Source organism: Zalophus californianus, chromosome 6 (genome assembly GCF_009762305.2).
Source record: "Zalophus californianus isolate mZalCal1 chromosome 6, mZalCal1.pri.v2, whole genome shotgun sequence".
In the NCBI taxonomy this organism is placed as follows: domain Eukaryota; kingdom Metazoa; phylum Chordata; class Mammalia; order Carnivora; family Otariidae; genus Zalophus; species Zalophus californianus.
The window spans coordinates 73,683,636-73,826,083 of record NC_045600.1 but is presented as its reverse complement, the minus strand read 5'-3'; the positions used below and the strand labels follow the sequence as shown (position 1 = coordinate 73,826,083).

Here is a 142,448-nt window from a genome sequence, read left to right as displayed (position 1 = left end):
CATGAGCGATGGGGAGGGGCAGAGGTAGAAAAAGAGAAGCAGACTCTTGCTTAGCAGGAAGCCTGATGCAAAGCTCGATCCCAGGACCCAGAGATCATGACCTTAGCTGAAGAAGGCAGACCCCAAACGACTGAGCCACCCAGGTGCCCCGGTTTCTTTCTTCCTTTTCTTTCTTTCTTTCTTTTTCTTTCTTTCTTTCTTTCTTTCTTTCTTTCTTTCTTTCTTTCTTTCTTTCTTTCTTTCTTTCTTTCTTTCTTTCTTTCTTTCTTTCTTTCTTTCTTTCTTTCTTTCTTTTCTTTTCTTTTCTTTTCTTTTCTTTTCTTTCCTTTTCTTTTTCCTTTCCTTTCCTTTCCTTTCCTTTCCTTTCCTTTCCTTTCCTTTCCTTTCCTTTCCTTTCCTTTCCTTTCCTTTCCTTTCCTTTCCTTTCCTTTCCTTTCCTTTCCTTTCCTTTCCTTTCCTTTCCTTTCCTTTTTCTTTCTTTCTTTCAAGATTTTATGTATTTATTAGGGGGGTGGGGAGGGGCAGAGGAAGAGGGAGAGAATCTCAAGCAGACTTCGCACCAATCCTGGAGCTGGACAAGGGGCTCAATCTCATGACCCTGAGATCATGACCTCAGCTGAAGCCAAGAGTCAGTGAATGAGTGAGTTAACCAATGCTTAACTAACTGAGCCACCCAGGCATTCCGATAGGTTTCTTTCTAATCTTGAAAGTGGGCCTCACCTGTGAGGAAATCTATGCTGGCTCCCACAAACTCTCAGGCAGCCAAAGTAAGCCCCTGTATCAGGAAATATCTCTAAGTGCAGTGCAAAGGGCATGGGACCTTACCAACTCCTCCAGAAATCTTTCTTTAAATTAACCCACCTCCATCTCCTCCTTGAGTCTCCTTGAGAAACCCTTCTGCAGGATTCCTGTACGAAATTTAGGCTTAGTGATTGCTGTGTGGGGCTGCAAAAGGTTTATTTGGACTTCTTTCCCACGTGCTGTGGGCTTCTGGAGATTCAGAACAATGAACCTGTTCTCTCTAGCACGCTGCCCGGTACTTCACAGGTGATCAAAAAGTGTTTGCAGAGTGGGTGTGTGAAAGAAAACTCCTAAGATGGAGTCAGACAGGTGAAGGGGCTGGAAAATGGAGCCCGGAACCATTGGGGAAGGAAGCCTGAAGTGTGTCTTCACTCAAGTGGAACCCGAACCTCAGGCCCTGTGCAAACAACATCCTGGAAAACAGCCACACGCCTTGGCCACAAGGCCACAAACACTCTTTTGCAACCATTGCCTGTGATTCTTGAGTCACATTCTAATAGCTCAGCATTTGCAGCTAGCTCCAATCACATTTCATGAAAAACAACTCCTGTAAATTCTCTCTTTCCTCTTTAAATACCCTAACCTCCGGGCGCCTGGATGGCTCAGTCGTTAAGCGTCTGCCTTCAGCTCAGGTCATGATCCCAGGGTCCTGGGATGGAGCCCCGCATCGGGCTCCCTGCTTGGCGGGAGGCCTGCTTCTCCCTCTCCCTCTCCCCCTGCTTGTGTTCCCTCTCTCACTGTGTCTCTGTCAAATAAATAAAAACTTTAAAAAAAAAATAAATAAATACCCTAATCTCCTTTGTCTCTGCAGAGCACACTTTTGGTCCACTCGGTGCCTTCCAGATGGCCATCCCTAAGACCCTAAATAAACATACATTTATTCCGCAGCTTGCGGTTCTGTCTGGTGTTGATCAACAGACGAAAAAGTGAAAGACTTGGGGTCCTCTTCTTCCTCTGTCACAAACTAGCTGTGTGATCTTGGGAAAGTGTGTCACCTCTGAGTCTGAGTTCTCATTTCTCAAGTAGAGGTAGGAGAAAAGAATAAAGGAAGAATTTGACTCCATAAGGTTCCCTTTCTGCTGTCACAAAGTGAGTTTCTGAGCTAAATTTATTTATTTATTTTGAAGATTTTATTTATTTATTTGACAGAGAGAGACACAGTGAGAGAGGGAACACAGGCAGGGGGAGTGGGAGAGGGAGAAGCAGGCCTCCCGCGGAGCAGGGAGCCCGATCCCAGGACCCTGGGATCATGACCTGAGCCGAAGGCAGATGCTTAATGACTGAGCCACCCAGGCGCCCTGAGCTAAATTTAAATGACCCCGATGGCTATTCTCTTCAGTGACAGTTTTCTGGCTACAACTTCTATTCCCCCCCCACACACACACAGAGGGAGTAGAGATGTGGTCTCCACCTCTCAGCCTGGAGTTAGGGTGAGCAGTGGGGAAATGGGGGGCTGGCTCCTGGCCACCAGGCCCAGAAGTGGGGAGGTGGAGCTCTGATTCAGGAATATGGTAGACATGGAGTAACCCTGTGAAATGGCTTAGGAAATTGACATTTTGCTCAAAGGGACACACACCTGCCCAAATCAAGAACACTTATTATTACCCAAAAGGGGGGGCATGAAGCATGAAGCAGCCCTATTCTTGAGGTTTTCATTGGCTACCTTTGGCAACTGCAGAGCAGTTCCCTAGACAAGCTGTTACCCACAGGATTCAGGAGATACCTTTCTAAGCCCCTGGGCCACTTGCCAACTGCCCTCCCACTGGCCTTGTCCAGGTGAGAGCATCAGACTAGAGCTGGTGTGTGTCCAAGAACAAGCTGCTCCTGACTTGGGCAGGCCGTGTTCAGAATCAGATCAGAGGCTCTCAATCTGAGCCTCGCAGTGAAAAGCCCCAAGTTGTGAACAGGGGAGATCCTGTTCTCCCTTGGGGTCAAAGGAAGCCTTTTTTGTTGTGTTTTGTAACTTTATGTGTATCTCTGAAATGACTGCTGCCTGGCCATGGCCCAGGAGAGGTCAGCCTGAAGGTGAGGTTGCCTAAGCCCGTCTTTCTTTCTTTTCTTTTTCTTTTTTAAATTTTATTTAATTTTATTATGTTAGTCACCATACATTACATCATCAGTTTTTGATATAGTGTTCCCTCTAAGCCTGTCTTTCCAACAGCTACTTGGTAGGCCCCCTGTCCATTCAGATTTCCACTTCTGAGAATGCTTTGATCTTAGCATATCTGGCTTCTCATGTGTGTCCCCAGGCCGAGCCCTCCAGCAGCTTCCTTTGAAGGCTCACTGAGGAAGGACCATTAACCCAGCCTTCCCCAGAGCACCTCCAAGGACAGTCAGATCTTTCATACACTCCCCGGCTCTGCTCTCCTCTCCAGGCCAGTTCCATCTCCCCTGAAAATCAGATAAGATTCCCTGAAAGAAGAGGAATGATTGTCCCCTGACCCCACATAATCATTGAGGCCCTAAAGAATCAGGTTCATTTAAAAACACAAACAAACCAGCTCCCTTCTCAATCTCAGCCTCACAGTGCAAAGCCCCAAGTTGTGAACAGGGCCTGGGAGCCCGAAAGCTAGGTTCCTGTCTTGACACTGGCTCCGCCACTAACTAGCTCTGTGGCCCTGAGCCTAATTCCATGGTTCTCACCGACCTCCTCTAATAGTGGCTGGGAACTGGAATGCGTGAGGTGAAAGCAGCTGATCATTTTAGAGTTGGTAAAAGCCATCCAGCCATAACATTTCCTGATGCAGGACTCTGTGCTTTGTAGAAGCTGAAACGGGGCTCCCCCATGGCTTTTTGTCAACCTTATTATACCACAGTAATCTTTTTAAAACACACATCTAGTTCTGGGCCTGTGGTGTGCACCCCCATCCCCACCAAAAATGTGTCAATGGCTTTTCGTAAGTATTAAAATAATGACCACCGTCCTGACCTCTGCCTACCAGACCTTGTATAGAGAGTCTCACCTCAAACCACTCTCTCTATCCCTCCATACACTCCTCCTTCCAGTTCCCTAAACTCACCAAGCTTCCTTCCAACTCAGGGTTCTTTCTTATTGTTATTATTATTTTATTTTTTATTTATTTTTTCATTCGAGACACAGAGATACAGAGAGAGAGAGAGAATATGAGCAGGGGGAGAAGCAGAGGGAGGGGGAGAAGCAGGCCCCCCACTGAGCAGGGAGCCCCATGCGGGGCTAGATCCCAGGACCCTGGGATCATGACCTGAGCCAAAGGCGGACGCTTAACCATCTGAGCCACCCAGGCGCCCCTTATTTTTTTTTTTTTTAAGATTTCTAATTTATTTATTTGACACGGTGAGAGAGGGAACACAAGCAGGGGGAGTGGGAGAGGGAGAAGCAGGCTTCCCGCCGAGCGGGGTGCCTGATATGGGGCTCGATCCCAGGACCCTGGGATCATGACCTGAGCCGGAGGCAGATGCTTAACGACTGAGCCACCCAGGCGTCCCCCAGCTCAAGGTTCTTAACATCTAGTTCTCTCATTATAGAATATTCCTGACTCCCCTCCCTGTCCCCATTCTACCTGGTTAAATCCTGTGGGTCCCTCCTTTCCTCAGACAAGTCTTCCCAGAAACCGCAGAGTAAGTGAACAGCCTCTGTTTTGCTTGCATACTACTCTGTATCTTTTCGTTGTGGCCCTTATCACTGGCACAATAAATTTATTATATTTCCTGGTTTCTAAAATTATCTGGTTGTTTCATGAGGGTAGAAACCACATCTGTCTGGTTCCCCACAGTAATCTCTGTTCCAAGCACAGTACCTGGAATATAATAGATGTTTGACAATGTTCGCTCAATAAATGTTTAGTAAATATTGATTGAGTAGAAGAAGGCAAGAGTGAATGACCTAAAAGATTTTGCTCTTCTAATGCTAGCATCAGAAAGCTATTTGTAAAACTCAGTCATCTTTTCTGATACTTTGGGTAGGACCCTGTAGCACCACACAAACATAAGTTCAGAAAGATCAATGAAAGGAAGGACAAACGTTGGTTCACCTCTAATTACTATTCAAGCCTCAAATCTAAGATTCTCTCTCTGAACAACTCACTTCAGCTGTTAAAGACCAACTCCAGAGTTTTGCTAGCAGTCCTGGCTCAATCTTCTGATTTCCCTCCAGATCCAAGAGATGCCATCCACCTTAATAAATAATTCAGCTTAGGGGCACCTGGGTGACTCAGTTGGTTAGGTCCAACTCTTGATCTCAGCTGAGGTCCTGATCTCAGGGTTGTGAATTCAAGCCCCACTTTGGCTGCACCCCGTGTGGAGCCTACTTAAAAAAAATAGTTCAGCTTAACTGCATGAGCACCATCTCCCGGGATGATAACACAGGTCTCTTCCCTATAAGTTCCGCCTTCATATCATGCACACAGAAGGATCAGCAAAAAGTAGTGGGGTCCCCAGAAATTAGCTTTAATCTACTGTCTCTCCTTTAAGACCCCTACAAAGAAGACCCATGACAGTACCTGTTATGACCACAAGGGGACAGGCAGATTCCAGCTTGCATTCATAGCTCCAGAGAGCAGACACTGCCTGTCCGTGCATGTTTTGTGACCAGCAGAGGTTCTCACCCTCTGTTCCATAAATCCTCCTAGCATGCCAGCAATATTTCCTTAGGACTCATATTCATAGTGATCCCTCATCACAAATGATGGTCAAATGAGGTTGGTGAAGTCCCATTGGTTGTACAACTCCTTCCCTAACCTTAGTTTGCCTCTTCCTCTCTCGTGTCCCTATTGTGGACTTTTGTTCTTCATCTAATCAAATCAAGTATTTGATTTGACACCTTACAGTGTAACCCCCAAATACCATCTGGTTCAGAATTGGCTGAAAGTGATCAAAGCCTAAAGCAGCCCTGTATTTAAGCCGCTCTGCCTGGAGCAGGTTTGCACCAGGAAATCAATGGCACTGGTACCCACTTCACAGCTCCCCAGAGTCTATTTTGTGCCTTCCTGTATGTCCAGCTGGAAGAGCCTTTCAAGGCTTCTTTAAAACATTGATAGGGCATACTGTGGCCCAAAAGGAGAGCTGCCACAGAATATATTCCAGGCATGCCCCCACCCTCAGCCTTTCCCAAAGATGGAACATTCCCCCCACTGCAGGAGCCCTCTCTCCATTCAAGCCCCCAGTACCTCCCTGCTCCTACCTCCCCCGGTGCCACAGGATCAGGCGTTCCTTACCAGCCTGTATAACTTTGTGATTTAAAACAATTCACACAATGCATTAACCAAATATTTATCAAGTATCAGGTGCTAACAACCGTTTCAGCCTCTGAGACGTCAGCAGTAAAAAACCCTACTCTCATGGAGCTGCCGTTCTGGCGGTGGGAGAGGGAGAATTAAGAAAAGCAACAACAGCAGCAGCCAAAGTCAGGTGGCGGTATGTGAAAGAGGGAACTTAGGGAAAGGCAGACAGAGAGCAAAGAGGTGGGTGCTATCTCATGTGGGTGGTCAGAGAAGTCCTCTCTGGTAGGTAATAACATCTGTGCAGGGGTCTTAAAAGCAATGAACTGAGCCATGCAGGCAGGAGGGAGATAAGGCTCAAGACAGAGAGAAGGGCATGTGCAAAGGCCCTGAGGTGGGAATTTCTGAGGCACACTAGGGGCTAATGTCGTTGGAATGCTGCCACCTGGAAGGAGTAAGCTGTAGGAGATGAGGTCAGTGAAGTGAGGGGAGTCCAAGAAGCGGCAAAATCACGTAGAGATTTTTTAAGCCATGACAAGGAGCTTTGATTTTATGCTGAATGAAATGAAGATGCACAGAGGGTTTTAGGCAGAGCAGTGACCAGCTCTGACCTAGGTTTCAACGAGATTGTTCTGTTGAGAATGGCCTGAAGGGGCACAAGGGCCAGCCAGAGACCTGAAAGGGGCCACTGCAATAGCACAGGTGACAGTTGGTGACAGCTTAAGCTACGGCGGGGGTGGCGCAGGTGATAAGTGTTTAGATTCTGGAAAGATTCTAACTGTACAGCCAACATCGTATGGTAAAGGATTGAATGTGGGTTGTGAGAGAGGGCTAATGGATGATTCCAAGATTATTTTGCAGTTCCTCCAAATATTGAAGAGGTACCAGAAGTTAAATACTCAACAGCATAGCTAAGAGTGAGGTGAAAAATACCTGTGGTTTCTAGCTCTCATTTGTCAGGTGAGTCAGGGCACATCTAACTGAAATAGGAGGATGTGAGCACTGAATACCCGGCAGTTAGGGAGTGGGGGGAAGGCGTGATGCTAGGGTCTAGTCCTTTCTAGAAGGACTGAAAGCCAGGCACATTTCCACTGGTCCCCCCTCAAACCAAGCATGCTGACCCACTGGGCCGCCTCTTTTCTTTTGGAGTTTCCTGCTCTTAGCACTCTGTTTCTGTGGCCTGGGAAAGAAAGGAGGGTCACAGAGAAACTAAGTTTGGCACATGGTTACACCCAGAACTAAACTTATCCAGATGAAGTCCCAGCTGGAAGGGGGTGATTCTGAGGAGGGTGGATGGGATGCAGGATACCTAGAGTTACTGGGGTCCTGGGCACAGTGTCCAGCTGTGGCCTGGAGAGCAACTGTGTGGCAGCTGTAGCTCCCAGACCAACCCTAATTATAGCTGGGGAGCTTTTAATAAATAACCATGCCAAGGGCCTATCCTCACAAAATCCAATTTAATTGGTTTGGGGTTGGATCCCAAACCAGTGAATGATTAAAAAGCTCCACAGGTGAGTCTAATAGGGCGGCAGGCCTGAGCATCCTGGTTAGAAGTTCATCCCGCGGTGCTACAGCACCTGAGACTCCCCGACGCCCACAGGCACAAGGTCCCCGGAATGTTAGGCCTGAAGGAGTGAGGGAGCCCAGGTTTTATGTGACAAGACATCTTGCCGCATTTGCTGACCCTCGGAGGTCCTAGCACCCAAAGAAGGGCCCCCATGATTGCAGTGGAGGAAAACTGAGGGTTATGCAAAATTATTGATATAAAACACCCCTCACCCAGTCCCGAATGAATGATTTTTGGATAACAAAAAAAGCTGAAGAGAAATGATGGTCGATTTTAGAAATAGTGATTTTGTAAAAGAAATGCTATATAAGTTATATGTAAAAGCATCTGGTATTCATCCTGATTTAGTAATACCAAGAGCACTTGTCTGAAGATTAAGTATATAAATCTGAACTAGTGGAGCATACGCTGGTGTCCATTCAGTAACATTACACAAGGTACTCCCTGAAGTCTGATGGTGACAAGAGGAGAAAAACAGGGCTCGTCCGGGATTTGAACCCGGGACCTCTCGCACCCTAAGCGAGAATCATACCCCTAGACCAACGAGCCGCACATAACTATTTCTACATTTCCAAAGTTTAGTAAGGAAAATTTTAGCCACGTCCACAGTTGGCTGGAAAGTCCCCTTTTTGCAACTGTGGGCATAGAGTGACGTCTAGTGGATGAACCAATCACTGCAGGCTCCCTCGCCCCAATTCCGGAAGGCGGTGCCCCTAGACTACAGATCTGTTTCGGGAAACACCCCGCATCAACGAGAATAATTCCCGCACGTTTTCGCTTGGGAGGGAGCCAGAGATGCTGCGGGAGTGGTGGGAGGCCCTCGCCTCAGGGATGGTCACGGGCTGCGGGGCGGCCCCGGGGGCGTGCGGAGGGGAGCACGCGCCTCGCCGGGGGGGGCGTGGAGCCTCCCGCTCCTCCCGGCCTCGGCACCCTGCTGACCGCTCCCGGGCTCGGCCAGCCTCGGGCGTCTCTGGCCCGGCCTTAGGCTCCACGGGACGCGCCTTCCGGGCGTCTCCGGCCGGCCCCGGACTCGGCATCGGTGGCGGAGCGACAGCTCCCGCCGCGTGACGCCCTCCGTGGGGGGGCCCGCGAGACCGGAGAGGGCCCCGACTCTCCCGGGGGACCCGCCTGTGCCCGGCCTCGGGCAGGCGCTCCGAACACCTAGACCTCGCGGAGGTTATCCTGTCTCGGGACGGGCCGAGCGGTACGGCTCTTTCCACCAATCTCAAATACTGCGCCGTGAAAGAAGAAAGCCAAACAAACCAGGAAGGAATGCAAAAAAAGAAGAACCCGGGCAAACTGCAAACAGGTGAACCATGGAGTGGAGGGCGGGAGCGGGGAAGAGGTAAAGGGTAGAGAATGTGTCTCGGCGTTTATGATTGTCAGGTAGCGTGGCCGAGCGGTCTAAGGCGCTGGATTAAGGCTCCAGTCTCTTCGGGGGCGTGGGTTCGAATCCCACCGCTGCCAACTGGTGTTTTTTTTGAAACAGTTTGTGACAGCGATGATTGCCTTGGTGTAGCCACGTTAGAGCAGTGAATCTCTTCGCTTCCTTTCGCGCGCCCAACCGCTTTCTCTAGTTGGTGGGATTCTGGGTGTGCACTGTTTTGCAACTTTTCATATTTTTTAGCCTTTCAAATCTCAGAGTTCTTATTAAAGACCATAATACCATCGCAAGGTTATAATGATGCCTTTGAACCCATGGTTTCCCAGAGGTAAAGTACTAGTCCTTTAATATCATCAACCTATAACCTTTGCTTTGCCTTTCTTCACTCAACCGAAGAGCAAAGTTGGATCTCTTGTTTTGTTATTGACACTCTTCAACCGTTGAGAAGTACAGAAAAGATGAATAAAACATAATGCCTGCGCACAAGGGAAGCCCACTGACCAAACTGGAAGAGTAAGCCATACCATCGCAAAAGACATCATCAAGCAGAAGAGAAATGCCCTCTAAGGAAGGCAATGCAGTGATGTGGGGAGGATGCTGAGGGGCCAGCTCTGCACTTAGAAAACCAGAGCTGCAGTTCTCACATTACTAGCTGTGTGGCCTTAGGCAGGTGGCTTATGTTCTCTGTGCCTCAGCTTCCTGACATGTAAAGTGGAGATTATTACACTGTGTACCTCATGGAAAGTTCATGAAAATTAGTTCATACATGTAAGGTGCTTAGCGCAGTGTCTGGTGGTCAAAAAATGTTAAGTGTTTCCATTGCTTAAATACATATTTTGCCACATTTAAGACTACAGGACCTACCCTTTCTTTTCTCCCATCTGGGTTGAAACTCCACTACAGATTAGATGAGAAAAGATCAAACATTGTCTCCAGAAAGCCTCAGGGAGCAAAGAAGTCTATATGAAAGTCTTATTATTTATCAATACAGACATTTGTAATTCTCATGTCTGCAGATAAGCAATTTGGTAGTTTCTGAAAAGAAACCTGGGCCCAAGTGGAGAGATGATCAAGTTAGGCTTTCCATTTTTAATTTAAGCCCATAGCCATTGTTCCTATCCTTTGGGAAGATTTTAATATGAGTCTACAGAAGCCAGAAATAAGTGTTGTTTAATTGTGGCTTCTGGAGGCCAGCAGGTATGTCCAGGAATATGGCAACATTCATTCATTCATTCATTCATTCACACATTAATCACCCACTACATACCATATACAGTGCTAAGTGCTTAGGACACAGCCGCAAACATAATAAAATCTTTGGCCTTCTGGAGCTTAAATCGTAATAGGGGGAAAAGAGAAGAAAAAAAAAACAAACGTAAGTGCTGTAAAGAAAATAATGTAGGGAATAGTGACAATTGGGGGCTATTCTGGAAAGGGTGATCAAGGAAGTTGTCTCTAAAGAGGTGACATTTGAGCATAGGAGGAATTAAAGAGGAAGTTAAACAAATATCTGAGGAAATTATATTCCAAGAAGAGGAAACAGCAAGTGAAAGGTCCAGAACAGGAAACAGGGGCCGTGTATTTGAGAAAGAGTCAGAAGGTCAGTGTAGCCAGAACAGAATGAGTGAGAAGAAGGGAGGGAGGGAGGAAGGAAAAGAAAAAAAGAAAGACACTGCTATGTGACCACACCTAAAAATTCTTTTAAAGGCTAACGCATCATGCATTTGTAGAACGGTGACAATGTCAGCATGCATCAGCCCCAGTTCCTTCGCAGGAAAGAAAACAGCTCCGTATATTTGGTACTATATAAAGTTTCCAAGAAATTTCCCATACACTATTTTATGTGACTGACCGAGATCCCTGGAGTCAGGCAGGGGAAGGCAAAGCGCTACCATTCCCATTTCGCGACGGAGGCACTCAGAGGCGGTAGAATGATCTGCTCTCCGACCCGCCCGCCCGTCGGGCCAGGAGAGTGAGGAAGCACTTGGTCAGGCAGAAATCAAAGGCCAGCTCGCGGCTGTGTCTACTTTGCTATTTCACAACAGTCAGGAAGCCTTCCGTTGCAACTTTCTAAAGCAGAGTAGAGAGAACAAAATGCAATGACTGAAATACTGTGAACAAGTGAATCGAGGCAAAAACGTGGGCTCGTCCGGGATTTGAACCCGGGACCTCTCGCACCCTAAGCGAGAATCATACCCCTAGACCAACGAGCCATCCTACAAGCAATTTTTAACTCTGCCTCAAGGCTCGTTCCCGTCGCTAGGCGTTTCCAGAAAAACTGTATTCGAGTGCCTTCTGTCGGAAGGAATGCGTGCTTGTTTACCCAGAAAGCCTAAGCCTCACGCTACAGAAATCCTTTATCAGCTGCCATGGTGGACCCAGAACCCGAGAACAGCAGGGGAAGTAGATCGGGCACTGCCTGAACGTTTCCGCAGGCGCTGCGGAAGACCTGGGATGTTCTGTGGCCTTGGAACCCTCCCTCTGACCGTCCTGCCGGCCTATCCCCTCAGGCGTCTGAAACGAGATTCGGAGAAAAAAGGACTACAGGCCCCAGCGAGATTTGAACTCGCGACCCCTGGTTTACAAGACCAGTGCTCTAACCCCTGAGCTATGGAGCCCTTTCCTTCCCGGTACTTCTCTACCTCTGATCTTATACAAGCATATAGTAAAGCCAGCATCTGGGAAGCATTAAATAGAACTTGTTTGACCCGAGCAAAAATCCAAGATATTCTCCCACAAAATTAGATTTTCTTCATGTTTTGTCAACGCTTCTAAAAGACTCCGTTTTGAGTACAGCCACTACCAGGCTGTCTTGTCGTCTCTCATCTTGATGCTCTCCTGGGACATTGCCTCCTGTGCCTCTGGTGCCCAGAAAGGATGCAGATACAGGAATTCCAGACATTTGGGCACACGGGAGACCCACCTGAGAAATAAGAGGCGCATAGAGAGGGTGTCTGATGGACAGATTACGAACTCCGTTCACTTGCTATTGTGGTAAAATCTGGGGAAGGTGAAAAGAGATTTACCACGGTTTTGTCCTTTCTGAATCCAGAGCCCCAAACCTGAACTTTGTATTTTGGAATTAATGCCTCCCTCACAAAGGTTGAGGGGTAGGATCAAGTAGGGAAAAAGGGTAATGGGGAGAAAGAGTTTAATCCTTCTTTAAAGACATATACAGATTTATATACATCTTTGGTATGAAAATAATATAGTTTTTAAAAAAGGATTTTCACTTTTTGAAAACCTTGTTTATGTAACTAGTAAACAGGAACTAAAAATTGATTAAGAAAGATCTTGTACTTTTTTCTTACTGCAAATACAATCATAGATGAGAACACTGGGGAAAAAAGCGCTCCTTCATGCAACCCCAAGGAGTGAACCAATTCTGTTTAGTAAGATTTAGACTCTCTGCCCACCTGCTCTTGTACCCACTATTTTTTAACGTTTTCATTTGTCCACGATCTTAAAGTTTATAAGAAATCTGTAAGCCTGTGATTCATTGTGTTAGAGTAGGTGGTTAGTTAGGTTCTAACAGAATGCCTGGGAGGTCGGCAAAGATGAAATCATGGCCAGCTGTCAGTCAGAGGCCTGTCCCTGCAGGGGGGCCACCAAACCTCTGGGGCCCAAGATGGTGGAGGCCAAGACAGGAAACCCCTAAGCCAGTTAGAAAGAAAAAGTGGGAAACCCTGCTCCTCACCCCAACTAATGAATATTCCTCCCCCTGGTTTACAACTGCAGGCAGAACACAGAAACCCAAACCCCAGGGACGCAGTGCTCTTCTTGATCTCACTCTTGAGCTCGCCTGCGCACGTATTTCGAGCGCGTGTTTTGCCTGAATAAACTTTCTTGCTTGTGCTGCCCTCTCGCCTGCTGTGTTGCGTGTTTGTCCTTGAATTATTTCCCATAACAAGACCAAGAACCTTCCACAGCTTCTTTGGTTCTGGCTGGGTTGAGGCCCCAGGGCCCTGGGTCTCCACAGTGTAGAGGCTGCTTTCAGGCAGCAGGCTTGAGCAATGGAAACTTGATCGAGGTAAAAGGGTCCCTGATAACCCCTGGCTGAATACAGACAAGCCCATGAGGTGACCCACATCAGAATACCCATAAGCCCTCACTGACCAAAGGGCTACTTACAACCAGGCACAGTTATCAAAAAAGGGGAAAGTCCATACATTCCGCATACCTCCTCACCTTCCCCCTTTAAACACAGCTGCCCACTACTCCCTCCTTGCTGTCTGTGTCCTTTGCTCTCCTACCTGCAGCTGTCTTAAGGTGTATTCGAGAAACTTCTATCTCCTTTGTTCTGCTTCAAGTGAATTCTCTCATCTCAGGCACCATTGACTTCCACCATATCATCATCACCCCACATGTGGGGGCCCCCATCCGATAGGGAGAGATACCGCATGCAGTTCACCTGGCAACCACTGTGTCCTTTAATTTTCACTGTCAATATTAAACATGATGCTGCCGAACTTACAAATTTTTAAGGAAGAGAAATCTCTAGATAGGCAAAATCAGGCATTTATGGCAGGGATTTTTGGTTCAGGGATGAGTCATGGAGAGGCCTCACAATGTTGCCCTAAGATAAGATGAACATATCCAACTGTTCAGGGCCAAAATGGTGATAGGATCTTCTGTGGCCTGACAAGGGCTGTTCCTCCCAATGCTCCCATGGTACTCAAACCTCAGTCTTTCTCTACCCAACAATATCCTCATCTGTAAGAGAACTGCAAGGCTTTGCTCCCACCCCCCCGCCCCCGACAAATAAATAAAATCTTAAAAAAAAAAAAAGGGCTTTGAACTGACTGCTCGGCTCTGGAGAATCCAGAATCGGTTGCTGTAACCCATTTGCCTACACAAAGCATTTTACTACTGGAAAGTTCCAAGGTAATCAGCATGGTCATCCCTTTGGACCTAAAGACAGGTGTCATAATTCTTAAGGAACTGGCAGGGTGCTTGACTTTTTCTCTGGGGCAGGAAAATCAAACCAAAACAAATGTTGACTCATAGGTGGAGTGTTGTGTTGGTGTGTGTAGACACTGAGTGTGTAGTGTAGTGGTTAGAAAACACCTGGGTCAGTTATTTAACCTTGCAGAGAAGAAGGATCCTTGTTTTGGAAATGAGGGCTCATTACTCTCATCACTGTTATTACCATCTTTATTATTGTCCTTTTATTCAGAGACACTGGCCTTACACAAAATTGCTAACCCATCAAAACTGTCCCCCCCAGCAGCTTTCTCCTCCCCTCCCTGCTCGCTGTTTCTCCTCCTCTCTTATTCTCCTGTTGCATTCTTGGCTCCTCTTACCCTTTCCTAGACTCTGTTTCCTCATTCTCATCCTGCCACAACTCAGCAAGCTCACTTCTCTTCCCCGTATGGATTGATTTCTTCCCTATAACCATAGACTGCTAGTCACACATCTAAAAGGAATTTAAAATGCTCAAAGGAGCATTCCAGGAGGAGAAGCCAGGGCAATACCCATGGGCATGATGTGTTTTTTTGTTTGTTTGTTTTGTTTTGTCTCTCCTTCACAGAGATCATCTTCAGGGTCAGGTCCTCACTCTTCTCACAGGATAAATAAACTTTTGCTCAATAGACCCTAGCTACATAAGGTCTATTTCCTACCCCTGAAGTTTGTCTCAGGACCTTACATCAATCTTTCTCATTCTTCCAGCCATGCAGCTGCCCTCAGCTCACTAGGGTTGGCCTGACTCAGGAGGTTCCAAGAGTACATTCCACTAGCCTGTTCCAGAGAACAACATCCAAAAGGCAAGGTTCAGAGTGCTCTGGCCAGTTAGAAGTTCTTGACTTCTAACTTGACCCCTACTAGTGATCTTAGGATTGTTTTTAATTACTTTTTTCTTTATTTGTCTGTATTTCTTCCATTTTTCCCTCAACTTTTTATTTTGCAAAATTTAAACTCTAGAGTGGAAATAAATGAAGACCAACGAAATGTCAAGCAAAGGCTATTTGTTCAGAGCTTGCTATCCCAAGGAAGTCAGCTGTAGTCACTTGAGTTTTGGCAGAGACTCAAAGGCAGACGGAAAAGTGAGAAAGCTTTACAGTGGAAAAAAAGGAAGGCTTCAGGTGTGCCTTGATTGTAGGCTGTTGGCATGGGGAAGCTGTAGACAGTCTGTCTAGAAGCAAGGTGTCCTTTGTGATCGGTTAGGGGTGCATATTTGGCTTTCCCCGGTTGGTTCTAAGTTGGAAGCAAGGAAAGTTTTAGGAAAGCTGTCAGTTACTAATCAAATCTTGGCCGCTTGGGACTGATTATTACAGGATTATTGCTTGGCTTCCTGGATTGTTACTAGAGACAGTGGTCTGAGTTCCTATAGGTCTGACTTAAAGATAATAGGCTGGTTTCCTGAGCTGATGAACATTGTAAGGGAAAAATACAAATTAAAAATAAGAGGCTTGATTCTTCCTGTTGAAAATGAGGGAAGTGATTACCCTCCTCTCCTTTTCCTTTGAACATTTACTTTAGAAAACTTGCAAGTATAAACATATCACAGTACTTTGCATTACTGTAATGAATGATGTAATTAACATGTGAGACCATAAAGGAACTAAATATTTAAGTAAGGTCTCAATAAAATGCCGAGAGGACTATCTGCTACATTCATTGAAAGGAACATATTATTTGCTAGTATTTAATTTAATTTATTTTATTTAAAGATTTTTATTTATTTATTTGACAGAGAGAGAGGGAACACAAGCAGGGGGTAGTGGAGAGAGAGGCAGGCCTCTCGCTGAGCAGGGAGACCCACGTGGGGCTCGATCCTAGGACTCTGGGATCATGATCTGAGCTGAAGGCAGACACTTAACGACTGAGCCACCCAGGTGCCCCTAGTATTTAATTTTAGCAAGATATTTACAGCACATGCAAAAGGGGGCCACAGGCCAATACCTGGATGGCTCTCTATTGGAGCTAGGGAAAGAACTTTACATTGCAGTGTAATGCAAGTCTTCTACTGATCCAGAAGGATTCTGGTGGGAATTTTCAAATGCCCTAAAACTGAGCATACAGCATTTGATACACAGATTGGAACATAAAGTACTTCTCAAAATTTTCTAACCTTTGATGAACTAGTTAAGACTCCAATTCAAGAGGCCTGAGGTCCTGCATTTCTAATAAGTTACCAGGAGATGTTGATGCTGCTGGTGCCTGTGGACCACACTATGAGTATCAGGGTCTTGAATTTCCTGCTTGTATATAAATTTCCATCAGCTGGACTATTAGCAAGGTAAAGATAGCAGAAAATTCAAGGTTAAACTCTCCAGCAGTATTGCAGAATGCTAGGGCCTAGAATACTAACATTCTATGCTGAAGAGGGAAGGGATAACCATGTGCCAGACAAACATCGCATTTATCTGTATCAGGCATCTTTCCAAAAGGGTGCTTATCTACTTGCTTCAGATACAGGACAATAAAGTGGGTGGCAAAGTTGGTACCCCACTGGGAAAGCTGAGACACCTGGCTTGTGAGTCTCTGAGCATTTCTTATTTGAACTGTACAGTCCAACATAGGATCCATTTCTTGAGGGGAACAGACCAAGGCTCCTGCCTCCACTGAAGGATCCAGTGAGTTCAAGATAAGCACGAGTCCTCAAGCACTATGCAGTGATTGAATCGGGGAAGCCATGCACACTGGGTAGTAAAGGAACTTTAGTCAGGTACAGGAGAGTGCAGTACTTTCTCTCCTGATTAGAAAGTGCTTTCAGACTTGTCCGTTGGGATGCCAAACATGCAGTGTCCCAGGATCAAAGGGAGCTCTGCTGTAATGACCAGGTTCTTTCCTGTTGACTGGTTCTTTTTATGGCCCTATCAAGAAGGTGACTTCCATCTTATGAGAATCTCTGTTGTTGTTGTTTTAGGTTAAAACATAGTCACCGTGGTTTATTCAAATGTGTATGTGCCCTAACATACACAGACACAAGTATGCCTGTGCAATCACAACTGGAGATCTCATCAAAAGTGTCAATAAAACCTTCCCAAGACCTATCCATAGACTCTGAGTTTCACATCTGGCTGAGTAGGAGGCAAAATAGCTCAACTGATATTTTAATTAAAAATTTTTTTTATTATTAGTTTAAGTAGGTTCCATGCCCAGCCTGGGACTTGAACTCACCACCCTGAGATCAAGGGTCTCATGCTGCACCCGCTAAGCCAGCCAGGCCCCCTCCACTGATATTTTAAATATTTGTTCTCTCCCTTCCCATTTCCTCCCCACTTCTTTCAAGAAATAAAAAGCCCCAGGTTTTTTTCTCCCTTCCGGACTGATGCTTCCTTATCTTACTGCGGTGGTTACACATAACTTCTAGGTTCTCTCCAACTTGAGATTAACGCCAGTCTTCCCACATTGGTCTTTCCAAAGTGGCAAAGACTTCTGTATACTGCTGAAGGCAGTTAGCTCACACTCGCTTTTTTCTGTGGATTCTGAAACACAAAGTGAAATTTCTTAGAAGTCGTACCCTTCAGCCAAAAGGGCCGTCTACAGTTATTTGAATCCCTCCGCCTCCAGAGTGTAAGGCGCAGAAGCCACACCTTTGACCATTCCAATAGACTGGATGGTGCCCACTGGCCTTCCTTGCTGACAGCCTCCAAGCCTGCGCCTGGCTCCTGACTCTGGAAGCTTCTGGAAAGAAGAACTTCGTTGGAGCCTAAGGGTGGACACTCATGTCTGCCCAGGTTGCTCAGAGTGCCCATGAACTAGAACTAGAGAGAGGAAAGCAGAAGGCAAAAAGGCGGCACTTAATATGTTGTCTGCAAGGAGGGATCAGGTGCGGTAGGGGTGGAGGTGGCAAGGTGCAGGGAGTTTGGCCCAGCAGGCGGCGGGCCTGACGGGGATGGGGTGCTGATGCGGCGCCCAAGAAGACCCCGCCTCCGACCCGGGTCGGTCCAGGCCCTTTCCTTCGCTGGGCCTTATCCTGGCTCCACTTCCGCGCCTCGGTCTACAGCCACCAGATGCTCCCTGAGCCCTATTTCCAAGCAGCTTTTCTAGAACTTCTTTTCTGTTCGTCGCCCCCTCCCGTGGCAGCGAGGACGGGAGCTAGCAGGACCTTCGCCCCGTGAAGAGCCAGTGAAGAACAACTTTTTCTTTCTCCGCGCACCCCCAGCCCCCGACCCTCAGGCCAACAGAACTTGAGGAAAGACCTCAGAGAGCCCTCAGGCAAGGAGAGGCAGGAGACGGGAGACGGGGAGGAGGGGCCTGAAGGGTTTGGAAACTTCAAGAGTTTGGAAACTGGACTCCTGGGAGAATTTCTGGTTCCAGAGACCCAGAAATGGCCAACCAGAAACAGCAAAAAAAGAATATCGATAAGGGAGAATCCAGGGCTTTGAGCCGAGTAGAGTTCATGGACAGGTAGAGATCCCACTTTGGGTTCAGGAGACCGCAGGTATCACTCATGAAACTTTTTCCTAGCTTTCCCTCTGCTCCTTCCAAAAGAAATCGCATGGAGCTAGTGGCGTCTGGACCCAAGGGAAGCGCGGAACCCATCCCTTTCTGGGCTGGGGACGCTCCTGGAATGCAACATCCCTTGCGGGGCCGGGGGGGGGGGTCACTTTGGTCCATGTCTAAGGGAAATGGTTCGGGAACTACAGCAGTGCGATGGTTACTGACCAAGAAGGCCGCAACTAGACCCAGTCTCTCCATTCTGACTGAACCTGCAGGACGAGCGGACCAAGGAGTTCCCCTGGAACGCGGTGGCAGGCTGGCCAGATCTGTGAGCGAAAGGGCCCCTCCTGCTGGATCTGAACTCCGACCTCATTCACACTAAGACTCAGCCAGGACCAAGGACTTCAGAGCAAGGAGCTCCTTATTCAGTCTTCTCTAATGACCTGTAATAAGTCGCCCGCAGGATTTTTTTTTTTTTTTCTGCGTCTTATTGCCTAGATTAAAGAAAAGGTAGAAATCTTCCAAGGACATTCACACTGATATTCGGTGACTACCTTGTGGCTCACTTCCCAGGCGTGTGAGAATACGATGATTCCTCCTTTCCTGTGTTTGCTCAGATCCCTAGGGATGAATGAAAACGCTGCGGGGAACCCTACTAACCAAGAAGAAAAAAATTCGAATTTTGAGCACCCACGCTGGGATGGGTAAATAACTTAGAGATGGTAAAAAAGCTTTCTATGGTAAGTGGTAGTGTGGCCGAGCGGTCTAAGGCGCTGGATTTAGGCTCCAGTCTCTTCGGAGGCGTGGGTTCGAATCCCACCGCTGCCATTACTGCCTTTTAATCTACCTGCAAATCCCAAATACTGTTCTTTGTTAGAAGGGAGTTTAAAGAAGACTATGTACCAACAACGATTTGAAGTTCCTCTTCCCCATTGGAAAGTTTCTAGTGGACACTGATTTCTCTATTAATGCATGTCAAACCCCCTCGGTTTACTGCTTGAGATCCCCCCGCTCTTCTGATACGCCCTCCCAGGCTTAGTATTTGCACTGGACCTTCCTCTTGTCTAGGCTTTTGCACTGCTTTTGGGGTCCCTCAGTCGGGAACGTTTTTGGTCTTCCTCTTCTAAAATCCACACTCACACAGATTCATTCTCATGAGGTGGCTTAGGCATCATCTGGTCAGGAAGACTTCCCAGAAATTGCCCGCCCCCCCCGCCCCCCCATCATCCCGCCGCTGACACTCATTTAGGAGCTGCAGCTCTATACTCTGAGAAATAACCTGCACAGACCTGATTTTGGTTTTAATTTCAATTACATTACTTTTGTAATTGAATATGATGAATGAAGGAGAAAGCCAATACTTCCCAGGCTTCAAGCTCTCACTTGAAGAGCTTGATTCAGTGTGCAAAAGAGGAGGGGATACACTCAGGGACTGCTTGGTGGTGTCCTCCTAGAAGGGCTCTTCCACTGCCACTTTTCAGCCATTTACAGCCCCTGTTACTTACAGTCCTACTCCTGGATTTGAGCAGGCAGCTCCCCTGGAGAAAGTAGAGAATTTCCCAGGAGTGTCAAGAGCAATGAGTGAAATAAATGGAGGAGGGAACTAGGACTCTGCAAGAACCAAGGTCCATTTTCCAGAACCACTTTTTATGATTTTCCCCCTCCTCATTCAAAATCCTCTTCCGTGTTCTCCTAGGCCCCCTTCATTTCACTTCGATGACTCCTCTTTGATGTTGCCTTCCTTTTCACCCACCTCTCACCAAGAAAATCTTTGGCACCCGAGGTTTTCACAAACGAGACCATATTTTTCTCAGAAATGGAGAGATTTCTCTCTTAGCCATGTGAGTATACAGCGACAAGGCAGCTGTCTACAAGCCAAGAAGTGGGGCTTTGGCAGACACCAAATCTGTTGGCACCCGGATCTTGGATTTCCCAGTCTCCAGAACTGTGAGCAATACATTTTTGGTGTAAGTTACAATGATATTTTTGTTTTAGCCGCTGAACTGACCAAGACTAGCAGTTTTAGGTTTACAGCAAAATTGAGTAAGAAAATACAGAGTTCCTACATATCTTCTCTCCTCCCTACCCACCGCACAGCCTCCTTCCCATCAACCTCCTGCACTAGTGAGATACATTTGTTACAGTGAATGAACCAACAATTATATATCATTATCAATTCAAGTCCATAGTTTACATTAGGATCTACCCTTCATATTAGGCACTCTATGGGCTTTGACAACTGTATAATGACATATATCCACCATTACACTCTAGTATCATACAGAATAGTTTCACTGCCCTAAAAATTGTGCTCTGCCAATGCATCCCTCCCTCCCTTTAACCATTGGCAACCACTGATCTTTTTACTGTCTCCATAATTTTGCATTTTCCAGAATGTCATATATTTGGAATCATACAGTATGTAGCCTTTTCAGATTGGCTTCTTGCACTTAGTAATATGCATTTAAAGTTTCTCCATATCATTTCCTGGTTTGATGTCTCATTTCTTCCTAGTGCTGAATAAATATTCCATTTGTATCAATGTACTACAGTTTATTGTGGTTTTTGTGTGGACATACTTTCAACTCATTGAGGTAGTTACCTAGGAACGTGATTCCTGGATTGCATGATAAGAGTGTGTTTAGTTTTGTAGGAAACTGCCAAAATGTCTTCCACTGTGGCAAAGAGTATGTTTAAACTTCATTTTGTAAAGTTAAAGCACTGTTTTTCCTAATTAATGTGATGTATACATGTGATATATTTTGGAAAAAAACCCAAAACTATGAAGAATACAAATCACCCACAAATAACTATATTTTGCCATATCTCCTTTTTTCATGTATAAATGATAAACTTATAGAAGCAGAATAGAATACTTGACCAAACACTGTCCTTTTTAAGGTTCCTGATTTATAATGCTCAGTGCCCTCCAGAAGCTAGTGACATTCTACAAGAATGTCATTCTCACTACACCCTGGTCAGTATTAAATATTAACCAACATTTTCTAATTTGGTGATGAAACAATATCCTCTCGTTTAAATTAGTATTTCTTTCTTAGTAAAGGAGGAACAGCTCCATATGCATATTTAGGCTTTTGCAGTGCTTTTTCTCTATTGTGTATTCATCCTTTCCAAGGGCAGACTTTCCAATGTGTTTCTCCTTAACCTCTGATTTCTCTAGTATACATTATTCGCAATTATGAAAAAGTGTAGGTATCTGGAGAGGTTGAGGGATGTCACCCCAATATTTAATCAACGTAAACTGGTCCCAAAGATTAGGAGGTAACAGATTCAAATCTAATACGAAAGCCATTGGTTCACATTTCCCAGTAAACCGAGTAAACCGAAGCACATCTACTGCATGATCACAAAGACGATTAAGTGAAGTTAAGTTTCTTGGCCGATGGAAAGTGCTCTCTTGTTGCCTGAAAATAGAATCATAGTAAATGTTTCAGGTGATCCGGTTGGGAGGATAAAACTTTCCGGAAATTGAGGAGACATCGTCAAGGTACGACGCACAGCCCTTCGCGCCGTAACCGAACCAGCGACTTAAGGACGACGGCAGCGGCTTCCCTCTACAGCTCTCCGCTCTACCAGCTGAGCTATCGACGGGTGCGACACCGCTCCCTTAGTGTAGATTTTTGTGGATGTAGTAACAGCTAGTGAGACGTTTGGCCTCTTTGTATTTGAGGTTCAGACTAAGATTGAAGTCCACCAAGTCCCCGGAGAGTCTTACCTATAACAAATCGAATCCCAGGGAATAGCCTGTGGCGTCGGACGCGGTCTCTGAGTCCGAGAAAGTGAGCATGGAAGCAGAGCGGAAGCCGGATGGCGGCGCATCTGCCTAGCGTCTGCCCTGCGCTGCCCGATTAACCCGAGAACCGGTCGCTCCAGAGGCGCAGGAGAAACCCGGCGCCCGGCTGGCTGCACTTGGGAGGTGCGCAGGACTCCACGCCGCCGGGGTCATGGCTATCAATGGGCCTACGTTGCCCTGTTCCGCAAATACGGAGGTGTCGACTCCTGCCAACCCATTGTGTCTTCTAGCAGAGACTTGAGTAATCTGGTTCCTCTCCCGCTTACTGAAAGGTACAGACACCTCACTTTTTCCTCGGGATCACAGGAGCCCAGATTCTCTGATCTTCTGTCCTGGATCTCCAGGATCCGACTTTCCCAGAAAGATTACACAGTGCTTTTTTTCTCCAAGTCCGTTTCAGTAAGTGGACAAAAACGGAGAATGACGTTGTGGGAAAACAAGCCACCCACTTAAGGCTCCAGCGAGATTTGAACTCGCGACCCCTGGTTTACAAGACCAGTGCTCTAACCCCTGAGCTATGGAGCCGACATAAGGACCGTTTTTACGGTTGAATCCCTTGTTTAAAAAAAAAAAACAAAAACAGGGATTTTTTTTTTTTTTAATCCAACCAACTGGCTTTGTTACATCTGAAGTTTAACAGACGATTCAAATAATTCAAACTTGAAAGGAATTTGTTTTGAAGGAAGTACCTTCAAACAAGCGAGTGAGGAAGAAACATGTTCTTGACTAGGCCTAAACTAGGGTGTAAGGCTTCTCCAAGAGCACTGGGTGCTCGTCAGCCTCAGTCCTGACAAGTCCCTGAGCTCAGGCCACAGCAGGGCGTCGGGGGGAGGGAGGCCTGGGGTCAAGTGGGGTAGGGTGAGGGTGCCTTACAGAAGAGAAGGAATGGAAGACATGGCAGCAGCCTCACTGTCTCCAATCTGCTCGGATTCCTAAAACGAACTGCTCCAGCTCTTATAGATAACGTTTGGGGTTGATTTGGCCGCAGGAGCAGTGAGGACGCGAAGGCATCCAGACCTCCCTCCTCTGCTCCCCAAGCCTTTCCCCGGAATCAGGCTCGGCCACAGTGGCGCCGGGCCTGAGATCCCTCCAGGTTTCCTGAAGCAGACGCTGGCTAAAAGAGAGCGAACCCTTTCCTCGGTCCTTTAACGCTCTCTGCTAACAACTTGGAGTGCGAGAGGCAGCTTCTTCTCTGGTTGTAAATGCCCAGCCTGAAGTCCAAAAAAGATAGAACGTGGCCACTCGTGGGAAGATTAGAAAGGGAGCGCTCCTCTTCTTTCTCTCCTCTGGTAGCCCGCCCAGGAGTCTGGTGCCTGGTTCAGGAGATTCAGTAACTATTTACCGAGTTTGCACCCTGTGACAGGAACGTGTTAGGCACAGGGTAGACAATGTGATCAAGGCAGACAAGCCAGAGCCCAAGAACTTCGTTCCCCAAGCAGAAAGCCCTGCAGAGCAAGGACAACGTCCTCCCTTCCCTTTCCACTCGCCACCTTCTGGGTGATAGAGAAGCGGCAGGTCCAGCCTTCTTTGAAGGAGGGTATGGGAAGCCGGCAACTCTTCCCCGAGGTCATCTTCTGCCCGCCCATAAAGGGTACCTTAAATCTAGACCTAAAGCACAAAGTTTATTATGTAAGGCTGAAAGGAAACAGCCAAAGCATACATGCAAGGGTTGAGAGAGAGACAGCCGAGCGGACTAAGGCAGTGCTTCTAGGATTTGACCTCCATGGGAGCCATCGTGTCGAGTTCTTCCGCTCATCCTGGAGGTAACCTCTGCCTCTTCGTGACGTCACTGGTTCTTATTGTTCCTATATCCTTACGTCTCGGGACGCCTGCGGTGGTTCTGGTCCCAACCCTGTAAAGCAGCCAGACCCCACCTGGGGAGGGTCCACCGACAGACTCGCAGCTCAGCCTGAGCTTCTTCATGAACATTCCTACCTCCGGAACGGTTCTTCCGAATGCGTACATTGATGTTCTCGAGGTCTGGAGGAAACCGCTGGGCTTATGAGCAGCATCAAAAACAGTATGATGCAGCTAATTGGATGAATGAACATTCCAAAAGAGGAAAACGAGCCCTCAGGGCCGGCTCGTTGGTCTAGTGGTATGATTCTCGCTTTGGGTGCGAGAGGTCCCGGGTTCAAATCCCGGACGAGCCCAGTTTTTTTGATTTTTGGTTTTCTCTCCACCTCCCCTTTAGAGCCAAATAAAGCCAACATCATCCAAGCCTAAATCCACCTAGGTTGAGGCCCGTCCCAGCCGGGACCTGTTTCGAGATCAGCTTCCGGGCAAGTTGGACCTTCTGTGGACCAGTACAAGGACAACGAAGATGCTACCGCGAGCCAAGGGCTTCATGATATCGGGGGGCCCCAGTTTGGCTTTGACAGGATCTTTTGTCGGGAATAGCTTGCTCCGGCGATTCTTACCCAGGTACTTCGCGGGGGGAAAAGCTAGTGCACTTCTCGCTAGGGCATTTCACACAGAACAGAGTGGTACCTGGAGGTGTGTTAGGATCACAATGCCGGGCCAGAATCCTCTTCCTGAGGCCGGGGTCCACGGCAGAGATCAATTCGCGGTGCGGAATCTAGCCCCGGCCTGGGAGCCCCCGCCGGGTGAGGAGCGCCGCTGCGCTCTTGGCTCCGGACACCGTCTAGTCCACAGTCACAAGTGCCCCGGCACTCTTCCGAATAATGCAAAGTTGCAGCCTGGGGACCCTTGCGCTCCAAAGGCGCAGACATCCATTCCATGCAAAGAGAGCCCAGTTGAGTATTCTCCAAGACTCAATATAACGTGGTGATATCAAGTCGCCTTGCCATTTCTAGCAAGAATCCACCAGACCCCTTAGTGCTCTTTGATTGTTTACCTGGAAAACCAGCCGGCTGCAGTGTGAGGTGTCTACCTGAAACCTTACAGTGTGGTTGCTTCCGGTTTGTAGAAGTAGCCCAAACCTGTGAACTGCTCAAATGATAGGCCTTCAAGTTTGCTTATCTTCCAAAACTGCTTGTACAAGGGGAATCTTTGACTGGATTTCTGACACGATCATATTTGTCCTTTCCGAGGTTCCTATCTTGGAAAGGTTATGTGGTCAGGCAAGAATCAAGGGTTTGGTGATTGATGATTGGAAGGAGGGAAAAGAGAGGGTAGAACCTGCCAGGATGCCCTGCCTATCAGTTAGCTATCCTGCCAGAAATGTGATATATCTAGCCTGGGCTTTGATGCGTGGATGTCTTTGCTCCTGGGAGATGCACAGTAGGAAGTTGGATATAAAGTCCTCAGGTTCAGGAGAAAGATTCAAACTAAAGAAAGGAATTTTAAGAATTAAAACCACAGTAATTGTATGCATGGTGGCAGGTGGGAGCTACACTTGTGGTGAGCACAACATAATGTATAGACTTATTGAATCACTATGTTGTACACCTGAAACTAATGGAACATTGTGTGTCAACTACAGTTAAAAAAAAACAACCCACAAGGTGGTAGTTAACATTGGCTTGGAGAAGAATGCACAGGAAAGAGCATTCCCAGAGAAAGAACTTAAGGACAGGCTCTGGTGATCACCAGTGTGTAAAAGGTTGAGAATGGAATCCAGTGAGTGGAAGAACTGCAAAAGAAAGCATCATGGCAGTCACTTGCTCTGACCCCTGATTTGATTCCTCAGGGGCTGTTGACAGCCTTTACCAGCATTTAAAGCAGAAAGTGTAGGAAAGATGTTGTATTCATTCTGCCCATGGGTGTTCTTAACTGAGAATAATGCTTATATTAATGTATTAGCTTGCAGTTTCCCAGGTGAGACAAATATTTGTAAAGTTTTTTCATAATACTTATTTTTTATTGTTTTTATTTTAATTCTAATATAGTTAACCTACAGTGTTATATTAGTTTCAGATGTACAATACAGTGATTCAACAATTCCATACATCACCCAGTGCTCATCACAAATGCCCTCCTTAATCCCCATCACCTATTTCACCCACCCCCCAGCCCACCTCCCCTCTGGTGACCCCAGATGACACAAATTTTGTGTATGAAGGCAGAGCTTCAGTTAAGAATTCTCAAAGATGACTTTTTCCTAGAAGCAGACAAATGTGTTGATTGCTGCATGGGAAATTTTTTTCTCATCTGCTATTTCACTGATAATAACCCTCTAAGTGTTCTAGCTGTATGTGAGAGGTTCAGCTTCGAATAGTCACTGGAATAAGCTTAATGTGGGAATGAGTACTAACACTCAAACTGCTGGTTACTTGAGTTTAGCATCTCTCTCAGGGCAGTGACTATCATTTGCTCATGAGTCTTTAATTCATTCAACAAATATTTCCTGGGCACATCCTATGGACCAGGCTCTGTTCTAGGTGTTTGAAATGCATTCTTATTTTCAGCTTCCTCTTGATTTGTGAATTCTAGGAATAACTTTACAATTAGCTAATATTTAACAGCTTTATTGAAGAGGATACACCTGCAAAACAAAACAAAGTGGCTGGAAATGTGGTGAGAAAACCAGGCAAATGCAGTCCCAGGGAACCAAAGAACAAAGCTATTTTAAATAAGAGTCCGAGATCAGTTGTGTGAAGTGCTGCTGACATTCAGATGAAGGGTAAACAATTCCTTATGGAACAGGAACTTGTAAAATAAGATTGAAAAAATAAAATTGCAAAAAAAAGGAAAGGAAAAAGAAAAAAGAAAATTGCAGATTGCTTCCTAGTACAATTTTTATTGTGATATTTCCATTCCTAATCACATTCAATTACCTAATATTTGCTCTTATGCTCTGTTAGTAAAAATGTCATTTTGTCAGACCCACTTTTAAATTTTACAATGGTCTTATTATATTTTGACCTACAGTCATATATATATATACACATATATAATCTTTACTTTATATATTAATATAACTATATATTATATATTAATAGAATTAATATAATTTTATTATATATTATAACATCTATATCTGTATAATCTGTGAGTTCCTTGGCAGCAGGGACCATGCATATGTATCTCTCCTTACCAACTTCTTTCTCAGAACATGGTACTCGATAAACTTTTATTGAATTGAGTCCCAAGTAATTTCCCACAAATAAATAATTTTGAAAATAGATAGTTTAATGTGCTTTATTGCCAAAATATGGCGGTGGTTCTTTCCAAAAACATTATAAACTGTTATATGAATTCTTCTCCTTGGCCACTCTCTGGGATTGGCTTCAGATTTTTAGGCTCTGTGAAAGTAGGGAGTTTTTAACTTTCTGGGCAGCACTCCTAGGTCACCCCAGAAGAATTCTTTTTCCCTTTCAAACCGCTGGTCATTCCTTCCATTCCTTGAGTTTTCACTCAGAAATACTTTGGGGATTGAAATATTTAGTGTGTGTGTGTGTGTGTGTGTGTGTGTGTGTGTGTATTATTAATAGAATTTGATGAAATCATTACTATTTCCAGTGCCTGCTGAAGCTTTATGGCCGTCTTTTTGCATGCTAATACTCAGCTTGCCAATTTTGCAGCAGTATGTTGAGGTTGATGTGCTTTCCATACTTGTATATATATAAGCATTGTCTCTATGTATACAAACAGACTCTAACATGGGATCGATCCCCATTTAATGGGTGATAGCCTCTGAAAACTTCTCTAACAAGAAAATACTAGAGAGGGTAAATCAATTTTCATGTGATTTCCAATGTTGTTTTGTAAACCCCCTTGTCATCCCTATTCCTTTGAATTATTATTTATCTCTCAGTCTTCCTCTCTAAAATCAAGGCTGCTTGAGGTGAGGAACCATTTCTTGCTCATCTTAGCATATATCAGAGTATTCAACAAAGATGCTTCGCAGACCTTTGCTGAACAAATGAATAAATAAATGGGAAAAAAGTGAATGAATAAATAAATGAATTTTTGTCCAAGATGTCCAAAGGCACCACAAATAGGAATCCTCACTCCCTTTCAAATTCAGTGAGGAACATAAAACGTACCACAAAGTCTGGTTCCTGGTTGGTACAATAACAGTTGGCATTCGTAATTCTTTGATATTAAAGGTCCTTGTCCCAAATCCAATTTTACTAAAAACAAAACAAAATTGAACACAACAGATAAAAGAATGTAAAAAGTCGACAAATGAAAGGGACGTAATCCAGTGAAAAAATGATTGATGTCTTTAATTCATCTTTGTAATACAGTACAAATTAGAAAACCACATTAAATGCTCTTATTTGTGAACTTTCTCTTGGATCTGCTTTTGCAAAGACACCTGGGATTATTGTGGAGAAGTGAATAAGTCCCTTATTCAATTTGCTTTACCTCATTTCCACCTGACAGTAAATGCAATGTTTTTCATAAAGTGTATATAAAAATACACAGATAATCCATTTTTAAATTTTTATTTATTTTTAAGATTATAAGGAAATTTTCCTTAAGATTCTTGATTTTCATAAACAACTGAAAGACTCTACTGAGAACTTTAATCAGTTTTTAACTTTTGGCAAAGGTCACAAATAGATCTCTCAAAGAATTGGATTAAAACCGTGGATCTTCGGGGCACTTGGGTGGCTCAGTTGTTAAGTGTCTGCCTTTGTCTCAGGTCATGATCTCAGGGTCCTGGGATTGAGCCCTACAATGGGGCTCCCTGCTTGGTGGGAAGCCTGCTACTTCCTCTCCCACTCCCCCTGCTTGTGTTCCCTCTCTTGCTGTGTCTCTTTCTGTCAAGTAAATAAATAAAATCTTAAAAAAAAAAATCTGTGAATCCTTTTCCCAGACAAATGCATATAAGGTCAAACACATAAAATTTACATACAAATGGGGCTTATAAAATTTTTTTTTTAACCTTCAAATTTTATTTAAATTCTAGTTAGGCAATAAGTTTCTGAAGCCCATCCTTAGACTCTTTGGTGACTATGGACTCTTAGGTTAAGATCTCACAGATTGGAGGATCTTATGATGTAATGATGGTATTGATTATGATATATCAACAATAATAATATGGATTTATAGATGATATAGATTCAAGGAATTTTGCTTGAAAGAGAAGGGCAGCCTTGATGACTTTGAAGTTCTTCCGTGGTTCCAAAATTTGGCCATTTGGTGATGTCCATGATGACCATAGGAAAGAGAGAGACAACGGAGAAGACTTGGACTCAAGACTGGTTATTACACTCCCTTCACTTTCACTTCACTGTCTTCCTATTGAAACTCTTAACAGGTAGAAGATCCCCCAAAAAGCCTGCTCCCACCTTCCTAAACATATCTTTCAAAGCTTCCTTGACACACTCATTGCGTAAGGCATAAATGAATGGATTCAGCAGTGGTGTCACAAATGTTGTCACCACGGTCACTGCCCAGTTAGTATCCACAAAGCCACTCTGTGATGGTCGCACATAGAGAAAAATGGCACTTCCATAAAAGAGAGTCACCACTATCAAGTGGGAGGTACAGGTAGAGAAGGCCTTCTGACGGCCTGAAACAGAGGGGATGCGCAGGATAGCCAGAACTATGTGGCCATAGGACACAGCAGTAATCATTAGTGAGGATACAATGACAAGAGAGGCCAGTACAAAGTCAGTTTCCTCCAACTTCTTGGTGTCGGTGCACGCCACGCGGAGCAGTGGGCCACTGTCACAGAAGAAGTGCTGTACCACAGCATCCTGTTCACAGAAAGGAAGTAAGGCCACAGCGACTGTGGGGCCAAGCACAGGGAAAAGTCCCCCCATCCAGCAGGCCAAGACCACCTGAGAGCACACAGCACCATTCATGAGCAAGGGGTAGTGCAGAGGGTGACAGATGGCCAGGTAGCGATCCACAGACATGACAGCCAACAGCAGGAACTCAGACGCCCCGAGAAAGAAGTAGAAATAGAACTGAATAATACAAGCAGCAAAGGAAATTGTGCGTTGCCTTGAGAGGAAATTGCTCAGCATCTTGGGAATGATGACGGAAGTGAGCAAGATCTCTAGGCAGGACAGGTTACCCAGAAAGAAATACATGGGAGTCTGCAGGCGAGTATCAGCTCCTACCACCCCAACAATCAACATGTTGCCTGTTAGAATCAGCAGATAGACAAGAAGGAAGACAAAAAACAGTTCTGTTTTTGTGCTGTTCAGATTCGGGAAACCTGCCAAGATGAACTCGGTCGCACCGCTGCTCTGGTTCTCGCCCAGAGCCATTATCTTTCCCGCCTGTGGGACAACAGGAACATGATCCTGGTGAGGACACGTCTTCTCCAGAACAATCCTGAAACTTATTTTATCGTGATATGGCACACATATCCCCACTTTCTCCAACTCCTGTTAAGATTTGAAGAACCTGAGGTCCTCATCTAATTACTTTTAAAGCTGGAGAAGATTTTCCAGACAAGGTAGCTAACACTTAGGTATGAAAATGCCAGGAGCCTCCATTCTCAGATCCTAAATGGCGTTGCCTCATTTTTATAGTAATGAGATCATTGACCATCTGAGTTGGACAAAAATATCAAAAAAAATGATTTCATGAAGAATATGATTCCCATTCCACCAGGATCAGGACTTAAGCAGACTGCATAGCTTTGAATCCCATCATCTCCATTTTCTAGCCAAGTAGCTTTGGAAGAGTTATTTAATCACCCCTGTGCTCCTTGATCATGAAATGCTGTAAAACGCAAGTGAAATAAGAGTGCAAAGCATTCAAAAGAGTTTCTAGCACTTAGCTGACAAATGATGTGGTAGAGAAAGCTCTATAAGTTAGGGCACCAGACTCTAGATTTGGCTTGCCATTTCCCTTGGAAGGTGATCAACGCATCCAGCTCATTTGTCCTTCAACTGCTCAGCTATGGAATGGGTCATAGGACTCTAGGTCATTAGTACATCTATTTTATAAAATAGATGTACTTTTTCATGAAGAATTTCCCCCAGCAACCTAAGGGCCTAACTGAACTCAGCTTGTCATAAAATGCTTGCCTATCTAAAGCAAGTTATGGCATATTTAAAAGGGAGAATAGGGCTAAACTACACTGAATCATTCGATCAGGTATCCACATCTATTTATTTAATGTCAACGTTAAGCTAAGTATTCTGGGGAATATTAGGATGAGTTTCCTTTTTTTTAAAGATTTATTTATTTATTTGTTTATTTATTTATTTATTTAGAGAAAGAGTATGCCCCTGGGCAGGGGGAGGGGCAGAGGGAGAGGGAGAGAAGCAGACTCCCTGCTAAGTGCAGAGCCAGACTTGGGGCTTGATCTCAAGACCTGAGATCATGACCCTGAGATTATGACCTGAGCCGAAGTCAAGAGTCAGGCACTTAACTGACTGAGCCACCCAGGCACCCCTAGGATGAGTTTCTTATGTTCCTTCAGTCCATGATACCAATCCAACACTCTTTCACAAACCTGGGCTCTATTAGATGACTTGCCAGAGATAGAATCAGGAATTCCTGGTAATTACTCACGAAATCAGAAATGAAGTCCTTAATATTTGATTCAAATCCTTCCAGTTTTGAAGACCACCACCAGTTATAAGAATCAAATCAATGATATCCTGAAACTTGGTTCAAAAAAACGCCTCAGTTATTAGAATACTGGTCACCTTTACCCAGGCAAAACATGAGAATTGACCTTAAGACCTTGGTTCTCAGCCCTATTTTTCTCTGGCACACTCCAGAAGTCTTTGTTCCCAGCAGACAGCAACCTCTTTGCTTACAATGTCTCAACTGTGGGCCCCACCTGAGTAGGAACATTTTTGTACCTTTTTCTAGGATAAAGCAATTCTGTGGTCTTTCGCCCTAGGGATTCCATTCAGGGACTTATCTTCCTCCAGCTTCTATAGAAATTGCCTTCCTCTCAATAAAATCATTCAACTCTTCTTCTGTATTGATTATATATTAGGTGCTAGCTATACTTGGTGATTTAGAAATAAAGGAGACATTGTCACTATCTCATGTAGCTCACTGCCTAATGAGAATGACAGAGAAGGTGATATGTATCACAGATGGAATGTCACAGGTAAGAATAGGGCCTAAGGGGGCACGTGGGGAAAGAACCAGATTAAGATTTAGAGAGACAGGAAGTGTTCTGAAGAAAGATGATGCCTAAAATAAATGCTAAAAAATGAGTATGGATTTGATAGGAGAGAAAAGAGGTTTTTAATGGAAAAGAGCAGCATGTGAACATAGTACATTCGGGCTGAAACACAGAATATAAGATGTGGAGTAGAATGAGATAGAACTAGTCACCTCAAAGGGGACTCTTTCTGGCTCTCTGTGAAAATATTTCCACTGAACTGAACCTAACTATATCTTAAGTGGGAGGAAGATGAGTCCCAACCCTAAATATGGAAGGAATCCCTCCTACCTACCCCTGAATCTCCTTGATGTGTCCATGAGGGTGGGGATCACCTTGTAAGAATTCTCTTTCCCTTTTTATGACTCAATGGTCTCCTCCACCCTGGTCCTTTTCATGCCCTGTCATGTGAGGCTAACAATAATAGCCTGGAGTTCCTAAGGATGGGCAAAGCACTTGGGAAAACAGGCAGCAATTGGATAATCTGCTTCTTCTCTTGTGCTTTTCTCTTGGATATAATTCTTCAGATGCTGTACTTCTGCCTTGCAAACAAAGGGGCTTTCTGATCCTGAGGCGACTGCTTCACACGGCCCCTTCTTATGGCCATGTGCAGGTTAGCCAGCAGCCCCACATTTCCCTCCCTGTAGAAACAGTGTCTTCTGCAACGTGATCACTAGATAGGCTTGAACAGGCACACTTCAAGTGAAGGACAATGTCTCACCATGCTCCAAGTATGGAACTCTAAGAATCAATGGGGTTGGAATACAAAAGGTGAATATGGAGGGGTTAAACCATTCATATATGAAAAGACTTACTGCACTTACCTACAGTTCCTTTCATTTCTAATAGTTGAAAAATATTCCATTTAAAGCCAGGTCTTCACTTTTTTGCTGATGAGTTTATGTACAAACTGCCAGTTTTCCTCCCTGAATCCTGGCATTAGCCTAAGGGCAGAGAAGGAAAAGGCTGAAGAAGTCATTGGTTTCTAACCAATCCCTCCATTGTAGGATAGGATCCTTTATGCATAACTTCAGTTTTCAATGGAGATTTCTCCAAATGAGGATGGATTAATCTAGACATCAGGAGCCTGGCTAGCAGCAGTGCCTCCTAGAGAAGAGAGCCCCAAGTACTGAGGTAAAACCACGAGAGAGAAAGAGAAAATAATTCTTAAAAGACCCTAGGGAGATTTGCAATTCAATGGAAATTTCCCAGACTTCATCCGTGATAAATCTGAAAGAGGCTGACCCTTCATTCAGCAAGGGATGACTAGGAATGTTTCTGCCTCTATCTGCCAACACCCTCAAGCCCAGCAGCCCCAAAAGTCCTGGGGGGCAATACAGTGGGAATGAGAGAAAGGATGGAGTTTGACCAACTGCGGAAGGCCATAGTCATCACCCAACTTTCTTCTTCAAGGCACTCATGGGAAATGTTTATTCCCCAGATAACACAGATATTGTGTCTTCTCCCTGAGGACTTAAAATGATATTGGAAATCCCTACCCTGGCTTCTGGGTTGGCAAGTGATAGGAGCCCCCAGGGTATGATAAGATAGGGAAAGATTCCCTGAGCCATCTCTAGCTTCTTCTGCTTCTCCCAGCCTTATACTTTATCCTCGAATAGTAGCATATACCGTACCACAAACCCAAACACTGTGTAGAATTCTGGACCATTGTTTACATTTTTCCATTTGTGTCTACTCTATCCCCCTGACCAAAGACTGGACTAATTCCTATTCATACTCAGTGTATTCTGGTGCATATCAGTTCTTCTGAGAATCTTCTCCTACCTACCCTCCTCAATCCCACCACTCTGCCCATTCTCCAACCTGACCTGGGGCACATTCTGCTCACCTCAATCTCGATACTTAACCTATTTTATTGTAACTCTGCTTTCTCATCTGTGTCCCCTCCAGACTCTGAACTCCTAGGGTGAGAGTTATGTTTTGTTTTGTTTTTTAAAGATTTTATTTATTTATTTGAGAGAGAGAGAGCACATGAGAGGGGGGAGGGTCAGAGGGGAAAGCAGACTCCCCGCCGAGCAGGGAGCCCGATGCGGGACTCCATCCAGGGACTCCAGAATCATGACCTGAGCTGAAGGCAGTCACCCAACCAACTGAGCCACCCAGGTACCTGAGAATTATGTTTAGATCTCTGTATTTCCTGCACCAAACACAGTGCCTGGAACACATTAGGTGCTTAATAAATGGTATGTGAAATAAACTGCTCTGAACCTCAGACTTGAGGAGCAGCTGCTTTTGTGAGGTGAATACCAGTTAAATGATGGGAGGAAGAGTACACAGATCCCCCTGGGACTAAATATGGCTGGATTTCACCCTTCTGGACATACTCCTTTTTAGAGAAAACAAAATACCTAAATGGAAGCATGGATGAGGCATAAGAAGTGTCATCACTTTATATTTTGAGGAAAGAGTAGGAGCAGGGACTAGTAGAATTAGCTGAGCTAAACCAAACAAAACTAAACTAGAAACTGAAGCTCTTGTTTCTTGAGCTATAGGAGGGAGAGGCCTCAGCAAGAAGAGAGACCCATGAAGTCTGAGAGCTAGTAAAGCACACTTCAACTATATACATTTTTAAATTCTGATTGGCGGTGCCTGGGTAGCTCCATCAGTTAAGCATCCCACTCTTGATTTCGGCTGAGGTCATGATCTCAGAGTCGTGAGATCGAGCCCTGTGTGGGGCTCCACACTGGACATGCAGCCTGCTTAGCATTCTCTCCCTTTCTCTGCCCCTCCCCACCTTAAATAAATAAATAAATAAATAAATAAATAAATAAATAAATACATTTGGATTGAACTGTAACAATTAAAAGTACAGCAGAAAGAGATGAGATCAAAGTCAGGTAATTTTTAAATGTTGCATAGCTATTGGTCCAACTGACAACAGTTTTGGTATTCAGCTTACAATACTTTCAAATTGACTTGATCATAGGAATAACCTAGTTTTTGCATGAAATAGAGCATTTCAGAAGAAAACATTTTATTTTTAAAACATAAAACATGCTTGTATGACTCAAAAATAAAAATATAAAAATGTATGGATTAAAAAGTCCTGGTCATCCCCCTCCCCATCTACCTTATATCCATTCTCTTATTAATTATTTCCATTATTTTATTGTGCATCCTTTCAGTGTTTTTGTGTATCTAAGCAAATATCAGAATGCTTATTTACCTGTGACCTTCTTATGCTGTTCTGTACCCTGTTTCTTGTTTTAAGATACCCTGGAGAACTTTCCCTGTCTGTACATAGAGAGCAGAAAGAAAATACTTAAATAAGGAGACTCCTAGCTTGACAAATGTGTTCAATGAATGGATTGTAACATTCCTGAATTATACTTCTGCTTTAATCATTGTCTGATATCTCTTGACCAATTTTCCTCATCAGTAGTAGAAGTCTTACTGTGGTAGAAATTGTATCAAAAAATTTAATTATCCTTTTGCAAGAAAAAATAAGTTATAACAAACTTCTGGTTATAAAATAATTAAGACATGGGGATGCGATGTAAGCAAGGTGACTATAGTTAATAATATTGTATTGCATATTTGAAAGTTGCTAAAATAATAGATCATGAGGGAGTCTGGGTGGCTCAGTCAGTTAAGCATCTGCCTTTGGCTCAGGTCATAATCCCAGGGTCCTGGGATCGAGCCCCACACGGGGCTCCCTGCTCAGCATGGAGTATGCTGGTCCCTCTGCGTCTGTCCCTTCCCCCACTTGTGCACTCTCTCTTGCTCTCTCAAATAAATAAAATCTTTAAAAAAAGAAGAAGAGGGGTGCCTGGGTGGCTCAGTTGGTTGGGCGACTGCCTTCGGCTTGGGTCATGATCCTGGAGTCCCGGGATCGAGTCCCGCATCGGGCTCCCTGCTCGGTGGGGAGTCTGCTTCTCCCTCTGACCCTCTCCCCTCTCATGCTCGCTCTTTCTCTCTCTCAAATAAATAAATAAATCTTTAAAAAAAAAGAAAGGTGTAAAGCATTTAAAAATAAATAAATAAAAATAAATAAAAATAAAAAAAGAAGAAGAAGTGCGCCTGGGTGGCTCACTCTGTTAAGCGTCTGCCTTTGGCTCGGGTCATGATCCCAGGGTCTTGGGATGGAGTCCCACATCGGGCTCCTTACTCAGCGGGGAGCCTGCTTCTCCCTCTCCCTCTGCCTGCCACTCCCCCTGCTTGTCCTCTCTCTCTCTGTCAAATAAATAAATAAAATATTAAAAAAATAAAAAAGAAGAATAGATCTTGAAATCTGCATCAAAAGAAAAAAATTTTGTAACTGTGTGGTGACAGATGTTAACCCTAGATTTATTGTAGTGATCTTTTAGCAATATATACAGATATCAAATCATTATGTTGTACATCTGAACTAATATGTTATATGTCAAAAATAATAAGTTATAGCAAAATAATATGTATGGGATTTGCCTCAAGACAAAGTGATTGGTAATTCATGGAACTGTGCACTGTGATTCATTATATTATTCTATTTTTAGTATGCTTGAAATGTTTTATAATAAAAAAGCCTCAGAACTATGACAATCAAGCCTCTATTTAAAGAAAATTCTAAGTTTTTAGAAATTAGCTAAAATTTAATGAACGTCAGAAATACTTTCCTAAAGATAGCAACTCTAATTTCACAGAATTAGCCAACTAGCCACCAGGGAATGTCAAATATCATGTGGGCTACTCAGAGCCAGAAAATGTAAAACTATAATGAACTACCAACTCCAAGAGGAATTCAACTCTCTCCTCTCTCAGCAACACCCTGTTTTCTGATCCGAAGTAATGGAGGCAAGGTAGAAACACACACATACACACAGAATCATAGTTCAGAATGGGGAGATTGGATTGGAATAATACACTGAGCACAGAAATCTATCTTTTTTGCTATGACAAATTCCTTAAAATGAAATAAAAATTATATTTTCTCTTTCTCCTTTTCTTGCCTTTTCATTTTTTAAAAGGGTAACTGCATGACAACACAGAAAAACAAGGCAGGGTGCCATCACCAAATCTTCATACAAAAGGAACTTCCAGGAGGAAAGAAAAAAGTCAGATAATTGAATTTAAAAGAACAGAGAAATACAATGGAAATCTAAAAGACAAACAAGAGATATCTATCCCATAGTCCTTAATTGATACATTTTAACTGATATCCAAATATCACCTGGCTTTGAATATAGCCACAGTGGAAAAAGAAGGATAAAACAGGACAAGTGGCCTCAGAGGAAACAGGTACTTAAAAGTAGAAAAGAAAACAATCTTTAATTTTTCAAATTTGTATTAATAATATAATTTAAATTTTCATAAATCAAGAAAAAGTTGTTATAAAAATTAGATTCTAAGAAGCCAAGATTTCTTTAATTAATAATAGAATTATCAAAATTCACATAATATAAACATATACCAATTATAAAAGGGATTTGGCTGAAGACAATTTTCTACAACACAGAACTAAGATGAAATATGAGGGGAAATGTTAGGTGACATAAAGGTAGACAAGTATCTATGAAACAAATAGAGGGTGCAGGGGCCCCTGGGTGGCTCAGTCAGTTGAGCATCCGACTCTTGATCTTGGCTCATTTCATGATCTCTGGGTCGTGAGCTTCACCCTGGGTGCCTGGCTCCTTGCTCATTGCTCAGCGTGGAGTCTTCTTGAGATTCTCTCCCTCTCCCTCTTCCTCTCCCTCTGCTCCTCCCTCCACTTGCGTGTGCTCGCTCTCGCATTCTCTCTCTCTAAAGTAAATAAATAAATCTTTAGAAAAAAAAGAATAGAGGGTGCAGAAGTAGACCCAAATATACATAGCCACTTGATTTTCAATAAGAGAAAAAGATTCACTGCAAAAAGTATAGTCTTTTCAACAAATGTTGCAGAAATATTTGGATATCCATATTCATAAAATGGACTTTGGTCTACACTTAGACCATATACAAAAGTTAAGCTAAAATGAATCATACACTTAAATGTAAAACTGAAAAATTTTAAACTTCTAAAAATAGAGAACAGAATCTCTGTGACTTTGATTTAGTCAGATTTCTTAGAAACTAAATCAATGCTCAGCCCACAAAAGAGAAAATGATAAACTGAACTTCATCAAAATTAGAAGTTTTCTGGGCGCCTGGGTGGCTCAGTTGGTTAAGCGACTGCCTTCGGCTCAGGTCATGATCCTGGAGTCCCGGGGTCGAGTCCCGCATCGGGCTCCCTGCTCAGCAGGGAGTCTGCTTCTCCCTCTGACCCTCTTCCCTCTCGTGCTTTCTCTCTCTCATTCTTTCTCTCTCAAATAAATAAATAAAATCTTTAAAAAAAATTAAAAGTTTTCTTTCTCAAAAGAAGCCACTAAGACAATGAATAAACAAGCCACAGGCTGAGGAAAATATATTGAAATCATATATCTAATAAAGGACTTGGATCTAGACTCTATTTAAGAGCTCTAAAAACTCATTAATAAGAAAACCAACAACTAATTTTTTAAATGGAAAAAATATTTGAGCAGCTCTACAATAATAGTTGGAGACTTCAACACCCCACTCTCAAAAACGGATAGATTAAGTGGACAAAAGATGACGTCAGCACTGTAAACCAACTGGGCTTCCTAGAACACTCCACCCAACAACAGGTTCACATGGAACATTCCCCGGAATAGACCATCTGTTAGTCTACAGAGCTAGTCACCATGAATTAAAACCTTGAAATTATATAAAGTGTCTTTTTTTATCACAATAGAATGAAACTACAAATCAGTAACAGAAGGAAATATGAAAAATTCACAAATGAGTGGAAATTAAACAACACACTCTTAAGCACCACTTGGGAAATTAGCTACCACAAGGGAAATTAGAAAACTGCCATTCCCCCTGCTTGTGCTCTCTGGCACACACACACTCTCTCTCTCTCTCTCTCTCTCTCTCTCTGTCAAAAAAAAAAAAATCTCAAAGTAATCTACAGATTCAATGCAATCCTTATCAAAATCTCAACTGCATTTTTTTTCAGAAATGGACATGCTGATTTTAAATTCTTATGGGGTTGCCAAAGACCCCAATTATCCAAACTAGTATTGAAAAATAAAAATAAAGTTGGAGGATTCATATTTCCTGATTTTTAAAACCATCTACAAAGCTACAGTACTCAAAACAGTGTGGTATGGGCATAATCATAGATATATACACGAATGAAATAGAATTGAGTTTAAAAATGAATCCATACATCTGTAGTCAAGAGTGCCAAGACTACTCAATGAGGAAAGAAAAGTCTTTTCAACAAACAGTGCTGGAACAGATATCCAGTTGTTGCAAAAGAATGAAGAATGCAGGGGCACCTGGGTGGCTCAGTCGGTTAAGCATCTGCCTTCAGCTCAGGTCATGATCTCAGGGTCCTGGGATCGAGCACTGGGTCCTCTGCTCAGCAGAGAGTCTGCTTCTCCCTCTCCCTCTCCCCTTCCTGTGCTTGTGCTCTCTTTCTCCCTCAAATAAATGAATAACTTCTTTAAAAAAAAATGAAGAATGAAGTTGGACTTTTAGCTCACACCATATGGAAAAATGAACTCAAAATGGATCAAAGACTCAAATGTAAGAGCTAAAACTTTAAAACGGTTAAAAGAAAACATGAGGGTAAATTTTCATGACCTTGGTTTGGCAATAGATTCTTAGACAAACACAAAAAACACCAGCATCAAAAATTTAAAACAAATAGATCTATTGTACTTCATCAAATATAAAGACCTTTTTTTTTTTAAAGATTTTATTTTTAACTAATCTCTATACCCAACATGGGGCTTGAATTCACAACCCTGATATCATGAGTCACATGCTCCACCAACTGAACCAGCCAGGTGCCCCCAAATAAAGAATTTTGAGTATCAAACAACACCATCAAGAAACTAATGCCCTTAAAATATGGTAAATTTTCATGGGTTATTTTTGCACTTTCTATGCCTCCACTTTTTCCTTCTCCTTTTTATTGATTGGAAATACAACTTCCTCTATTGATCCTCAAATGTTCTTACCTTTTCTATCCTATTTTCTATTAGTAATCATTTGCTTTAGTTGCCCTTACATTAGGCCATATATTGAAAATCTATCATATTTTTTTTAATTCATAAGAGCTCTTTTTTGTTCTCAGTGGATCTGTTTGTTTGGTTTTGCAATACCCCTTTTTGCCTTATGATTGCAAATATTATCATTGAGAACATTAATGACATTTTTTGAAAAATGAAATTATCAGGGTGCCTGGCTGGCTTAGTTGGTAAGACATGTGACTGTTGATCTTGGGGTTGTAAGTTAGAGCCCCAGGATGGGTGTAGAGATTACTTAAAAATAAAACCTTTAAAAAATTTTTTTAAGTAAAATTATCTTCTCCCTATAATGGTCACTGTTTCCTCCAAGTTACCTTCTCCTGCTTACTTGTTTCAGACAAATAAAATCACATTAGATGATTCTTTTCACAGCAATTGGCTGATCCTTGGTTAAATGTTTATATTTAAGAGAGGGAAACTAAGTAGCTGTTTGGAAGCTCTGAGTGCATGTGATGTGGGAAACAAAGGCAAAAGAAAAAAATATTAACTTTCCTTACTGCCTACAGCCAAGTCCTTGAAACAGGTAGAGTGACCTTCCTCTGGGAGCTCAGCTGCCTCAATGTTGAGGCTTTGCTAAGGCAAAAGGCAATCTTAGCCTGACCTCCAGGATCTTGTAAGTCTTCTTTAAGATATAAATATTCATTGGAAACTCCTTTATCTCTACCCCCCAAGATACATGTTGGCAGTCATCCTCCAAGCATATGGTCCACTGATATACATCTGAAGGGTCTCATGACTGAGGGATTCTTGACAGTAATAAATGACCTTTTTCCTAACAATAGCTAGCTCCCTCAAGGTACTAGAAACTTGTTGCCAAAATACCTGGGAGGCTTATGCTGTATGTAACCCCTTATCAACTTGAAAGTATATAATCAGTCACCCGTCACAACCCCAGGGCAACGCTGTCTGCCCACAGGTCCTGTCCCGTGCTTTAATAAAACCATCTTTTTGCGCTGAAGACATCTCAAAAATTCTTTCTTGGCCATCAGCTCTGAACCAACCTTCACACAACATCATATGGATGGTACTTAATGATTCTGGGCCTCGCTCTATGGTGATATGGCTGGCCTGTGTTTTAGGAAGCACCAATGCTAGTATCCTCATATCTTTCCTTTTGGACTTGTCAGATAATGCAAAGAAAATTCTTCAGTTTCCTATCTAGCTGCCAAATATGTGGCATCAAAGTAGGCATCAGTAACCAGTATGCATAATTGATTTAATCCCTAGTTTCAAAAGTAAAAGACCCTATGCTCTACCTGTTCCAGAGACAAATCATCCAGTCTCTTGCTGGGAGTGGGAGAGGGACAACAATCAGCCTGGGTAATGAAGAAGGTATAGAGAATCAAACTGCTTCTTAAATGTTTTCCAGCCAATTCTTAATTTAGCCTTCCATTCTTTCTACTTCCAAATATGTAGAGACCTCTGAAACAAACTGAACTGATTCTTGGTTTTTCTCACTGCTTGCCTAAAATTCATCTTTTTCAGCCAATTATTCCATGTCATTTACTGCTAAATTATCTGCTTTTCATCTTCTGAAATTTTGTTGCTATTGCTTCCTTTTCCGTGCTATAGTTTTAGTGGGGCTTCAGGAAGAATTGGATATAGATATATGTATTCAATCTACCAGATTTATGCCAATTAAATAAATTTTTTTTTAACCAATTTCTTTGTTGACCTTTCCTTTTTGTATCTCAGTCTCTCTTTCAAGGCTCATTTTCATTTTTAAGGTAAACTTTTTTGGATGTTCCTTTAATAAAGATCTGCTGATCATTAACCCTTTCGGTTTTTATTTATTAGAAAATGTCTATCTTACCCTTGTTCTTGATAGTTTTTCTGCATACATGATTTTATGCAGTTGTACCAGGTCCTCTTCCCAGATTCTCTCCTCTGCCTCCCACTTCCCAGCCAGTGGCATGCATTATTAATTTTGCTGTACCGATCCAGTCCTTCCTCTCCATCTCCCTCACCAGTTCTCACCTGGTTTTAGCTGTCTGTGCTTCCGGTCAGACCCCCAAGCCTACTCTTTCATGCTGCTGAGAATAGCAAAAATTTGCCGATAGGCTGATTGGATCAGGTCAGGTTCCAGTTCTTTTTTTTTTTTTCTTTTTTGGTAAATTTTTTAATTTTTATTTTTAAATTTAAATTCAGTTAATCAACATATAGTGTTTTATTAGTTTTGGAGGTAGAGTTCAGTGATTCAGATCTGGGTTCAACAGATCAGCCTTATGTAATACCCAGTGCTCATTACAGCACGTGCTTAATGTCCACACCCTCAGGTTTCAGTTCCAATTTAAAAGCCCAACTGTGGGGTAGCTCCATTTGCAAAGGACAAGAACAAGATTGTATAAGTTTCTTCCAGTGGGACTCAAACCAATGACCTAAGGATTCCTACATAGATCAAACTATAGTCCTGCACTCTACCAGCGAAGGCACAGCCTGAGAGTGTCTGGAAAATTCTTTGTTCACCACAGGCAGGAACCTTGTTTGGAAAGGATGCCTGGAAAGATCTACACACCCTCCTAGAGTGCCATAGTCACCTGTGCCCTTCGGGTCCCACTGGGCCACTTCTCTCAGTCCCTGGCTTAATGTTATGACCATCAGCCACCCAGAGAGGTGAAGAATGACTCTTTTAGAACAACTCTGGATTTGAAGAGCAACAGTGGTGAAAAAGGTCCAGAAGAGGCCAAATTCTGTAAGCTCAAGGCTAATGTCACCTTTGCCTAAGGTAGTGTCCCCTGGCAGTGTGTTTAATTGCAGTCATCCCTTCTCAATAGTCTCCACCAAGTGCTGCTTCCTCTCTTCCGTGCTTATTGTTCTGACTTGGTGAAAACGACTGAGAAAAGAAGTCTCTGCTCTGAAGGAGCAGGAGAGCTGTTTGCCAAGGCCAGGCCCTTGTCAGAGCCCCACTGCAGTCCTGCCCCTACCCTTCAGTCTCCTCAGGCACTCAATTTTCTACTGGAGGTGTCTGCTTCTTGCAGCAGGTCAAGGTTTAGTAGCATGATTGAGACGGCAGTTTGGATTTCTAAGGTGAGAGGGTTACAGTGGCAGGATTTTTTGTTTGGTTCAGAAGACCTTTTGCAAAATCTCCTGGGGTTTAACCCTGGGTCTTAAGGCATTCCAAGCAAGAAACATACCCAGATCAATGACCACCTGACAGAGCTGCTGCATTAATCACTTTTAAGGCTTCTACTGACCCTGCCAGTCATGTCAGGAACCCACGGACCAGCAGAAGTTTCCCTAGGACCTCCAGTACTGCCTTCTCCTGGAGGACAAACTTACAAGTCAAACTTACAAGTCAAAGCTCTCTGAGCTCTGAGGTTGCCTATAACGGTGTTTCTTCAGTGTTGCTTTCTCTTTCTGTTTTCCTTCAGTCGTAAAACTATGCTGACCCAGGATTTGACTTGGGCTCTTTCATATCCAATGCCAGAATTATTGACCATAAACCCACAAGGACAGAAATAGGCCGGCTCCTCCTGGGCATCAGATCATCCGCCCATGCACTCTGTACCCTACCCACCCTTTCTTCCACTTTTTGGTATTGCTCTCACTTTCACTGTTATTTATTCTTGAATCTATTTTGCTGGTCACTGAGGCCTCAGCTCCTTCTGAAGACCATATCTGACCTGTGTTCTACATCAATCACACCTGACAGGAGCAAGAAGCCCCCATCTCTTACCAGAAGCCTTCACATCTAGAAGTAATGACGTTTGTGAATATTCCACTGAGAGAGATTCATCTCTTTCATGAATGTGTGGACTCTCTCTTTGGTTCCCAGAGGCCAACAGGGTCTCTGTAGTCAAGGTTCAGCCTCCTTAGTCTCCCTCATAGGAACTATAATAGAAAAGTGAAGACTCTTCTGTCTGTTCCCCAAGCCAGTACACAGGAATCCAAGTGAGTGTATTTAGCAGGGATTCTAGGGGAAGGTTTGGTTGGTTCAAGGCAGTCTACCCCAGTGAGACTTACAAGGTTGCCACCTTATAGGTCTTGCATTCCCAGGGGAAAGAGTGATCACTGTGGCCTGCTGATTCCCAGTGTCATATGGGAGTCTTGCTTGGCAGGCCAGGGTTTCATTCGGACCCAGCTGTCTCTCTGTGCTCTAAATCTGGAGTTGCAATTGTTTGCACATGGTGGGCAAGTATTCAAGTTGGGTCTACTCTATCCTAATTTGTTCTGAAGCTCAATTTAGAACCTCTCTCAAATGGTGCTTGTAAAGAGGCTGTATGCTCAGAAGTTAGTGATGGCAGTGTAAATCAGGGCTCACAAGTTCAAATCTCAAGGGGGCCTTGGGGGCTGAACTGTGCATTAACTGCCAGATACTTTCAGCTTCTTAACTCTCCCCTGCTGCATTTGACAGAAAGGAGTAAGCTCCTTCTTTGCCGAAAAGGATTTTGCACTTTAGGATTTTGGCTAGAAAAAAAATCATTTTGGTGCTCTCTCCTTGCTGTACTGATGTAAGTTGATTTTGGTGGACCACATTCTGGGTCATGGGACACATGTTAACAATTCTAAAAGAATAGAAACTATATAATTCTATCAGATCACAATGGAATTAAACCAGAAATCAGTAACAGAAAGTTGGAAAATACCAAAATATTTGGAGATTAAACAATACACTTCTAAGTAACTCATGGGTCAAGAAAGAAACATAAAAGGACATTTTAAAATATTTTGAAATGAAAACAGCTTATCAAAATGTGTTGGATGCAACAAAAGCAGTGACTAGGGGAAAATTTATTACACTAAATACATATATTAGGAAAGAAGAAAGATCTAAAATCAATAATCTAGGCTTTTGCCTTAGGAAACTAGAAAAAGAAGAGGAAATTAGATCCAAATAAGCAGAAGAAAAGAAATAATAGAGCAAATATCAATGAAATTGGAAACAGGAAATTAATAGAGAAAATCAGTGAAAACAAAAGATGGTTCTTTGAAAAGATTAGTAACATTTATAACCCTCTAAATAGGCTAACCAAGAAAAAAATAGAAAAGACATAAATTACTAATATCAGAAATGAAATAGAGGTATCACTACTGATTTCATGGACATTAAAAGGATCATATGAACAACTCTATGCCTATAAATTTGATAACTTAGGTGAAATGGGCCAAATCCTTGAAAGACACATTTTACAAAAACTCACACAAGGAGAAGTATGTCATATGAATATGCCTTTATATATTAAAGAAATTGAATCAAGAATTTATAATCTTCTAAAAAAAAAAGCACCATGGTTTCACTGGTATGTTCTGCCAGACATTAAGAAAGAAAACAGAAACAGAAGGAATACTTTCTAGTTCATTCCATGAGGCCAAAATTACTCTAATATGAAAACCAGACAAAAACATTACAAGAAAGGAAAATTACAGATGAATATCTCTCATGAACACAGATACAAAAATAATCAACACATATTAGCAAAACAAATCCAACAATGTATTATATACATCATGACCAAGTGGGATTTATTGTAGATATGAATGTTCAGCATTCAAAAACCAGTTAATGTAACCCATTACATTAGCAGGCTAAAGAGGAAAAATCATATAATCATATCAACTGATACAGAAAAAGGCATCTGACATATCCAACATTCATTCGTGATTAAAACTCTCAGTAAACTAGGAATAGAGGGGGACTTTACTGACTTGATAATGAACACCTACAAAACCTATAGCTAACATCATACCTAATTGTGAGGAACTAGATGCTTTTCCCCTAACATCAGGAACAAAAAACAGTGATAACCTCTTTCCTCACTCCTATTCAACATCATACTGGAAGTCCTAGTTAATTCAATCAGATGAGAAAATAAAGGTATACACATAGAGAAGGAAGAAATAAAACTGTCTTGGTTCACAGATGATATGATTGTTTATACAGAAATTCCCAAATGGACAAAAATAAATAAATAAATAAACTCTCCTGTAACTAACAAGCAATTATAGCAAGGTTACAGGATATGGATTTAATATCTAAAAAGTCAACTGCTTTCCTATATGCCAGTTAGTATATAGGAACAGGTGGAATTTGAAATTTAAAACACAGTATCATTTATATTAGCACAACAAAAGAGAGAAACCTTTAGGTATAATTCTAACAAAATATGTATAAGATCTATATGAGGAAAACTACAAAATGCTGATGAAAGAAATCAAAGAAGAACTAAATAAATGGAGTTATTCTTTTTTTATTTTTTATTGTTATGTTAATCACCATACATTACACCATTAGTTTTTGATGTAGTGTTCCATGATTCATTGTTTGTGCATAACACCCAGTGCTCCACACAGAATGTGCCCTCTTTAATACCCATCACCTGGCTGACCCATCCCCCCAACCTCCTCCCCTCTAGAACCCTCAGTTTGTTTTTCAGAGTCCATTGTCTCTCATGGTTCATCTAATGGAGAGTTATTCTATGTACATGGGTAGGAAGACTCAATATTGTTAAGATGTCAGTTCTTCCTAACTTGATCTATAGATTCAACACAATCCCAATAAAAATCCCAGCAATTTCTGTGATATCAACAAACTGTAAATTTTATGGAAAGGAAAGATCCACAATTCACATAGTACTGAAGAACAAAGTTGGAAGACTGACACTATCCAATTTTAAGACTTACTGTGCTGCTACAGTGATCAACCCACTAATGGTATTGACAACAGAGTAGACCAACAGGTCAGTGGGATAGAATGGAAAACTCAGAAATAGATCTACAGGAATATAGTGGACCTTGAAGAAGTGGCAAGGGCCATTCAATGGAAAAACAGGATAGTCTTTTCAACAAATGGTGCTGAAACAAGTAGACATCCACATGCCCCCCCCAAATGAATCTAGACACAGACCTTATACCTTTCACAAAAATTAACTAAAAATAGATCATAGATCTAAATGTAAAACACAAAACAAAATTTCTAGAAGATAACATAGGAGAAAATCGAAATTACCTTGCATTTGGCACTGACTCTTGATATAACACTGAAAGCACAATCCATTAAAAAAAATTGTTACAGTGGACTTCATTAAAATTGGAAGTTTCAGCTCTGTGAAAGACACTGTTAAAAGAATGAAAACACAAGCCACGGACTGGGAGAAAATATTTGCAAAACACCTATATGTGGTAAATAACTTGTATCCAAAGTAAAGAACTTATATCCAAACTAAAGAACTTGTATCCAAAATATAAAACGAACTCTTAAAACTCAACAATAAAATAACAAGCAGCCTAGTTTAAAAAAATGGATAAAAGATCTGAAGAAACATCTCACCAAAGAAGACATACAGATGGCAAATAAGCATATGAAAAAGCATCATGTATCATTAGGAATTGCAAATTAAAATAATGAGATACCACCACATACCTATTAGAATGGCTAAAATCCAAAACACTGACAACACCAAATGTTGACCAGAATGTACAGTAACAGGAACCCTCATTCATTGCTGGTAGGAATGAAAAAAGGTACAGCCACTTTGGAAGACAGCTTGTCAGTTTCTTACAAAGCTCAACATGGACTTACCATATGATCTATGATCTAGCAATCATGCTCCTATGTATTTACCCAAATGAGTTGAAAACTGATTACACAAAAATCTGCACATGAATATTTATAAAAGCTTTATTCATAACTGCCAAAACTTAGAATCAACCAAGATATCTTTCAGTAGGTGAAGGGATAAATAAACTGGTACCTCCAGACAATGAAATACTATTCAGTGCTAAAAAGAAATGAGCTAGAGCACCTGACTGGCTCAGTTGGTAGACTGTGTGACTCTTGATCTCGGAATTGTGAGTTCAAGCCCCACATTGGGTGTAGAGATTAAAAATAAAATCTTGAAAAAAAAATAAAAAGAAATGAGCTATCAAGCCATGAAAAGACACAGAAGGAAAGTTAAATGTCTATTGCTAAGTAAAGGAAGCTACCCTGAAAAGGATACTGTGTGATTCCACTGTATGATATTCTAGAAAAGGCAAAACTATTGGGACAATAAAAAGACCAGTGGTTGGGGTGCCTGGCTGGCTCAGTCAGTGAAACATGCGAGTCATGATCTCAGGGTTGTGAGTTTGAGCCCCACGTTGTGTGTAGAGATTACTTAAAAATAAAATCTTAAAAAAAAAGGTCAGAGGTTTGGAAGGGAGGAATGAATAGTGGAGCACAGGACATTTGGGGGGCAGCAAAACTATTCTATGTTACTACAGTGATAGATACATGAAATTATGCACTTCTTTTTTTTTAAGATTTTATTTATTTATCTGAGAGACAGAGAGAATGAGAGAGAAAGCACATGAGATGGGGGGAGGGTCAGAGGGAGAAGCAGACTCCCCGCCGAGCAGGGAGCCCGATGCGGGACTCGATCCAGGGACTCGATCCAGGGACTTGATCCAGGGACTTGATCCAGGGACTCCAGGATCATGACCTGGGCCGAAGGCAGTCGCTCAACCAACTGAGCCACCCAGGCGCCCTGAAATTATGCACTTCTTAAATCTATAAAACTACACAACACAAAGAGTAAACTCTAAACTATAGACTTTAGTTATATAATAATGTATCGATATTGGTTCATCAATTATAACAAATGTATTACATGAATGCATTTGGCACTGGCATTTTAATAATAGGGGAAACTGTGGGGAGTATAGTGACTCCTTGTAATTTCTGTGCAATTTTTCTGTAAACCTAAAAGTGCTCTAAAAAATAAAGTCTATTGAATTTTTAAGAGGTTAAGCCTCCAATATCTAACAATGTAAATTAAAGGTGAAGAAAAAACTAAGTTTCCAGACTTTATTAGTATGTGTTAGATTTTAAAAGTAATACTTTTTAATTGCCTGTCTTTACAATATCAAACGAATTATGTATGGGATATCAATGACCTCACATAACTTAAAATACTCTGCAAGCCATGCATTTCCTTCTGACTTTTTTTTTTAAGGTGTTATTTATTTATTTGACAGAGAGATTGACAGTGAGAGAGGAAACACAAGCAGGGGGAGTGGGAGAGGGAGAAGCAGGCTTCCTGCGGAGCAGGGAGCCCAATATGGGGCTCGACTCCGGGACCCTGGGATCATAACCTGAGCTGAAGGCAGACGCTTAACGACTGAGCCACCCAGGCGCCCCCCTTCTGACTTTTGAGTGACTAGAAACAGTGGCACTTATGTGTTATTGGCTTTTTGAGCTATTGAAAGCTATAAGGTAGTTCTTTAATTTGTGAAATCCGAGCACCTTTGGCCCCAGGGATAGTTGAAAAATGTGATTCATGTAATTTCAAGTTTTTAAACAGAAGTACTTTGAGAGTTTGTTACAGATAATGAAATAGTTTGTGTTTCTCTTAGGTAGAAGATGATAAAGAAAAGCACTTTTTTTTATGAACATTCATCTATCTTTAAAAATAATTAATTTTAGTATCCTGTTCTTTAGATATCAAAAGTTATTTTCCTGAAGAAGCTAAATATTTCACATAAAAACTCTAAGAAAAATTTTAAGGCTTTTAAAATGCTTTTTTTAAAAACTTCAGGACGTAGATATATTATTTGCTGTTTTAGGAGAACCCATTTGTTACGAAACCTGGACTGGATTGCCCGACGGAAGAACCAAGCGGCACCTGGAAATCTTGGAGGATAGGAGGTTTATTTATCGCCCTCGGGCTCAGAGGAGAGTGGTCTCCAAAGGTCTGAGCCCTGAGCACAAACAAAGGGGGCAATTCATACACATCTACTTCTGCATACTTGGCACTTTTGGTGCCTGCGCGAAGCGGGGCAGGGAGAAGAACCCGGATTGGTCCACGCAGGAAGCAGAGCAGGGAGAAGAACCCGGAAGAGCCCCGGGGCAAGGACTGGGACACTCTCCCTGGCCCGGTCGACCATTTTAGGACACAGATTTTCCTTATCACATTTTTTCTAGATGAAATAAAAGCTTATCAAAAAATTATTTCAGGAATGACATTGCTTTAAAAACTGATGAAAGAAAAAGCATTTGGGATGGTTATCAATTGGTTTTCTTATAAACTTGTACGCATTCTTCATATATTTGGGATGTAAATCCTTTGTCGTATATACAAATACATTCTCTACTCTGTGGCAGGACTCTTCACTTAATGGAATTTTTAATTTAAATTTATTTTTCAATGAAATTTTTAAATGTGAAAATCTTACTTTTAATGTAGCCCAATTTATTAGTTTTATCTCTTTATATTTGTTTTTGTATATCTTGTTTAAGAAATATTTGCCTATCTCAAGGTCATCAAGGTATTCTCTTATGTTTTTTTTAAATTTTTTAAAGATTTTATTTATTTATTTGAGAGAGAGAGAATGAGAGATAGAGAGCATGAGAGGGAAGAGGGTCAGAGGGAGAAGCAGACTCCCTGCCGAGCAGGGAGCCCGATGCGGGACTCCAGGATCATGACCTGAGCCGAAGGCAGTCGCCCAACCAACCGAGCCACCCAGGCGCCCCTTCTCTTATGTTTTTTAAAATGAGCTTTACTGTTTTACATTTCACAGTTAGGTTTATCATTTATCATTTTACATGTAATATGTGCTTTGAATCAAGATTCATTTCCCCCATTGTGTTAAGTGAATGATCCACCACCATTTATTGAAGACATTTCTCTACCCGACTGCACTACAGTGTAAGCTTTGTCATAAATCAGTAGCTAACCATTCACCTATTTTTTTTCATTTTTTTAGAGAGAGTGAGGCAAGTTGGGGAGGGGCAGAGGGAAAGGGAGAAAGAGAATCTCAAGCAGACGCCACACCCAGTGTGGAGCCCGACACAGGGTTGGACATGGGGCTCAATCTCAGGACCCTGAGATCATGACCTGAGCCAAAATCACAAGACATACACTTAACCAACGGCGCCACCCAGGTGCCCCAACCATTCATCTATTTCTAAATTGTACTGTTTCATTGGTATATTTGCCTATCTTTATTACTACCGCGCTGACTAAATTGTGTTTTCACAGCAATTCTGATTATTATCTGATACAGCAAATCTTCTCTATTTGTTCTTTTCCAAGAGTCTATTAATTAGTTTTGGCCCTAGCATACCCATACGTACTTTAGAATTGTCAAGTTTCACTGCCAACTGTGGAATTTTTATTGAATTTTAAGATCATAGATGACTTTGAGAGATTTGACATTTTTATAGTATTGGTTTTCCAGTCCGTAAACATGGACTGCCTTTCCAATTTGTGTAGATTTTCTTTCATTGTCCAATAATAGATTTCTTTTTCTTTTCTTTTTTTGGGGGGGTTGCTTTATACAGTGAAGATTTTTTTTTAAAAGATCGTATTTGTTTGACAGAGAGAGACACAGTGAGAGAGGGAACACAAGCAGGGGGAGTGGGAGAGGGAGAAGCAGGCTTCCCATTGAGCAGGGAGCCTGATGCAGGGCTCGATCCCAGGACCCTGGGATCATGACCTGAGCCAAAGGCAGACACTTAACAACTGAGCCACCCAGACACCCCTATACAGTGAAAATTTATTTCTCACTCATATCACAGTCTTGTGGGCTGCAGCAGTGGCTTGGAGAGCCAGGCTTCTCAATGTGAGGTCTGCACAGTGACCAAGGATGAGGAAGAGGGGACAGAGTTGGAACAGTGGACACTTACATCACTTGTGCTCACACATTTCTGGCCAAGACTGCTCACCTGATCAGCTTAACTGCAAGGTATGGGGTGGGGGGGAAGGTGTATGTGAGCCCTCAGACCTCACTACCTCACCAGGGAGACTAGAAGGAAGAAAGAGGGGAGAAGGGAAGGTGCTTGAGACTAACTATCATCATCAAAAGCCATCCTACCCTCCAAGAGGGAGAAACACCTAGGAGGGAGTTCATTCATCAGTTGGCGCATCGTAAATCCTACAAATGGTGTCAACGGTATTGTTACTTTGTAGATTTCTTGAAATTTTCTTTTTACACAATCATTTCTTCATTTTCATTTCTTCTACTGAAAACTTTCAGTATAATGTTGAATAGGAGATTAGTGGACATCCTAATCTGGTTTCAGTCTCAAACAGAAATCTAACACCATTTCAGCATTAAATATGTTGTTAGATACAAGATATAATGAAATATTTTTTTGGAGATACACTTCATCAAACTAAGTAAATTGTCTTCTATTCCTAGTTTACTTATCATTTTTATCATGACAGATATTGAATTTTATTAAATGAATTTTCTGTATCTATTAAAAATAGTCATTATTTTTCTCCTTTGGTCTGTTAGTGTGGTGAAGTACATTGATTTTTCTAATGTTCAATCATTCCTACTTTTATCTAATAGCTCCTGTTCTGTCTTTATATATATGTCTATTTAGTGTGCTAATTTTTTGTTTAGGATTTTTATATCCATGTTTATGAATGAAATTGGCCTATAGTAATTCTCTTATGTCCTTGTCTGCTTTTGATATACAATTCACACTCGCTTCATAATATGAGTTATTTCCTTAAATGTGGGGATTTTCTAGTTATTTTCACTCTGAATTTTTACCTCTCTCATATTTTGGCTGAGTAACAATTCTCATCTTTGTTATTTCTCCAGTGCCATCAAGCAGATGTTTTTAACTTTCAGGTTTCCTCAGCAGTAGAGTTAATTTGAATATCTTACTGTGTAATTTCCAGACACTTCCTCTTTTGCTTTTCATCACAGAAAACCCTGGGCTCTTTACATGGGATATGTGTCATCTCTGGTTGTTATCTTAGAAGAAATTTGGGCTTTTTTTTGTCTTCCAATAAAGCAGGTCTCCTTACTTCAAGATGTAATGATTCACTCAGAACCCTAATCTTTCTTGAGCTGATGTTAAAATGCCTTAGACCAGTTAATAATTTCACATTAGCTGGGTGTCTGTCCTGTGCAAGGCACTGTGCAAGGTACTGATGATACTGGAAAGAATAGAGCATTGCCCCGGATTTCAAGGAGCTCAATCCTGAAGAGGATGTGAAAGTATACTATCAGTATTGTGTGATAGGTGGAAAGGCGAAAATAATCTAAGAGTGCCAAAGAGACAAAGAGGAGGAGAACCAAATTGAGACTTGGGGAGCTAGGAAAAGATTCTGGTAAAAGATGATCCTGAAACGAGTAAGAGAGAATAGGAAAGAATTTGATGAAAGACAGGCAGAGGGATGAAAGCAGAGTGAGAACCTTGTCCTCACCTGGTGTTTATTTTTTTTAAAGATTTTATTTATTTACTTGAGAGAGAGAAAGCACGAGTGGGGTAGGGGGCAGAGGGAGAAAGAGACACCCTGCTGAGGAAGAAGCCTAACTCAGGGCTTGATCCCAGCACCCTGAGATCATGATCAGAGCACAAGGCAGACGCTTAATCGACTGAGCCACCAGGCACCCCCACCTGGTGTTTATAAGCCAGGAAACGTGGCACATTTTGACTGAGTCACAGAGTTTGGGTGCAGGTGGGAGTGGGGGGAATGGAATTAAGTTAGTTACTTCAGGGGCACCTGGGTGGCTCAGTCAGTTAAGTGTCTGCCCTTGGCTCTGGTCATGATCCCAGGGTCCTGGAATTGAGCTCTGAGTCAGGCTTCCTGCTCAGGGGGAGCCTGCTTCTCCCTCTCCCTCTGCTGCTCCCCTTGCTTCTGCGCTCTCTTTCTCTCAAATAAGTAAATAAAATCTTTTTTAAAAAAGTTAGTTACTTCAGATGTAGCCCTTTTGGGGCCTCCAATATTTTCAGTAAAATATTAAGATGAGAGGAAGAAACACCCACCTGTAAAAAGAGCAATACTTCCCATCTTCTGAGGCAGCATTGGCCTGCCGCTGAGGGTGGATCATGCTACAGGACAGAGAGGCAGGGACTTGGTCCCCCTTTTTGTGACTCAGATTCTTGCCCCATTATCTGACATACTGAGGGGGACAGTGAGGCTGCAGGGATGAGAAAAGCCCTGGGAAACCAAGCTTAGGAAGAAACTGCTTGTTTTTTAGGCGTTCATTTCAGGTGTGGCGCCTCAGAGCCTGTTCTTCTGCCTGGTCAAAAAGAGAGGGGAGGCTGCCTTCTGATCCTGAGTCACCATAATATTTTTCATGGCTACCAGCCTCCAGGACCATACCTTCCCCTATTTTAGAAAGTTCTATTTATTGGAAAGTGCTCAGTGACTTTAGGTGGAGGAAGCTCTGATTTTATCTGATATCTGACTTTTTTTTTTTTTAAGTAGGCTCCTTGCCCAAGGTGGGGCTTGAACTCACAACTATGAGATCGAATCTGACACTCTAGGACGTTCTACCAATGAAGCCAGTCAGGCACCCCTCTGATATCTGATACTTAATTAAGGGAACTGTGCCACAAAATGCCCCAAGATATTTCAGTCTGTGTACAATATGGGACTTAGCAGGCAAAAGTGCACCTGAGAGGAAGATAGCTTTCATCCTCCATCATGAACATCATGATGCTGACATTTTTCCACTCTCCCTTTCACCGTTACTGATTGAAAATATATCCCACTTGAGGCTGGGTCTTATGTTTTCTCATTTATGGATTTTACATGCCAATAGTCACTCTTTTACCAGTCTTCGACTACAACCTTTTTTTAAAAATTTATTTATTTTAATGTAGGCTCCATGCCCAATGTGGGGCTTGAACTCATAGATAAAGAGTCATACACTCTATCAGCTGAGCCAGCCAGGCACCTCAGGCAATATCCTTCTTGATTGCTGGTATTAGCCTAGTGCAGAGATGGAGGAGAGTGACAAAAGCTTTGGTTTCTAATTAATTCCATTATTGAAAGGTAAACATTTTTATTTGTATCCTGTTTAGAGCCATTTAGTTGACACTGGGGATGGCTTGCATTAGAGGATTATATTGATCCAGGCATCAGGAACCCAGCTAGAGACAGTACTTGCTGAGAAAGTCTCCCCAGGTGGTAAAAAGATGGTGAGGTTTGAGGAGAGAAGACAATTTCAAGAGATCTTTTTTTGGGGGGGAAGGTGGGGAGTACCTGTGTGGTTCAATCAGTTAAGCACCCAACTCTTGATCTCAGGGTCCTAAGTTCAAGCCCTGTGTCCTACTTAACAAAAAAAAAGGGGGATTTTTTTAAAATATTATTTTTAAGCAATCTCTACACCCAAACCAACATGAGGCTTGAATTCACAACCCTGAGATCAAGAGTCGCATTCTCAACTGACTGAGGCAGCCAGGAGCCCCTCTAGAGATCTTGAATGGAAATTTCTCAATTCCCTATTCTTGTCAAATCTAAAAAGAAGCAAACCCTTAATTTGACATAAGATTTTTCTCTCTTGGCATCTGCAATATTTCTGCCTTTATCTGTCAGCTGACCCAAGCCAGGCAGCGACAAAAAAAGTATGTGCAGAGAAAATGATAACGAGTGGAGGTGAATGTTGAAGTACACGGACATTATCCATTTTCTTCTGCTGGCCATTCTGGTAGAATAATATTCAGATCAAGTGATAAAGCCATGGTATCTTCTTTATGAAGACTTGAAAGAGAAATCTTCCCCTTGCTTCTGGGGTGGGCAGCAATTAGAACTGTAGGGATATGATGAGATTGGATAAAATTTCATGCATAATTATTGATATCTTCATTCCCTGCTAGTCCTGGGGTTCTATGTATGCTCTAGTGATACCATATATGGTAACACACAAAATCAACACTCTTCAAGTGTCTGTTTATTTTTCCTAAAACTGTTCTGCATCCAGTGAACTCACCTGATCACAGATCTACTCTCCTTTCCTAAAACTCAACTGAGTTCAGTGCACTGGAGCTACCAGGAGACCTCCCATATTTTCTACTCTGACCTCCACTCCAGCCTGAATTAAAACTTTCCAAGGTTGATTTTAGTTTTAGATTTGCATGGAATGTTCTATTTACCTCTATTGCAGTTTTCAGGACATTATATTGTAATTATCTGCTTCCATCTATCTGCCCCCTACAGACACTAAACAGTTTTAGGGCAATGCCTATATTTTAATCTCTATTTCCCTGGCACAATTACAGTACCTGAGGCAGATTAGGTGTTTATTAAAAAGCCTGTGAATAAAACATACCTGAACACCAGTCCTAAGGAGTGACAGCTCTTTTGAATCAATATGACATAGGTTCTTGAGCTAAGAGGATGCAGGACTTACTATGTACCCTTATTGAAGGATACCTGTCTCAGTTCATAATTCTCAGGGCATATTTCTTAGTAGACAAGAAAAAAAAATCTAAATGTAAATGTAATGGTGGAAACTCAGTGCATGATGAGGTAGAATTCTAGAATGTTGAAGAGAGGCCAAAGATTCCATCCTTGATTGCAAGACCCTAATTTTTGCATATGGTAACATTCAAACCTCAGGTCTCTTTGTGGAGAAAGAGCTATAAAATCCTCATGTAGATCACCTGTGTGTGCCAAATGGTGTGAACAGAGCAGGAAAGATTATTGCTCTTACAACAAGAGCCACAAGCCTCCAGAGGCAAAAAGTATGATACAAATAAAACCTGTGTCTCCCAGGAGCAACAGTTGAGACACAAGGCCAGCCACCTAAATAGGCCACTGACAGTTATAATCAGCCCTCTCAAACTGCATTGACAAAACTGCATTGGCATCCTATCAATGTCAGCTAAAGTGCAGTAGAGAATTGGCAATTACTTGAAAGTTCTCCAATGGCAATTCTGTACAAATACTAGGTTAAGCAGGAAAATGAGCAATTTCTGTCTCTCTAGGTCAAATATGTGTACAGTATCAGAGTCAGGAAGCAAAAACACACAGAGACAGAGAGAAGAGAACAGAGTACAACTGGTGGACAGATACAGAGTGAAAGAGTGAAGTCTTCAAGAAGGATGCCATGGTTGCCGGTGACCCCTGTGATGGCCTATATGCTTGTGTGCCTCCAGGGCTTGCCCTGGGCAGAGCCTGTTTGGCCACCTCTTTGGCAGGTAACTGTCCATTTGGGCAAATTGGTGCTGGTGGCAGAGTCCAGAGCACAAGTGGTGGGTGCATAAAACTGTAAAGTGCCCGGAATGATGCGGGAAGTGGCTGGTCTGGGCGGCTCCAAAAAGCAGGAGCAAGGTGGACTGTATTGTGCTGCAGGCCATGGGTCTGGTGACTGCGGGAAGACGGTATGGTGCAGGTGTGTTCCCCGGGGATAGCATACGCGTAGCTGTAGGAGTTCCGGAAAGTGTTTTCCTGGCTTCGGCTTGTGTTGCTGGCCCTTGGCACTAGCTGGCGGGGAGGTCTTCATGATGACCAGCAAAAGCATCAGGCACCTCCTTCGAGCCGGAATCGAACCAGCGACCTAAGGATGTCCACATGTGTCTAGTCTACAGTCCTCCGCTCTACCAGCTGAGCTATCGAAGGGTGCACGACGCAGCGGCTGAGTCATTGCTCTTTCTGGAAATGACGGGGCCAAGACACCCGCCCGCCCCAGGTGCATGTTGCCTCGGATTGGTCGGAAGCCCCTTTGAAGAGAGCCAAACACACGCTGAGACCGGACGGTAGCCAGGCACCCCGGGGCGGCGATTTTCAAGACAGCTGGGCCGGGCTCTCACCTGTTGCCGCATTTCTCCTCCCCGAGTTCCTTTCTTCAGTGGGGAGGGAGTACGGCCGACCGTCGCGGGGCCAGAAATCGGATAAGAGAGGGAGGGGAAGGGGCGTCGGCGAAAGGGATGCGTGAGTTCGGGTGGGGCAGGGCTTGCGGAGGAAAGGAAAGGGGAAGGTCCCGCGTAGGCGGCCGCGAACCGCAGGACCTCAGGCTCAGGTGGAGGCCCCTCAAGGAACGCCCCCTCTCAGCGCCCTCGCGCCTGCCCCACCCCGGGTTCCGACGTGCCCGCACCCACCCCCATCCTCACCCCACCCACCCACCCACCACGCACCCGGCCCGGCTGTCCCCCAGGACCTCGGGTCACTTTCGGCGCGGGGACCCTTATTGGGAAGTGGTGGGGAAAGGCTCTGGGGCTAGGCGGGGAGACCACGCCCACAGGCCCCGGGAGTCGCCGCCAGCCTGGCTCCGCTCCTCTTGGAGCTCCCCTCCTTGGCTCCATACTCAAAAGTCCTAGATGGAGAAGCCCCCAGAAAGCTTGAACTTTCTTTTCATCATTCTTTTAAGGACACGGGCCACCTCCATTTCTTCACCCCCTCCTTGAAATGAAGTTTCCCCCTTTGCCCAAAGGATCTCTCTCCTTCACAACCTCTCTAAAGAGACACAGAGAGGTGTGGCTCTTAGACTCTAAATGGCTCTTAGACAACTCTTAGAATGAACTTGGGTTGCAGTGGACACCAAATTCCACCCATCCACTCTTTGGGGCTCCCAAACTACATGCACAGATCAGGAAGTTCTTACAATTCAAGAGGTGAAAATGTCTTATAGGAATTTGGATGTGGGGCTCTTTGAGAGCAAGCATGAGCTAATATTCCAAGTTGGTTGTCAAGGATCCCTGACTCAAGTCACAAGAATTGAAACACCTCCTTCCTCCCGTGGGTACCGCCTCCTTGCTGACAGCTTTACTCAGACCCTCTCCTTCCTTCTGGCTTCCAGGTACAGAAAGAAGACCTGGAGGGAAGGGGAGACACTGCATTGAGAGATCAGAAATGGGGCTTGGGTGTGGGGAGGCAGAAACGGGAGCAGGGAGGCTAGAGCTAACAGGTCAATGGGGACCTGAGGACCAAGGAGCCAGCTCTGAAGTTGCTGGTATGCGCCCACAAGAGTACAGACCCATGGGTCTGAGCCCTGTGCTCTCGCCAAAGGAGTTGCCTTGTGAAGTTTGCTCATATAGGCTAGCTGCAAAGCCTCTGTGCGTTCCCATTTATGAGGGGGAAATGTAAAACAAAAGAAAAAGCATTCCCTGTCCCTTCCTAGCCCTTATATCAATCCTCCTATCAATCCGCGTGGGACAGCTACTTCTGTGGACACACCCACCACCGTGAATTCTTAAAATTTGTTTCTTCCCGACCCCTAACCTCCTGGTAAACTTGGTCTTTGAAGATTTATTTCAAGACATTGCCAAATGGCAAGGCTTTCCGGAGCGTTACCTGGTCAGAAAACAGGTGCCCTCTGCACTTGAACGGTTTGATCTGAAAAGCTCACCCTCAATCCTCGTGTGTTCACCAACTCACCCGACACCCAGTCCAGCGCTACCCTATCAAGGCATCGGAGTGATTATTCATCATCTTTTGACCTCAGTTCCTCAACTGGCAAAAGTTACACTTGGCAGCGGTGGGATTCGAACCCACGCCCCCGAAGAGACTGGAGCCTTAATCCAGCGCCTTAGACCGCTCGGCCACGCTACCGCCGGTGGAGGCATGCTCTGCCTTTTTTTTCTGATAGTAACTACCTTTCTTTACATCTCAGCCCTATTGCATAGATTTGTGTTCTGAAGTCCTAACCTTAAGAGCAAGTGGAAGAAGGGTTTGGAGAACAGCAGGGCTCATCGAGAAAGCTTACTGTCCCCCATAGGCTGTGGATTGTTCATCCCCCCACCCAGGGCTTACAAGAGGAGTATTTTACTGAGTGAATGAAATTTGTAACACAGTAGAAGGCTGTGGGCCTTTTGAAGGTGCCGACTATGTTTTATTCCTGTTGGCTTCTTCTCAGTCTTGCTACAAATTTCTTAGGAAGATAAAGGAAGATTCAAGCTAATTAAGGCCACAAAATCCTACCCACGAGGGAGCATGACTTATCAAATGGAGATTTAGGGCATTTGCAAATGTGTGAACACCTACTTAGAGCTGGAATCTGACCAAAAACCTAAAGATGCCCGTGGAACTCTTCAGTCCTTCCTTTTACCAGATGAGATAGCAAAGAGTTCACAGTTGCGGCTCTGCTACATTATTTCTTCAGAGAAGGCGAAGCCCTTATATGGTTTTACACTCTATTCCTAAAACACTTGGAGATGTCCCCTTTCTGCTCTCAGAGAGAGAGAGAGCAAGAGCGCAGATGCTCATTCCTTTCGAATTTGATGGGTTTAGGACTTTAGGGGTCTTCCAGATCTCCATATTGGCATCTCAGCGATCCCCTGAGACTTCTCTTGCTGCTCCAGAAGTTACGCTGGGAAATGTCCAGGTGAACAGAGAGCAGCGCTCAAGTTCCCTGCAGACAAATTCTGCCTGTCTCAATGCACCCCTCAAAGCCATGGCCAGGGCCCCGGAAGGAACATCCTCTCGAGGCCTTCCTCCAAGCCCAGTGACACAATGTGCTCATTGTTCCGAGAAAGACGTTTTAGTGAGAAGTGACAGGAGAAAGTCCCCCAGTTGCGCAGACGCCAGACTGGGGCTTCCAATCCCTGCAGCTACCCTCTCCCATCAGGCAGATTTCATAGTCGCAGAATATTCTGACCCTGTTTACAAGTCGCCTTCATTTGCTAGCTGACGCCATTTTTCAAAAGCATTCGGGTTCCGTCCGGTTTTTGACCGGACACGTCACGTCCAAAAGAATCACTATATTCCTAGATCGGTAGTTCTTAACTCTGTCTGTTCATGAGAAGCATGTGTGGAATTTTTAAAAATTCTCACATGGAGGCCGCGCTCTAGACCAATGACACCGTGATCTCTAGGGGTGGGATCCAAGCCTCGGTATTTTTTAGTTTCCCAAGTGCAGCCAACAGAGAAAAGCAGTGCCTGAGGAGATTTCAACAAGCTGTTCTATTCCTTTTAAGGACATCTCACTTGTCCTGCCGGTCACGTCAGACCGGCTGGAGCCAGAGACTGTTTCTGGGGACACCTGCTGTGACACAGCCAAGAAAGGTCTTCGCCGGGTTCAATGCCTGGGTTACAGTTGCCAAATGCTGCTTGGCTACCATTACCAGACCACAAACCACAGCACGTGGATTGCAAAGGACCACAGATTACAATGAGAAGCCACGGATAAGAACGGCTCTTCCCCAGTCCCTCTAGGTTCCTCTATTTGTCTTTCAGTCTGGTATTTTTATGCATCTCGAGATGAACGAGGGCTTCTCACTCCCTTATCTCCTCCCGCACACCTGGGGGTGAGCCCTGGATCGAACACTTTAGTTCTAGGAGCAAATACATCCCTAAGTGACAGCTGAGAATGGGCTTTCCAGTACATGATTGCATGGATCTTAAATGGCTCATTTAATCCTTGGAGGCTATCAATATATTCTAAAGAATTCACTTTTCCGTGGCCTTTTACACAGTTTGTAGAAGAGGTGGGACAGAGAAGCCTCTCCCAACGTCACTGCGCTCTTCCCAAAGCTTCAGCCCAGGAATCTGGGAGACTGTCGGAGGCCGGGAAGCTTGGGGGAGAGTCTGGAGCCACTCTCGGAGAGGTCTGCACCGACACTTTAGAGATTTTCTAGGTTAGGAGAGACTAGAAGTTGTAGTGGGTATTGTGCAGGATAAATTCAAGGGGGTGGGGGTGGGGGGGAGAGGGGCGCTGTAGCTGGGGCTGCCTCCAGACTCAGACACGAAGGCTGAATTTTCCCAGATTCTGTTACTCCCTTGCGGGGCGGGAGGCGGTGGCGGGGCGGGGGGGGGGGGGGGGGAGCGGTACGGGCAAAGCCCGGGGCTTTATTTTGGGGTGTGATTGCCTGGGGAGGGTGAGTTGCAATTACTTGAGCCAAGAACAAGTATCTGTTACTTCTTCCTTCTGCCAGTTTTGTTGATTGTGGATCAACAAATGAAGGTCTCTCTTAGAAGAATACAATAAGAAGCTATAACTCAGGAGTTAGTGCACCAGGCGGGGGCTAAAATGTGAAATCCAGTCCCCTCCCCACCTAGTTGAACAGCTTTAACAAGTTGAATCCACAATGTATAAAATAACAATACATCGGAATCGACTGGTATTTATCCCAGAAAAGCAAAGTTGGTTTAATATCAAAATCAATCAATGTAATTTATTGTTTCAACAGACTAAAAAGAAAAAGCATATGATTTTACTAAAAAATGCAGACAAAGAATTTGACAAAGTCCACTTTCATTCCTGACACAAACTCTCAGCAAATTAGGAAAAGAAGGAAACTTTCTCAACCTGATAAATGGAAACTATGAAGAACTTCACACTTAAATGATATAAGACTGAATGTTTTCCCTGTAAGATGGGGAGCAAATGTAGACATCTGCTTTCATCACTTTGTTCAACATTGTACTGGGGATTCTTGCCCAATCAATAATGGAAAAAAATTGAAATAGAAGGCATCTAGGTTTAAACAAACAAGTAAATCTATTTTTTATTCCAAGAAAATGTGAATGGCTATGTAAATCCCACAGAATCTACAGAAAGCTATAATAAGTGAATCTAGCAAAGTTGTTGGATACAAGGTAAATATTAAAATTAATTGCATATATTACTGTTTATACTCTATCTACATATGTATAATTGTACCTAGCAATGAACAATCAGAAATTGAAAATTTAAAAAACAATTCAATTTACAAAAGAATCATTAAATATGAAATACTTAGGGATAAAATATGTCCAAGATTTGTATACACAAACACACAGCGACACACACAAATGCTGAGATGGGTGAAAGAAAACCTAAATACAAGGAAAATCATTTCACATTTGTGAATGAGAAGACAATATTGTTAAGATATAAATTATCCCTAAATTGATTTATAGATTCAGTGTAATTCTAATCAAAATAACAGTAAGACTTGGTTTTTATTTATTTTTAAGACAAGTTTTTTATTTTAAAGCATATTTATTTTTAGTAATCTCTACACCTAATGTGGGGCTTGAACTCACAACCCCAATATCAAGAGTCACTTGCTTTCCAACTGAGCCAGCCAGGCACCTCTGGCTTTGCTTTTAGAAATTGACCAGCTGATTCCAAAAATTCACATGGAAATTCAAAGACATAGCATGCCCAAAACAACTTTAAAAAGAACAGTAAAGTTGGAGGAAAGTAACTCTGCCATCAAGATGTATAAAAGTTACTATAATCAAAACTATAGCATTGGCGGGGCACCTGGGTGGCTCAGTCGTTAAGCGTCTGCCTTCGGCTCAGGTCATGATCCCAGGGTCCTGGAATCAAACCCCGCTTCGGGCTCCCTGCTTGTTGGGAAAACTGCTTCTTCCTCTCCCACTCCCTCTGCTTGTTTTCCCTCTCTCACTGTCAAGTAAAAAAATCTTAAAAAAAAAAAAGACTATAGTATGGCATTAAAATATGAAAAATAGATTTATGGAACAGGAGTACAGAGATAGAACCACACATAATATTATCAATTGATGGCTGACAAAGTTTCAAAGGTAATTCGGTAGAGAAAGGTAGCCATTTTTAATTTTTTATTAAGTTTTTAATTTTAATTCCAGTATAGTTAACATACAGCATTATATTAGTTTCAGGTGTACAATATAGTGATTTAACAATTCTATACATCACTGAGTGCTCATGATAAATGTACCCTTTAGAAAGGTAGTCTTTTCAACAAATAATGTTAAAAAATAATTTTGATCCTTACTTCACACCACATAAAAAATTAACTCAAAATGGATCATAAACCCAAACCACAAAATATTTAGAATGAAATCTTTGTCACTTTGTATCGGGGAAAGATTTTTTTTAGATGCAACACCGCAAGCATGATCCATAAAAGAAAAATGTGATTAATTGTACTTCCTCAAAATTAGAAGACTTTGCCCTTCAAAAGGCGCTCTTGAGGTACTGAGAAGACAAGCCACACAGTGGGACATAATAGTTGCACCCTCAGTCTTTAAGGATGATTTTGCCTCCGAGAGGACATTGATAATGTCTGGAAACATTTTTAGTTGTCATAACTGGGGCAACGTTACTGGGTAACGTTGGTTGGTGGGTAAAGACCAGTGATGCTACTAAACATCCTACAATACACACAACCCCCAATCCCCACAGTAGATTTATCCAGTCCAAAATGTCACTATTGTTGAGGTTTGGCTAGAGTAAGAAGCCACATGGACAATCTTTAACTCTTGCCTCCTTTAGGGCACAGGCCAGTCAGGTCCCAACACCATTTACTAGAATGAGCCCATAACTCCTTCTTGAAGTCTTGAGGAGGGGACAGTGCCTGGATTCAAATCTGTATGCAATAGGTATTCAAATCTGTATATATGTATCCTAATCATGCCCAGTGCACCCTTTGGGTACCCAGGGCTGTACACATACATGGGGCAGGAAAGGCATTGCCCTCAAAGGCCAGAAAGTGAGAATGTTTTTTTAAAGAGCCCTAATTCTGACTTCAAACCCATCCTAGGATTCTTCTCCAGCTAGGTGGGAGTCGGGGTGGTCTTCCTTGCCTGGCTAAGTCTGGTTGTTGAATCACTTCCCTGAGCCGGTGAGCAGCCACCTCCCTCAATGATTAACTTCCTGATTAACATATCCTTGCTGTCCTGTTGGTGCACTTGGAAGGAGAGACAGAAAGGGGGCTGGGGGTGGCGTAGTAGTGTGGTCCCCAGAGGCAAGTGGAAGGAGAAATAAGACAGAACACCCTATAGGTAACCCATTAGGGGTCCGAGAGGCAGCACCAGGGACCACAGGGACACTTTGGGCACTGTGTGCAACTGAATTTTTTACTTCGGCTCTGAGTGGGACTGCCGAATTTTTTCGAGTTAACTCTTAGGAGCAAATGATGAGACAAAGGCTCACTTCACTCCCTGCTCCCCTCTATGCCCCCGCTTACCGTTTACCGCATTTTCAAAGTTATGTCAGGGTTCCCAAACTACCTTTCCTCTCTAGAGTGCCCCAGGTTAAATGCCATCCCTTTGGCAAGCAAGGCCTTATTCCCTCCCTTCCGAACAGAGGGGGTATCGAGGATCCGGAGGAGTGTGTCTTTTAGTGATCTGCTTGACGTACGAGCTCCCTTCTGGTAAACTGAGTCATTCATTCACTAGTCGCTTTCCCTCAGTCTAGAGCCGTGTATTCAGAAAATTCATACGTTGGATATTGAGATTTGGTCAAAACCCGCAGGAACCTACACTTTTATTTGAAGTGAAGATGAAGGCTGTGACTACTTATGAATAGAAACAAAACCCTGGCAGCGGTGGGATTCGAACCCACGCCCCCGAAGAGACTGGAGCCTAAATCCAGCGCCTTAGACCGCTCGGCCACGCTACCAAACCTGTGCGGGAGTTTTGTCTACACTTCCTAGTTATATCTTTCTGCTCTTTTTTTTTCCCCCCAGTGTTATCTTCTGAACTTCCAACTGAGACCAAGACTGTAGATATTGCCAAAGGACCCTAAGGAAGAAATTTTTCTTCCCCCTCCAACCCCCCACCCCCCATCCCGGGACTCCAACCTGCATCCGCCCAGCCAGAACAGCTCTTCTCACTCCAGAAGCTGAAGGGAAAGATCTTTAAAACAAACTATCCGCTTGGGAAGCGAAGCTCTTGGGATCTAGAACGTACGAGCACTCCGAAGACAGGGGTCGGCGTCAACTTCCTCCCGGCGCCCAGTAAGCGCTCAAAAAGTATTTATTGAACGGAGGAACGAATCCCTTTTGACTCCAGGTCGCTTTGGGGTGGGAGTGAGGGGGTGCTGGTGGTGTAAAGAAGACCAAAGCTGCAGTTTGCTAAATTTTGAGTTTGGTGCTTTTCAGTTCTGAAGCCAGAAAAGAAGTCTTGGAGCCTCCAGGAAGCGTAGGACGTGAGTTAAAAGGACCGAGAAAAAAGCTTGACTCCTCGTCCCCTTTTGCGCCTTGAGACCCACCTGCAGACAGGCGGTGCCAGTCTAGGCCCGCTCGCTAGTCTTGGCGGAGCAGAGTCTGCAGAGGCTTCCTCCCCCAATTCTGCTTGCCGGCAGAGAAGAAGCCTGTCTCAGGGTGGGTGGATTCCTGCGGCTGGGAAGCTTTCAGTACCTTTCTTTAGAACCTGTAACTCTTCGTTTCCCAGAGAGGTCCCCTTTCCCCTGCGCAGTTGTAGCCCCGTGGCGGCTGTTATTACTGGCGACTGGGGAAGGAGTTGGCTGGAGACGCCCTTACCTGGGGACAGAGCGGATTCTGGGCACACACTGGGGCTCCTAGCACCCAGGATTCCTGAGAACTCAGCGTGCTCCCGCTCCTCATCCAACCCAGAAGCCCAAGCCTGCAGGCCCCGGGTGAGGAGCATACGAACAAGGCCAGATTCTCACCTCCTCTCCTCTTGATACAGGGGAGAGTAGCCACACCTCAGTTCTCCGTACTTTAGCGTTTCTGTCTTAGGGCTCACCAAACTTGGATTTCCATGCACCTTATGTGAAAAGAATTCTTGCTCTTTTTGACTGCAACCAAGTGGAGATTACAGAACGCCAATATGCTGATGTGTCTCTTTTGCTAGTGTGTGACAGTAGCAGAGAAATTAATTCACAATTACTGCCTAGACTTCAGAGAAAAACAGGTGCCTTTCTCAGCCAAAGGCTGGGGGATGTGGTTGGAGGATGTTTCAGCCAATCTGAAGGCAGAAATTGTGGCTCCCTGATGACATCCAATCACATTTGGATAAAATTATTTATTTGATAAAATTAAAGATATTTGGGGACAAATTTACACAAAGAGCTTTAAACAGAGAGGTTGTATATGTTTATGCTTTATATTTCCCTCTCTCTTACAAATATCCATTCTATGGCAGAGAAGAAGCACCCAGACCTGGCTTACTTTCTTAAAAATAGACAATAGTCATTGTCTATCTTAATCAATTATGCTTTCCAAGAGAAGGGAAAAATAATCCCATGGTGGTGTTGGGAGGTTCTCAGGACACATGAAAGGGATTTTCCCCCAGATCCTCCTGTGTCCCTCCCTCTCTCCTCAAATACACAGAAGTCCTAATACCTCAAAATGTGAACTTATTTGGAAATAGGGTCTTTACAGAGGTAATCGAGTTAAAATGAGGTCTTTAGTGTGGGCTCTAATCCAATATGACTTGTGTCCTTAAAAAAGAAGAAATTTGGGCATAGAGACAGAGATCTCGTTCTCAAACCCCATAAATTTCAACATAAAAGTGAGGGGAGAGGGATGGGAGAGCAGTGCTAACTCTGAGATGTTCTGTGGGCTCTCAGAAAAAGAACTGCAATGCATTTTGAAGGGTATAGGTGTAGGTATATTGTGACCGAGGTTCCCTACTGGTGTGGAGACAAATAACTAAAGAGAGGGGGGAGGGTTTAAAGCATAGAGCAGTGGTTCTCAAACTTTAGGGTGCACCCCAATCACCTGAGGGCTTGTTAAAGATGTTGCTGGACTCAACCCCTGGAATCTCTGATTTAGTAAACCCAGGGCCTGAGAACTTGCATTTCTAATAGGTTGTTAGGTGATGCTGATGTTACTGAACCAGGGACCATGCTTTGAGAATCACTGCCATAGAGATCATTTTTGTATTTTAGACTTCCGATAGAAGTGAGGAAAAAGAATTGAGGAAGTCAAAAGATCTGCAGACCTCTTGGGAGCAGTGCCCAGGGAAGATGTGTGCTCGATGAGACAGCAGTGGGAATAAATGAGAAGCCTTATTTATAAGTGAGGGAGAAAAGCCTGGCAAAATAGGACATTCTCCCAATACTGGAGAATGGTAGTGGCCAGTTTACCACCCTTGGGATGCCGATAGAACTTTGACCTATGGATGCCCACCTCTAGAGATACTAGAGGTCTCAAATGAGCCACACAAAATGGATTCAAATGGTGCTATCTTCTGGCCATGTTTATTTGTCCTGCTGGGCATGACATAATGACAAGCAAGTGTGCAGGAGAAACTACGAGAAATGCTTTCAGCCTTACCCTCTCCTGGACCATTTGGAAAGCTCTGTACATGTCCAAAATCACCCGAGGCCCCCCCAGGTAACTTGCTGCTAAGGATCTTTCTCATCTGTGAAAGAAATTCAGAAACTTGAAGCCTGGGAAGCCTGAGGTCCCAGAACAATGCAACTTGCAAGATCTCAGCCCAAGAATACAGAATCTCATCCACCACTATGTGGTTTCTTTCTTGTTTGACTTTCAAGAGTAGACTATTTTGTCTCCCAGTTTCAAAGACTTAACACAGACCTCTGTATGACTATTGGGGCAGAGATCCTACAACTGTGCTCAGTATTCAAAGAAAACAACCAAATTATAAATACAGTTTATACTTACAATCTATTTCACTTGATTTTCTAAGTCCAAGTATCTATTTTTTTTTTCATATCCACTGTATGGGCTTAGACAAGGTGGAGTCCACACCTCTGACAGTAGTATGCAGTACTTGCACTCTCCTTTGATCCTTGGTCAGAGACCTAAGGGTGTCTACCAGGATGTACATCCTACCGTCCTCCACTCTATCAACTGAGCTACCCAAAGATGCATAGTAAAATGTATGGAAAATTTCTTTAGGAATCTATTCAGTTACCTCTCACAATCACGTATTGGTTACTTACTGTGTTGATTAAATCTTTTAGGTCCTTACTGATTTTTTGGTCTACTTGTTTAACACCTCCTGAGAGAGGATTGTTAAAATACCCAATGATGACTGTGAAAAAAAAATCCAATGATGATTGTGTATTTTTCTATTTCTCCTCTTAGTTCTGTCAACTTCTGCTTCTTATATATCTTATTCTTACAATGCTTTTTATATTTGCTTCTTATATTTTGTTTTTATCTTATAAAACATATCTTTTTATCTTTGTATCTTATAACAAGCTGTGTTATTAGATACAGAGAAATTCAGGAATATTGTGGGGTTTTTAAATGGAATTTATTTGTTAGGGCAGTTTCAGGTTCATAGCGAAATTGAGTAGAAAGTACAAAGAATTCCTGTATACCTCCTGCCCCCACATATGCACAGCTTCCTCTGCTATTAACATCCCACACCAGAGTGGTGTATTTGTTACAATAGATGAACCAACATTGACACATCATTCTTACACAAAACCATAGTTTACATTAGGAACTCTTGTGGTTTCATGTGAATTTTAGGATTGTTCATTTCTATCTCCGTAAAGAATGACATTGGGATTTTGACAGGGATTGCCTTGAATCTGTAGATCACTTTGGGCAGTTTGGATATTTTAACAATTTTAATTCTTCCAATCCATGGACACCAGATGTCTATTTAACTGTGTCTTCTTTAGCTCCCTTCACTAATGTTTTATAATTTTCAGTTTATAAGTCTTTCACATCTTTACCTAAGTATATGCGTATCTACATCTATCTATAAATAACAATTTTCCTATAACTTAAGAGTTGGTTCTCTTTTATCACAAAGATTACTTCTATGTCCTCTTTCCTCATGGCAATATATCAAGTATTTGAGTGTGGTGATGCTGTCCCTCAAGTTTTCTCTTTTGCCTATCTAAGATCTTCAGTTCCATTAAACATTCTTCTTCTAACGTACTAGCCAGCCAGCCAGCCAGCCAGCCAATTAGTCCTCTGCATTCCTGGTGGTTTACCTGGCATATGCCTGAGAGCAGTGCTTACAAAATCATCCTGATAGAAAGAAAGGTGGACAGTCGTGAGCTGTGTAAGGAGGAAGATATCAAAGTCAAAAGGACACTAGTGGGAAGTCTGAACAGAGGTAGCCAGAGAAAGCTTTTACAGAGACCAAAGTAATCTTCAGGTGACATTTAAAGGGGCTATGGAAGGCAGAATAAGTCAGCAAGAATTCCTGGGCACCGTGCAAGGGTTTATAGGGTAGGGCTTGACTTTTCAATTCTTAAAAGGTTTCCTTTAGAACACAAGCAATCAGCTTTCGTAGAGAGTCAGCTGAAACCCTTCCTTAGCCTATTGATGGAACCAGTGGCTCAAGGATAGCTACACAATAAGCACCACCGTCCCCCTCCTCTGGCTGAGCTATCTATGATCTAGGCCACATTTCCCCACTTCGTGTTTAGGATACCGCAAGGTTTGAGTCTCTTAATAGATGGGTCCGACAAGTCTGTTGGGTCCAAAATGGGAGTAGGGGGAACTAATGAAATGAAGAAATGAAGTCTTGGGAAGTCACTATTGTTTTTAGTGTCACCAGGTTGGATCTTACCGGTTTGAACCCTGGCCCTCTGGTGCCCAAAGTGAGAATCACGTGTGATGAGAATCCTATCATGAGCCAAAGGCCTGAACAGCCACATCCTTTGAAGGACATACATTTTCATTGAGACCCATCCCGGGCAGTTTCTGGTAAGTCTTGTGATGTCCCTTATACACTTTTATTACTCTGATCCCCTTATTACCCAGTCTTAGTTCCTTCACACTCTGTTAAAAACATGAAATCTCTTGCTCAAATCCTGCAATTAAGCTCACCCTGTTTGGGATTGAAGGCTATTCCATCCCGGCCTTAGAAAAGCAGAGTCTTCTAGAAGCTGTGAGTCCAAGAAACCTCCTTGTAGCCTCCCCATAGCCTGTCCTGTTTGCCAAGACCTGAGAGCATCCAGATGCAGCTCAGATCACACCCAGTGCCTCTCAGTCTAAAGATAAGCCAAAAGATGAGTGGCACTGGTCATCCACTTAGCAGGACAGAATGAGACTTCTCTTAGTGGACAGTGTGTTTCCTTGGGAGTATGAAACCATGCACTGGCTGGAGAAAGGAGGTTAGAAATTTTTCAGAGGAAACCTGCCCTAGCAGGGCTGAATGCACATGCCATGTTAAACTGATTCTACCTAGTGTTTGGCTGAGGACATTGCCTTAGAGATTCTCACTTTCAATAGGTAACCCTATGTTTATGTTTAGGTAACTCCTCCCCTTTTCTGTATAGATACTCTGTGTGCTGGTATCTGGCACACCATTTAGTGACCACATACATATAAGAATTGACACCTGAATTCAGATTGGTTTCCTAGACTTACACTGGATGAGAGTTGGAAGGCCCTTGAAGATTTTTAGTGCTAGTTTACCAAGAATTCCAGGAAGAGGAAAAGAAAAGATTCCATTGTATTCCAGATTTCTGTGGGTTGAAATCTCCTTTTTTTCCCTCTACACATGCCTCTGCATTTGTTTGCTCTCCATTTCAAATACTTATTAATGCCCTGATATGTGCTGATCACTTTGTTAGGTATGGAGACTCAGAAGTATGAATCATACAACCTTCCTCTCAAAGAGCTGAGGAATAAACTAATGCATATGATTCTTAAAACAAAATGAACTTAATAGTCTATAGCTAAGTGCACTAGAATCTCCTTCTCTTTTTCTTTGCCTTCTCATTTGTTCTTTCTTTGTGTCTTTTGTAGCATTTTCAAAAAGATGGACATAGGTGGAGTGCCTGGCTGGCTAGGTTGGAGGAACGTGTGACTCTTGATCTCAGGGCTGGGAGTTCAAGCCCCACATCTCTGGTGTAGAGATTACTTAAAAATAAAATCTTAAAAAAAAAAAAAAAGATGGGCATAGCAATAGATAGGAAACCACAATTTAGAAGTAGTTCTGGAAAACTAAAAAATAAAATTAAAACGTGTGCTACCTTTTGACAGTCTTTCATATAAGATAAAGAAATTTGGGAAGGAGAACAGAAAAATTTGACAATTTCATAAACAATTGAATATATGTTGAAGGGGTAATGTCAATCTGGAAGCTTACTTCTAGGTGCCATGGGTCACCTACATTATATCTGTCCTGTTTGGTATCTTGAGAGTGGGAGTGAAGAGGAAGGAATGGTAAGGATTAAAAAAAAAGAAGTATCATGGGTTTCAGAGGAGAGAAGAGATGAAATCTACTCCGTAAACAGCAAAGGCATTGTGAATTTTATAAGAACATCGAGATGGGTTTTCCAGGATAAGTAGTGTTTGACAGGTATGGTGAAATGAGAAATCATTCTAGTTGATGAAGCAAATGGTCACAACTGAAAAAGGTGTGAGTTCTATTTGGGGAATTATAAGTGGATCAAGTTGACTGGAACAAAGATCTGTTGGCAATTTACAGCAGTCGTTTGGTAAATGTTTATCTAAATATTAGAAGTTAAAAGCAGTAAGGTAGAGAGACACATACTGAGAGTACTTTAGTGTAGTTGAGAGTCTTTAAGTTGAAAACAATTTTTGCTAAAATAAAAAAGGAGGATTTCTGTGATAATCCAGGAAAATCTCATAGATTCCTAAAGTGGAACACACTGAGGCTTCTGGAGTGGGCCATAGCCAGGGACTTAGAAGGTGTCCAGGCTCCCTTTCTTGCTATCAGCCCTCTCTGTGCTTTGGCATGCTCTCCCTTGTGCTCTTTCTATGGTAATGTTTTCTCTGCTTCTCAGTTCATGTGGTGGAATATGATTGATGTTACAACTCTTACAACTCTAATTTCCTTTCTAGTAATTGTGGGCTAATTAATTTGGACCGAACTCCTTGAAGAAAAATTATAAAAATGTTGGATAAGATTTTACCAAATCTTAAAAGCATCAAAGTACTAAAATGGTAGCAAGCAACTACTAGGCCAGAATCTAAGCAAAAGATGGAATCTGAGAGGTAAGGGAAGTACTGACCTTTGTAGCTCTGAAGACATTTGCAAATTGCTGCAAAATTGGGCTATACTTTTGGCGGACTCTTTGGATAGGAGAAACAAGAGGAACAGATGTCAAGACCCAGCACCTACCCAAAATGGAAAATCAAGTAAGACACTCTCCCCAAATATTAAGTTTAATATTAATTTAATATTAATATTAAAGAGCTATTCCCATAAGGCAAGGATGAACAAGAAGTAAACCTACCTCTATGCTCCCACTTCCAATAACTGTTATGGAACTCCGCAGCTGAGCTGAGCTTAGCAAGGAAAACTGGAAAGAATGAGCTTTCAACTTTTCCTGAGAAGCTGTGACTACAGGTCTCCATTCTCCCTGATTTGCAGCTTGGGTGTAACATCATCTTGAAGGCTCAGGAAATGTCCTGCCAATAACTTTTTTTAGGATCCTTTTGGGTTGACAGTGCTCTAGATGCCTGGGAGAAACAAAAGATTTACATATATATGTATGTATTATAATATATATATTTTTTTCAGGAAAGCACTTTCATCTTTGCCTCAAAAATTCACTGCATATAATTTTCCCAAGACATTGAGCAGTGCACAAAGATGACCAATTATACAAGGAAAAAAGTGACATGAGTAAGAATCAACTAGAACAATAGAATAATATTGGGACTATCAGTTATACATATTAAAATGAATATAATTAATGTGTTTGAAGAAATAGAAGACAAGCTGGTAAATATCTGCAAGGAATAGGAAATCCAACAATTTGACTTAACTGTTGGTAGGATTATAAACTACCTACAGTTTAGGTTTATAGCTGAACATGCTGCTATAGCAAACGGTATGGAGGATCCTCAAAACAAAAACAAAACAAAAAACAAAACCAGAACTACCATAAGATCCAGCAATTCCACTTCTGGGAATACATCCAAAGGAAACAAAAACACTAACTTAAAAAAGATACTTGCATCTGCATGTTCGTGGCAGCATTATTTACAATAGCCAAGATATGAAAACAACCTAAGTTCCTCTGATGAATGAATGGATAAAGAAGTTGTGAGATATATATATCTATAGATATATATAATGGAATATTATTTAGCCATAAAAATGAAGAAATCTTGCCATTTGGGACAACATGGATGGAACTTGAGGGCATTACGCTAAGTGGAATAAGTCAGAGAGAGAAAGACAAATACTGGATAGTCTCACGTATATGTGGAATCTAAAAACAAACAAAAAAAACAAAATCATAGAAAAACAGATCAGATTTGTGATTACCAGAGGCAGGGGTTGGGGAAAGTGTATTGGAGAGAGGTTGTCAAAAGGTACAAACTACTTATTACAAGATAAATAAGAACTTAAGTACACATAATGGACAGCATGATGACTACAGTTAACATTTCTGCATGATATACATGAAAATTGTTCAAAGATTAAATCCTAAGAGTTCTCATCACAGGGAAAACTTTTTTCTTTTCTTTTTTTGATTTCTCTTTTTATTATATCTATATGAGATAATGGATGCTAACTAAGCTTATAGCAGTGATCATTTCACAATATATGGAAGTCAAACCATTAGGCTGTACACCTTATTTTTTTAAATTTTTTAAGATTTATTTATTCATTTGACAGAGAGAGGGAACACAAGCAGGGGGAGGAGCAGGTGGAGGGAGAAGCAGGCTCCCCGCTGAGCAGAGAGCCCCATGTGGGGCTGGATCCCAGGACCCTGGGATCATGACCTGAGCCAAACGCAGATGCTTAACTGACTGAGCCATCCAGGCGCCCCTAGGCTGTGCACCTTAAACTTATACAGGGATGTATGTCAATTATATCTCAATAAAACTGGAAAAAATGTTGGCTTCATAGTTTTGAAAAAGAATCAGAACTTCTAGAATTGAAAATTACAGTTTATAATTACATTGACTCAGTGGGTGGATTTAACGGCTGATTAAACATACCCGTAGCAAGCATTACTGGATTAAGAATATGTTATTCAGAATGCAGCATGGAGAGACAAAAAGAAAATACGGAAGAGAAGGTAAAAGAAATGAAGGGCAAGGTATGAAGGTTTAACTCCAGTTTCATAAATGGAGAAAGAAAAATAAAGCAAAACAACACTTGAAAAGCTGACCAAGAATTTTCCAGACCTGAAGAAAGACAATGATCTACAAATTTAAGAAATCCCATATCTCACCACTGAAAAAATATGGGATTTCCCTATGGTATCATTCACTCCTGTTTTATACATCCAAATTGAAATCTTCCCTGGATGAGTCTAACTGGTGGAACCTAGGTCACATGCCCACTCCCAGCTGCTAGCTGGGAAAGCAAATTTTCTAGGACAGACTTACTTATAATATGTGAAATTACCAAATGTGAGGACAATATTCAAAAAATATTGGACATCCACTCATAGGACAAATGCCCACAACAGAGCTATTCAGCTCATGTTCAGGCCTCAGCAGTTTTCCTTTTGTACTCTCTTCCTTCAAGCGCCCCTAACTCTTAGAGGCTCTACCTCAATGGATAATTTATGTAATTTGATCTAACGATGATTTACCAATCTTATGGACTTCTAGACACAAGAGTATTCTAGCTATTGCACAATTCCCATAAACTCCCCCAATCTCACTTCAAATCCAGCCTACCTAAGTCCTTGCACTTCATCTTCTGCCTTTTTCAGGTACCCATCTCTCCTTTAGACTTTCTTTTTTTTTTCCTGCAAACATCATCTTGCTTTTTCAAGGTATAATATTTGAGAGTCCTCCCTGACTCTTTCATCTTTATTTTCTCTTACTCTTTATTCATATCTAACTTCAGCCAAATCTGCCTTCCCTCTAGTTTCCTCATTCCTTCCTTCCTTTCCAGGCCCATAACTTGACCCTCTTGCAGCTTTATTTGAGCGTCTGCCCCATGGCTAATCTCTGATGTACCTCTGACTCTGGTTTCTCTTCCCTTCAATTCATTCTGCATATCCATGCCTGGTGAGTTTCCATTTTCAATTTTTTAAAAAATTTAAATTCAATTAGCCAAAATAGAGTACATAGAGTTCCGATGTAGTGTTCAATGTCCAGTTGCAATTTTTTAAAGGGGTGCAACTTCATTCCAGAAATCTCTCAGTCCCCTATTAACCTGACCTCTTACCTTCCCTTATTTCCAGGAGGGCAGATATCTGCCCCAGCTGGTGTTCTGCCTCAGCTCCTTAAGCCTCGGTTTTTCTTTCAGACTCTGCTCATACATTTTCTTCTACCAGAGATCACTCGGCCCCCAAACTTGTGTCTTAACCTCTCAAGTGCAGCTCAAACCCCACCCCCACCTGAAGGACTGCCTCTGTGACGGCTCACATTGCAAATCTGCGAAGGTTGGCTCTGTCCACCAGCCGCTCACAGCAGGCACAGCTACTTTTCACTGTTCTCTTTCATAAAAACTAAAGTTCTCTTAGTCCACAAGACTATGACAGGGACTTCAAGTTAAAGACCGTATCTGATGCCTTGTTCCTAGTGTACAGCCCAGCACAGAATTGGGAGTTCAGTGTTTGTTGCATGAAAGAATGAATTAAATAACGAATTAACAAATGCTTGCTCTGGCGCAGACTCGAGCTGTAAGAAAGGTCCCTACACCTAAGGAACTTGAAAGTCGGTGGCAATCCTGAGTCAAGGAGAAAATCAGTGGGAAGGCCCAGTTTCAGCTGAGAGACCTGTGGTAGTCAGCTTCCTCTATGCCGCGTCTCTCCTCTTAATTTTTAGACGGCGGCCGGGGGCGGATGGAGGGGTGAGGTGGACTCTGTGTTATAACGTGTTGGGTTAGGCAGAGTTCTCCAATCTTAAAATAGTGGTGGCTGTTATCACTGGCCCTCATATTGCGTTATCCCTAGCAAGAGCCTGCAGACCAAATTCCAAGAATAAATAGATTGAAACAAAGTTCGGATTTTGTTTACTTCTTGCACTTAATTCCTCTAACAAAGGCGCAGCATAAAAACTTGCCTTTTCAAAGAAAGAAGCAAGGGAAACGCTCGCGAGGCCCTATAGCTCAGGGGTTAGAGCACTGGTCTTGTAAACCAGGGGTCGCGAGTTCAAATCTCGCTGGGGCCTTCCACCTATTTCTTACCGTTTTAAACCCTTACTGGACAACCCCCCTTCCAGTAACCCTAACCCCTGCGGTAATTCGGTTCAAGTATCGTCTCGCCGCAGTCCCGACTACCCGAATAAACCACTCTGAGCAGATCCGCTTCCTCTTACGCGCTACTGCGCAAGTGCGGCTCTGCTGCATGGATTGTGGCAGAGCCCATTACAAACTGCGGGAAGCGCCGCCTGCCTCCGCCGGCGCCCGGGCTGTGCCGACCCACCGCGAGAGCCCTTCCCGAGGGCCGCCGGAGCCCGAGCCGGGCCGAGGGCGGTGGGGGAAGACCATGGAGTCGAGCCCAGTACCCCTCTCCGCACAGGCTTGGAGCCCAGAACAAGCTCCACTCCCCAAAGGGGAGGAGGCGGTCGGGAGAGAGTAGGCTGTCTAGCAAGGTTTCCTTTTTCAGCGAGTTTTCGAACACTTCACTATCCCAGCGAGAAAACGAAAGTCGAGACTTGGGTCACTATGTTATTGACTCAGAAAAATTGCGGCTTCCTTTTTGAAAAACCTGAAGATATTTTCTCCAGAAGTCCTTTCTCTCAGAAACATTGGGATTACCCATATGTGCTATATTCCACATCCTCTCCCTCCCCGAGTCTGTGTACGTGTAAACGGAAGAGAGTTGCGGTTCGACTGTGCAGACGCGCCTGAATTCCGAGGCGAGCACAGGAAGTGAGGAAATGCGAAGAGGCGCGAGCCAGAGCCGGGAGGCCCGCCCTCTCTGCCTGCCGCGGGGCTGCGTGGGAGGAACTGTGTATCCCACCGCCGCACTCCCTACTTCTTCGAGGCCCGGGTGGCGGCTTGCACTCCACACACATCACGTTGGGAGGTCCCCGGCCGCGCGCTCCTGAAGCCAACGGCCCCCGGGGGAGCAGATGCCCCCGCCCTGAGCGGCCTCGTGAGGCACGGGGTCTCGGGGTGCCTGTGAGGAGCCCACGGATTGGCCCCCCTCCCCTCGGTGGAGTAGGGGAATCCAGCTCTAGAAGGGTTGTCCCTAAAACTGCGGGCGGGACTTTCTCACAAGCTGGCTTTGTGACTCTTCGATGTCCACCCGCCGCCAGAAGGTCGTTTCTCACACTCCTCTGTTTGTAGATGTCCTGAATGGGTGACTCTAGAGAGACGCTTTCCGTGCCCCCTTCGATAGCTCAGCTGGTAGAGCGGAGGACTGTAGTGCGCTTCCTGTGTAGTCATCCTTAGGTCGCTGGTTCGATTCCGGCTCGAAGGAGGAGCTGCCGTTTTGAGGCTTGCAATCATCCAGGGAGCCGTTGCCCTCTTGTTTCCTCCGCAGCTCTTTGTCTTCTAGAGTCGACTTTTCCAGCCTCATTCCTGTCCCAAAGAAAACGTTTGAGCTCACCAAGCACGTGTGAACAAATGGATCCCATTGGGCACAGTTTCTTATATAGCGAGGAGGCGAGTGAGCACCAACTTTGTCAGCCAATTGGAAGAATTCTAAGTTATTCCCTCAGATGTTTCTTTTGGCTTCTAGTTGATCCTCGATTGCTGCCTGAAGTCCGCGGTTCGGCGACCCGAAACCTCTCGTTGATAGAGAACGTTATGCATAAACGCTGTGGGCGCATGTCTGCGCCATGCGGCCTGGGGGCTCCAGTTTGCGGAAGAAATCGCCGAAACTGGGACCCTCGTCCCGAGCGTCCGCACCCCTCCGTACACACATCCATTATACGGCAGTTTTAGTTTATTTATCTTTATACACATATTTATAGTTCTACAAAAAAAGATTTTGAGACAGAACAGGAAAGGGCAACAGGATTTGACACGAGTTGGGCTGAGACTGGGAGAAAGAATTCCAGACCGAAGAAACAAGTGAAACAAAGGTGGGGAGATAGAACACGATTCTCCTTCAGGGGCCTGGACAATCCGAACACACGCCAGACTGGCGCACCTCCCACCGATTCCGGCTCCCGGTATCTTGATGCCCACCATTTCCCGCCCCTAAGATGTTAGGCTCGCGCGACGTAGTAGCAGCCTGACACGCTTCCCGCGTGTCCAGCCTGGGGCTCAGGACCCTCCAGCCTCGCAAGCGAGCTCCGCTCGGGTCCTCGCACTTCCGCCGCCTTCCTGCCAGGCCCCCGCCAGGTCCCCGCCAGGTCCCCGCCAGGCCCCGGCCAGGCCCCCGCCAGGTCCCCCTGGCCCCCCGCTAGGCTCGAGCTCGCGCCTAGAGTGGTCCGGAGGTGCGCGGTGGAGCTCACCCACGCGGCCTGCGGTCTGGAAACTGCCCCTCCTCACCCCATCCGGCCTCTGGAGGGGTTCAGGATGTGGATCGGGGAGAATAAGCGAGGCTAGGACCCGAGTCAGGCTTCAAAAGAGTGAGACTTCATGAAGATGGGAGAACGCGAAGCAAGGCAAGAAGTAAATGACACAACGTGAAACAGAGCTCCGGAGCAGTCTGGCGGCCAACCGCAAACGGGAAAGTACTGTTTAGAGGAAACACAGGCACATTTCATAGCTGTGGCTCGTTGGTCTAGGGGTATGATTCTCGCTTTGGGTGCGAGAGGTCCCGGGTTCAAATCCCGGACGAGCCCTGGCTTTTGATTTTTTTTCCTTCCTTCGAAACTGTGCAAAAGTTCAATTCTGTACAAACTTTCTCGCTTTCCGACAGTTCTGCACAAGAGAGGTGCGCTGAACCAACGCGTGCCAGAGGGGGCTGATGAGCTGTGCGGGGAGAAACTGCCTGGACTCCGCCAGCGGACACCTCGGAGGGACCGCCACGCTCCCGGAAGCAGGGGCCGGTGTCCCAAGGCCCGAGGTCCCCGGAGGCTGTGTCCTCGCGGCCGCTGCGCGTGGGGCCTCGGGTCTGCAGGCCCTCTCCTTTCCCAGGCAGGGCCCGCCCGCGGCGCCCACTCCAGAGGCAGGTCCAGGCGGGAGGGGCCTCCCGGGAGAAACAGGGCGCGGTCCCAACTGCACAGAGGCTCCGGCGCCACCCTTCTCGCCCTGCTGCATCCCGCGTCCGTTCGTGTACACACACGCACGCCGACCCTACCCAGGATCCAAAGCAAGATTTAAAAGGACGTCTTTGCGTCTTCTACAGCTCCCTATCGTCTTACAAGGGGGAATTAGAAGCCGGGGAGAAAAACTTTCCACCGTCCTGCGCGTTTCTGCAGCCCTGTTCCCTGGCCGAGGTGGGTTCACGTCCTGCTCTCTCTCCTCCTCCTCCTTGTCAGTAGTTTTACCAAGAGCGTTTGGGCCCCTTCTTAGCAGAGGCAGTGTGGGGCTCCTCGGGGAGGTGTTTGCAGAACGGGGTTGGAGCCGCTGAGGAATGGGAAGAAGGGTGAAAGTCTTGTTCTTTTATGAGTTAGCGAAGTCTACATTCCCACCCTGAGATTTACTTCCCGCAGCTGAGCAGAGATGGTTGCGTGAAAGTCTAGCACCTAGAATGTAGGCTCAGAGGAGGGTGCAGAATTGGCGAACGGAATGGAGGTCCGGGAAGGCCTGCACTTGCTTACACCTAAGGATTCTTTACTTGGTACACAGGTTGATCGCCAAATTTATGAAGCAGGCCTTGTCCAGTTTTTGCCAACATAACTGCCTTTTGGGACTTGAGTTTTTGTTTTCTGGTGACTCACTTCTGTCTCCTCACCCTTAACCCACCCGCAGCCAGGGTTGCAAAATTCTGGGAGACACTGCCAACAACCTCCTCTCTAAGCTTTCTTACTAGAATGTTGGGATCCTCAACCTCTTTACTCTGAGACACCGTGTCATGTGGTAACACACGGACAAAACAGAGCATCTTTATTTAGGAAGGACAGTAAAAACAGTTTCAGCATCATTCTGGGGACTAGGGAAATCTCAAATGAGGCAAGACCCTCCCTCTGTGTCCTTAAGAACATTATAATCAAGTCATAAATGTAATCACTAGAAACTCAAGTGGCATAATTACCTGAACAGCACTGGCCAACTTCCCAGAAGCAGCCTCAGGTATTCAAGGAACTACTTAACTACACAGTTACTAACTAGCTCCTGCAGAAGGACAGTTTTGTTACACACACTTTATTTTAAGCAACTCTTTTTTACAGGTAAAATATTTTTGAAATTCATGGAAATATTTAGTAGGTTTCCTTAAACAGCAACTTTCAATGGCACCTTTAAAATTAGCTTTAATTTTCTAGAAATTGCTAGTGTGGAATATGAAAACCGTGTGGTACATTGGAAAGCTTCTAGTCCCTGGACACCAGATGTTCCTGGGTCAGTACAGGAACACCTCAGTTTCCTCATCTGTACAATGAGGGCTTGATAGATAGTCGTCCAGGTCTCCCTCTTTCTTACTCTATGACTTCATGGGGTGGCAGGGTGTTAGTAAGATGGCACTTAGAGAAAAGAAGGTACTCTAGTAATGTGGACAAGTGCTATGAAGTTTGGCAGAAAGGACGGGGAAAACCATTCCCGGAAAAGAAGAGTGGCTCTGGCTATTGCTGAAAGAGCAGATGTCAGTTTACAAGCAGGCAAAGGTAAGAGATTTGTCAAGTTATTGTTGGAAGCATTTGCCCATGTGATTCAGAAATTAAAGTAGATGGCTAAGAAAGTGGACCAAAGCAGGCCAATGAAATCCCTCATTAGGAGTTCCCATTTAATCTGTATTTGAGCAAAGAGCAATCTTTGTTAAAGGTTATTCTCAGAAGAACACCGTGAGATATCTGGGAAGGGGAATGGGCACAAAGCCCAGAGTTTGTTGAAAAGTGAATGTGTAATTTTTGTCTTTGAAAATACACAGGCATGTCAACAAGACTTTGGCCCATTCTCCCTTAGTCATATTGTCGCCTCTTCCTGGAGACACGATCCTTCTTTTCATTGGATCTTCATCCTCTTTTAACATTACTTCTGTTAGTAAATTAGTTTCATGCCTATAAACCTAAAAAAAATGTTAGAGTTAAACCAAATTTAGAGATTAGTCACTTCTCTCCCTCACCTAATATTATGATTTGTCTTAAGGACAAAATTAAACACATATACTCTGTATAAAGGGTAAAGGACACCAGCACCTGAGTCCTTAGAAGGAGAACCCTAGGCTTCCTGTATCTATGTGCAAGGTGTAAAGAAGAGACAAAGGAAAATTTTCAGGAAAAAGGGAATGACTTTCAAGCTGAAACTGTCAAAACATTTAAAAGAATATGTGATTGGGCTTTTTTCAATCGACAATTGCTTCACACCTATTAAAATTGCTGAAAAGATATATATATAATTCCTTGTTGTATTTTGAAATACGAATGAGTAAGCACTTAGATGTGTTTTAATGAAATAGTCAAGCTTTTTATTTCCCCAAACCTTTATTTCCTGTTTCATCAAAACCTCATTGTGCCAAGCTGAAAAGAAAAGAAAAAAAGAAAGAAAAACAATTAGAATGAAAGCAACCATTCGCCATTCACCTAGCTGGCTTTTTCCTGGTCAACTATGTGGGGGAGGCTGTGAATTCTCCCCAAGTTGTCAAGTGAAATCCTAGAGGCATGGAAGGGACCTGGCTGTATTCAGAGGTGAAAGGCTGCTCCCCAGCACCACAGCATAAAGCTAACATCAGAGTCTGATCTGTTTGTGTGAGTTGGTGTTTGAACTGGTGTTTCAAGTCATGGGACTGTGTGTGTGTGTGTGTGTGTGTGTGTGTGTGTGTGTGTGTGTGTGTGTGTGATGTGGGAATGGAGTACCTTATCTCTGCCTTTAGGTGATTTATTAGAGAAGGATCCTGTTGATCAAGTCATCTTGATCCCCATAGACTATGGGAGTTGGCAGCTTCTTCTGTAGTCTGGGATTGCTGAGGCCTTAGGGGTGTTGCACGGGCCTGGCAGTGTCCTCTCCACCAAATGACTGGCTTATAGCTCTTTAGAACTCACTTCTTCAGCATCTATTTAAAAAGTAATAAGTAATAATGATTCATTTAAAATAGGTACCACTCACATAGTGGGTTTGCCTACAAAAGGAAAGTCAGCATTAGGATACTCTGTTAGATACCGGTAGAGGCCCTACTCAGCGAGCCCCATGTCTTGTTGATTCTCTCTGTACCTAAAGGACTTTGAACTTTGGTATCTGGCGGAACAGTTGTGCGGGCAGAGACCCCTATCCCTTCCTTTCAGAGACTTCAGTGACTCTGAGGCACCAGGTACTGAGGGAGAGGCAGTTTGTGGCTGTGTGCTTGGTCCTTTTCTCACTTCCTTAGACTTTTTTCCTTTTAGCTCAGAATTTGGGTGGAGATGCAGGAAAGAGGGAAGAGGACAGGGGAAAAAAGTGAAGCTTACGCAGGACTGTGCCTCAACCACAGCTGAAAAGCCAGTGAAGTTTGTCTTTTTCAGGTTTGCCATGCTGCCCACTTTTCTCCCTCCTCAAATCCTCAGGCCATTCCAGTTACCAAAAGCTATTCTTCTTTTTTTAAGGTTTTGTTTACTTTCTTGCGGGGGGTGGGGGGGAAGAGAGTATGTCAGTAGGGAGGGGCAGAAGCAGACTCCCCACCGAGCAGGGAGCCTGATGTGGAGCTCGATCCCAGGACCCCTGGATCATGGCCTGAGCTAAGGCAGATGCTTAACCGACTGAGCCACCCAGGCGCCCCCTACCAAAAACTATTCTTAAGATAGCCTCTAAAGCATAGGCGCAAGCGTGTGTGAATCACAGACAGCTGTTTAAGGAGCTAATCCTCCTAGGGATTTTTGCATGAGAATAGGGACCAACACCTAAGAAATGAAGGTCAGGGTTTACCAGTAATGCCAGAAGCAGAGTTTTCCTGGGAACCTTGAAAGCCTTCCTGCTCTACCTGGGAATTAGGCCTACCTCGTTTGGTAACTGGTACCAAACCCAGTTGTGTCTGTAAGTCTTAAGAGAATCCAGGAGAGTGTGTATGGTTGGGATCTCCACAGTGAGATCAGGTGGTACATTTCTAGAAGCAATGAGGGATAACAAGAAGAACTTGGGGCCTAGGAGTCAGTCACTGACATACTAAGAACGCAGAGATGAATGACATAATTATTCTTCTCTCTAAGGGTTCCAGCTAATGGAGAGACAAAAAGACTAATTAATCATCAAAGGATGATGGCTAATGGCCTATTTGTCAACCTGAAGTAAAGCCAGATCCCTCCCACCCATGTTGTAAGAACTCCAGACCAGCTCACATTCTTCTCTGAGCAGTCCTGAAGTTCCCAGGGGGTGTAAACCTATTTGCAAACTAGTCCCTTTAACCTAGACAGTGAGGCTGCTATTTACTTCTTTCCTGCTCCACCTCCCTGGGTGAGGTCTCTCCCTGCCCTACAAAGGGGCCCATGCTGCTGAAAATGTCGAAAGATGCCAGCACGCAGTGTCCTTTTCCTTTTTGATAGAGCAAATGGTCTGACCTGTTGCTCTAGCTCTTGTCCAGACTTGCCTCAACTCTGTCCCAACGGGACCCTCATGTTGGGGAAGGTACTTTACCTCCTGCCCCCCACCCCCGTAATACCTCCGGTCAACCATGGAGTGAACTTCTTCACGCTGACTTGCTGTGTGCTTTCTGAATCTTAGAGAGATTTAATGAAACAACCTTGATTTTTATGAAAGTTGTTACTGCAGTGCCCTCCTCGCTCTAGGCTCCAGGAGGCCGGGTCAGAGGGGATGTGAACGGAGTACACTGTAGTCCTTGCCCACCACTGCTCCATGGCCTTGGCATCTTTCTCCCTCCTCTCGTCATGTCCTTCTCTATGGATGAATCCTTTCCTGGGACATCACAGACTTACACAGCTAGGCTTCACTCAGGCTGACTCACCAGCTTTTCACACACACCAGGACACATCTGAAGTCTAGAGTCAATGCAGCTTTAAGCTGTCAGCTTGGGATTGCTGCTCTATGCTTGCCTCAGCCCTGTGTGTACTGGGTACGGAGAAGCCCCAAAGGAAGATGTGGGCAATTTCTCCTGGGATGGGCTGGGGTTGAGGAGAGCCCGTCAGACTCAGAAGAGGTGCTGCTCAAGCCAAGTCTGGAAAGATGAGTAGTTCCCCTCCCTGAAGATAAGGAGTCTGAAGTCTGACAGCACCATCCCTCTGCTGTTTGATCAGGGAGTTTCCTTCATAAGAAAAACTGACTTACGTAACACCTACCTCACACAGTCCTGGTGACGGTCAAATATAATCATGTGTGTGAGAGATTCATAAAATCAAAGGCAAGGACTATTATTATGATGATAATTATTACGCTGATTTCAAGTGCAGTTATTTTATTGGCAGGCCACTGTCTTTATTGACACCTCAGAGACAGGTAGACTGAAAACTTGAAGGTGGATGGATGACAACCGAGGGTTGAGGATTTTTTAAAAATAGCACTGTTGAGAGATTCAGCACCAGCAGAGGTGGTTACTGAGGGTCCGTGAAACAGTTGGCATCCTGCCGCCGCCTGATATTTGAAACTATAGGATCTTTATTAAGCGATCCCAGTAAACTTTGACCCAGTTGGCTTGTTTCTATTTAATCAACAAATCCACTTTGTGAGTAGATGCAATATCAGTGTTGCATTGATGGTGGAGATAATCAATTTTGCAACTGTGTTACAGAGAACAGAAGATTGAGTGCTCAGGATTAATCTCTTGTGAACAGGTAAGGATGAAAGGAAGGAGAAGCCCTGGGAATACGGCAACGAGACTTCTGAGGGTTAGTGGCTGGAAGGTTGAGGTCAGGGGCAGGGTACCGTAAGACCTGTCACATAACCTGCTCTAGGAATGCTTTCTTGGTTCTGTGGAATCGATGAAAGAGCCTACTTAGCATCTTTTCATGAAACCAAATTATGTGGGTAAAAACAAAGGACAGTGGGACAGCATCCTGCTGAGAAGCCACATCTTACTCTGCAGGCTTCCTCCAACAGGATTCTTAGAGATGGCCGGTAAGATCAGAACCAGCATCTTCTGGATGTAGGTAAGACTTCCAGATCACTGCATGTCCTGTCATGGGCAAGAGTCGGACCCACAAACATCAGGAAAAGGCAACTGTGGGACAAAAGGCCATGTTTATCAAAGTTGGCCTCCCAGAACAAATCTCTAATTCATGTGGGTTAATGTTCAACCCAGTCACGCCCAGGGAAAAGGTGAATGACTCTCCTCGTTTGTCCAAGAGCAGTGTCCTTGGTTTTTATGTCTCTGCCAGTATCGGGGATCTTTAGACCTAGTCTTCCCTCCCCGTTCATCCAGTCACTATATAATCAGAACTGAGAGGGGCCTCTAGGTTCACACAGCTGGAACCCATCTCCAGGAACAAACAGCTGGAACCCATCTTCAGTTGGAGGGAAACTTGCAGACTTTTGTAAGACTCTTCCACCTGGGTAATCTATTTCTCTATTTGTTTATATGTATACTATTTCTAGACATCCATCCATTTCAATGAAACCGTTTTTTCCCTTTTAAAAACGCTTGGCCCAAGTTCATGAATTAAGAAGGGAACAAATTAGGTCCTAAAGTTTAAAATGCAAACAGATTTCTTCTGGGATAGCCTAAATATGGATAAAGGGAAATTAGTAAGACTGGGAGCAAGTGGTGATTTAGGAGGGATTCCTAAATTGTGATAAAGTCTCCAAAGATCCAGGAAAAGCATCTGTTGAAGGGTTATCTGGAGCCCCCTGCCCCAACATTATATGTGGCTTAACAAGGAAAGCAACAGTATACTTTTAGCTCTGTTTTCTCGTAAACTTTCCTGCTAATTTCTTTCCTTAAGAAAGTTTTGGATGCTCTTTGAAAGCACAATGGAACAACACATGCCAAGGTCAAAAAAAGGTGTACTGGCAGGTTGAAGAGAAGAAAGAAGGAAGGAGATAGAGAGAGGAATATACATTGGGTGGTAAGCTTCTAGTTTGAAGAATATTGCCCTAGAACATATAAAAGCGTGAAGCTATATTTATGGAAGTTGTAACTGTGGTTATGATCATAAACTGTTAACTCCCTGGTGCATAAAATGTGATGGATCTCTTGAATACAAAACATTGCCTGTGGGGAAAGAAAGAGTATATTAATTTTTGTGAAGACTAAGGGTTTGGTTTGAGACAGAAGGTGAAGTTAGTCTAAAAAACAAATTGTGGGACAAATTCCACTGACGAAAATATGACAGTTATGTGCTTGGGAACAGAAGGATATGTGTGGATGAGTTTGACCACCAGATGGGAGGCTCTGCACACTTGGCCTAGGCAGATTCACTTCTGCACCCCATATAATCTCTTACTTGTTTTCTCCCCATTCCATTTCAACCCCCATTTTGGGGAAATTTAGTATGGAATATATATATATATATATATATATGGTGAGGAAGTTATGAGTGGGAGAGCAGATGTTGATACCCAAGTGTATACTTGCTAGGATTTAATTTCTGGTTGTCTTAGGGAATTAGGATTACAATAAGCCTGGGCAAACCTTAGCTGAGTTGTTACAGAATGAATGTGCAAATTCTGTAAATCAGAAACAAAGATATCCCTTAATCTCTGAGACTGAGACATGAGGGCCTTCAACCTCCAACAAGCAAATGATTTTTTAAGGATGTGAAGCACCTATGTAGTGTCAGTCCAATGTCTTAACTAGAGGAGGTCTGTGGGCTTGGCTTACCTGCTGAGCCTTAAGGAATGATGCATCTCAGTCAACCCGTTAGCTATTTCTTCCAGCTGGTGCCTTTTGCCACCAACTAAACTTACACACAAACTTGTCTCTGCAATTCCATTCTAGTGGAAGAAAAGGAAAGGAAAAGAAAAGGCTATTTTATGCTGTGGAATTTCAGGACTTAACGGTTAGCGACTCTCTCTTTTTACAGATGAACAAATTTAGGCCTGGAGAGGAAAGTGAAGTCAATCATTAAAAACATAATTATTGAGGGTCTACCATGAGGCAGGCACTGTGATTCAAGGTGACTAAGATTCAAGGTGACTCCTATTGATTACACAGAAGTAGGAAACACTGACAAGTAAACAGGTCATTGTTTGCCCAAGACCACATAGATAACGGCTTGGAAATGGCACCAATGAAACCTGGCAACAGGTAAATCTTTATTTGATGATATCCTTGTGGACAGATCAGCTTTGTGACTTTTGTTTGCTTTGACACTTATCTTTAGTAAATTGTCCTTGATCTTAATATCTAAAGCATAGAGTGTTTGGACAGAGACTCTAGGCAGACCCGCAGGCTCACACTGCTTTCTGTGAGCAGCAGTATCCCCACAATCTGTATAATACTGGCACTTCCTACAAGGACCCACGGTCTCTTCCTACCCTGGAATGGTTGGGAACATTCCTATACACCACTGCCACCTAGTGACTCTTTTGGGTACTACCAGCTCTGGTTTTACTTCCTGATTTTTTTTTTTTAACTCTGGGACTCTGACGCTGCCAGAGAGCTGTGACTGTGTGACCTCTAAGGTCCCTTCTACCTTGAGATCCTGTGATTCTACAATTACCTTTGACTTTAGAAGGCATTTTTTGTCCATTGCTGAGCAAGAAACTTAGTTGATTTCAAATCAATAAAACTTTGATGAGGTCTCCCAAAAAACTAAAAAAGGAAAGCACACCCAGGAGACTGAAAATCACAATATAATTTTTTAAAATTTTATTTATTTATTTGGCAGAGAGAGGGAACACAAGCAGGGGGAGTGGGGGAGGGAGCAGCAGGCTTCCCGCTGAGCGGTGAGCCCAATGTGGGGCTTGATCCCAGGACCCTGGGATCATGACCTGAGCCAAAGACAGATGCTTAATGCTTAACGACTGAGCCACCCAGGCGCCCCAAAAAGCACAATATAAATGTAAAGAGCTTGGCAAGTGGGTAGCGGAGCAGCACTGTGTAGGAATACCTGTTATTCTTTTAGGGGTGGCTCTCCCCTCTGCAGTTATGTACCATTTTCTTGCTAAACTCCCAAGAACGCAATTTCACTTGATTCTATTACAAATGATACTCTAAGTGCTTAATGGAAACCTTTTCAGCTGCTATTTATTTATTTATTTATTTTTATTTATTTCACAGAGAGAGAGCGAGAGCAGGAACACAAGCAGGGGGAGTGGGAGAGGGAGAAGCAGGCTTCCCGCCGAGCAGGGAGCCCAATGTGGGGCTCAATCCTAGGACCCTGGGATCATGACCTGAGCCTAAGGCAGACGCTTAACGACTGAGCCACCCAGGCGCCCCTCAGCTGCTACTTATATCAGTATTGTGGAATAGTCAAAGATTTCTTAGCAGTGCACCAAATCTGTTTATAGTTATTATGAAACAGAGAAGGTGGATCAATGGCAAATGTTGATGAGAAAGAGAGGTCACTTTGCTTACTCTTGTCTTTCCATGTAACCAGCAAAACGCCAGATTCCCTTGTTTTTCTGGATTCACAGTCATACCCCCAGGGCTGTTTAGCAACACTACAGGCTTAGTGTTTTGTTATAGTCTGTATTTGTTTAATTCAACACACTAGGACCTATGGCCTCTGTGAAGGCTACAAAATTATTTGATATGAAAATCATGTTTATGACTTACACACAAGAAAGCACAAAATAAAAATTAATAATTTAACGTCTTTGAAAATGTACCATTTATTTTTAAATTTAGTATTCATAGGAATTATATTACATTTAAGGATAATTTGAAGGTCAAATTTTTCTCCCATTGCAAGAATTTCTCACTATGTGTGGGGATGATTGCCAAAAAACACCCAACCCAGTCATGAATTAAATGAAGTACTCACAAACAATATGAGAAACAAAATTATAAAAATCAGTTCCTTTTTTTTTTTTAATTTTTGAGAGGGAGAGAGGTGGGTAGGGGCAGAGGGAGAGACTCTTAAGCAGACTCCACACTTTGGGTGCCTGGATGGCTCAGATGGTTAAGCGTCTGCCTTTGGCTCGGGTCATGATCCCAGGGTCCTGGGATCGAGTCCCGCATCAGGCTCCCTGCTCCTTGGGAGCCTGCTTCTCCCTCTGCTTCTCTCTCTCTCTCTCCTCTTCTCTCTCATGAATAAATAAATAAATAAAAATCTTTTAAAAAAAAGAGCAGACTCCACACTTTGGGTGGAGCTGAGGCAACATGGGGACTCAGTCTCACAACCCTGAGATCATGACCTAAGCCAAAATCAAGGGTCTGACGCTTAACTCACTGAGCCACCCAGGCATCCCATAACATCAGTTTCAAATTTACAGTGAAAATCATTTTTATTGTTGGATATGGGGGTATTCACATATATTTGATATAATGTGTAGGTCTATTTTAGTATATGTGCTGCCAAAGTGAGCATGGACTATAGTGGTTTTTAAAGGCTCTGAATATTCTTTACAATTTTCTCCAAAGAACTAAAGGTAGAATCAGAAACTACCTGCTGCAAACACCAAGTAGCTCTCAATTCTCAAATCTTCAGATTTCATAAGAAATACAATCTTAAAAGTTCATTAAAAATTGTTCTCTGTTTTGTTATAATCTATATTTGTTTAATTCTATTTTTAATTATCTATCACTGAGTTAAAATCATGTTCTGGGAAGAAGTACCATGTCTACCCTGTGGGTGTGCGTTTTGAGTGTCTGACACACCACCCCTGGGATGTGTGAGTTCTAGAGTTTGAGACTGACAGCTCTTTCTTGAGAGATAAAGGCAGCAATCCTCTTCTTCTTTTGAGAAAAATTTGAGAAATTATTGCAGCAAATTGTAAGGTCTTTGACTTGATGCAAAGATCTAAGGAGGGGGGCCAGGCTGGCTCAGTGGGTAGAGCGTGTGACTCTTGATCTCAGGGTTGTGAGTTTGAGCCCCATGTGTGGCATAGAGTTTACTTAAAAAAAAAAAAAGCCTTAAGGAGTTGTTTTGGGGTTTGTTTTTGTTTTTATCACATTGTAACATCATTTGCCTATGGTGTAACAGTCTAGTACATGTGCGGGGGGGGGGGAATTAGACAATATTCTTTGAGAATAATCCAAAGTGTTTCCAGTGCAAGAAGCACCTAGGAAAAAGCTTTTATTCTTTCTCTAGTCCTCCGTAAGAGTTGACCCCAGACGGACCCACCCCCAGACGGACCCACTTCCAAGCATTACATGGGTTCTTCCATGTTCCTCCCTTGTCTTTCTAAATGGTACATCATAATTCCACCTTTGGCCATGAAACTCTTACTTCTTGGGGAACTAGGTCTGTCTCCCTTCACCTGAAGATCAAACTGCTCTCAAATGCTCTCCTCACAGCCAGCCAACTGACTGACTTGAGTACCTGGAATCCTGTCTTCAACAGTCCTCTGATTGACCCTTCCCTGGGCTCAGGGTTCCCTAAAAGTCCCCCTTCTTCATAGCTCTCACCTCCTATCTTACTGTATCATCTCAGGAAATTGGAGCTCCCAACCCTTCTCCATGGATGCTGCATTCTCTTTGAGGGAGGCATTTGGTGTGTCTTGATGGTCTTTGCATTCCAGGACCTAGCACAGTGGTCTGATACCTGCAGGGACGTGTGTAAAGTTTGTTATTATAGTAATTGATAAATGAATTACAGAGTGTGGATGGATTTTGTAATGATATGACTGACCGCAGGGCAGATAAATACTCAGCATTTCTGAGGGATAGGAAAGAATGGTTGGGTCAGGAAGTTGTGTTCAGAAAACTTTTTTTTTTTAAGATTTATTTATTTGTCAGAGAGAGAGAAAGAGGGAGATAGAGCATGAGCAGGGGGAGCGGCAGGCAGAGGGAGAGGGAGACGCAGGTTCCTCGCTGAGCAGGGAGCCCAACGCAGGACCCTGGGATCATAACCTGGGCCGAAGGCAGACCCTTAACCAACTGAGCCACCCAGGCGCCCCTCAGGAAACTTTTAAATAGACTTTCCAAAGAAAGGGATTGACAAAAAGTTTGGGATTTAATGAGGAAGGGAAAAGAAAAGATGTAATTAGCTGACTGAAGATAACTGATTCGTGTCAGAGAGGAAAGTCCCTGTCCCTTTAGCCTGATTGGGCAATGCTGTTCTTGTGCCCCTACCACACCTCCTTTTGCCCTTGGCAGGAGTCTTTGCTGGAAGAGATGGTGATGGGCCTGGGTCCCCTGTTGTTGGTCTTCATGCTGGGTCTGGGTCTGACCCCACCAGCCCTGACTCAGGATGACTCCAGGTACAAACACTTCCTGACCCAGCACTATGATGCCAAACCAAGGGGCCGGAATGACAGATACTGTGAAAGCATGATGGAGAGACGAGGCCTGACCGCACCCTGCAAAGACACCAACACCTTTATTCATGGCAACAAGGGCAGCATCAAGGCTATCTGTGGAAATGAAAATGGAAACCCTTACGGAGAAGATTTAAGACTAAGCAAGTCTCCTTTCCAGATCACCACCTGCAGGCATGTAGGAGGGTCCCCTCGGCCTCCATGCCGGTACAGAGCTACCTCAGGGTTCAGACACATTGTTGTTGCCTGTGAACACGGCTTGCCTGTCCATTTTGATGAGTCCTTTTTCCGTCCATAATCGGAAGCCACAGCTGGCTTTTCTCTCCTTTTCTTGCATTTCCCTCCACATCCCAGAATGGCAACATTTATGGCCAGGGGCCCAGAGAATGAGCTGCCTGGATCTCTTGTTTTCCATTTTACAACATGTCTAATAAATAAAAGTGTCTCTGAAATCAGTAAGAATCACAGTCTTCCCACTAATTATTGGCCTATTAATCTTACCCCATTTTCTCTTTTCAACTGCTTCCTGAGAGGATTGGGTAGAATAGAAATGCCCTTTTCCTTATCGGTCAGTTCCTTATCAGTCAGTAAGGAGGTGGACTTTAGCTTTCTATAAAGGTAGGGTGGTTAGATTCATCTTACAGAGAGAATTAGGAAAATTCCAGGGCTCATGGCAACTAAACAGAATTTTCAGAAGGGGCAAATAATAAGGGAATATTACTTTTACAAATGTTAAACCTTGAGGAGAACAGTTTAGGACTAAATACCAACAGATTCATTCCACTTTCTCTCTTTCACACACATGTGCGTGAATGCCAAGGGGCAGCCACCTCTCGTCTTAAGCAGGAGGTAATTTTTTGATGTTGCTTTGAAAGCAATGTTCCTAGGGTATTCTCATGGCAATTTTATATAAGGATCAAAAAGTGATTATTTTATTATTTACTTATTTATTCATTGTTACATTATTTTCTCCTTAATCTTTTACTTTATCGACCAATGTCTGGCTACTTTGAGATCTTAGGGAAGTCATAGAAAGATTCCAAACATTATCCCTTATTCTTCTTCAACTAGATTTGGTTTTCAAGTAAACATACACTTAGGTTGATGATACTCTCTTTGTAAAATATACTAATCGATCCACAGGTTAAGTGATTAGCTTCCTATTAACCTAATTTCTATCAACTGGTGCCTCAATATTTTATTTGGAAAGTAGTTAATAAGTTACAGTTATAAGTCACAGTTTTGCTATCTTGTGACTATGTAACTATTATGGTTACAGTATTCCCAACGGTGGTCTCCCCTGCTCCCCACATTGCCCTGATATGGGCCCAAAACCCTAGTTGCTCAATACTCAGGTTATAGACCAGTATCTAGGTTCCACCCAGGAGAGCCCGGCCTTGCTGAAAATATTCAGATTTGGGGAAGAAGTGATGGAGGAGTAGGTTACTGGTGTACACTCAGCTCATGAATCTGTGCACTTTGAGTTATCTATTTCAAAATTGAAAACACTGTCTGTAGTTAGGGAGAAGAGTTTTCCAAACCTCTCTTATTAGAAAATTTGCTTATTATAAAATCTCAAAAACCCCTTAAGGAGTAAGAAAATTCCAGTTTTTGGTAGACTATTTGGACCCTTTCTCAGGTTCTCCAACCAGTACTATCTCCCTGATATGAAGCAAAGTGACTTCCATACAGATCATTGCCCCACTCAAGCTCTTGATAGAGAAGGTCAAAGGTCTGGACCGTTATTACATTGATCACACCATATTTATGAAAACTGATGTCTTCTCCAAACATCTGCTTAGAGCATAAATCATTGCATACTCTGCTCTAGTGTTAAGGCAAATGACCGTTTCCTGGGAAATCGCATGGCAGTGGGATGGGGGTGCTTCCTGTCCTGCTGATGGAGCCAATCCTAGTACTTTTTGCTCTGGGTCTCTTGTTCGCTCACCGTCAAAAGCTGTTTAGAATGAAATATCAAGTCACAGGCAGGTCATTTTATCTCGAGTGAATCATTTGAGGAATTGAAGTGCTGGTCGGCTATACTTTATTGACTTTGCAAGGAAAAGAGAAGAAAAACCTCAAAAATGTCAAGTCCTTCGAGGAATGGTGACATTCAAGGAAGAAAATTCCATGCAACTTGGAGAGAACAAATTTCTCTAGAGACGCAGCAGAAATTCTAGTAGGCTTTTTTTAAAAAAGCCTTATATGGGGCACCTGGGTGGCTCAGTTGGTTAAACATCTGCCTTTGGCTCAGGTCATGATCCCAGGGTCCTGGGAAGGATCGAGCCCCGCATCGGGCTCTCTGCTTGGCGGGGAGCCTGCTTCTCCCTCTCCTTGTAGCTCCCCCTGCTTGTGCTCGCTCTCTTGCTCTCTGTCAACTAAGTAAATAAAATCTTTTTTAAAAAGGCTTATAGTTTCTTGGGAATATAAGTACTCTACAAAATAAGGGGGAGGGGATCCAAAATATATGCAATTTGCTACAGTCATTCACTATTTTTATCAGACTGAAGGAAGGAAAGGAAACCAAGAAGAATGGAAATTGTGAAAAGATCATTGCCAGCACTTACTAAACACTTATCAGGGGCTAGGCATTGTGATAAGCACTTTACATTGATTTTATCATTTATTCTTCCTAACATCTCTAAGAGGTAGGGATTGTGATTATGCTCATTTTACTTATGAGAAAATATGCCGAGAGCTTAAGTAATTTCCCCAAGGTCACACAGTTAATGTGGCAAAGCTAGGTCTTTAGGATCACAATATCCAAATTAGTTCTTTTTGAGAGTCAATCTGGTGCAACAGAAAAAGCCTTTGGGACAAGCTCTGACCAAAAAGTATGTGTTGGGATGATTTGGGGATCATTTGATTTTCTGCTGTACCTAGAGCCTTGAGATGTACCCATTGATGTTTACATGGGATTTCTGGTGGCAAATATTTTCCCCTGTCTTGTTAAATCAATCAGTTGGTGTGGCTGAGGCCATGGGTTTGCTCTTGCATGAATAGTTACGTCTTCTCTGTAGCCAGTTATTTTGCTAAGCCATGATCTCAGTCACAAAGAAGCAGGATGAGAAAAAGTAGACAGAACTGTGCAAGATGAGAGGTACAAGATTAGATTTGGGGAAAACAACGCAAAGTACACCACTGTGATGAAACCATTGCCCGAGGGCTAAGTGCACCTTCAGAAGTTATATGCATTGGTGCTGGGCTGAGGAGTAAATTGAACATCATTTCTCCCTGCCCCCTTCCTCTTGAAGCTCCTTCATTCCCTCTCTTCTTGACTCCATTTCTCATATCAGCTACAGGCACAAGCAATGACCTAGAACTTTACAACTTTCTGTGTAGAGGCAGAAGGCAGCTGTGAACCTAGGAGGCGGTATGGAAAAGAGAGTTGGTTCTGTTTCATCCTGGTCATTACCACTAACCAAAGTGTAGGCTTAGGTGGAACAGACTGCAAGTCCCTCATCAGCCATTTCAGTCCCTTACACGTGTGATCCGGCACCATGAAGCCGCTTCTCTGAAAATGAAGGACAGTAGTACTCAGAGATATCATCCCAGGAATTCAGCTGAGGCTGGACATGGACTGCATGTGTAGAAATGGGCCTGTCTGACTCAAAAAGTTGCCCTGGCTACTTTGGGTTGCTCACTCCCTGTTGAATTGAGATGATTTTTTTTTTTTTTTGCCCTAGTGAGGCAGCCCTGCCCCACAGCAAGAGTCAAGTAGTTCAAGGTTTGACTCCATGTCCGTCCCAGACTGACAGCCAGAAGGCAGCGTCTAGCTAGTTAGTGTTGGTGAGTGACTCGCATCTTTGCTCCCACCCTATTCCACCCCTGATTAAATTCTGTTGCTAGAAACAAGCAACTCTGAGCATAAATATCATTAGTATCTTGAATACTTAGGAAGTGGGTTGGGAGAAGCAGTCAGAGGATGGTGGAAAGAGTACAGATTTTAGAGCCAGATAGACCTGGTTTCCTTTCTTTCTTTCTTTTTTTAAATTTTTTTATTCTTTTTTTAAGATTTTATTTATTTATTTAATTGACAGAGAGAGAGAGACAGTGAGAAAGGGAACACAAGCAGGGGGAGTCGGAGAGCTGGTTTCCTTTCTTTAATTAGTCAACCAAAGCAGTGTTGTAAAATCTTTATCACAGTGCTTTCTTTGTTGTTGCTCCAGAGGTTTCTGTTTGTTTGTTTTTTTAACTCTGTAAAACAAATGTTTATTTCCCACCATCAAGAGAGGTCAACCCAAAGATCTTGTAACCAGAGAATATGGATAATTACCAATAGCTGTGGACAAGACAGGCAGAGCATCAAGGATAGATGCATGACAATAGACTGTATCACCAGGGCCTAGTGTTTGGGGTTGTACATAGACACAGGGGAAAAAAAAAAAAGACAACCCACGTCCTTTTTTGTGGAGATTGTGCTGTTTAAATTCATTTTTTAAATGTTTCTTAGCTTAGTGATCAATTCCACAAGCCTGGAAAATACCTTCACTCACTTTATCCATTCCATTTCATTTGTTCACGAGCTCACTCATTTCATTTATTTATTCAGCCGGTATTCACTACCTTCAAAGCACGGTGGCTGGGTACTCTGCTTTTGTAGGGGTTCTTTACAGAGGATGAACAGGATTTCCAAAAGGACCTGATTTTAATACCACAGGAAGAATAGCCACAGGAGAGGAAAGGCTAACCCCAGTTCTACTCTGGCCTCTTTTCGGCACCCTCCTCAATTCCAGATGTAAGGAATGAAAATCAGTTCACAAACTTGCTCTGAAAAATCATGAGTCTATTCAAATTCTCGGGAATCAGAGTCTCTAGAGGACCAAAAACTCCAAAGATCTTATGACCAGAGAATAACCTCAAGAGATGGTCAACTCCAGTTTCACTTGGATCCGCCTTTTCTTCCCATTCCTTCTCCGACCATGGAGGCCAGGTGCCCTGGATGGCCACGTGGTCGGTGCCTGTCCTGAGGGGCTGTACTTTTGCTGCAGCAAGTTTTCTCCATAAAAGAGAATGGTGCTTGTTTTCAGAGAAAAGCATGTTTTGCAAACTGTTTGCTCTTGGGAAAGCAGATGGGAAAAGTTGTGAGCAGAGAAGAGTGGGGAACTGGTACAGATAAGGAGGAAAGAGGGGACTAGAGTCGAGGCAATGTCAACTCGCCCTTCCCAACATCTCTCCCCACAGTGCCCGCATCTCACCTTCCTTTCTCCTGCCCCTTGGGTTTCTGTCTAGGCATCTCCAAGGTAGTGATGGCTCTCCAGAGGACCCGTTCCCTGCTTCTGCTCTTGCTGCTGACCCTGCTGGGGTTGGGGCTGGTGCAGCCCTCCTATGGCCAGGATCGCATGTATCAACGATTCCTGCGGCAGCATGTGGACCCTGAGGAGACAGGTGGCAATGACACCTACTGCAACTTGATGATGCAAAGACGGAAGATGGTGCGTCAGTGCAAGCGCTTCAACACCTTCATCCACGAAGACATCTGGAACATTCGTAGTATCTGCAGTACCACCAATATCCAGTGCAAGAATGGCAAGATGAACTGCCATGAGGGTGTAGTGAAGGTCACAGACTGCAGGGAGACAGGAAGTTCCAGGGCCCCCAACTGCAGATACCGGGCATCGGCGAGCACTAGGCATGTGGTCATCGCCTGTGAGGGTGACCCGCAGTTGCCTGTGCACTTGGACAGATAGACGCCAGCTTGCGGGGCTTATGGCCGGTGGTTGGCCTTTAACTTACTCCTTGAATAGCAGTAATACATTTGAGCTGCCCCAGCCTCTATCTCCTCTATTTCTGACTCTTTTTCTCTTTATAACCCATTCTGTTAAGCACATTGTATCAAAGAGAAATGGAGACATAAACTTATAATGAGTCTGGGCCTTTCTGTAGTAAACTTTTTGGCTTTCTTTTATAATACTGGTCAGTTTAGCTCTCTCAGATCCTATCCTCTGGAATTTAGTCATTATATGGATTTATATAACATTTCAAGCATTTCAAAGTATTTTCATCTAAATCATGTCATTTCAATAGCACAGCAATTGTGCGATGTTGCTGATGTTGTTCTATGTAGGAGCCCAAAGTTCAGGGACTTGCTGAAAACCATGAAATTAGTGGAAAAGCTGATACAGAAATCCCGTTGAATTGGCTCCTAATCCAGGCCTTTTCCCACTTCATCACAAGGAGCGTTTTGTGAAAGTAACTGCTTTTGGTTATTCCCAAAAGTCAGCTGTTGGGAGAAGCGTTAGAAATTTGGAAATGCATGCTGGCAAAATGAGAGCTCGGTCTGGATAATCTGGCTCCCTTGTTGTGCTGGGGTCTAACAGCATCAAGAAATGATACAAGAGATTTACTTTCTCTCTTCCCAGACTTTTGAATTACTCTAGTAAGTCAGAATATTAGAAATGTTCTAGATCATTTTAGACTCATTCACTCTTCCTGATGGAAACATCTTTCATGTTTTCTTTGTAATAAAGACCTTAAACTGCAGGTATCTGAGAAGGTTGTGCTAAGGTTCTTGTGGGGGTATTTTTTTTCCTCCTACCCTCTTTCAATTCTTCAGTTTCAATAAGCATGCACACACCTTAATATCCTCACACACTCTGGTCAAAGACTAATGCCCACCAGATCCATGACCACGGCACGGAAACCCTTGTCTCCTTTACTCCAGAGGGAACGAACCCTCTCAATGCTCACACCCTTCCTTCTCCCTTTGACTATTTTAAACAAACTGGGGAACAGAGATGTATGCAGATGCTGGCTGCTAAGGAAACGAAGTGTGTGTGTGTGTGTGTGTGTGTGTGTGTGTGTGTGTAAGGACTAAACTGAAATCATTTGAGTTACAGCAGATACAGAAAGAAATCTTTTTTTAAAATTGATTTGGTGTACATATACATTGTGAAAATATCCCCACAATCATGCTAACAAATCCATCACTTCACATAGGTATCCCTTTGTGTGGGGTAAGAACACATAGGATTTATCATGTTAGCAAATTTCAAGTTTATAGTACTGTATTGCCACCTATTAAAAAAATTTTACTGAGTAAATTTTTAAAAAATAACCTTTTTAAAAAAAGTTTATATATTTTTAGTAATTTCTACACCCAACGTGGGGCTCGAAACCGCAACCCAAGATCAAGAGTCACACACTCCCTGACTGACCCAGCCAGGCGGCCTTTAACTGAGTAAATTTTTAAGATCTTATTGGCTTTATTCAATGATTCATGGATCAGGCAGCATCCAATCTAGCAGAGAGAAAGGAGCCCCAGGGCAGGAGAAAACAGGAACAAGGATGTTATGCTAGGAAAAAAAGCAGGTCAGTTATTGCAAAGTTACTTTCTTTTAGGGAATGGCAGGGATCTATCAGGCAGATTAACTAGTGCTGAACAAGCAGGTCCTGACTTCTGGCAGAGCCAAAACCGTAGTTAAGTCTCAATTTGGTGATGTGGAGCTTAGCAGAAGCAACTCCATTTTGAGTTTTAACATACTTACAGTCACTATGCTATACATCAGATCTCCAGAATTTATTCAGTTGCATAACTGAAATTGGACCAACATCTCCCTCCATTCCTGCTACTTCCCAAGCCCCTAGTAACCACCAGTGTATTCTGCTTCTATGAGTCTGACTATTGCAGATTCCACATATAAGTGGGATCATACAGTATCTGTCTTTCTGTGTCTGGTTTATTTCACTCAACATAATGTCCACCAGGTCCATCCGTGTTGTCAAAAATCACAGGATTTCCTCTCAAGTCTGAATAACATTCCATTGTCTGTTTATACCATATCTTCTTTATCCATTCACCGTCACTAACCATCAGGGAAATGCAAATCAAAACTGCAATGAGATATCACCACACATCTGATATAGGATGGCTATCATTAAAAAAAAAAAAGATAAGAAGTGGTGTAAGTGTTAAGTGCCTGACAATAAGCTTTTGATCGCCAAGACATCCGTTTCAAAGACATCCATCTCAAATATATACATTCCTAGCTGTACAGCTAGATAAGGAGCGATGGCATCCCACCCGTGAAATTCCCCCTTTAGCCCTGGGTGACCCTAGGTAACTGACCATTTGTGTGACCCTGCTTTTCCTTTCCCATGCTTTCATTCCCACGCTTATGTTTTAAATTCACCAATAAAAAGTGAAACCTCAAAATCCTGGGCATCCCGCCTTTGACTCCAATATAGGCAGAGCCCCAAGTGTGTGCACTCTTTCTCTACACAAGACCTCGCTGTGTGGCTTTGGGTGTGCCAGGTACCTTCCAGAATATATGAGGCTTATTAGCCTCATTTTTTTTCAAAACTCCCTGAGGGTTGTTGCTGAGGTGTATCTTGCAATCATCATAAGAGCCACAAGGGTCAGTCCAACTACAAGATTGGCTCTGGATGGGAAAATGTCTGTGGGGGCTGACCTCAAATAGTGCGGGCAGTGTACATACCTGCAGGCATCCCTCGTTGATGGCATCACTATCTAATAGCTGAGACCAACACAAGAGTGAGGATATGCAGAAAAGAGAACCCTGGTACACTATTGGTGGGAATGTCAACTGGTGCAGCCATTATGGAAAACAGTATGGAGATTCCTCCAAAAATTAAACATAGAACTCCTAGGGGATCTGGGCAGCTCAGTCAGTTAAGATCTGACTTGACTTCAGGTCAAGTCATGATCTCCCCGCTCAGCGGAGTCTGTTCAGTATTTTCTCTCTCTCTCTCTCTCTCTCTCATCCCCTTCCCTCCCCCAAAATAAATAAATAAATCTTGTAAAAAAACTGAACTACCATAGGAACCAGCAATCCCACATCTGGGTGTTTATACAAAGGAATTGAAATCAAGATCTCAACCCCTGTGTTCACTGCGGCATTGTTCACAGTAGCAAGATAGGGAAACAACCAAAAGACCATCAACAGAAAGAAATCTTTTTTTTTAAGTTGTGTTTATTTAAGTCACATCTACACCCAATGTGGGGCTCGAACTCACCACCCCGCGATCAAGAGTCGCATACTGTTCTGACTGAGCCAGCCAGGTGCCCCCAAGAGTGAAGGAATTGTTAAATTTCAGTGGCAGGTTAGTGAAAATAAAGATGTTAGTTTAAATAGTAAAAGGAGACCTGGTTTAGAATGGCTGTGGATACCAGCAGGGGGCGCTTTCATGCCCCACCACTTACACCAATTACAGGTCCAACAGGAAAGGACTACTTTGCAAAAAAAAAAAAAAAAAGACTACTTTGCAAGGCAAACCGCTTTACTAGCCCAGCAGGAAGATAGGCTTCCCCACCCTGCTCCTCAACACTCCAGCCAAAGCAAAGCTACATTTCCAACCTCCAGTTTACTCCAATGCACTTTGTGTTTGTAACAGCCTTCCAAACTTCTTCCTTTCCTCTAGAAAAAAGTGCTCCTCTCCTTTGTTCAAGGACTTGCCTATGGTTTAGCTGTAGTTTGCTTGTCCCTGATTACAATTCTCTGCTATTCCTGAATAAGCCCATTTTTGCTGGTAAAATAACTGGTAGTTTTATTTTTTGAGGTTAACATGCCATACCAGTTCATGACTCTATAAATTCCATCCCTGGAGTCCTTGGAAGCCCATGGACTCCAGGTTAGGACACCCTAAGACATTATCGTCATCTGCATGAGGAAATTTATTACTGATACGGTTTTGAGTAAGAGCTGTACCCAAACACTGAAAAACTGAATAACGGTTATCAAAAGGAAATATCAAGGAATTAATAGAAAGGAGTTAGAGTCAAGGAAAATGTTTAAAGAAAGAATATAATTAACAAATGATTTTAAATTTATATTCAAGGGATGATATCTCTTTAGGAACTCAAATTAGAAGCCACAACCCAAGCAGCTTCTGTTACAGAAGCTGGTAGACAGAACTCGAGGAAGCAGACCAACTAAAGAGCTCTCAGAAGCAGTGGTTAACTGACTTGCCTGGGCCGCTTTGGTAGTTGATTTCTGCAAATATAAAGGGACATGTTCCTACCGGTCAGTTTCCGGTGCTTCCTAACTGGCTTTATTTCAGAGAAAGCTTAGAGCTTGTGGCTTAGCTCGTAGCTGAACGTATGGATGTCTGGATGCTTTGGGTTCACAATAATTTCTCTTCCACTTCAAAAGTAGAATATCACACTTATTTCAGAAACACTGGATTAACTGGTTAAAACTGGCAGTGACTGGGGTAGAACCACCTTATGGTGATATTATCAACAATTTAGATCAACATTAACACTTTATTATTTAAAAAACTACCTTCACATGAATTACTTCCTATGATTCTCAAAATTCCTCACTGAAGTCCTATAATATACTGTAAAATAGGATGCCTTGGAAAACTGTGGCTCTCTCTCTGAAACTGCCCCTCCACACATCAGCCCTCCTAGCTTCTCCCTGCTGCCTCTTGGGTCTTCAGTGGATCGCATGAACTTCTTAGGGAAGGCTATGGATATATGGCCAGGTGATGGCCATCTTAATTTTTCTCAGAGCCATCTTTCTTTTTTTTTTTTAAGATTTTATTTTATTTTATTGTCCGAGAGAGAGCGAGCACGCGCACATGCAGGGGGAGTGGCAGGCAGAGGGAGATGCAGGCTCCCCAGTGAGCAGGGAGCCCGATGTGGTACTTGATCCCAGGACCCGGGGACCATGACTTGAGCAGACACTTAACCAACTGAGCCACCCAGGCGTCCCTCAGAGTCATCTTTCAAGCCCTCCAAACCCAAGTGCCCAGAATTCCTGTCTTTTTACTCTCCTTCTTCGCCCAAAAATACTAGAGAGTAGTTGGATTTATGGAGTGTGATCTGAGACAACCTGTAGAGAGCAAAATGGACTCTCTCATGTCAAGTGGGACCCTGTTTCAAACAGGGGTCTGTGTCAAGCCATGACACGGTAGTTAAAGGTACCGCAGCTAGGAGATACTCCCTGGGACCACTGTCAGCTGACGCCCCAGAACTGATAAGGAGCAGAACCAGAGGAGTTCTGCAGGGGCCTAAAACCACTTGAATCCCTTTAGAAAGGGGGGGATTTGGGCATCAAACTGTCAGACTCTTCAGACCTGACCCTTCTGTGTCTGATCACTTAAAAAGGCAACTGCCCCCCAAGGTTCTTTCTCATTGATCTCCAGACAGACCCGAAATCCTTCCCTTCTTGAACATAAGAAGCAGTGAGTGCCCAGAGCTGACCCGGATCTGACCGAGGCCTTATCTCAACTGTGCACAGACTGACTTCAAGTCTGGTTCGTTAACTTACTACATCTTTCTGCTATCTGCTTTGTTCTGTGGTTTGTCTTCTGCCCTGCTCTGTGTACTGTGTAAGAAGCCAAGTTGATCACATGGTGAAATGTCATCGAATTTGGAATCCTGAACCTGTTTTATAATTGTGATTTAACTTTACTTTATGATTGACTAAAACTGACATTGTGGAAAGACACAACTAGTGTGAGCGCCTTCATAGCGTGTTCATGAAGTTGGTGTAGAGGGCAGGATTCCATGTCATTGACTCATCGTGTGTTAGAAAATTTAGTAGAATCAGAAAAGACTCCTAAAGTCTTGAATTGACTCTAAAGGAACTAAAAATAATAAATTGTGGAATAATTTATGTGAATATAGACTTTCCAGGCATCTCACTGAGAGTGAAATCCTAAGTTATGGGCACTGGCAGGTGAAACAGAGACCGGCTCTGTACAAGGAGAGGTTGGCAGCAGAAGCTCATCCAGGGCTTACCCCCTGCATGCAGGGCATGAGATGGAACTAGCCAAAGCTGAGACCAGGGGAGATTGCCTCAGAAAGGCACTTGGAAGGCTAAGAAAAATGAAAGCATTGGGCACATTGCAATGATACATGCCACTATTGACCAAATTAATCTATGACTTGGCAGAAAGATGTGAACAAAAATTGTGGAAAAATCTGTACAAATATCACAGGTATAAGTGGGAAATAGAGCTCTACATAGTTAAGAAATTGTATATAGCAGCTGCTAGGTTGCAAAAAAGGAAAAAAGATGTGGCTATTAGGTAAATGCCTAAAAAGGATGGTGAAAAGGGCCGACAGGCCTGATGCCATACTTTGTATAGAAGACCCATGGTACCCCATGGGGTTAGAAGTTAGAAAGAAGCTCACAACCAGGACCCTGGGAAATGTCATCATGGATCTGAAGGATCCTAAAAATGTACAGCCCTTAGTGTCCTGAGCGCCCATTGTAGAGGTTCCCATCTTACTGATGAAACCATCTTGCAGCTAGACCAGGACAGGCAAAGGGGCAAAGAGCTAGCTGATAAAGTAATAAGGAAGGCCAAATCAATGAATAATTTAAGTTTAAAAAAACAACACTCTCAGGACCCCAGGATCCCCAACCTGAGGTCCCAGGAGACTATGATAACCCCTGGGTGGGGGGATTATCACAGCAGACCTATGATTACAAGGAAGAAAAGATTAGATTATAGTAATGGACAAGGAAAACCTGTGGAAGTAGTGGAGGATAGAGAATACACTCGTGCTGAGCTTCAGAAGATTAGAACACATTTTTGTCAAAAACATATATCTGATGTAGACTGGTTGCTCCATGTAGGGAGCTCAGTCATTGTACAAATCTCTAGTAATATCCTATACTGGTGACATAATAATGACAAATAATGACAAGGAGCAATGAAGACAGGAAAAGGAAAAGTTAATACAGCATTTAAGGGAACAGGGATGGACTATTAACAATGAAAAAAACATCAGACCCAGACACTCATTGCAAATTTCTAGGAATTCAGTGGTCTTCTGAAGGAAGTTACCAGATAAAGGAATAGATAAAATACAAGCAATAGGACTGCCTAAAGATAAAGACTTATAGGACTTTTTGGGTCTTGGAGACAGCACATACCATGCTTCAGTGTAATTTTAAAACCCATATACGAAATAACTAGAAAAGCACAGATTTTGAATAGACAGACAACAACAGGTTTTAAATACATTAAAGGATTTCATTAAGACATTTCAAACGATCCAGCACCGGGAAAACCATTAAGAATAGAAATATCAATGAGTAGAGACTATGGTACACGGTTCCTGTGGACAAAGAAAGAACACAAGCCTAATTTTCTACCAGTAGCATTTTGGACGACAAAGTTTCCATATTCAGAACCTAAATATTCAATATTTGAAAAACATATATGATTGCTCTATGAAGCTTTAAGACATACAGAACTCCTAATGGGAAACCAAAAAATAATAGTGCAGAGTCATATACCTTTGCTCCATTGGATAAAACTGAGCCTGGAAGAATTGACAGGTATCCAGATTGATTTGAAATTACTAACGTGGAAATGGTATATCCAAGGAAGGGACACCTCTTTCCAGGGACAACCAGGACTCCTCACCGAGGAGATACACAATACTGAAACAGACTTGTGGGAGTTCATTCTGAGGGAAGGACAAATCCATATTCGAAACCTAGGGAAATGGGGCCCACCCTGCTCTAAAGGTCTATCAAATGCCTGGTTTACAGATGGGTCGGCCTCCGTAATCTCTGGAAAAACAGAATGAACCCCTGCAGCATTGAGACCCCAGGACAAGCTGATCCGCAGAGAGAAAGGTAAGAATCAATGGGCACAACATGCAGAATTAATTACAGTAGTATTGGCTGTAAGAAAAGCAATAAAAGAGAATCAAGCACCATATATATTTTTATTGACTCACGGGCAGTAGCAAATGGAATAGCCCTACGGTCAGGAAAACGGAAAAGAAATGATTTTAGGAGTGCCTGGGTGGCTTGGTTGGTTAGGCGTCAGACTCTTGGTTTCCACTCAGGCCATGATCTCAGGGTCATGGAATTGAGCCCTGCGTGGGGTTCTTTGCTTAGCCAGGAGTCTGCCTGAGATTCTCTCCCTCTCCATCTGCACCCCCATCAAATATAAGTAAATCTTTTTTTTTTTAGAAAGAAATTTTTCTGCCATTTAAAAATAAATGGCAAAGACTATGGTCAAGTGAATAATGGGAAGAATTAGACATAGCCTCAGAGAGAATGAAACATATGTTACACACGTGTCAGCACATAAAAGATAACACAGAGGTCTCAAAATACAATAATGAGGTTGATGCACTGACGAGAAATATTAAGGCAATAAAAACAAAAGAAGGGTTGAAATTAAAATTAAAAAGGGATAAGGACAGATGGAGACACACATTGCCACTAATAATATTAAACAGAGAGGGATAGAAAATGGGAGGGACCTCAAGTACCACCATTGAAATGAAAAAAGCAGGGAAATCGCTATCACAGAAATGAGGAACAACAGAAAGACTAATAACCCCACATACAATTATGGAAACACATAGAAAGGACATATAGGAACACATGCCTTAGATAAATGGTTCCCTGAAAGAAATCTTAAGGTCATTTGGCAGGAAATAAAAAGAGCATTCCAAGGATGCCTCCCATGTAAACAGATGACAGACAAATGCAGGTACACTGCACCAACAGACACAGACAAGCCCACCGCGTTTAATTTCACTATACAAATAAACTTCTGTGGGACCATTACGTCACAGCTATCAACAGAAATCTGCCACTAGCATGGTAGACGCAGATATACAGGAGTAGGGATAGCTATGGCTGCCTCTAGTCCTTCAGCTCATGCAACAGTTAGGAGCTCTAGAGTCACGGGCAGTTCACTTTGGAGCACCAGCAATAGAAGAACATGATCAGGGAACTCATTTTACAGCCACCTCAGTTGAAAAGCTCTGTGATCTATAGGACTTAAGATGGAATTACCATCTAGTTAACCACCCTACAGATGCTGGATATATAGAGAGATTCAACGGATCATTAGGAAGAGAATTACGATTGATAGAAAAGCAAGGAAGTTTTCAACAGGCCCTGGGTGTAGCTTACTTTTTGCTAAGTCAAAGAGACAGATTAGGAAAAGGTAGTCCTTGTAAGATGTTAGACACCCTATTAACTTATCTTCTTTCTTTTTGACTTGATTTACTTCTTAGTAGATGTGACTTTGAGTTGGAGTCCTTTGACTTAAATCCTTACTTGAGTTTGCTTGATTCAGTTTAATGTACCCATCTTGTTTGGATATGATGTGATTTTTATCTCATATGGTTTGAATTTTATTGATTTGGCTTTATTTCTATTAAAAACTTGATTAAATAACCTAAATATGCCTTTTGTTATGTTACCAAACTAGTACTGCGATCCTGCTTTAAGATATATTTGATTCCTGCATGGCCCTTACAGATTTTGCCATGAGGAGTGAAATGTAGAGGACAAAATGGAGTCTCTCCTGTCAGGTGGGACCCTGTGTGAAGCAGCGGCCTGTGTCAAGCCATGACAAGTAGTTAAAGGTACTGCAGCTAGGAGATATTCCCTGGGACCAGTGTCAGCTGACACCCCAGAACTGATGAGGATCAGAACCGGAGGGTCTACAGGGGCCTAAGAGTGATTCAGAAAGGGGAGGAATTGGCAGCACAATGTCAGACTCTTCAGACCTGACCCCTCTGTGTCTGACCACTTGAAAAGGCAACTGCCCCCGAAGTTCTGCCCCATTGACCTCCAAAGAGAACCTTCCTTCCCTGCTGGAACATAAGAAGAAGTGAGTGCCCAGAGCTGACCCAGACTGACCAAGGCATTATCTCAACTGTGTGCCCACAGACTGACTTCGAGTTTGGTTCGTTAACTTACTACATCCTTCTGTTATCTGCTTTGTTCTGCGGTTTGTCTTGTATCCTGCTCTGTGTGCTCATAAGAAGCCAAGTTTCATCACATGGTGAAATGTCATCAAGTTTGGAATCCTGAACCTGTTTTATACTTGTGATTTAACTTTGCTTTATGATTGACTAAAGCTGACATTGTGGAAAGACACAACTAACGTGAGCGCCTTCATAGCGTGCTCATGACACAATCCCCATTCGGTCTATCAGCATATGATTCCTTGTTATTCAAGGAATGCTTGACTTGAGCTGGGTTTTGAGATGCGCCAGAGTTTTTGTAAATCCCAATGTGTTTCTGTAAATACCAATATTTCTCTATCTAATCCTGTTGACATATTTCCCATTCAAAGAGAGAATCAAGAGACTATACGCCAAGATGCATTGCTACTAATATGCTTTGAAGAGAAGTTCTGGGTATAAAACAAACATTCTGACCAAAAAACAGAAAAGAAAAATTTGGTTCTACCCCCTGTGAAAGGTGAAAGAAAACAAAGTCACTTGTGGGGTATCTGACTGGCTCGGTTGGTAGAGCATGTGACTCTTGATCTTTGGGTCATGAGTTTGAGCCCCACATTGGGGGTAGAGTTTACTCCAAAATAAAAATAAAGGCACTTATGTCAAGGGGGTTTAAAATGGAGCAGGGAGGTCATTAAGGAGGTGGCCCTTATGCACATCCTCACTGGGTGGAGTCATGAATTTTGGACCGGGCCAAAAAGACTCTAAAGACTGCAGAACACCTGCAACTTAATACAGTAGCTCCTGGCCTTTGCATAGTGATTGCCTTAGCAACTAAATTTGTTTAAACAAATTTAGCTAAACAAATTTGGGGTGAGGATTAGTTTTCTGGCACCAATACCAATCAAAATTCTTTGTAAACAGTGTATAAAAGCTTTCCCCTTGGGGCGCCTGGGTGGATCATTCAGTTAAGGGTCTGCCTTTGGGTCCTGGGATGGAGGCCCAAGTCGGGATCCCTACTCAGTGGTTTGTATGCTTCTCCCTCTGCCCCTCACCCCCATTCAGACTGACTCTCTCTCTCTTAAATAAAGAAATAAAATCTTAAAAAAAAAAAAAAAGCATTCCTCTTTTCTGTCCAGAAACCCCTGTTCTTTGTTCTCTAGTGGGACACGATTTGGCTTGTGTAATCAATATGTACCAAAATACAATTCTTTTTTTTTTTTTGCCTTAGCAATTTTAATTTAGAAATTTATCCTACAGGCTTTTGTTCATGGGTACAAACGTTGTTCACACTATTTGCAACAGCAAAAGATTAGAAAATTTTAACTGCCATTTAACAGGAGACCGGATATACAAATTATGGTTCGACTGAACACCAGTCCCACCCCATGTACCGCTGGGGGCAGGAACCACGGGGCTGCTTTGTGCCTCCTGAACTGGGTCATCGGCCACCTTCATCAGCTGTCCAAAGCAATACTGTTTTACAATTTGGCAACTTGGTAGGTAAAAAAGGGCATAATCTTGTTTTAATTGTTATTTCCTTCATTGCTACTGCGGTTGACGTTTTTCATGTTTATTGCCCCTTGTACATTTTGAGTTCTGTAAAAAGTTCACAAAACGTGTTTACAACATTTTTTGGTTTTTTTTTATTTTCACTCTGATATTGTGAATACAAAGAGGAGTAAAACACTGTTATTCTAGGTGCTTTTATTACCTCTGTAATAAAAAGAGATTGAGAAAAGTAAAACAAACAAAAGTTTAAGAGCATCTATCTCCCGTATATTGGAGATATCCAGAAAAACTGAAAAGTGCCCCAAAATGGCTCAAGCCAGCACCTTGAATACCATCTTCAGCTAAGGACAAAAGAAAGACGTTGGAATGCGGGTGGGGAGGCCAATTATGGGAGGTTACCAGGAAAAGCCCAGCAAATAATGGTCAAGTTTTGTTAGGCATATTTAAGTCAGTGCCTTCCCCATTAATAAGAATTTCTTTCTTTTCTTTTTTTTACTGATAACACTTTCTTGTGATTTATAGATTTATCTTTCTCTTTCTGGTACTAAAGAGGGAGGCGCACTTAGAAAGGAAATTTCCTTTATAAATGTAAATGTTCCTTTAAAAAGCCTAACTTCCACTCTGGCTTCAGAGCTTCTCCTGTGTTTGTGGTTTCTTAAAAAATCACCAGCTCAAAATCATCCTTATGCCCAAGAGGTAACATTTGGAGTGCAAACTCTGCTACCCTTCTTGACTATCTCATAATAAGGTGGTCCAGTGAGAAACTCAACCAAGGTGGCTTAGCTAGAAGCAGCCTTTAAAGAAATGCATTGATAGGAAACACATTCAAGGATCTCACTTTATCCATAAATTGCACCTTTGACAACATACTCTCCCCTCTCGATGAAGATTCCACAGCTCACAACACCAGAGGCGGTGGTGGTGGTGGTGTTTTTCCCACTGAACTTCTCATTGAATATAGCCTAGTCATCTGGGGATATGGACCCAGATGTTTTTTCAGGAAGTGAATTTGGGAAATAGATTTCTGATTGTCCCCTGATAAGCTCAGATTACCCTTCTCCCATGTTACTCCTCCCCAGGCCCTTATCATTCCTCTGTACCCAGAAGCGAGTCTTTGCTATTGGTCCCCTTTGCTCCAGGCTATTCTCAGAGTGAACTTAAGTGTTCTAGATGAGAAGACACAGGAACAGGTTCACATTGGAAGGCTGTCCCCCACCCCTGCCAGGCTTCTAATCAGTTGGAGTGCTGTACCATTCCTTTCTTCACGGCTGCAGACTTCCTGGCTCTCTGCTCTTCAGATCCACGTATTGATTTCCTCGACCAGTGACACCTGAGTGTTGGATCTGAACAGGGTGAGTTTGAGTTAGGGTTGGTGCTGAGGACGCTTGCCGGGAAAGGCCCAGAAACACCGGAAAGGGGCCTCACTGAATTCCTAGACCAAAGAGTTAAGATAGGAAAGTGATCGAATTTGTAAGAGGCAAAGACATGAATTCAACTCAGGATTAAGCCCAGCGATACTGTGTCTCCCCTCAACCCCCCCACCCCCACTCCCACTTCCTCCCCAATCTTCCCAAGCATAATGCTTGAAGCAGCTTGAATCCTGGTCTTCTATCCTGGTTAGGACCTTTGGGCCAGTATAGGGTGGCCCAGATGTGAATGTGCCTACTCTGTCTTCTGTGCCTGATAGAGCACTTGACACGATAGAGGCCGAAAAAAATTTCCTCTATCCTTCAAAATTCTGCTAGCCAGTTTAAGATGGAAGGTGACACAGACAGATTCAATAGGAGAAAAGGAGCAAAGTTTTGTTATGTGCACACAGAGGCCCAAGAATGAAATTGAGATCTCAAAGAAATGACCGAGGCAGGTAGTTTTTATACATTTTAAACAACGAGGCAATAGATTTGTGAGGAATTGATAGGACAGACAAAACAAATGTTTGGGAGTTTTAATTAGTAAGGAATTCCAAGCAGAATCTGGGCTGAGGTAGTAGATTAGCAAAAAGCAAGAAAGTTTGTTTATACAGCTTTCTTGGCTTTAAAATCCCTATCAGTGGCGGGGTGCCTGGCCAGCTCAGTTAGTGGCACATGTGACTCTTGATCTCAGGGTTATGAGTTCAAGCCCCATGTTGGGCATAGAACTTACTTAAAAAATACTAAAAAAATGAGTAAAAGCCCTATCTCTGGTGATAAGAATGTCTTCTTTTATTTCTTAACACAGGGAGGGAACCATATATAGGAGAGATTCCATTTCTGCTTTTACAGGGACAGAAGAGGATCTGAGTGTCCTTGCACTGGCTGTTTTCCAAGGAGCTTCAATTCAAAATAATCAATATGCCTGGGACACCTTCTGGGGTGGCCCGTCCTGGGTCCCTACAACATTCTCAGAAGTGCTTTCACTTACATATCACATTAGATTCTCCCAGGTCTCTGAGGCAGCTATTCTTTTTTTTTTTAATTTTTTAATTGTTATGTTAATCACCATACATTACATCATTAGTTTTTGATGTAGTGTTCCATGATTCATAGTTTGTGCATAACACCCAGTGCTCCACGCAGAACGTGCCCCTCTTTAATACCCATCACCAGGCTAACCCATCCCCCCACCCCCTCCCCTCTAGAAACCTCAGTTTGTTTTTCAGAGTCCATCGTCTCTCATGGTTCGTCTCCCCCTCCGACTTACTCCCCTTCATTCTTCCTTCCTGCTATCTTCCTCTTCTTTTTTTTTTCTTAATATATATTGCATTATTTGTTTCAGAAGTACAGATCTGTGATTCAACAGTCTTGCGCAATTCACCGTGCTCACCATAGCACAGACCCTCCCCAATGTCTAACATCCAGCCACCCCATCCCTCCCACGCCCCACCACTCCAGCAACCCTCAGTTTGTTTCCTGAGGTTAAAAAGTCCTCATATCAGCGAGGTCATATGATACATGTCTTTCTCTGATTGTCTTATTTCACTCAGCATAACACCCTCCAGTTCCATCCATGTCGTTGCAAATGGCAAGATCTCATTCCTTTTGATGGCTGCATAATATTCCATTGTGTATACATACCACGTCTTCTTCATCCATTCATCTGTCGATGGACATCTTGGCTCTTTCCACAGTTTGGCTATCGTGGACACTGAGGCAGCTATCTTTAACCCCATTTGTGACACAGTGCTCAGAGAGTTGAGAAGAGGTTAGAGATTCCAGAGGACCAGCTGTACTCCTAGCAGTGAATGAGGACGGAGAGCTTGTTTAAAAAGATTTTTTATTTAGTTTTTGACAGAAGAGACAGCGAGAGCAGGAACACAAGCAGGGGGTAGTGGGAGAGGGAAAAGCAGGCTCTCCGCCGAGCAAGGGGAGCCCGATGGCGGGGCTCGAACCCAGGACCATGGGATCATGACGTGAGCCGAAGGCAGACGCTTAATGACTGAACCACCAGGCGCCCCTGGAGAGCTGGTTTAAAGGGGAGACTTTTCCAAAGAACTCTATGCCCTAATTTTGACCAGAGTAGCTCCTGTGAGGGTAGTTCAAATCTGTTACTTGATTGATGAGAACAATCTTTCCAAACTGGAGTTTCCTATATGATTGCATTCTGAACAACAAATCAAGATGGTTTTATAACGATGATAATGAAGTAAATGGCCGCTGAGAGTATGTGGGTGGGTCAGAAGTGATAACAGGTTTCACACAGGCTTTGGGGAAGTGTACTAAGGAAATCGGGGATTAGAAAAAACACCATTTTGCAGAATCATTGCAACTGTAGCCTGGGGTTTGAGGGAACCAAAGCCTTCTTGCTTGGAAAGTATCACCCAAGTCTTCACCTAACTTCCTCATTCCCTTAGAGGGTGACAACCCTTTCCACTTCACAGTCATAAAGCTTAAAATACCATTTTCTTTTAGAACCATGCTCTTCAGTGAACTGATCTGGACTGTCAAACAAACAGAGTTAGCTAGAGGATGATGGGTTCCTCAGTTTGGGTAGAAGAGAGGGCAGACGGCAGGTGCTTGAAATTCTCAAAATAAACTTCACCTATTTTTGACCATCTTGTGTTAGTCTCAGTCAGGTCCTGGCATATTTTCAGTTCTTGTAAAGTTTCTACCTAATGAGATTTATCCTCTTCAAGCCTGGGAACAAAATGGTAAAGTTGGGCCCGAGGGCCTACTTTGGCAAGAAAGGTATTTTAAAGGTGCAGGTCAACTCTTAAGGCAGTGCTGAGATAATGCTTTCCTCTCTCTTCCCTGTGGGCCCGCAGGTGGCTCTGGCGACTGAGATGGCATCCCCTCTAAAGGGCCTAGGCCCTCTCTTTGGCCCTGCTGTTTTCCCTAGGCGGGCTGCTTGTACACAGCCAGAACCTCTCCTGAGGGAATTCATGAAACAGCACTACCTGAGCACAAGCTGGAAATTGAGCGACTACAAATGCAATGATCTCATGAGGGAGAGAGAAGCTCCACAAGACAGGAACTATCACATCTTCATCTTATACCTTTTGGCACAAAATCGAGCATATTTGCCTCAGGAAGTGGAGAGACCGTTTACAGAAATGTATATATATGGGCCCAGCATCCCTTCAAAATACTCAAGTGCTACCAGGGAGGGTAACCAAAAGAGCTACAGGGAGCACAGCAGCTACAGCTATATTGAATTCCACTGTGGTGCAAACGGGTATGTCGATGGCATAGAGGACATCCAGCTGTTAGACATCAAAAAATAGAAAGTCTACCCACACCCCCAGGTTTCGAGTAGCGTGTCCAGCACTTCCCAAGTGGGAGCCCCTGCCTACGTCAACAGCCCTTGCTACTCCTTCCTTTGCATTTATGTGCCAATGTTTTCCAATTACTTAGAGTTATGCGTCATCCCATGCTTTCTTCCTATCAAAACCACCTGCACGGTTTCTGTGCCCAGGATACCCTTGTGCCCTCATTTATCTGACTTGCTCTTATAGTTTGTTAAGATTAAGCTCATACGGTTTCTCTGTTTTACTGAACCAAGGACGTTCCTGATAGTGACTCTCCTTATACTGACCCAAGCTGAACGGTCTTCCCTTCCCTAAATAGAGTATGTCATTCCAACATGTGTGACATTTATATATGTTACGGGTTGTATGATTGGAGGAGTGATACAGATTATGCTTGGATACGATGTGTGCAGAGTGTAAGTTTAAGGTGTGTGTCATTGGACTCATCCCTTAAACAAGTCTCTAAGGAAATGCATGCATTTTAGATAGGTTAAGGCATTATGTTTCTTGAGGAATAATAAATCAAGTAGAAGATAATGGCAGAAATGAGGTTATCTGATAAAAATCATTTTCACTAGGCAGACATATAGAGTGGGATATGGGACTTTAAAATGTAACCTTCAAGAATGGTCTCAAGACTTAAATTTTGTCGGAGGAAAGAGGAAGTAAATTGCAGAAGGAACTGTTGAAGACACAAGTAAGTAACGTCCATGAGAATTCTGTTTGCTAAATGGGGAAGAGAGACACAGAGAAAGATAAACCGTCACTTCATATAATTTTGCCTCGAACAGGTATGGGGAGGAGAAATGTGAAACATTAAAGTACTTTGTGATCTTTAGCCTCCTGCATTGTTGAATGAATGACTCTAGGCTTGAAACAATTGGAGAAAAGACCAAGGTCATAACATTTTCAGTTAGGTGGCTGCATTCCTAGTCCTAGACGTCTAGCCCCAGTGAGTAGCCAAGGAATCTAGGTTGGTCGTCATGTTCCAAGAGCAGCTCCTCAGCTTTGCAATTTTCCAGTGCACCTGGGGATGAGCAGACACTGGGGAGATGAGACCTAGAGTAACCAAACTCACAAGAGATTAGTGTTAAACCAGTAGCTCTGTACCAATAATCAATTTGCAGACGAGGAATACTGGCTGTTTCTTCTCAGCTGATAAAAGCTGCTTCAAACTGTAGGGCGTGGGGCCCCTGGATGGCTCAGTCTGTTAGGCGTCGACTCTGGATTTCGGCTCGGGTCATGACCTCAGGGTCATGAGATCCAGCCCCACATCCAGCTCTGTGCTGAGTTTGGAGCTGCTTGGGACTCTCTCTCTCCCTCTGCCTCTCCCTCTGCCACCTGCCCTATACTCTCACAAGCCATCTCTCTCTAAAACAATGAAAACAAAAACAGACAAACAAATAAAACAAAAAATAAAATGTAGTGGCATATTTTGTGGTAGCATATTCTGGTTGCCTATACTTATATTCCAGAGCGGTCTATTCTGGTCTCCCACAGTAAGTTTTCACAAATACCTCACTCTAAAAACTCTAAAACTTCCTTTTATTAAAGGGTTAAAAGATGGTGGTTGAAACCACATGGAAAGAAAGTGGCTTTAAGCACAATAATATAATAGTTTTGTGTTGTTGCTTGGTTTTTCCCACATCCACTTTCCCCCATTTGGATAGCTGCATATTCATTTCCTTTCTGGAACTATCCCTCCCCTGCTTGTGTGCAGTATTGGTGGGGTTATCCGTCAGGGTTTTGAATCCCCTCTACTGAGTCAAGTGACGGTCATGAGATGCAAACTAGGCCAACCAGACTCTTTCTTATAGGAGACCAGAATGTACTACCCGAAAAGATGGCTCTTTGGCACAAAGATGATTTTGAGCTGATTATTCTGAGAAACAGAAGACAGAGGAGAAGCTCTGAAAAGCAGCCTATAAATCACCCATTTACAAATAAGGGACATTTATCATCATAGAGAAAATCTCTATCCCTAAGGGTGTTGGCCCTATGTCTAGTAACAAGATACAGATGACTCTAAATCACAAGAAACTCTTACCAATGGAGAAAGCACAGGCTTAACTCTGCAAAACAAACTTTGTTTACTATACTTTCCCTGCCAGCTTCCTGGAGCCTGCCTTCCCCACACTCTTCTTCCTTGTTTTAGCTGAAGATGGTCTGTTAGCCCAAGGTCTCACCACCTCTTGGAATGACCTTTCCTGATGTGAAGCACAAAGGCAAAAGAAATGTAGAAAGAAAATTAAATTTCCTTACAACTTGCAGCCCATTGACGACTACTTGGGACAGGGCAGAGTGACCTTCTTCTAAGAGCACAGCTGCCTCATGTTAATACTTTGTTAGAGAAAAAGGTAACCCTAGCCTGACATGACCTCAACCCCCAGGATCCTGCAAGTCTCCTTTAACGTACAAAATCCCTTTGGAGGGGCGCCTGGGTGGCTCAGTCGTTAAGCGTCTGCCTTCGGCTCAGGTCATGATCCCAGGGTCCTGGGATCGAGCCCCGCATCGGGCTCCCTGCTCGGCGGGAAACCTGCTTCTCCCTCTCCCACTCCCCCTGCTTGTGTTCCCTCTCTCACCTTGTCTCTCTCTGTCAAATAAATAAGTAAAATCTTTAAAAAAAAAAAACCCTTTGGAAACTTCCTTTATCTCTACCGCACCCAGGTTATATGTTAACAATAATTCTCCAAGCGTATGTCCCACCGATAGACGTCTGAAGGGTATCATGACTCATGTTGTACTGGACGATAATAAATGACCTCATCTTAACAGCAGCTAGCCCCTCAAGGTCCTAAAACCCTTGCTTCCAAATTCCTTAGAGACTTTGGCTATCCCTACCCCAAACCCGACGTAATAGAATCAGCCACTACTCACAACCCCAGTGCCACTCTTCCTGCCCACGGGTCCTGTCCCCGTACATTAATAAAACCACGATTTTGCACCAAAGATGACTCAAGAATTCTTTCTTGACCATTTGCTCCTGGACCTTAACATCACCACATTTCACACCAATCCCTTCATTTCTCCCATGTATATATGACATATCCATGCTAATAAACTTCTGTTTGTTTTTCTTTTGTTAATCCGTCTTATGTTATAAAGGCCATAGCTGAGAAGGAAGGAGAGAAGAGGAAGATTGCTTTTTCCTCTACACTATTCTGACACTGAATCTCTAGTAGTGATGCAAGTAATGTGGGAAACAAAGGCAAAAGAAAAAGTTAAATTTCCTTACTTCCTACAGCCCATTGACTACTCCTTGAAACAGGTAGAGTTGATGAGGGAGCAGAAGGCTAGCTGAGGACAGGCAGAACCTGACACCTCACAACCCCCGCCCCCATGAGATATATGTGACATTCCTCAGGCACTTCTGGCCGCCTAAAGGAAAAACAAATAGTTAACTTATAGAGATTACAATCCTGCAAGACATGAGTCTCCCTCAGTTTACAAAAGTCTTAGCAATTTACAAGAACAAAGCGTTTTCTATCAATGTCTAGTTTCCAGCAGGGAATGTAGATACAATTAAATGTCCTTATAATCTGCAGTCCATTGACAGATACTTGAAGGGGGCAAAGTGTAATTTCCTCCAGGAAGTTCCCAACTATCCTACTGTCAATGCCTTACTAGAAGGAGAGACAATCTTAACAGGTAATGGCAAGGCCTCCGGTATCCTGTGAGTCTTCTTTCACATACAAAAATCCTTTTGAAACCTCCCTTTTCCATATCTCCCTCAATTCCCAAGTATATAATCAGCCACACCTCACAAACCGGGGCAGCTTTTCCTACCCATGGGTCCTGTCCCCTGCTTTCATAAAACCACTTTTTGCACCAAAGGTGTCTCAAGAATTCTTTCTTGGCTGTTGGTTTCAAACGTTAACATCTTTCCTATATCATCACGGGGAGGGTGATGCACCCCAACTCCATGAAGAAAGAAGCTCCTTCACTAGGGACCCTCCCACCTTACCCTTGGTATCTCTTTATCTGGGTCTTCATCTGTCTCCTTTATCATATCCCTTAACAAACTGATAAACCATCAGTGTTTCCTTGAGTTCTGTGAGCACCCCAAAAAAGTAGTGGAACAAATAAAGCGTTGGGGGAAGCTCAGATTTATAGCCAGGCAGTCAGAAGCACAGGTGACAAGCTGGACTTGCAATTGGCAACTGGACCGGGGGAGTCTTGTGTGTTTGTGGGGTGTTTTCTCCTAAAGAACTGAAATCAGGGAGCTCAAAAACACTAAAGCTTCAGGGAAGGAAGCACTCGACGGATAACAGGAAGTCATCATTTCCTCACAACTTCTTTGAGGAAGTTATCACTTCTCCTTTGTTCCTTTAAGTAGGCTTGTTCTTCCTGTGTCTGCAGGGATACTGGCTTTAAACAGTGAGTTGGAGAGTGTGGGTCTCATCCACACTGTGCACAAGAAGTGCATCTTCCAAGCCCTACATTCCCTTTCCTCTTTCCTAGGGCTCGGAACCCTCCCCTGCTGCACGCAGACCGCGCTGGCACACCTGGCAGAGGAACAGCTGGCAAAAGCCTCTGAGCCTGGGACTAACCACTGCCTTGATCTCAGCGGGATCCCCAGCACAGAGATTGGTAAGAGGAGAACCCCGGGGGCTGGGAGAGTAGAGCCGTGAAGATGGCCAGAAGGTCCAGGTCACATAGATGGAGGAGAAACATTCCAGGAGGGAGGAGGGAAGAGACAAGTTTCTGGGCCAGTACGTACAGGACAAAGAGAAGAATGGGATCTGCCATCAGAGGAAAAGTCATCTTACCTCACATTCCTCCTCCCTGGTCTTCAGGTCCTTCATAGAATTATGAGACTCAAGTCAAAAGAAGATGGTTTTTAAAAAGTAATGGACAAATGAAATGTTGAAAGGCACACTAAAGAGCTAAATGGTTGTGAATAATAATTTTGCTCTTTTGGCTTCTACCACTATCATTCTCTCATTTTCTTCCCTCTTCTTACACAGAAGAGATGATGCTGGATCTTCTGGGACCCTTTCCTCTCCTCCTGTTGCTGCTGGGATCAGGAGGGCCAGGACTTCCCCCTGGTGCTTGGGCTCAACTCACTGGGTTTCAAAAGTTTGTAATTCGGCATATACCTGTAGGTCCCGTACCTACGCAATGCAACAATGCAATGCGTACCGTCAATACTCTTACTCGGAATTGTAAGCCTCAAAACACCTTTCTGCATGACTCCATCCAGAACGTGTCTGATACCTGTCTTTTGCCCAACATACGCTGCAGGAATAGGACGAATACCAACTGCCACCGGAGTGCAAATCCTATTGACACGACTTACTGCAATCTCACTAGAGGGAGGTATCCCAACTGCCAGTACAGTACTCGTCCCCAGACCCAGTTCTACGTTGTTGCCTGTAACCCTCCTCAGCGGGGTGACCCTCGCTATACTCTAGTTCCTGTACACTTAGACTAAGACAAAGGTTTCCATTATGTTCCCTCTCACGTGGTGCAGGTTCTTCCATTATCTCTTCTGCATTTTCTTTTTCTTTGTTGATTTGCATGGTTCCCATCGGAGAAGAAGGGGAGTGGGAGAATTAGAGTCCCAAGATGCCAGAGCAGAGTTGCGGACAAGAGTGATCAGATGATACTTTTCCTCTTTGGAGCTGTGTTTTGAAAGAAGGCAAAGGAAGAGGTCAAAGAAAGACCCAGGCCCCCTATTTTAATCTTCAAAATTCTGCCAAGCTTTATTGCATTGTGTTCACAGCAATAAAATCACTTTCTGTTGCATTGTAATGACCTTGAGTGTGTGTGTTTGGAATGCCTTTCACATCATTGTCAGCCTGGGGTCATCTTGATTGCATTTGCCAACATTCTCAGGAGAACTATTTGGGCCCGAGGTGACTTTTGAGGTTATTCAGCAACCCAAGGCTTCTGCCACTCCCCCCACCCCTGTGTCTTTTGGACTTTGGAGCAAGAAAGTTCGTCATCCCTTCAAACTCTGCTCAAGGCTTTTACATATTTCCCTTGCAACCAAATAAACTATGTTTATTTGGAGGTGGCATGGATACCTACCTCATAGAGTGTCCATAGTACTTTCACAAACAGGTTCTAAACCTGACAACCGATGCATCCTACATCTTTACTATTGGATCCCGTATTTCATCAGATAATGTTTTGAATATAAGTAGTAGTAGGGATAATAATCCACTGTTGCCTTAGTCAAGTCTCCCATGATCTCTTAGAATGCATGAAGAGAAAGCATAGATCAAGAGGAAAAAAAAAAAAGCACTGGGGAACGATAAACATTCTTCTCTTACTTAAATACTGAAATATCACAGAAGTAATGGTGTTTTGGAACAGATATTGGATTTCGACACTGAAAGACAGGAGTTAAGTATTTGGCTGGGATGCACCTGGGTGGCTCAGTGGGTTAAGCTGTTAAGTCTCTGCCTTGGGCTCAGGTCATGATCTCCAGGTCCTTGACTCGAGGCCCTTCTAGCTCCCTGCTCATAAGGGAGCTTGTTTCTCTGTCTCCCACTGTCCCTCCTCCACCCTTGTGCTCATTCTCTCCCTCTGTCTCTCTGAAATAAATAAAATCATTTAAAAAAAAAGAATTTGGCTGGGATTAAGAATTTAGGTTCTAGGTGTAGGAGGGAAAATAATTTTCCCTTCACCATTCTAGGTTCTTGGATGAAACCCCCCTCCCAGATTAACAGGACAAATACTATTTTAATTATGTACCTACATATGGTAGCCCCATAAAAAATGAGACTAAAAGTCAGCTAGCCATCTGAGGCTTATGGATCTCTAGTCTGCTTTCAGAATTTCTCTTGGTCTACATTTTCTCAAAATAAGAAGCTTAATATAATTCTTATGCCAAAAAGGGATATTTTGCGTCAACAGATTCTGTTACCTTTTATCAATCCCTCAGTGACTAGATCCTTATGAGATAGTAGAAAATATATATTGATTTCTCCCTCTGATTCTTGGCGCAGAGCTCCTGAAACCCTTGTATATTCCTAAGTGATAAGAGCACTGGGAACATCTTTGTTCTTGGCAGTCACCTGGGTGGTCCCTGGATGGGGGCGGATCACCAGGAAGATCCAGCCATGATTAAAAGCATGGCAATTTCAGCCTCACCCCCATCCTCCACAGAGGGGAGAAGGGATGGAAATGGAGGTAATAATTGATCCTGCCTGTGTGATGTAGCCTCTATAAAAATCACAAAGTATGGGGTTCAGGGAACTTCCAGGTTGGCAAACACATATGATGTGGGAAACAAAGGTGAAAGAAAAAATTAAATTTCCTTATTGCCTACAGCCACTGACAGGTCCTTGATACAGGCAGAGTGACATTCCCTTAGGAACTCAGCTGCCTCAATGTTAATACATTACTAAGGCCAAAAGGCAATCTTAGCCTGATCCCCAAGATCCTGTAAAAATTCCTTTGGAAATTTCCTCTATTTTTACCCAAGCCGCCCCCCCCCCCCGACCCAAGATATAGGATGGCAACCATCCCCTAAGCATATGGCCTACCAACATACATCTGAAGGGTCTTGTGACTAAGGTTTTACTAGACAGTAATAAATAACTTTTTCCTAACAATAGCTAGTCCCCTCAGGGTCCTGGAAACCTTGCTTCCAAATTCCTTAGAGACCTACCCTATCCCTAAACCCCTCCCAACTGGAAAGTATATCATGGGCCACTTCTCATGACCCCAGTGCAGCTCTTTCTGCCTAGGGATTCTGTCTTAGTGCTTTAATAAAATCAACTCTTTGTACCAAAGATGTCTCAAGAATTCTTTCTTGACCAGAGGCTCCAAACCCCAACTAATTCCTACATCACAAGGATTTTAAGAAAAAAAAAGTTAAAGTGGATTCATGACCTTTAGGCCCTATTTCCAAAGACTGATCCTTCTCTAGTTTTTCATAATGTAGTTTCTCCAGATTCTTCCGAAGAAATCCCTACCCCATTTCCACCACCAAAATTATAGTAACTCTATGAATACTCTTACACATATTTCCACAACCACAAAAACTCGATTCATATCCATACTCCTGGTAGTGAGTGGGTATGTGGGGATACAGAGACAGAGAGCGCTTGCTACACCACCTTTGCTATTTGTTCTGTATTGAGAAATTTCTTATCCCATCTGCTTTTGTAAACTTTCCTCATTGTATAATTCTTAGATTTTTTAAAAGGATTTTGTTTATTTATTTGTCAGAGAGAGACAGAACACAAGCAGGGGAGCGGCAGGCAGAGGGAGAAGGATGCGGACTCGATTCAAAGACCCTGGGATCATGACCTTTCTGAAGGCAGATGCTTAACCGATTTAGCACCCTGGCATCCCTCCTAGGTTTTTGTTTTGTTTTGTTTTGTTTTGTTTTGTTTTGTTTTAAGTGGGGCTTGAACTCAAGATCTGAGATCAAGACCTGAGCTGAGTTCAAGAGTCAGATGCTAAATTGACTATGCCACCATGGCTCTCCTGCATTTTATAATTCTTAAACCCTTCTACTCAAATCTTGAAGAATCCTGGTTTTACCAGCTACTGGAATGTCCTAGGTCAAACATTGGTACTGAACTCAAACTTGTCTGTGCCCCCACGTGCAGTAAGCCAACGTGTGAGACACTGGTTTGAAAGCAAAGAAAGCTTTTTTAGCATCAGAAGGGCGGCCCAACAAGAAGGCAGCAGATCATTCCCAAAGTTGCTTTGCCCCTTTGAGACTGGGAACAGCTGACATATTTTGGAGAAGGAGGTGAACACCTGAGAGGAGGGTAAGGGCTTTCTTGAAAGCTTGATGGTGGTGGGGGCACCTTGAAACAATCTGGAGGTATGCATTCTGTCAGACAATGAGGTGGCACTGGGGACGTGGGGCATCAGGTAATTTTAAGGCAAAGGTTATCGTCTGTTTCCCATCAGATTTTTATCATCAGTGTGCAAACAAATACCCTAAATTGGCCCTTCTCCTTCATGCCTATGGGTCTCTTTCTTACCAAACTCCAACTTGTCCATGCACCAGTATGCAGTAAGCCAAATTCTGAGACACTGGATTTAAAGCAAAGAAAGGTTTATAGTCAAGGAGAAAGCAGGGATCATTCCTAAAGCTGCCTTGCCTGGTTGAGCTTAGGGACAACTTATATACATGAAAGGAAGATAAGGGGTTTCTTGAACTTTGTTAGGAGGTCCTTGAAACACTCTGGAGGTAAGCATTCTTGTGTAAAATGATGCGCTATGTGGGACCTGGGATCAGATACACCAAAACAGATGTTACTGTCTGGTTCCTGTTCTGTTTTTACAATCAGTGGGTAAACTCGGAGTAGGAGTAAAAAGGCAATGATTGATTGTGCATGGGGTTCAGAGGTAAGTAAATCAGGGGCACCTGGGTGGCTCAGTCAGTTGAGCTTCAGACTCTTGCTTTCAGTTCAGGTATGATGTCGCTGGTGGTGGGATGGAGCCTGAAACCAGCTACATGTTTGGTGGGGAGTCGGCCTGGGGATTCTCTCCCTATGCCCCTCCACCCAACTGTGCACTCTCTCTCAAATAAATAAATAAATAAATAAATAAATAAGTAAATCTTTCAAAGAAAAAAGAGGTACGTAAAAACATAATTAAGTAGGGAACAAAACAACATAGACCTAAGTTAATAATAGTTTTGCTTATGCAAACACGTCTAGGAAGCATGTGTCCAGCCTTGTCTTCACACACTGTTCCCTCTTTGGGATGACCTTACCATCCTCTTCAACTAACTTCTAATTAATCCTCACAATCAGCTCTGGTGTTGTGGCCTTATCTCCACCAGCTCCTCGCAGACCCCTGGCATGTTCTCCACCAAAACCAAAAGAGCTATTTATAGTTATTAGCATACAATGTATTTATCTACTTATCTGACTGTCAGATAAATAGTGGAAAAGCTGAGACAAAAATCCGGTTGAACTGGCTCCTAATCCAGGCCTTTTTCCACTTCATCACAAGGAGCGTTTTGTGAAAGTAACTGCTTTTGGTTATTCCCAAAAGTCAGCTGTTAGGAGAAGCGTTAGAAATTTGGAAATGCATGCTGATAAAATGAGAGCTCGGTCTGGATAATCTGGCTCCCTTGTTGTGCTGGGGTCTAACGGTATCAAGAAATGATACAAGAGATTTACTTTCTCTCTTCCCAGACTTTTGAATTACTCTAGTAAGTCAGAATATTAGAAATGTTCTAGATCATTTTAGACTCATTCACTCTTCCTGATGGAAACATCTTTCATGTTTTACTTGTAATAAAGACCTTAAACTGCAGATATCTGAGAAGTTTGTGCTACAGTTCTTTGGGGGGGAATATTTTTTTCCTCCTACGCTCTTTCAATTCTTCAGTTTCAATAAGCATGCACACACCTTAATATCCTCACGCACTCTGGTCAAAGACTAATGCCCACCAGATCCATGACCACGACACGGAAACCCTTGTCTCCTTTACTCCAGAGGGAACGAACCCTCTCAATGCTCACACCCTTCCTTCTCCCTTTGACTATTTTATTTATTTATTTATCTATTTATTTTTCTTTTTTTTTATTAACATACAATGTATTATTTGTTTCGGGGTACAGGTCTGTGATTCATCAGTCTTACACAATACACAGCACATAGCCACCCCAATATCTATCACCCGGCCACCCCATCGCTCCCACTCCCCTCCACTCCAGCAACCCTCAGTTTGTTTCCTGATTAAGAGTCTCTTATGTTTGTCTCCCTCTCTGGTTTCATCTTGTTTATTTTTTCTCCTTTCCCCCCTCTGATCCTCTGCCTTGTTTCTCAAATTCCACATATCAGTGAAGTCATATGATAATCGTCTTTCTCTGATTACCTTATTTCACTTAGCATAAGACCCTCTAGTTCTGTCCATATCATTGCTATTGGCAAGATTTCATTTTTGATGGCTGCATAATATTCCTGTGTGTGTGTGTGTGTGTGTGTGTGTGTGTGTGTGTGTACACACAAGAAGATGCGATATATATATATATAGATACATCTTCTTCATCCATTCATCTGTCAATGGACATCTGGGCTCTCTTCATAGTTTGGTTATTGTGGACATTGCTGCTATAAACATTGGGGTGCCGGTGTACCTTCGGATTACTATATTTGTATATTTGGGGTAAATACCCAGTAGTGCAATTGCTGGGTCATAGGGTAGCTCTATTTTCAACTTTTTGAGGAACCTCCATACTATTCTCCAGAGTGGCTGCACCAGCTTACATTCCCGCCAACAGTGTAGGAGGGTTCCCCTTTCTCCACATCCTCAGCAACATCTATCATTTCCTGACTTGTTAATTTTAGCCATTCTAACTGGCATGAGGTGGTATCTCATTGTGGTTTTGTTTTGTATTTCCCTGATGCCAAGTGTGTTGAGCACTTTTTCATGTGTCTGTTGGCCATTTGGATGTCTTCTTTGCAGAAATGTCTCTTCATGTCTTCTGCCCATTTATTGACTGGATTATTTGTTCCTTGGGTGTTGAGTTTGATAAGTTCCTTATAGATCTTGGATACCAGCCGTTTATCTGTCATGTCATTTGCAAATATCTGCTCCCATTCCATAGGATATCCCTTAGTTTTGCTGACTGTTTCCTTTGCTGTGCAAAAGCTTTTTATCTTGATGAAGTCCCCAAAGTTAATTTTTTGTTTCGGTTCCCCCTGCCTTCAGAGACATGTCTTGAAAGAGGTCATTGTGGCCAATGTCCAAGAGGTTACTGCCTATGTTCTCCTCTAGGATGTCTCACATTTAGGTCTTTCATCCATTTTGAGTTTATCTTTGTGTATGGTGTAAGAGAATGGTCCAGGTTCATTCTTCTGCATGTGGGTGTCTGGTTTTCCCAGCACCATATATTGAAGAGACTGTCTTTTTTTCCGTTGGATATTCTTTCCTGATTTGTCAAGATTAGTTTACCATAGAGTTGAGGGTCCATTTCTGGGGTCTCTAATCTTTTCCACTGACCTATGGGTCGGTTTTTGTGCCAATACCATGCTGTCTTGATGATCACAGCTTTGTAATATAGCTTGAAGTCAGGCATTGTGATGCCCCAGCTTTGGTTTTCTTTTTCAACAATCCCCTGGTGATTCTGGTTTCAATTTCAGGATTCTTTGTTCCAGGTCTGTGAAAAATGTCGACGTTATTTTGATAGGGATTGCATTGAAAGTGTTGATTGCTCTGGGTAGCATAAACATTTTCACAATGTTTACTCTTCCAATCTATGAGCATGGAATATTTTTCCATCTCTTTGTGTCTTCTTCCATTTCTTTCATAAGTGTTCTGTAGTTTCTAGAGTATAGATCCTTTACCTCTTTGGTTAGGTTTATTCCTAGGTATCTTATGGGTTTTGTGTGCTACTGTAAATGGAATTGATTCCTTAATTTCTCTTTCTTCGGTCACATTGTTAGTGTATAGAAATGCAACTGATTTCTATGCATTGGTTTTGTATCCTGTCACATTGCTGAATTGCTGTTTGAGTTCTAGTAATTTGGGGGTGGAGTCTTTTGGGTTTTCCACATGAAGTATCTTGTCATCTGTGAAGAGAGAGAGTTTGACTTCTTCTTTGCCAATTGGAATGCCTTTTACTTCTTTTTGTTGTCTGATTGCTGAGGCTAGGACTTCTAGTACTATGTTGAACAAAAGTGGTGAGAGTGAGCATCCCTGTTGTGTTCCTGACCTTAAGGGAAAACCTCTCAGTTTTTCCCCAAGGGAATGATATTCGCTGTGGGCTTATTGTAGATGGATTTTCGTGATATTGAGATATGTTCCCTCTCCCTTTGACTTTTTAAACAAATTGGGGAACAGAGATGTATGCAGACACTATCTGCAAAGGAAAGGAAGTGTGTGTGTGTGTTATGTGTGTGTGTGTGCGTGTGTGTGTGCGTAAGGACTAAACTGATATCATTTGAGTTACAGCAGATAAAAGAAATCTTTTTTAAAATTGATTTGGTATACGTATACATTGGGAAATTAACCCTACAATCAGGCTAGTTAACAAATTTATCACTTCACATAGGGATCTCTTTGTGTGTGTGGTAAGAACACTTAAGATTTACCCTAACAAATTGCAAGTTTATAGTACTGTATTGCCACCTGTTAAGAAAAATTAACTGAGGAAATTGTTTTAAAATAACTTTCTTTTTTTTAAGTTTATTTATTTTTAGTAAACTGTACACCCAAATGGGGCTCGAAACCACAACCCAAGATCAAGAGTCACACACTCCCTGACTGACCCAGCCAGGCGGCCCTTAACTGAGTAAATTTTTAAGATCTTATTGGCTTTATTCAATGATTCATGGATCAGGCAGCATCCAATCTAGCAGAGAGAAAGGAGCCCCAGGGCAGGAGAAAACAGGAACAAGGATGTTATGCTAGGAAAAAAAGCAGGTCAGTTATTGCAAAGTTACTTTCTTTTAGGGAATGGCAGGGATCTATCAGGCAGATTAACTAGTGCTGAACAAGCAGGTCCTGACTTCTGGCAGAGCCAAAACCGTAGTTAAGTCTCAATTTGGTGATGTGGGGCTTAGCAGAAGAAACTCCATTTTGAGTTTTAACATACTTACAGTCACTATGCTATACATCAGATCTCCAGAATTTATTCAGTTGCATAACTGAAATTGGACCAACATCTCCCTCCATTCCTGCTACTTCCCAAGCCCCTAGTAACCACCAGTGTACTCTGCTTCTATGAGTCTGACTATTGCAGATTCCACATATAAGTGGGATCATACAGTATCTGTCTTTCTGTGTCTGGTTTATTTCACTCAACATAATGTCCACCAGGTCCATCCGTGTTGTCAAAAATCACAGGATTTCCTCTCAAGTCTGAATAACATTCCATTGTCTGTTTTATACCATATCTTCTTTATCCATTCACCGTCACTAACCATCAGGGAAATGCAAATCAAAACTGCAATGAGATATCGCCACACATCTGATATAGGATGGCTATCATTAAAAAAAAAAAGATAAGAAGTGGTGTAAGTGTTAAGTGCCTGACAATAAGCTTTTGATCGCCAAGACATCCGTTTCAAAGACATCCGTCTCAAATACATACATTCCTAGCTGTACAGCTAGATAAGGAGCGATGGCATCCCACCCGTGAAATTCCCCCTTTAGCCCTGGGTGACCCTAGGTAACTGACCATTTGTGTGACCCTGCTTTTCCTTTCCCATGCTTTCATTCCCACGCTTATGTTTTAAATTCACCAATAAAAAGTGAAACCTCAAAATCCTGGGCATCCCGCCTTTGACTCCAATAAAGGCAGAGCCCCAAGTGTGTGCACTCTTTCTCTACACAAGACCTCGCTGTGTGGCTTTGGGTGTGCCAGGTACCTTCCAGAATATATGAGGCTTATTAGCCTCATTTTTTTTCAAAACTCCCTGAGGGTTGTTGCTGAGGTGTATCTTGCAATCATCATAAGAGCCACAAGGGTCAGTCCAGCTACAAGATTGGCTCTGGATGGGAAAATGTCTGTGGGGGCTGACCTCAAATAGTGCGGGCAGTGTACATACCTGCAGGCATCCCTCGTTGATGGCATCACTATCTAATAGCTGAGACCAACACAAGAGTGAGGATATGCAGAAAAGAGAACCCTGGTACACTATTGGTGGGAATGTCAACTGGTGCAGCCATTATGGAAAACAGTATGGAGAGTCCTCCAAAAATTAAACATAGAACTCCTAGGGGATCTGGGCAGCTCAGTCAGTTAAGAGTGACTTGACAGGGCGCCTGGGTGGCTCAGTTGGTTAAGCGACTGCCTTCGGCTCAGGTCATGATCCTGGAGTCCCAGGATCGAGTCCCACATCGGGCTCCCTGCTCAGCGGGGAGTCTGCTTCTCCCTCTGACCCTCCCCCCTCTCATGCTCTCTCTCTCTCTCTCTCTCTCTCTCTCAAATAAATAAATAAAGTCTTAAAAACAAAAAAACAAAAAAACAATATAAAAAAAAAAAAAGAGTGACTTGACATTAAGCATCTGCGTTCGGCTCAGGTCATGATCCCGGGGGCCTGGGATGGAGCCCCACATCGGGCTCCCTGCTCGGCGGGAAGCCTGCTTCTCCCTCTCCCACTGCCCCTGCTTGTGTTCCCTCTCTCGCTGTGTCTGTATCAAATAAATAAAAAAATCTTTTAAAAAAAATCTGATTTGATTTCAGGTCAGGTCATGATCTCTCGCTTAGTGGAGTCTGCTCAGTATTCTCTCTCTCTCTCTCCCTCATCCCCTCCCCTCCCCAAAATAAATAAATCTTGTAAAAAAAATTGAACTACCATAGGATCCAGCAATCCCACATCTGGGTCTTTATACAAAGGAAATGAAATCAAGATCTCAAAGAGATACCCACACCCCTATGTTCATTGCGGCACTGTTCACTGTTGCAAGAGAGGGAAACAACGAAAAAGACCATCAACAGAAAGAAATCTTTTTTTTTTTTAAGTTGTATTTATTTAAGTCACCTCTACACCCAATGTGGGGCTCTAACTCACGACCCTGCGATCAAGAGTTGCGTATTCTTCAGCTTGAGCCAGCCAGGTGCCCCAAAAAGTGAAGGAATTGTTAAATTTCAGTGGCAGGTTAGGAAAATAAAGATGTTAATTTTTTTTCCCCTGTGAAAATTAATAAAAGGGAACCTCGTTTAGAATGGCTGTGGGGGCCAGCAGGGGCGCTCTCATGCCCCACCACTCACACCAATTACAGGTCCAACAGGAAAAGACTACTTTGCAAACAAAAAAACAAAAAAAAACTACCTTGCAAGGCAACCTGCTCCACTAGGCCAGCAGGAAGATAGGTTTCCACCCTGCTCCTCAACAGTCCATCCGAGTTTGTCACAACCCAGCCAAAGCAAAGCTACTACACTTCCAACTCCCAGTTTACTCCAGTGCACTTTCTGTTTGTAACAGCCTTCCAAACTTCTTCCTTTCCTCTAGAAAAAAGTACTCCTCTCCTTTGTTCAAGGACTTGCCTATGGTTTAGCTGTAGTTTGTTTGTCCCTGATTCCAATTCCCTGCTATTCCTGAATAAGCCCATTTTTGCTGGTAAAATAACTGGTAGTTTTATTTTTTGAGGTTAACATGCTATACTGTTCATGACCCTATAAACTCCATCCCTGGAGTCCTTGGAAGCCCATGGATTCCAGGTTAAGACACCTTAAGACATCATCATCTGCATGAGGAAATTTATTACTGATACGGTTCTGAGTAAGAGCTGTACCCAAACACTGAAAAACTGAATAACGGTTATCAAAAGGAAATATCAAGGAATTAATAGAAAGGAGTTAGAGTCAAGGAAAATGTTTAAAGAAAGAATATAATTAACAAATGATTTTAAATTTATATTCAAGGGATGATATCTCTTTAGGAACTCAAATTAGAAGCCACAACCCAAGCAGCTTCTGTTACAGAAGCTGGTAGACAGAACTCGAGGAAGCAGACCAACTAAAGAGCTCTCAGAAGCAGTGGTTAACTGACTTGCCTGGGCCGCTTTGGTAGTTGATTTCTGCAAATATAAAGGGACATGTTCCTACCGGTCAGTTTCCGGTGCTTCCTAACTGGCTTTATTTCAGAGAAAGCTTAGAGTTTGTGGCTTAGCTCGTAGCTGAACGTATGGATGTCTGGATGCTTTGGGTTCACAATAATTTCTCTTCCACTTCAAAAGTAGAATATCACACTTATTTCAGAAACACTGGATTAACTGGTTAAAACTGGCAGTGACTGGGGTAGAACACACCTTATGGTGATATTATCAACAATTTAGATCAACATTAACACTTTATTATTTAAAAAACTACCTTCACATGAATTACTTCCTATGATTCTCAAAATTCCTCACTGAAGTCCTATAATATACTGTAAAATAGGATGCCTTGGAAAACTGTGGCTCTCTCTCTGAAACTGCCCCTCCACACATCAGCCCTCCTAGCTTCTCCCTGCTGCCTCTCTCTGCATTCACTGAGCCACTGCCTGATTTAGGTCTTCAGTGGATCACATGAACTTGTTAGGAAGTGCTGTGGATATACGGCCATATGATGGCCATCTTAATTTTTCTCAGTCATCTTTCAAGTACTTCAAAGCCAGGTGCCCAGAATTCCTGTCTTTTTACTCTCCTTCTTCACCCCCCAAATACCAGAGAGTAGTTGGATTTGCAGAATGCAATCTGAGACCACCTGTAGAAAGCAAAATGGAGTCACTCACATCAAGTGGGACCCTATGTCAAACAGGGAACTGTGTGAAGGCATGACAAGTAACGACACAGTAGTTAAAGGTACTGCAGCTGGGAGATATCGCTGGGAGCAACGTTAGCTGACACCCAGAACTGATAACGACCATAACCAGAGGAGGTCTACAGGGGCCGGAGACCAATTCAATGCTGAGAGCTGACCTGGACCTTATCTCAACTGTACGTCCACAGACTGAGTTCATGTTTGGTTCGTTAATTTACCACACCCTTCTGTTATCTGCTTTGTTCTGTGGCTTGTCTTTTGTCCTGCTCTGTGTGCTGTGTAAGAGGCCAACTGGAATCACATGGTGAAATGTGTGTTGAGTTTGGAATCCTGAACCTGCTTTATAATTATGATTTGACTTTGCTTTATGATTCAATAAAGCTGACATTGTGGAAAGACACAACTAATGTGAGTGCCTTCACAGAGTGCTCATGACACAATCCCCGTTCGGTCTATCAGCATATGATTCCCTGTTATTCAAGAATTCTTGACTTGAGCTGGGTTTTGAGGTACACCAGAATTTTTGTAAAGCCCAATGTGTTTCTATAAATGCCAGTATTTCTCTATTTAATCTTGATGACATGTTTCCCATTCAAAGACAGAATCAAGGGACTATATGCCAGGATGCATTGCTACTAATATGTCTTTGAAGAGAAGTTCTGGGTATAAACTGATCATTCTGACTATAAAACAGAAAAGAAAAATTTCACTCTGCCCTCTGTGAAAGGTGAAACAAAATAAGGCACTGGGCGCCTGGGTGGTTCAGTCGGTTGAGCGGCTGCCTTCGGCTCAGGTCATGATCCCAGGGTCCTGGGATCGAGTCCCACATCGGGCTCCCTGCTCAGCGGGGAGGCTGCTTCTCCCTCTGCCTACCTCTCTGCCTACTAGTGCTTCTATCTCTCTGTCAAATAAATAAATAAAAATCTTTAAAAAAAATAAGGCACTTATGGGGTATCTGGCTGGTTCAGTTGGTAGAGCATATGACTTGATCTTAGGGTCATGAGTTTGAGGCCCACACTGGGGGTAGAGTTTACTCCAAAATAAAAATAAATAAAGTCCTTATGTCAAGGGGGCTTAAGATGGAGCAAGGAGGTATTAAAGAGGTGGTCCTTATGCATACCCTAACTAAGTAGAGTCATGAATTTTGAACTGGACCCAACTAAAAGACTCTAAGGACTCTATGGAACATCTGCAACTTGCTACAGTATCTAGTGGACTTTTGCATAGTGATTGCCTTATCAAGCAATTATGTTTAACCAAGATTAGTTTTCTGGCACCAACACCCATCAAAATTCTTTGTAAACATATATAAAAGCAATCCCTTTAGGGCACCTGGGCGGTTTATTCAGTTAAGAGTCTGCCTTTGGATCCTGGGATGGAACCCCAAGTCGGGCTCCCTGCTCCATGGTTTGTCTGCTTCTCCCTCTGCCCCTCTCCCCCTACTTATGCTTGCCCACTCTTTCTCTCTCTGTGTTAAAAAATAAATAAATAAAAGCTTAAAACAAATTCCCCTTTTGGGTCTGAAAACCCCTGATTTTTGCTCTCTAGTGGGACACTATTTGGCTTGTTTAATCAATTTACACCAAATTACAATTCTTGATCTCAAATAAATGCTTTTGCTTAATTATTGCCTCCTTACAATTTTGGGTGGACACTTTCTAGGTTCTTTTATTACCTCTGTAATAAAAAGAAACTGACAAAGGAAAAACAAAAAGAAGTTCAACAGCATGTGTATCTCCTATATATACATATACGGGAAATATCCAGAAAAACTGAGTAAAACACCCCAAAATTGCTCAAGTCACCACCTTGAATACCATCTTTAGCTAAAGACAAAAGAAAGATGTTGGAATGGGGCTGGGGAGGCCAATTATAGCAGGTTACCAGGAAAAGCCCAGCAAAAATGGGGTAAGGTTTGGGGTGCCTCGCTGGCTCAGTTAAGTGTCAGCCTAAGTCTCAGGTCATGAACCCAGAGTCCTAGGATAGAGCTCTGCATTAGGATCCCAGACTCAGAGTGCTTCTCCCTCTGACCCTCCCAGCTCTCATGCTCTCAGGCTCTCACTCTCTCTCTCAAACAAATAAATAACATCTTAAAAAAAAAAAGGTAAGGTTTGTTATGCATATTTAAGTCTGTGTCTTCATTGATAAGAGGTTTTTTTTTTCTTTCATTGGTAAGAGTTTCTTGTGGACATTTCTCCAAGAAGGCATACAAATGGTCAACAGACACATGAAAAATGCTCCACATCACTTGGCATCAGGGAAATACAAATCAAAACCACAATGAGGTACCACCTCACACCAGTCAGAGTGGCTAAAATTAACAAGTCAGAAAACAATATTGGTGAGGATGTGGAGAAAGGGGAACCCTCTTACACCGTTGGTGGGAAAGCAAGCTGGTGCAGCCACTCTGGAAAACAGTATGAAGTTTCCTCAAGAAGTTAAAAATAGAGCTACCCTGTGACCCAGAATTGCAGTACTGGGTATTTACCCCAAAGACACAAATGTAGTGATCTGAAGGGGCACCTGCACTCCAATATGTATGCCAGCAATGTCCCAATAGCCAAACTATGGAAAGAGCCCAGATGTCCATCGACAGATGAATGGATAAAGAAGATATTATATATATATATAACAGAATACTACTCAGCCTTCAGAAAGGATGAAATCTTACCATTTACATGGACGTCGATGGAACTGGAGGGTATTGTGCTAGCAAAATAAGTCAATCAGAGGAAGACAATTATCAAATTGTTTCACTCATATGTGGAATATAAGATATAACACAGAGGATGACAGGGGAAGGGACAGAAAACTGAATGGGAAGAAATCAGAGAGGGACACAAACAATGAGACTCTTAACTATAGGAAGCAAACTGGGGGTTGCTGGAAGGAAGGTGGGGGCGGATGGGGTAACAAGGTGTCGGGCATTAAGGAGGGCATGTGATGTGATGAGTACTGGGTGTTATTTGCAACTGATGAATTACTGAACTCTACATCTGAAACTAATGATGTACTATATGTTGGTTAATTGAATTTAATATATAAAAAAAGAGTTTCTTGTGGTTTATAGTGTCATCTCTCTTTCTGGTACTAAGAGGGAGATACACTTACAATAAGTTACCTCTTCCTAACAGTAGCTAGCCCTCTGAAAGTCCTCGAATCCTTGCTTCCAAATTCCCTAGAGACTAATAGTATTTCTAACCTCCTTCCAACTTGAAAGTATATAATAGGCCACACCTCATGACCCCAGTGTAGCTGTTTCTGCCCATGGGTCCTGTCCCCATACTTTAATAAAACCACCTTTTTACACCAAAGACATCTCAAGAATTCTTTCTTGGTTGTTGGCTCTAAACCCCAACCAGTTGCTATGTCTCAAGGATTTTAAGGAAAAAAAAAAAAAGTTAAAGTGGATTCATGCCCATTAGGCCCTGGTCTCCAGCTCACCTAAGGATTCAGCTATTTTCAAAGACTGATCCTTCTCTATTTTTTCATAATGTAATTACTCCAAGATTCCTTCAAAACATCTCTACTCCATTCCTACCACCGTTTAAAAAATATTCCCCCTAGGGTACCTCAAATAGTGGTAGCTCAATTTGTGATGCTTGCAACGAAAAACATCTTTTTTTTTTTTTGAAAGATTTTTATTTACTTATTAGAGATAGAGCGAGAGAGAGAGAGAGAGCACAAGCAGGGGGAGGAGCAGAGGGAGAGGAAGAAGCAAACTCCCCACTGAGCAGGGAGCCCGATATAGGACTCCATCCCAGGACCCTGGGATCATGATCTGAGCTGAAGGTGGACACTTAACCGACTGAGCCACCCAGGCACCCTCCCATCAGATTCTTATAATCAGTGTCCAAACAAGGGGTAGAGTGAACAAGGCAAAGTTAATGATTAATCATGCACAGGGCTAGAGAGGTACATAAAACATAATTAAGCAGGGACCAAAACAGAATGTGAAGGTAAGTTCATAATATAACCAATTTAAGTATAGTGCTGCTTATGCTTTCAAAACAGTCCAGGAACCAAGTGTCCTGCCTCACCATCAAAATTCAAAATTAAACAACAAAATTCAACTGAGCAAATTTCAAGATCTAATTCGCTTTATTCAATGATTCATGAGTGGGGCAGCATCCCACCTAACAGACTCTATCTTGAGCTTCTGGTGCTCTTTGTCACATTCCTAAGTTTCCATTCCAGACACAGGAGGCACACATTCTTATTTCCCCCAGTAGTCTGATTATAGGAAAGCTGTAAGTCCAAGGCTGGAGGTCAATTTGCCTAATGGAGGAATTCTAACCCAATTAGAAGGAAGGAGGGAATGCCACTGTGTGAATGTGTGGTTAGTAACATCCATACTGCCTCAAGGAGATGCAGTAAAGAACAGAGCAGCAAGACAGCGGATCTGAAGTTTTTGGGTTTGTATTTTTTTTTTTAAGATTTATTTTATTTATTTTAGAGAGAGAGGATGAGCCGGAGATGCAGAAGGAAAGGGAGGGAGAATTCCAAGCAGACTCCACACTGAGCCCAGAGCCCCACTCAGGACTCCATCTCACAACCCTCAGATCAAGGCTTGAGCTGAAACCAAGAGTTAGTTGGTCATTTAACTGACTGTGCCACCCAGGCGTTCCAGATCTGAAGTTTTCTAACTGAATTTACCCTTCAATTATATTTCGGTATAATGATAATTTAAGAATTATAATAGAATGCAGTGGGTGCTAGTAAGTTCTGGAAAAATGAAGGCTGAAACAGTAGTTCTGTGCCATAGAGGGGAAAGCTCAGAGGAGTGGATATCTGAGCACAGCCTGGAAAGATGGCTAAGTAACCAAGGAGATGAGGTTAGAAAGACTATTCCAGGCAAAGGAACCAACACCCGTGAAAGTGTGAAGTGTTAAGCTATATTTTTTTCTAAAAGGAAAAACATGGCTATCATGAAAGTTTATAAAATAAACCCATGTAAATGAATAAACTCATAAATAAATCCCTTTTATTTAGCTCATTAACTAGTAAGGAAATTGGGAACATGGTAAAAACAATTCAAATGTGATCTTGGTTTATAGAAATTTCAATTATCTGCTGGACAAAATTCATTTGCACTGTAATGAAGAGGAAACATCCACGTTATCAGCAGTTTTGGACAATTTCATTTGTATTCTGCAAGTCAAACCAAGGTATACATGTGTGTCTGTTCATCCTCCGTGGATCTGCTGAATAACCCCTGCCAACCCAATGAAAGGACACACTGTAATCTCTTTGGTCCATTTCCAAGTCTTGGACAGTTTTCCCCTCAGCAGATATGGAAAACTTACTACTTATACAGAAAAATATATAGAGTTCCTTATGACTGGTGCAGAAAAAAGAAGGAAGTCATAAGATATAGTCTGACCTAGCAACTGGACAAAAAGAAAAAGGCATTACATGCCTGAATTAAGAAATGGGCTAAGAGTTGGGGGCCATTTTGACAGCCAGGCCTGTAGCTCTGCAGAAACAATAAAACTAAACCCCCCAAAGGAATGTGGAGCTCATCAGGTAGCATCAGTCTCTGACTCACTGTTCTGACCACTCACATGTCAGATGCCTGACACAGAAAGACCTCAGCAACCATGGAAGAGAGAGTGCTCTAAGGAGTCTGAATATGGTTGATAGTTGTTGTCATAACTCTTGTTTGGGTAAAGATACTAATGTTTTGGGTGGGGGATGGGTTTGCCCGGTGATGGGTATTAAGGAGGGCACATACTGCATGGAGCACTGGGTGTTATACGAAAACAATGAATCATAGATCACTACATCAAAAACTAATGATGTATTGTATGGTGACTAACATAACATAGTAAAATAAAATAAAATTTTCAAAAGAAGATACTAATGTTCTGTTATTTCGGTGACATAACTTGGTACTACTCCTTTTGCAATCAGCAAGCACATAAAAGTCTAGAGAAAAGAACAGCCCAAATAGCAGGTCTTTGACCTAATCTGCTTCCAGCCAGGAAGGAGTGTGCAGAAGACACAGGCGTGTTTAAACAGAGACCCCACAATGGACACATCAAATGGCCTGAACTTGCTGTAAGATTGTGGGGCTGGAACAAGGGCCAAGCCAACCACGAGGGTCCATTACCAGCACAGGGAGCTTCTGACAGAGTTCAGGACATGCTACTCCAGAATATGGCAACCTGGCAAATTGAAACTTTTAAGTTGAAGAAATCTGAGAAAGGACAGGCTCAGGAAGGCCTTTCTGACCTTCTCCAGAAACAGGTCATAAAACTTTCTTGGGAAAGGGTTTCCTATACCCCGAGGAAAGGAGCAGCCTTATCTCCAAAGATGGAGAGACATCTGAACAAATGTCTTGCTAAGTTTCCCCCCATTTATTAAGTTAGCTCATACCCTTTGTTCTATCACATCTTTCCACCACTTCCCACCCTTCATCAATCCTAGCATACAAACACTCAAGTTTAATCACTTCTTTTGGGCTTCATATCCTAGGGAAGACTCCATTACTCTTTCACCTTAAACCTATATGAAATAAATGTGAATGCTTTTCTCCTGTTAATCTGTTCTTTTGTTATGGGGGCCCAGCTGAGAACTTAGAAGGGTAGAAGAAATGGATATTTTTCCTCCCCTACACTTGTAAGATTTGGAATAGTTTAAGAGAGGGAGGAGAGGTAGACTCTCCCAATTGTGTCCTCCCAGATCTGTCTTGCACTTTCCTTGGGGTAGCAAGACAGTCATTCACCTGCCTGAATTAAGACAAAGGGGAAAGTGTTTCAGGAATCAGGCAGAAAACCAGTCTTGAGGGGTGCCTGGGGTTCAGTTGTTAAGCGTCTGCCTTCAGCTCAGGTCGTGGTCCCAGGGTCCTGCCTGGGATCAAGCCCCGCGTCAGTCTCCTGCTTGTCAGGAAACCTGCTTCTCCCTCTCCCACTCGCCCTGGTTGTGTTCCCTCTCTTGCTGTGTCTCTCTCTGTCATATAAATAAATAAAATCTTTAAAAAAGAGAGAGAGAGAAGAAAAGAAAAGAAAACCAGTCTTGAGAACTTGGGCACTGGGTGAAAACCAGTGTCAGCCAAGAAAAATGGTTCTCCACCAGGAATGGGTATGAGAGTCACCGTGGAGCTCATCAAACACAGACATGCAACAGACCTGATTCCCAAAAATTCTATTTCAGGAGGCCTGGGATATTGGCATTCTTAAAAGTTTTTAGGCACTTCTAATGTGAGGCAGGGTTGGGAACTCCAGATAGGCACAGGGGTAATCTGATACTGTTTTCCTCTGGTAGTGGGCTTGGAGTGTTATCAAGTTGTGGGACTGCAGAGAGAAGGGGGAGTGTCCTAACACGTGTGGCTGTAGAATAGGATAGATGAGTGCTAGGCAAACAGACAGCTTGATTGTTTTTTGTTTTTGTTTTTGTTTTAATTAGTAGGCTTATTTGTTCAGAGCAGTTTTAGGTTTACAGGAAAATTGAGTAGAAACCATAGGCAATTCTCAGGGTACCTGAGTGGCTCAGTTGGTTAAGCATATGCCTTCAGCTCTGGTCATGATCCCAGGGTCCTGGGATGGAGTCCTACATCGGGCTCCCTGCTCCACGGGGAGTTTGTTTCTCCTTCTCCCTCTCCTGCTCCCCCTTCTTGTGCTCCCCCTCTCTCAAATAAATAAATATCTTTTTTAAAAAAAGTATAGACAATTCTCATATGCTTCTCCCTTCCCCACTCTCCTACCACACAGCCCACAGTTTTCCTGTTATTAACATCTTGCATTAGTGTGGTACTTTTCCTATAATTGATGAACCAATATTGATTATTATTAACTTAAGTCCACAATTTAATTAGCATTAAATCGTCACATTATACAGTTCTAGGGGTTTTGAAAATGCATAATGTCATTGTAGGAGAGGAACACATTTTCCTCAGCTCTCTTATGGTCTCTGGCTGGTCTGAAAATTGAACTGACAGAGATAAGTAGAAGAAAAGCATACAAATTTGATTAAATTTTTACATGTACATGGGACCTTCGCAAGGGAATTAAGACCTGAAGAAGTGACCAGAGCGGGAAGCTTTTATTCCTTTTAGACAAAGAAACAATATATTTGTGAAGAATTGACAAGATAAAGGGTTTGGTCTATAGGTAGAAAGTAACTAGAAAGAAAAGGGTTAGTTTAACAATGTTTGTTTCCAGATTCCTCTGATGCCATCTCTGGCTGGTAAGAGATTGTCTCCAGGAAAAAAATTTATTTTCTGCTTTTAGGCAAAAAAGGGACAGACTTTTCTGCATTTACTGATTCTTCACTGCCTTTAGTGCAGACAAATTTTTGTCTCGAAGAGCCAATTTGAGGTGACATAGTCTGGTTTCCTTCAGCATGACAAGGAATATCTCCTCAGGTATTTAGAATTTCTTTGATTTCTTTCAGCAGAGTTTTGTAGTTTTCCTCATATTGACATTGTTCATTTTTTAGTAGACTCATATCTAAGTATTTCATTTTTCATTGGTGTTAATGTACTTTTTTCATATTTCAATTATTCATTGCTGGTATATAGAAAGCATTTGATTTTTGTACGTTAACCTTGTATCTTGTAATTTTGCTCTAAAACGACATCATTTTTATCCTGTAGATAATTGAAGACCTTAAAAACAAGCCTTCCACTATTCTATTTATGCTCAAAGAGTATTTATCTGGAAGTGATATGTAGAACAGATTGGAAGGAAAAGAGGCTAGAGGCAGGGACCCTGTCCCTGTACGAGGCTTTTCAGTGAGCCCTCCAGGAGACAATAAGATTCCCAATAAGGGATTCCATCCAGCACTAATGGAAAAGTAAGAACAGATTGAAGAGGCAAATACGCTAACTTGGCCCTTCTTTTTCATGCCTATGAGTCTCTTTCTTACCAGACTCCAGCTTGTCCATGTACCCAATGTGCAGTAACTCAAATTCTGAGACACTGGATTTAAAGCAAGGAAAGCTTTATAGTCAAGAGGCAGCCCAAGGAGAAAGCAGGGGATCATTCCCAAAGCTGCCTTGCCCTGTTGATCTTAGGGACAACTTATATACATAAAAGGAAAGTAAGGGTTTTTTTTATCCTTGTTGGGAGTCCCTAAAACAATCTGGAGGTAAGCATTCTTGTGGACAATGAGGCATTATTTGGGACCTGGGATCAGACACATCAAAACAGATGTTACTGTCTGCTCCCGTTATGTTTCTACAATCAGTGGGTAAACAGGGAGTAGGAGTGAAAAGGCAAAGTTAATGATTGTGCATGAGGTTAAGAGGTAAGGAAAACAGGCACCTGGATGGCTCAGTCAGTTGAGCTCCCGATTCTTGGTTTCAGCTCAGGTCCTGATCTCTAGCTGGTGGGATTGAGCCCTGCTCTTGGTGGGGAGCATGCTTGAGGATTCTCTCCCTTTGCCCCTCCACCCACTTATGCTGTCTCTCTCAAATAAATAAATAAATAAATAAATCTTTCAAAGAAAAAGAAGGAGTATATAAATAATTTAGTAGGGAACAAAACAATGAAGAGTAGCTTAATAATGCCACTAATACAACTGTTTTTGCTTATGTTTTCCAAGTGGGTCCAGGAGCCAAGGGTCCTGCCTTGTCTTCACACGCAGTTCCCTCTTTGGAATGACCTTACCATCCTCTCCACCTAACTTCTAATTAATCCTCAAAACTCAGTTCAAGGTGTTGTGGCCTTCTCTCTACAAGCTCCTCACAGCCCCCTGGTATGTCCTCCACCACAGCTGAAAGAGCTATTTACAGTTCTTAATATACAATGTATTTCTCTATTTATTTGACTGTACCTTTCATTAATGATCATGAGCTCCTAAATCCGAGTAGCCCAGTATCTGGCCCAAGAAAAGTACACATAAATGAATAATTCATCCAAGTCTGTTGTTGGAACTCAAAACATTACCAGGTACATGGTCAACTATTATATCAAATTTACATGGTGTGTTTTCTCCTAAAGAACTGAAATCATAGAGCTTGAAACACTGAAGCTTCAGACTGTGAAGAAAGCACTCAACTGGTATCAGGAAGTCATCATTTCCTCACAGCTTCTTTGAGGAAGTTATCACTTCTCCTTTGTTCCTTTAAGTAGGTTTGCTCTTCCTGAACTGCAGTGATACTGGCTTTAAACAGTGAGTTGGAGAGTGTGGGTCTCACCCACACTGTGCACAAGAAGTGCATCTTCCAAGGCCTACATTCCCTTTCCTCTTTCCTAGGGCTCGGAACCCTCCCCTGCTGCACGCAGACCGCGCTGGCACACCTGGCAGAGGAACAGCTGGCAAAAGCCTCTGAGCCTGGGACTAACCACTGCCTCTGATCTCAGCGGGAGCCCCAGCACGGAGACTGGTAAGAGGAGAACCCCGGGGGCTGGGAGAGTAGAGCCGTGAAGATGGCCAGAAGGTCCAGGTCACATAGATGGAGGAGAAACATTCCAGGAGGGAGGAGGGAAGAGACAAGGTTCTGGGCCAGTAAGTACAGGACAAAGAGAAGGATGGGATCTGCCAGTCAGAGGAAACGTCATCTTACCTCACATTCCTCCTCCCTGGTCTTCAGGTCCTTCATAGAATGTGAGACTCAAGTCAGAAGGAAGATGGTTTAAACAACAAGAAAAGGACCAATTAAATCTTAAAAGGCACACTAAAGATCTAAGTGGTTGTGAATAATAATTTTGCTCTTATGGTTTCTACTACTGTCATTTTCTCACTTTCTTCCTCTTCCTACACGGAAGAGATGATGCTGGATCTTCTGGGACCCTTTCCTTTCCTCCTGTTGCTGCTGGGATCGTGCGGGCCAGTGCATCCACTGGATGACTGGGCTCAATCTTCCACCAGTGTTCAAACATTTGTACTTTGGCATCTAAGAGCAGGTTCTGTCCAATGCTACACAGAAATGCCTCGTGTCAATCATCTTGAACAGTACTGTAAGCCTGAGAACACTTTTTTTCCATGACTCCTTCCAGAATGTGTCAGATACCTGTCTTTTGCCAAACATGAACTGCAGTAGAGGCCAGAATAACTGCCACCAGAGTGCAAATTGTATTGGCATGACTTACTGCTGGACGGACATATCCCGACTGTAGATATAGCACTACACTCCAGAACCGGTTCTACATTGTTGCCATAACGACTCTCAGCCAGGCTACCCTCCCCATCTTCTGCTTCCTGTACACTTAGATTTTACCAACCCTCTGGTTCCTGTACACTTAGGTTAAGATCAAGGTTTCCATTACTTTCCCTCTCACTTGGTGCAAGTTCTTTATCGTCCCTTTTGTCTTCTGTTTCCTTTGTTGATTTCCATGATTCCTTTAGAAGAAAGAAAGCAGGGAGTGGGAGAATTACAGGGCCAAGATGCCAGACCAGACTTGTGGACAAAAACAAATAGAATTCTTTTCTGCTTTGGAGCTCTGTATGTCTTGATGGAAGGCAATAAGGAAAAGGGCCACGAAAGACCCAGGTCCCATATTTTTAAGCTTGGAACTTCTGCCAAGCTTTGGTGCATTGTGTTCACTGCAATTAAATCAATTTCTTTTGCACCCCAACTCCATGGACAGAGAAGCTCTTTTGCTAGGGACCCTTCCATACCTTACTCTAGCTATCTCTTTATCTGGCTATTCATCTCTTTCCTTATCATATCTTTTCATAAACTGGTAAAGCATAAGTGTTTCCTTAGGTTCTGTTAGTGGCTCTAGCAAATCAATCCAATAAACAAGGGGGTGGTGGGAAGCTCAGATTTATAGACAGGCAGTCAGA

General features: G+C 43.1%; 4 protein-coding genes, 1 long non-coding RNA gene, 13 other non-coding genes and 2 pseudogenes across 24 annotated transcripts; 12 read left to right on the top strand and 8 right to left on the bottom strand.

Annotated features, from left to right (window-relative positions):
- Positions 1-8,040: 8,040 nt before the first annotated feature.
- On the bottom strand, positions 8,041-8,112 carry TRNAP-AGG. The gene has a single exon. It is a non-coding gene; the product is annotated as a tRNA-Pro (tRNA).
- An 836-nt stretch (positions 8,113-8,948) lies between these two features.
- On the top strand, positions 8,949-9,030 carry TRNAL-AAG. Its single transcript has one exon. It is a non-coding gene; the product is annotated as a tRNA-Leu (tRNA).
- Positions 9,031-11,088: 2,058 nt separating this feature from the next.
- Positions 11,089-11,160, bottom strand: TRNAP-AGG. Its single transcript has one exon. It is a non-coding gene; the product is annotated as a tRNA-Pro (tRNA).
- A 332-nt stretch (positions 11,161-11,492) lies between these two features.
- Positions 11,493-11,565, bottom strand: TRNAT-UGU. The gene has a single exon. It is a non-coding gene; the product is annotated as a tRNA-Thr (tRNA).
- Positions 11,566-19,083: 7,518 nt separating this feature from the next.
- On the top strand, positions 19,084-19,165 carry TRNAL-UAG. The gene has a single exon. It is a non-coding gene; the product is annotated as a tRNA-Leu (tRNA).
- A 3,438-nt stretch (positions 19,166-22,603) lies between these two features.
- TRNAT-UGU lies at positions 22,604-22,676 on the bottom strand. The gene has a single exon. It is a non-coding gene; the product is annotated as a tRNA-Thr (tRNA).
- Positions 22,677-24,232: 1,556 nt separating this feature from the next.
- Positions 24,233-24,304, top strand: TRNAP-UGG. Its single transcript has one exon. It is a non-coding gene; the product is annotated as a tRNA-Pro (tRNA).
- A 4,986-nt stretch (positions 24,305-29,290) lies between these two features.
- LOC113908564 (olfactory receptor 6S1) lies at positions 29,291-30,286 on the bottom strand. Its single transcript, XM_027568790.2, has one exon. The coding sequence runs from the start codon at positions 30,284-30,286 to the stop codon at positions 29,291-29,293; it is 996 nt and encodes a 331-aa protein (XP_027424591.1).
- A 27,141-nt stretch (positions 30,287-57,427) lies between these two features.
- TRNAY-GUA lies at positions 57,428-57,517 on the bottom strand. The gene is given in 2 exon segments: positions 57,428-57,463; positions 57,481-57,517. It is a non-coding gene; the product is annotated as a tRNA-Tyr (tRNA).
- A 1,847-nt stretch (positions 57,518-59,364) lies between these two features.
- Positions 59,365-59,446, bottom strand: TRNAL-AAG. Its single transcript has one exon. It is a non-coding gene; the product is annotated as a tRNA-Leu (tRNA).
- A 5,676-nt stretch (positions 59,447-65,122) lies between these two features.
- TRNAL-UAG lies at positions 65,123-65,204 on the bottom strand. The gene has a single exon. It is a non-coding gene; the product is annotated as a tRNA-Leu (tRNA).
- Positions 65,205-76,475: 11,271 nt separating this feature from the next.
- Positions 76,476-76,548, top strand: TRNAT-UGU. Its single transcript has one exon. It is a non-coding gene; the product is annotated as a tRNA-Thr (tRNA).
- A 1,165-nt stretch (positions 76,549-77,713) lies between these two features.
- Positions 77,714-77,804, top strand: TRNAY-GUA. The gene is given in 2 exon segments: positions 77,714-77,750; positions 77,769-77,804. It is a non-coding gene; the product is annotated as a tRNA-Tyr (tRNA).
- Positions 77,805-78,199: 395 nt separating this feature from the next.
- RNASE4 (ribonuclease A family member 4) lies at positions 78,200-98,149 on the top strand. Of its 6 annotated transcripts, none has more exons than XM_035727989.1 (3): positions 79,591-79,716; positions 95,344-95,446; positions 96,890-98,149. In XM_035727989.1, exon 3 carries the CDS (start codon positions 96,907-96,909, stop codon positions 97,345-97,347), a length of 441 nt encoding a protein of 146 aa, XP_035583882.1. In that variant the 5' UTR covers positions 79,591-79,716; positions 95,344-95,446; positions 96,890-96,906; the 3' UTR covers positions 97,348-98,149. The 6 variants fall into 6 exon arrangements, with proteins under 6 accessions (XP_027426267.1, XP_035583882.1, XP_027426270.1 ...); XM_027570469.1 differs by lacking the exon at positions 95,344-95,446 and adding an exon at positions 85,086-85,128 and having other exon boundaries at positions 79,621-79,716; XM_027570468.1 differs by lacking the exon at positions 79,591-79,716 and adding an exon at positions 85,715-85,846.
- TRNAP-UGG lies at positions 79,048-79,119 on the top strand. Its single transcript has one exon. It is a non-coding gene; the product is annotated as a tRNA-Pro (tRNA).
- On the top strand, positions 79,584-92,116 carry ANG (angiogenin). Of its 2 annotated transcripts, none has more exons than XM_027570473.2 (2): positions 79,584-79,716; positions 91,497-92,116. In XM_027570473.2, exon 2 carries the CDS (start codon positions 91,515-91,517, stop codon positions 91,953-91,955), a length of 441 nt encoding a protein of 146 aa, XP_027426274.1. In that variant the 5' UTR covers positions 79,584-79,716; positions 91,497-91,514; the 3' UTR covers positions 91,956-92,116. The 2 variants fall into 2 exon arrangements, with proteins under 2 accessions (XP_027426274.1, XP_027426273.1); XM_027570472.1 differs by lacking the exon at positions 79,584-79,716 and adding an exon at positions 85,692-85,846.
- Positions 98,150-102,601: 4,452 nt separating the features above from the next.
- Positions 102,602-107,158, top strand: LOC113910055. The gene is made up of 3 exons (XR_004820113.1): positions 102,602-102,880; positions 105,136-105,222; positions 106,873-107,158. It is a non-coding gene; the product is annotated as an uncharacterized LOC113910055 (long non-coding RNA).
- Positions 107,159-113,019: 5,861 nt separating this feature from the next.
- Positions 113,020-113,511, top strand: LOC118357037 (annotated as a pseudogene).
- Positions 113,512-117,442: 3,931 nt separating this feature from the next.
- LOC118357072 (ribonuclease K6-like) lies at positions 117,443-119,208 on the top strand. Its single transcript, XM_035728063.1, has 3 exons — positions 117,443-117,504; positions 117,872-118,125; positions 118,503-119,208. The coding sequence occupies exons 1-3, from the start codon at positions 117,443-117,445 to the stop codon at positions 118,967-118,969; spliced, it is 783 nt and encodes a 260-aa protein (XP_035583956.1). The 3' UTR covers positions 118,970-119,208.
- Positions 119,209-140,820: 21,612 nt separating this feature from the next.
- The window catches only part of LOC113910053, a 7,983-nt pseudogene continuing 6,355 nt past the window's right edge, over positions 140,821-142,448 (top strand).

What these genes read in the sequence shown, in the direction of transcription:
- LOC113908564 (XM_027568790.2), bottom strand. Translation starts at nt 30,286, where the DNA reads ATGGCTCTGGGCGAGAACCAGAGCAGCGGTGCGACCGAGTTCATCTTG.
- RNASE4 (XM_027570466.2), top strand. Translation starts at nt 79,245, where the DNA reads ATGAGCTGTGCGGGGAGAAACTGCCTGGACTCCGCCAGCGGACACCTC. An exon ending in AGCCCTGTTCCCTGGCCGAG is followed by an intron (nt 79,717 to 96,889) that starts GTGGGTTCACGT and finishes GTTTCTGTCTAG; the next exon opens with GCATCTCCAAGGTAGTGATG.
- ANG (XM_027570473.2), top strand. Translation starts at nt 91,515, where the DNA reads ATGGTGATGGGCCTGGGTCCCCTGTTGTTGGTCTTCATGCTGGGTCTG.
- LOC118357072 (XM_035728063.1), top strand. Translation starts at nt 117,443, where the DNA reads ATGCACCCCAACTCCATGAAGAAAGAAGCTCCTTCACTAGGGACCCTC. An exon ending in ACCCTCCCACCTTACCCTTG is followed by an intron (nt 117,505 to 117,871) that starts GTATCTCTTTAT and finishes TCCTTTAAGTAG; the next exon opens with GCTTGTTCTTCCTGTGTCTG. An exon ending in GATCCCCAGCACAGAGATTG is followed by an intron (nt 118,126 to 118,502) that starts GTAAGAGGAGAA and finishes CTTCTTACACAG; the next exon opens with AAGAGATGATGCTGGATCTT.